The sequence below is a fragment of the Canis lupus genome, chromosome 14, assembly GCF_048164855.1.
Source record: "Canis lupus baileyi chromosome 14, mCanLup2.hap1, whole genome shotgun sequence".
NCBI classification, from domain to species: domain Eukaryota; kingdom Metazoa; phylum Chordata; class Mammalia; order Carnivora; family Canidae; genus Canis; species Canis lupus.
Window position 1 is genome coordinate 61,508,339 of NC_132851.1, and position 128,919 is coordinate 61,637,257.

The 128,919-nt window shown below is 36.1% G+C and overlaps 2 protein-coding genes and 1 long non-coding RNA gene across 10 annotated transcripts; 1 reads left to right on the forward strand and 2 right to left on the reverse strand.

Annotated features, from left to right (window-relative positions):
• Positions 1–541: 541 nt before the first annotated feature.
• On the forward strand, positions 542–99,738 carry LOC140604173 (uncharacterized). Of its 7 annotated transcripts, none has more exons than XR_012007188.1 (9): positions 542–622; positions 4,401–4,518; positions 17,352–17,388; positions 24,880–24,923; positions 42,793–42,901; positions 77,741–77,924; positions 96,044–96,217; positions 97,331–97,526; positions 99,331–99,738. It is a non-coding gene; the product is annotated as an uncharacterized lncRNA (long non-coding RNA). The 7 variants fall into 7 exon arrangements; XR_012007189.1 differs by having other exon boundaries at positions 97,331–97,436; XR_012007187.1 differs by having other exon boundaries at positions 97,331–99,738.
• On the reverse strand, positions 5,308–41,592 carry LOC140604171 (sulfotransferase 1 family member D1-like). Of its 2 annotated transcripts, none has more exons than XM_072775273.1 (8): positions 41,439–41,592; positions 21,701–21,858; positions 18,377–18,502; positions 17,345–17,442; positions 13,062–13,188; positions 11,915–12,009; positions 8,221–8,401; positions 5,308–5,679 (listed from the first exon to the last, which is right to left on the reverse strand). In XM_072775273.1, the coding sequence occupies exons 2-8, from the start codon at positions 21,846–21,848 to the stop codon at positions 5,567–5,569; spliced, it is 888 nt and encodes a 295-aa protein (XP_072631374.1). In that variant the 5' UTR covers positions 21,849–21,858; positions 41,439–41,592; the 3' UTR covers positions 5,308–5,566. The 2 variants fall into 2 exon arrangements, with proteins under 2 accessions (XP_072631374.1, XP_072631375.1); XM_072775274.1 differs by having other exon boundaries at positions 8,141–8,401.
• On the reverse strand, positions 59,284–79,071 carry LOC140604172 (sulfotransferase 1E1-like). The gene is made up of 8 exons (XM_072775275.1): positions 78,916–79,071; positions 72,710–72,872; positions 69,614–69,739; positions 68,241–68,338; positions 64,566–64,692; positions 62,836–62,930; positions 62,253–62,433; positions 59,284–60,362 (listed from the first exon to the last, which is right to left on the reverse strand). The coding sequence occupies exons 2-8, from the start codon at positions 72,855–72,857 to the stop codon at positions 60,250–60,252; spliced, it is 888 nt and encodes a 295-aa protein (XP_072631376.1). The 5' UTR covers positions 72,858–72,872; positions 78,916–79,071; the 3' UTR covers positions 59,284–60,249.
• Positions 99,739–128,919: the final 29,181 nt, after the last annotated feature.

The following is a 128,919-nucleotide window of genomic DNA, read 5'->3' on the forward strand; positions in this document are numbered from 1 at the left end:
AACACTTCACAAAAATTAACTCAAAATGGATCACAGATCTAAATGTAAAATGAAAAGTATAAACTTCTAGGATATAACATAGGAAAAAAATGTCAACGACCTTACACATTGTGATAACTTTTTAGTTATGACACCAAAGACACAATCCATGAAAGGAAGAATTGAGAAACTAGAATTCTGAAGATTAAAAAAACTTTTTGGTCTTTGAAACACACTGTCAAAAGAATAAAAAGACAAGCCACAGCATGGATGAAAGTATTTGCAAAAGGCATATCTGATAAAGGACTATTTTCCAAAATGAACCAAAAAACTTTTTTTCCCAAAAAAACTCTTAAAATTTAAAAATAAGTAAATAAATAACCCAGTTAAAAAATGGGCCAAAGACCTTAGTTAGCATGCACCTCATCAAAGAAATGATACAGATGTCAAATAAAATGATGAAAAGATGCTCCACATCATATGTCATCAGGGAAATGCAAATTAAAACAACAGTGAGATACTGCTATAAAAACCTATTAGAATGATCAGAATCTAGAATCCTGACAACGTCAAATCCTGGCAACAGGAACTCTCATTCATTGCCTGTGAGAATGCGAAACGGCACATCCACTGTGGAAGACAGGTTGGCAGTTACTTATAAAACTAAACACACTCTTACCATATGCTCCAACAATCACACTCTGTGGCACTGTCCCCAAAAACTTGAATATTTTTGTCAACATAAAAATGTGCAGGGATGTTTAGAACAGTTTTATTTATAATGACCAAAAGTTGGAAACAACTAAGATGTCCTATGGTAGGAGAATGGATAATTAAACTCCAGCACTCCAAAGAAATGGACTACCAAGCCACAAAAAAACATGGAGGAAAACTAAATACTATATACTATACAGTTCTAATTATATGACATTCTGAAAATGACAAAATTATCGAGACAGATGTTAGTGCGGAAGAGGGAATGAATAGGCAAAACAGGATGTTTAGGACAGTAAAACTACTGTGTGTGAGAATAGTAGATGCGTTGATATATGTTTACATATAATTATATACATAAATTATACACGTTTATGTATTTTATATATAAATATTATACCAAGTATACAATCCATTTTTAAGTTACCTTAAAAGAATAAATCTGGCTGTGACAATTTTGGTTAAAATTTTTCAGGGATTCCCCATACTTTTGGTTAAAGTTAAAAACCCTTATATTTTCATTGGTAGAGTCTTTCTTAAAGTCCTTGGTTGAGATTAAAACTTGAATATTTTCTCACTTTCTTCAGCATAGTACTTATATTTTTCTTTCCACTTTGAAAAAATGAAAATACAGGACATACTAATGGACATGATTTGTAAAGCTAGTTTATTTTTGGTGTAAATTGTTCAAGGAATCACATGTAATTCTATATTTACTAAAAAGATTTAGTTAGTATAAAAAATGCCGATTTTTCATGTTGAAAAATTTTATCTCCTTAAGAAATTGGAAACAACAGAAGGTAAGTTACTTCCCCTCTTTGGATGTGATCTTGTAGGAGAGAAACCATATATATAAAATGGAATTCTCTATCTCATTCTTTAATCTTCTCTGTTTCTCTTCCTCTTTTCCTCCTCCTTCTCTCCCTATCTTACTAATTCTTTAAAACTACTTTAACTAATTCTTCCTTTGTTTTCTTTAACATTTAGTATGGACATTCTGGTCTGTATCTATTAATTTTGATTCTAATAATTCTCCCCACATCTTCCTGGTCTCTATCTTTTGGTGTATAGATTAATGACAGTTAATTGTCTAAAAAGTTCTATAAAATTCTAAAGAAAATGCCCCTCTTTCCTTCTAGAGACAAAAACAATGTTGACAGGCAATATATACTGTCTCTCACAGCTAAATAATACCATATCAGAATTTCAGAGATATTTAATGTCTGAACAAAACAAACTGACACTTAATATGTAGCCCCATATCTCTCTTTGATTTATTCATTTGTAAATTTCCCAAAGAAAGGAGCCATGTGCTCTGCATTTGTTTCTAACATTGACTAGTGTTATATAGGAACATAGATCATTAATTTGTTCATTAATTGGTTGATGGAAACCAGTGAAAATCAAGTATGGGATAGTGTGCTTTAGAGAAACAGTCCCTTTCAATGATCCCTTAAGAATTCTATTTATTTTTATGGTTTTAATTTTTCTAAATGTTGCCATTCTGAATAGAATATATATTAATTTAAATCATATATATTTTTATTCATATTCTTCTTCCCGAGGAGCAGCTCTGATTTCTTTCTCTTTCTTTAGGCTCTGTATAATCAATATATATATAGCAATATATATCCCAAGAGAATACCTAGGTTGGTATACACACACACACACACATGCATTATTATAACATGTAATATAATTATATGGTATTATAATTTATAATTAATATCATTATTACCATTATATGGTAATCTTATAACAATATTATGTAGTTACTGATTTATGAAACATTTTTCAGGCTTTATACAATTATATTTAATCAACAAGAATAAGTCTATTTATAATTATGCGTAGTTTGCTAAATCAATATCACAAGATATGAAAATTATGTCATTAGTTTGCTAAATTAATATCACAATAAAAGTGAAAACGCATCATTTACTGAAACATAAAAGCAGCCACCTACAGTCTTGATCTTGAATATCTATTATTTTTTTATTTTACTTTGAGAAGTGTCATGTGACACTGTCTAGAATAGTATTGCAGCAACTGTCTTAATTGTTTTAGGTGAATGTAAGGTACTCAAAGTACAATACCACATTTCCTAATAGAGATTATGAACATACCAAACTCAATTACTCAGCTGCTATTTTCAATAAACTGAAATCTCCTCTCTTCAAATTAAAACTCTTGATGGTTATTATAAATACTAGAATAGTTGAGAGTTGAAAAGGACCAGGTTGATGAAATTACATGAGATTATAGTATTTATCAGTGAAAAGGTACTTCACATCATTTGCAGAGCAAATCAAATGTAGATTTTAGGTAAGTCCTCTCAAACTCTTCCATTTCAACTGAGTGTTGTAAGTAAACAGTATTTAATATTTTTAATGCTCAGAAAAGTGTGATTGTCATATTAAGTCAAGAATTACAAATGCAGTGCTAATGTTTTCTGAATCAAAATATTGGCAATGTGATCTGAAAATTACCTGCATATATATGAGAAAAAGAAGGCAAACATCTGAAATGAGACTGTTATGAAAATCCAGGGTATGTGGTTGCTATAGTTTATGGGATTGTTTGCCTTATCAAAGCCTACCATGTTTATAGTTGCAGCACTAATATTGAATACGAATTATGTTTTGTCCACAGTTGCATGTTGGCTATATTTTTTGATTCTCCACTGTTGCTCTCCAAAACCAAAATATAATAAAACCCCTGAAAACTAGCATATTTTAGGCCAAAAGTAATATCTTGATGTATTCAAAATACAATTTTATTTATTCATTTTTTTTAAAGATTTTATTTATTTATTCATGAGAGACAGAGAGAGATGCAGACATAGGCAGAAGAAGCAGGCTCCCCGCAAGGAGTTCAATGTGGCACTGGATCCCAGATCCTGGGATCATGCCCTGAGCCAAAGACAGACACTTAACCCCTGAACCACCCAGGTGTCCCTTAAAATACAATTTTATATCTTCATTGAATAAAGGAAACACATGACATAGAGGATATTCGGCAGAAGTTTGGGATGGCAACTTCCCGATGGTTCATTTCAACGACATTGTATTGGAAAACCAGTGTCAGTTATTTGTATTATAGAACAAATCTCACTACATCCTAATATATGATTTAGGGAAAATCATTTAAATTCTTTGTGATTTTCTCTATCTTTAAAGACGTCATTACTATTATTATTTTTACTTATTTTTTTAAAGATTTATTTATTTTTCTTGGAGAGTGAGCACAGGGGGAGAGGCAGAGGAGAGGAGAGAGCAGATTCCCTGCTGAGCAGGGAGCCTGCGGGAGGGGGCGGGGGTCTCCATCTCACAGTCCCGAGTTAATGATCCAAGCCAAAATCAAGAGTTGGGTGCTTAACCAACTGAGCCATCCAGACTCCCCAGTCATAATTATTTAGAATATCTATAATGTGAAGAAAAGTGACAGGTACTTCGAGATCTAAGGTAAGTCAAAATAGGAAATAAATATGGATTAAAAGAAGTTTGAAAACTCAGCTTGTGACATCCAATATCGATTATTTTATTATTAAATCTCTACTCTGTATATATATCATAGTCAATAAAAAAATAAAAACAAAATCAAAGAATAGTTATTATTTATTCCAATGTGAAGGTTTTTGAAACAAAGCAGTTTCTCTTATTGTTTTCAAATGCATGAAATTTGACAACTGTTATTTTCCCCATCAGAGGAGATTTTCAATGATCTTTGTAAATGTGTAAACACACCTGGATTGGCTGGATGTCATGAGGTATGATTAACGTGCAGTAGCAGCAATTTGCAAACATGGAAGAGAGACAGTACAGGGTAAGTTAATAAGGAATGTGGGGATAAGAGTGAATACCTGTTAAAAAAAAAAAAAAAAGATCAGAACCAAATTGTCCTTTCTTTCTGCTTTTTGTGGTTAAGTGCACTGCCAGGTTACTGACTAGGAAATGTAGGAAAAATTAGAATACCTTTTTAAAGAATTGAATGAAGATCAGTTAAAGTGAAGCCATGAAAGTTGTATAGCATGATGTATGACACACAGCTCTCAATAAATATCAGCTCTTGATATTGTGGCTATTTCTTATGTTTTTCTTACAATTATTTCTCTGTATATTCTTTTTATTGCTATCCTGGCCTAAAGATCTTTGAATTCAGGACCCATGTTTTATATTTTGTCATCTCTGAGGCACAATATTTATACACAATTTATTAGTCTGATATTATGGTAACTGATGACTTTGTTTACGTAACTACTGCATTATTATGCAAGCAATACTTTGGTAACACGTTTGTTTACTTCTTTCTTGTTGCTGTTTAAGATCATGAACATACAAACTATAGCGGGAGACTAAGATTGATTTTGATAAACTATCCAAATGGAATCTACAGTAAACCATTCTAGGGCAATATACTTCAGTAAATTCCTTGCACAAAAATGTCATTGTTCTTATATTACTCTGGTATCCGTCTAAACATATAACAAGGAGAAATTAAAGCCTTTTTAAGGGGATATTTGGTTCTAATTCACCCATCTTGAAGACTCCCCTAAATATCTGCTGTGCAAGTCCAGTGACCCAAAACTTGAATTTAAAAAATAAAGCAGGTGTATTTATAGATTTTAAACTTTGTTTTATTATTTTGTCTTTAAGAAGAGTAAGAACATTGTGGAAGGTAATTAAAATCATACAGACAGTATTGGTTTTTTATATGTAGACTTTGAAATTCTTTGAATATTCTATTACAAACCACTAATATTAGTAAATAGAGAAAATTAACATACAGAATTCTTGTCACTAAATGTTTGAAGGGATATTTTTTCTTTTAATTTAAGTGTCAGTTAAACAAGTCGGAGAAAGAGCAGGACTTCTTAAATCTCTGAACGAAACCGCAGTGTAGAACCTTTCATTTTCTTTTCATAATCTTTTTCAAATCTTTCATACTGGGCTACGGTGAATTGGTTTTTCCAATCTCCTGAAATACCTGAAAAGAAAGATTAAATGTACATTTGAGACTACTATAAAATTTCCTTAGATCAGTTTTCATTTGAATTACCACACGTGTATTTTTAAATCTTCAACGTTTTCATATCCATTTCATTACTCCATCCTTTCAAACTCTTGGGCCTTCTTAGTTTTCTAAAAATCCCCATGGATTTTTTCCAGTATCCTATATAAAGAAGTAATCCCTTCAATAGTTTCAAGAAATGTCACTGGGAGAAAATCCAATGTCTCAAAATCTATATTTTTTGGCCCTAAGAGCTTTGTTAACAAAAAAAGAGATAATTTTTCAGTCCTTTTAAAACTATATTTTCCAATGTTAAGTGATAACTTATGAAAAAATTTCTATGATCAAGTAAGATTTGGAAGTGACTGGGTTAAACGTAATTAAACATATGTGTTATTACAGGATTGCTCAGTCTTCAAAAGACTAACCATATCTAAAACCTTTAAGGAAAGACAAGGGACATAGTATTTGCAAAGAATATCTGATAAAAACAATGGCATTTCTCACAGGTAATCCAGAATTCATTTGCAAGCCTAGTTTTAGGGAGAAAAAAGGGAGTGGGGGAGAAAATATGGCAAAATAACTTTGTTCATCTGTCCCAGGATTTCTCAACTTTGGCATTTTATTTTATTTGTTTATATTTCCACTGTTGACATTCAAAGCCAGACAACTGGCTGGGTGGATGTGGGAGTTGCTCTGTGTATTATAGTGTGTTTTCAGCAGGATTCTCAGCCTGTACCCATTATATGCCTATAGCATACTCTTAGTCAGAACTATCAAAAATGTCTTTGGATGTTGTCAAACATTTCCTGGGAGGCAAAAATCATACCTGGCTGAGATCCAAATATTCCTAGAAAGACTTACCCATGGCATACTTTCTAACTTTCTAAAAAAAAAAAAAAAACCACCTCTGGAGGCACAAAGATACATCATAATTAATGAAATTACCCTTAATAGTCCCTATATAAGTTCTTACCAAAGTACTTGTTTCTCCAAAATTGTCTTAGATTATATTAATAATTTTCCACTCTCTACTGTAAGATTTTATACCTCTGCCCACTGACATGTGTTGTATGACTCCTCTTTGCCTCATTAACTTTGGGCTTCAATTTTTCTTTTGCTTTGGTTAATAGAATTTGAATCTGTGCAATATATACCACATCTAAATAGCAACTTTAAAGGCATTGTAAGTTTCCAACACCTCTTTTGTTTTCCTGTCTACTAGAATATTGGGCATATCCCACAAATGGGTAGCTTTTTCAGCCTGGATTTCAGAAAGAGAAGACATAAGAAACTGAGACCATGAAAACCAAGTAAAACTGAACAGATTCAAAAGAATAAGCAAAACTGATGTATGGCCCACATTCACCAACGTTAAACAAAAAATAAAACTTGTGGTTTTAAGCCACTGAGATTCTTGAAGTCTTTTTTTTTTTTTAAGTTTCAGGGTGCCTAGGTGGTCAGTTAGTTAAGTGTCTGCCTTCATTTTAGGTCATAATCCCAGGGTCCTAGGATGAAGCCCCACATCAGGCTTCCTGCTTAGTAGAGAGCCTGCTTCTCCCTATCCACCCCACTCATGCTCTTTCTCTCTCTCTCTCTCAAATAAATAAAATCTTAAAAAATAAAAATAAAAAAAGATTTCATTTACTTATTTGAGAGAACAAGAGACGAACAAGCAGGGGGAGAGGCAGAGGAAAAGGGACAAGCAAGCTCCCCACTGAACAGAGAGCTTGATGCAGGACTCCATCCCAGAACCCTGGGATCATAACTTGAGCAAAGGCAGATGCTTAACTGACTGAGCCACTCAGGTGCCCCATGGAGTTGTTTGTTTCACAGCAGAGCTAATACATACATAAGTAACAGAATCTATGCTTCTCTGTCTCTCTGTCTCTCTGTCTCTTTCTCTCTCTCAACATGCAATTCAATTTAACATATTTTTATTAAGTGACTATTTTTGCAAGATGCTAGTTATATATACATTGAGATAATGCTAGAGATGCAATGATTTACCATATCATAGCAACAACCTCAAGGAATTGACACTTTTCATCATTCACTTGGTATGCCTAACATTTAAGCTGACTACTCACCACAGCAAAAATTTTAAGGAATATGAAGAATATTTAGAGAGTTCAGACAAATGAAAGGCATTCTTCTGATATAGCAAAGGAGGCCAAGACTCATGCTTATCAATACATCAGCTCTTGAGTAAACATTTCTCCTTAGAAGGTTTGCCTTACATGTTAGGCTTATAGAAATTATAGTTTATTTGCCACAAATTATTAATATCCCCTAAGTTTTTTTTGTTGTTGTTGTTGTTCCTAATTTTCTTTTTTCTTGCCATCATATTCAATCTCTTTCCATTTCCTATAATATGGCTATACTCTCCATGACTGTAATTAGCAAGCTGTATAGAAACTAGTATATGATTTCTCACCCTTTCTCATGAAAGGAGATACAGAATGATCCATGACTGTAATTAGCAAGCTGTATAGAAACTAGTATATGATTTCTCACCCTTTCTCATGAAAGGAGATACAGAATGATCCATATCAAAATCTGGTATAGTGGTATAATTTGTACTTGGATTCTGTTTCATCACATTGAAAGAGCTGTGATAGAGGATTTTATCCACAGTTTCTTCTGACAAATCTTTCTCTAGAAACTGTAACAACTTCTGAATTTCATGTTTTGGATTCTAAAAAAAATATAAAGAGAAAGAATTATTTCAGAGAGATTTAATCATAAAATAGGCAATGCATTTAATAAAGTTCTACATATGTCAATGTGGTAAAGGAAATTATTTTATATTTTTATGTGCACTTTTTATTTTGCATTCCAAAGTACATGTCCTAGTCTTGGCCAGGCAATCATCTGCTAAAAAGAAGAGTAAATTTTGTTTGTTTGTTTTTTTCTTTCTCAAATTTTTAAATTTAAATTCTAGTTAGTTAATATATAGTGTAACATTGGTTTCAGGAATAGGATTTGGTGATGCATCTCTTACATATAATACCCAGCACTCGGGATCCCTGGGTGGCGCAGCAGTTTAGCACCTGCCTTTGGCCCAGGGTGCGATCCTGGAGACCCGGGATCGAATCCCACGTCGGGATCCGGGTACAAGGAGCCTGCTTCTCCCTCTGCCTATGTCTCTGCTTCTCTCTCTGTGTGTGTGTGACTATCATAAATAAATAAAAATTTAAAAAAAAACTTAAAAAAAACCCCAGCGCTCATCATAGCAAGTGCTCTCCTTAATACCCATAATTTTGTTTCAAAAAATGCAGAAAAATGGGTTAATATTCAATCTTTCACACTCAAAAATATAATTAATCTGTAGAATAACAAGTGGTAATAAAGCAAGCTACTATTATTATAAGGTATAATGTTCAAAATCCTTGATCTCCTTTTTAAAATCATATCTAATATCAAGAATAGATTACCTACCAAAAATGTTTTTTTAAAGATTTTATTTATTTATTTATTTATTTATTTATTTATTTATTTATTAGAGAGAAGAGAGAGAAAGAACACGAGCAGAGGGGGCGGGTGGTGAGGTGCAGAGGGAGAGGGAGAAGTAGGCTCCCAACTAAGCAGGGAGCTGGATCCTGGGCCCAAGACCTGAGCCTAAGGCATAATCGACTGAGCCACCCAAGCACTCCTATCCACCAAGCATTTAAAAAATACTCATCCTTCTTAAACTCTTCCAAAAAAGTAGAAGAAGGAGTAATACTTCCAAACCCATTTTACAAGGCCAGCATTACTCATATACCAAAACCAGATGAGAATAACACAAGAAAATAGCAGATTAACATTTTTGGTAAAAATCAATGCAAGAATCCTGGGCAAAATATTAGCAAACAAAATTTAACAGCACATTAAAAGGTTTTAATCCGTGATCAAATGGGATTTATCCCAGTGATGCAAAAATTGTTGAACATTAGCAAATCAATCAATGTGATAGACGATATTAACAAAATGAAGGGTGTAAATCATATGGTCATTTCAAAAGATGCAGAAAAAGCATTTGGCAAAATTCAACATCAATTTATGATAGAAACTCTCAACAAAGTGGTGTAGAGGGAATATACCACAATTATGAAGGCTGTATATGACAAGCCCATAACTAATATATTCAATATTGAAGAGCTGAAAGCTTTTCCTCTAAGATCAGGAACTGCAGTCAACAATAACTGTAGTTAACAAACAATGCTGCATCGTATATTTGAAAGCTGCTAAAAGAGTAGATGTTAAAAGTTCTCATCACAAGGAAAAAATAACAACGTATGGTGATGGATATCAGCTAGAATTACTGTGATCTTTTCATAATATATACATATATTGAATCATTAGATTGTTAATATTATGTTATATATCAATTATGGCACAATTTAAAAAAAACAGATTATTTATCTCAGAGAGTGATAGTGGACAGAAAATACTCTTTCTATCTCTCTCTCCTACCTAGATTTTTTGATAGTATAAATATATGAGGAGGAAAGTAAACAAAATCCTGTCCATTTCCAGCCTAAGGAATGGTATGGAAGAGAAAGAGGCAACAATGAAAAGGAGAGATACATTTGATGTATTCCTTATGATTTCTGTGCTCCAGACTCCATAAGATAACTTGTAAGAATAGTGAAAAAGTAGCATTCAGACCAAATAGTTTGTGCCCTGTTACCCACTACAGAGATGATCTTCTTGATGGTCCAAATCAAACTGAAGCTGAAAGCCATAATCTTAGTGACCTCATGAAATCAGGCAGAAAAGCAATCTGTTTAGGTTTATTGAGCTACCCATCTCAATTCATGGAAACAGAATCAGAGAATTTCTGTAGTGGCTCTAAAATAATCTATTTCTTGTATAAGCAGAAATAAACTTGGTGGAGATCAGCACACATCTTATTCAAGGAGAAGAATCACAGTGAAAATTGAAGTCCAAATTGTGTCAAGTCTATCCTGTGAAAGTTAAATGAAAGTGATGGGAAAAATGTACACCATTCAGGCTTGGAATGGGAATATTTGGGATGGATTTGATGGCACAGAGACTCTGGAACTCTTGAGTAATTTTGAGCCTCTCCACTCATATTTAAGGACACTAAACTTCTTTTGCTTAAAGACCTTATTATGATCTAACATGGAAGATTTTCTTTCCTGATAACACCTATCCTCTTCAGGATCCACCCCAGCCACCCCCCCTTGTTGCTTCAAGACACATAATTAGAGTAATTGGTCACCCTTTAATCCAGAGTGACTGGTAAAAACTGGTTTAAACAGGATGTAGAAGAATCTGGGAATCTAATGAATCTGCCAGAGGGGGTCACTTTAGCTGGGTAAGGCAATTTCCCTAGAGGCCATAGAACAGATTTCCCGAATAAGAGATGAAGGGTAGTCATAGTTATCTAAAGGAATTTAGGTGTGAACAAGCTGCCTGAAACACATTCAACTTAAGAAATGCAGAACATTTCTTAAATGGACTATTTGAATAATCAGATCAGGATAAATTTTTGATCAAATTGGAGAATGAATTAATTTTCACACTAATAACCAGATAGAAGATGAAAAAATAAAAACTAGATGTCTTATAAATTAAATTACATGTTTTCTTTACTGTGCTTACCCCTTGGGGAAACAATCACAAATAAAATCATTTTAATCCCTACATCCAAGGAGCTTACATTATATTAGAGTAGGGCAAGAAAACATAAGAAACACATATGTCAAATAATGAGTGGTAGTAAATGATATGAAAAGAACAATAGCAAAAGAGATTTTAACAGATAATAAAAGGTGGATTATTTGACATTATGGACATGAAAGAACTCTGGAGTGTTAACATTTAAGTTAAGACATGAAGGATGAGAAAAAGATAATTTGAAAATAGTGGGAAAAAATATTTTGGACAGGCTCACTTAGTAAGAAAAGGAAAAGTGACAGCAGAAGAGGTTGGAGAGATAGGGACTAAATAATGCTGAACTTTAAATTATCTTAATGATTTTGTATTTCACGTAGAAACAGAAATCATTGACAGATTTGAAGAAGTGGGCATACTCTCATTTATATTTCCAGATAATTTTCTCTGAGTGGACAATAGAAGCAAAACGAGGTACTTCAAATAAGATAGTTGCCTAAACTAGAGCAGGAGGCAGTAGTGATACAAAGAAAGATGAATCTGAGGTTTCCCCCCAAAATTAAAAAAAATTATAGTTGCCTCTTACCTCTTTCATGTCTTCATAAAATAGATAAAAGATACGATAATCATTCCTCTTCTCCCACCAGCCCTTCACATGGTCATACCAAGAACCAAAAGCCACTAAGGTGAAAGACACAGTGTTTGGAAAATTAGAACTATTTATGTAAAGAATTGTTAAATATTATTCCAAGTCATTATTACCAACCCAAACACACTTATTAGTTCAAGAAAGAGGGATGGTAGGATAATTAACCCTGTTCTCATTGAATTTGTAATCTATTTAGGAGGGAGTAGCAGGGAAGTTCATAGAAGAAGGAGAAAGGGAGAGAAAATCATAGAGATGAAGAAGTTAATGAAGGGCTGTGGGGGAAGAGAGTGTATTTGGGTCTAAGAAGAAGAATCAGGTTTTGATAAGAGTGAGTAGACATTCCATGGACAGAGAATAGTCCAAGTAGCAACAGGAGTAAAGGTTTGCAAGATATCATTGAGATGTTCTTGCCTTGGAAAGAGTTTTTAATAGAAGAATGTTTATATGAGAATTTTAAGTAGAGCTACTACTATTGGCATAAATGTCTTCCTGGAAGAAAGAATACAAAGGTAGAGAAACAGAGCCTTGAGGCTAAAATCATCACCCTAGAATTTTCGGTTTATATAGTAAAAATAAGGGAATGGTAAAGAAAAGAGAATCCAAGAAATATGTATAAAATCAAAACAATACAACAGCCGCACAGCAAGAGAAGAAAAGTTGTCACTAAGCACTAATGAAATAAGACTAAGAACTGAAATATCTGTGTTAACATGTTTCCCAAAAGTTCTTTTTTTTTTTTTTTAAGATTTTATTTATTCATGAGTGACAGAGAGAGAGGCAGAGACATAGGCAGAGGGAGAAGCAAGCTCCTCACAGGGAGTCCAATGCGGGAACCCTGGAATCACGTCCTGAGCTAAAGATAGATGCTCAACCGCTGATCCACCCACGCGTCCCTCCCAAAAGTTCTTAAAAGGAAGAGACAACTATATATTCTGCTTCCTCTATAGTCTACCTAATACATTAGTGGAGTGCTAGGCAAATATTAGGTTTATAATAAACGCAGATTTATGTTTAACTGTTCTATCTCCTGGCAAAAAGACTTTTCACTATAGAACTCCTTGATTAAAGTAAGAGTTGAACCTACCCTTCCCAGTCATGAATTTATCCAGGAATTCCTCCCAGGTACCAGCCTTTGGGTGTATTTTTGCCATCTGGTAGAAATAATAGTAAGATACAGCCACATCTTTAGCATTTCGTGCAACATACACCATCTGTGGGGAGATATGGCAATCATCATTTCATTTATATTATTTAATAGTTGGTAAACTTTTGCTTATCTTGCAAGAATGCTGATTATTTCTTTTCTACTTCCTGATCTCAGCATTTACATGTATATCCTGACATGGAATATTCACGATTATGTATCATTTTAACATAAGACTTGTACTTTCACACCCTGTTTCTCTTCAGCCTTTGAAAAGAACATCTCAAAACACAGAAAACCAAATAATTACAATAAATATTAAATTAACAAAAATGAGCTAATATTGTTCTTAAATTAAGAATTTTTGTATATCACTTATTAAGACATGTAAAAAGAAACATAAAAGTTACAAAACATGAAAAAGATAAACATTCTTTTATTTTTAATTTTTTTTGTTGTTTTCTTTAGAGGAGGGATAAAGAGAAGGTAAGGGGCAGCAGGAGAGGGAAAGAGAGAATACCAAGCAGGTTTCACACCCAACACAGAGCCCAATGCTGGACTCAATCTCAAGACCATGAGATCATGACCTGAGCTGAAATCAAGAGTTGAAACCTTAACTGACTGAGCCACCTAGGTATCCCTAAAGTAAAACTTTTAAAGCTGAAAAAAATGTCTTCTTTTTAACTGAAAATAAATTATAATCTGGGTACATTTAATCAACAATGATTAAACATTCTTCATTCTGTTCATGATCATGGCTACATACCAATTATTGCTGTTTATAATTTTGTGTGAGATTAAAATTTACTTTATGCATAGAGCCTTAAATCTGTTTGAAAACAGAAATTTCGAACATATTTTCCAATAGAAATGACATTGCTATGTCTCAGTGGTAATTAGGTTTTCAGGTAAGTCCACTGAAATCCATTAAGCTTACTTCTTATACCATATGACATACACTGCAGAGATCACTGACATATTAAGCCATTGCATAATATGGGCAAAGGAAAGTGACTGGCAAGAAGACAAAGCCCAATAGTATTCATAAAAATTAAACAAGATAACATACTCAGATGGCAGAGGATGTCTTATTTGTGTTTGCATTTATAATGACAATTACAATATCTGGTACATACACAGTAGCACTTCTATAAATGTTTATTGATTATGTACTTATTAAAGAATTTTGCTTACAGGAAGCTAAAACAGAATTCCAATGGAATTCCAAGGAGAAATTAAAAAAAATATAGTCAGATTTCAACATCCTTCTCTCTATAGCTGATAGAAAAATATGAAAAATGAGAAAGTGACATTAGTACAGATTTTGCATATATGAGAAGAATTTTAAAGGAATATCATAACAACTTTATTACAAAAATTTAACAGTTTAAGTGAAATGGATCAAGTCTTTAAAATGCATAAACTACGAAAGAGCATGCAAGGAAAAATACATGATCTGAATAATGAAATACATTGAGGAACATGGAAGACATAAATATTTATATGAAAGGCATTGAATTTATGGTTACAAATCTTTTCAGATGAAGAAAATTCCAGGCCTAGATTGCTTTGCTGGTGAATTGAACAAAATATTAAGAATGAAACAGTACCAATTCCAACCAAATACTTCCAGTAAATTGAAAAAGAATAAATACCTTCCAACTCATTTAATGAAGCCAGAATTACTCTAATACCAAAGAGATTATTCTCTAAGGATAAAGATATTACAATGGAAAGAAAGTACAGGTCCATATCTCCCGAAGACACAAATTATTTTAAAAATCAGCAAATTGGCCCCAATAATATATAAAAGACAACTATTAACACATATCATAAATTAATACAATCAATAATTAAATAAAAGGTGTGAAAGATTGTTTTAACACTTCAAAGTCAACTGACATAACTAATCATAGTAACAGACTAAAATAATGGAAAATCATATGATTGGTCTTAATAGACACAGAAAAAAACATTAGACAAAATCCAACATGTATTCCTGTTAAAAACTCAGCAAAGTAAGAATAGAACAGAACTTCCTCAGTTAGGTCAGTGGAATATACAAAAAAACCTCTAGGTGACATCACCATATGAATATTCCTTAAGATCAAGGGCAAGACAAGAGCATCTCCTCACTCCTATTCAGTATTATATTAGATGTTCTATCCAGTTTAATAAGTCAAGAAAAATAAGTAAAAAGCATCCAGATTAGGAAAAAAGAAGTAAGAATATTTCGTATTTTTTATTTTCTAAAAGCATGAACATCTATGTAGAACAATGAATTGGATCTACCAAAAAAAATCTGTTAGGTCTAGTATGTGAATTCAGCAAGTTTACAGGATAAAAGATTTAGTTGTCCATATGCTAGTAATAAACATTCAGAAAATAGTGTGTTTGTGTGTGTGTGCATGAAAAAGAGAGGAAAAGAGAGAATTACTATTATATCAGAAAATTTTAAAAAGGACATTGATACTTATAGATATTAAATAGATTCTTAGATCTAACGTGATAACCGAAACAATAAAGCCAATAGAAGTAAACAGAAGTGGGAATATCTTCATAACTTTGGGGAAGGCATTTTTTAAACAAATACACACCAAAAAATAGAAAATAAAGGAAAAACTGATATAATGACCAACCTCAAAATTAAGAATTTTTAAAAGAAGTTAAGAAAGTAAAAAAAAGGAAAAATAGAATGAATTAAGATATAAAATGTCCAATGATTTCATCAAAGGAATTGTACCAGAATATATAAGAATTTCTACCTAAATAATAGAAGAAAAGAAGCCCTTATAGGAAAAAAGGCATGGCACTTGAACAGATACCTCGGAGAAGGTATCTAAGCTATGTAAAAGTCCTTTAATTATTAGTCATTAGGGAAATACAAAGAAAACCACAGTGAAATGCCACCATACATCTACTAGTATGTCTAAAAATAAATATTTGTAGCTATATGTTTGTTAATGAGGATATAGAGTAACTTAAACTCTCACACTACTGGTCAAAGTGTAAATTGATCCAAGTGATTTGAAAAGATATTTGAAAATATCAAACTCAGCAAAGTCTTAGATTGCCTAAAGCTGGACAAATGGACACCTTAATTCCATTCCAAGATATAAAACCAAGAGAAATATGTAAATGTATGTGTATGTGTAATGGAAACTTATATAAGAATGTGCATTGAAGTACTTTTTAAATTACTGACAACAGCAACCACCCAACTGTCCACCAATAATAGTACTGTGGGTAAGTAGGTCGTGAAATATTCAAGTAGACATAATGGAATGCCTTATATCAGTGGTTTTCAAACATTATCATGGCTCAAATTCACCTAGAGGTTTTATTAAAACTCAGATCTGAACCTCATCCCCACAGTCTTTGATTCGCTAGTCTGAATTTAGCCTGAGATTTGCTTCTCTAACCTGCTATTTTTGCTCAGGGTACCACATTTTGTGATCCAGCAGGTTACATTAAAAAAAACAAAAACAAAGTTACAAGAATAAGAATTGATCTAATAAATATTATGTTCAATGAAATAAATTAAATATTCAAGATTATATATATTTTCCTATTGCAAACAAAATTGGCAAACTAATTTATGGTAAAAACATCAGGATAGTAGTTCTCTTTGAAGATAGGGATTGTTGCCAGAATGTGAAAAAACAGAGCTTTTGGGTGGCTGGTAATGTTCTATTTCTTGATCTGGGTGCTGGTTTCATGGGTACACTCACTTTGTAAAAATTCATCAAGATGTGTGCCTAGGATTTATGTGCATTTTTCCATAAATGTTATACTTGAATTAAAATGGTTATTTTAAAAAGAAGCCTAAAACAAATCCACTTATATATAATTATAAATCCATATTTATAAATTACAATTATATTGAATTCATGAGGAAGCATTTCTAGTATTATTTAAATAATTAAATTAAATATTTAAAAGTAGATACTGAGTGAAGAGATTTTGATAGAAAGAGAAATTTTAGAGAACAGAAAACCTCGAGATAACCAGTGCTTGGGCACTAAGTCTATATCTATATATCTATCGCACTGGTCTCCAATGGTATTATTTCAACCATTGGATATAGAGACCACATCATTATTTTTGGCATGCTTTATCCAGAGGTGGGAATCTCCCGTCATAATTTCTGCATGATGAGTAAAAGAAATTTCAGCACAAATAAGGATTTCTTTTTTTTTTTTTTTTTTTTTTTAACTTGCTACCTTGCAGTTATTCTTCCAAAATGAAGAAGGGAGAAGTTGAACAGGTAGGTGTGTTTTCACTAATCTAGGAGGCTGCATTTTTTTCAAATCCTCTATACCTGCAAGAACAAAAGTTAAATTCTATTATAAATGTGGAATCACAAAGGTCAATTACAATATAATCTAAGGCTTTGTAAACATTAACCCCACTATATGGCTTGAAATGACTATATAGCATTGGAGATCTATAATATCTACAACAAGATAAAAAAAATGATAAATTCTGGTTAGTTATGCTGTTTTATTTTCTATGCATAGAAAATGTATGTATATATGTATGTTTTATTTTCTATGTATAACAGACAATAACTGTAAAATCATATATATATATATATATATATATATATATATATATATATATATATATACATATATAACATATTTAATGGGCCAGGCTCCCAGGCAGCCAGCCTCATATATAATGTCTTGCTGAGGTAGAAACATCAATAGGCCAATGTCAAGACATCCAAAATTTTCCTTCATTTATCTTCTCTTGTACTCATTTACAATATGAGGAAATTGAACTAGAATATTTCAAAATCCCTTTCCAGCTTTCTTTATTTAATTTATAAGATCAAACTAAGCCATAAGGTTTATAACTAATCCTTAAAATTTTAATAATGCAAGACCACCCATAATTCTGTTTCTCAGGTCTGTGAATATCAGCTAATAAGCAGTAGACATGATCTTATTCTGGAACAAATATTGAATTTTCTGTATATAATGATTGTACATTTAAATGCTGAAGACTTCCATCTGTGCTATTAAGAAAAAAATACACTCATCAAAATTTTCTCTTATGCAGATATTGTCTTTGAGTGTAAGAGGCATATAATACGGTTATTAGTAGAATCAAATTCTTCTTCTACTATAGACATTTATGATTCAAATGTCCAAGGTCTGTCTATATCAATTCCATCATGACTCCTCTTGTCACCACAAAATGTTAGGGGGATTTATTCCAAGATGAAAAGGAACATTCAGGGAAAATACCATTCTCGAATCCAGGAATTATCAATTCCATGAACGGCACTCGTTTGTATATTGCATCCCGCTTACATTTCTCCACATCTCCATTGTTATAGATCAAATCCAATATTTCGCTGACCCAGGTTGTCCCTAAAGGAAAAAAAATGAAACACCTTTAAACTTTTCTGTCAAAAAGAGTATAAGAGGGTCAATATAGGTAGAGAAGTTGTATAACATCAAAAACAAAAATATCTTCCTTTCCATTCTCTTTTTCCAACGAGACATTTTTATCTATCTTGAACGTATATATATGTATTGTGTATGTGTGAATGTGAGAGAGTAAATTTGATTAAAATAATCATAAAGTTAAGCCATAATAAGGAAGTAAAACATGGGTAATTTAAGAGACAGTGTATAAATCATGTAGCACACCCTCCTGAGTGGAATGGAGAAGGAAGAGGTGGATTTCAATTGGTCCGACTAGCAATTTGTAAATTTCTTTTTAATATTAAAAATATTATTAGACTTTAGGATTGAAGAGTATTTGAGGGAAAAAAAACATTTGGTGGAGGTGTGAAAAAAGGATAAAGAGAACTTTGTGATGCATTTGTGATGAATAGTGTGTTATTCACAAACATAAGACAGTAGATTGTTAAGTGGATGGAGTCACTCTGGTCTTTATAAGATTGTGTCTCATTAATCTTGAGAAAGGTATTCAAAATACAGATAGCCCCCTATTTAAAATAGTTCAACTTACAATTTTTAAACTTCACAATGATGTGAAATTCAAGTGTTTAGTGGAAATGACCTTTGAATTTCAAATTTCGATCTTCTTCTGGGCTAGTGATAAGCAATATGAAGCTCTCTCTCTCGTGATGCTGCGTTGCAGCTCCCAGGCAGCCAGACAATAATGAGGGCAAACAATGAAAACCTTATAACCAGTCTATACCACACAATCATTCTTTTTTTCACTTATGGTATAGTATTCAATAGATTACATGAGATATTCAACACTTTATTTTAAAATAGACTTTGTGTTAGATAATTTTTCCCAAATGCAAGCTAATGTCAGTGTTCTGAGCACATTTAAGGTAGGCTAGGCTAAGCTATGATGTTCACTATTAAATACATTTTCCACTTATAAGTTTATAGAGAGATAATATCATCATAAATCTCTATATAAGTATATGGCCTATTTGACTTCCTACAGTATTCAATGATCAGATTATTGATGCTGGGCTAAAAAAGCAATTAAAAGATAGGAGGAAAATATCTTTTTAACTGTTTCCATCCCTTCTTCTTTACCAAACATGTAATGAATGATAGTCTCTAAATTGAATATTCATGAGTGGAAACTAAAAAATTAAATTAAATAATTAATCTATGCACTGAATAGATATTTGATGAATGACCTGCATAAGCATGTGCCTTTGGATAGGTTCCATAAATTACTTTAGGCCTCTCTTTTAGTCCTTTCTGATGGACAGTTCTTCCTCCTCATCCTTTCTTTTTTTTAAGACTTTATTTATTCATGAGAGACAAAGAAAGAGAGGCAGAGACATAGGCAGAGGGAGAAGCAGGCTCCCTGTAGGGACCCTGATGTGGGACTTGATCCCAGGGCCACAGGATCATGACCTGAGCCAAGGGGTGGGTAAGCCAAGTACTGAGCCACCCAGGTGCCCCTTCCTTATCCCTAAATCATTAGTATGAGACTATCTCTCTCATCCTTATAACACAGACTATTACAGTGCTAAGAAAAAAGGTGGGTCAAATTGATACTATCCTTGAAGATTTTGTAGTTTGAAGAAAAAGAGACCTATATTCCAAAGTACAGTAGAATACATTTCATTTCCTGTCGGTGGATGGCTCAAATTGTAGCCACTGAAATCTAATGGAAAGAAATGCCATTTTAGCTATGCTTCAAATTGGAAATGTTGATATTCTGTAATTTTTGCAAAAAAAAAAAGAAAAAAGAAGCACATGATTTGCCTCATATATGGAGTAAGTTAGCTTGGATCCTTTACAACAAAATTAACAAGGAATCGATATATTAATAACTTTAAGACATGTTCTCAACAGTTAGTAAAAGAAAAAAAAATCAAAGAAAAAAATGACCACATAATTATTTTATGTGTAGCCATCTAGCCACCTATCTTTTAATATGACAGAAGAAATCCAGCTTCAAAGAGCACTTTCATAAATGAATTGTTTGTATAATGGTACCTTCCAAAGGTGATTTTAATGGTTTCCTGCTTGCGAGCATAATTTTTAAAATAACAACAACAAAAAGATGCATGTGCATTTTTCTCTAGGTGCCTTGCCTTTTCTCAACTTGTATCTCAACAAGGAGATGAAAGGTAGTTTGGGTCCCAAACAATTTGGGCTTGGTGAATCAGCTCGGAGAGCAATGTAAATAGTAAGAAAGAAAAAACAAAGCTTTTACCAAAACAAGTTTGTTTTCTATTTCTTCAAAGGTCTGTATTGTACATTTGCTTATTTCCTGATAGGTTTCCTGGAGTATTATAATTTTGATATTACAACCTTCAAAAATTCAGGTGTTTCTTCCCAGGCTTTGTTACATAGCCCTATGTAGTATTTTTAATATTTATAATATAAAAACATTAGTAGTCAATGTACTTATTAAAAACTTCTTGTCCTTAATTCCTTTAAGAAATGAAGGAGAAATATAAAGGAAAGTAGACTTTAGAGAATTTAGCAATTGGAACGGTTGATTGATTAGGAGCTCAAGTAAGTTAATTGGATAAAAGGCAAGAGAAAACCAATTATCTGATATCTCTCTGACCTTTATCACTGGATAAATTAGAAGACTGTCATAAAAAGATCTGGAAAAATAAAAATTATTGATTCTTATTGAGTCATCTTAATTTCTCCTTTCTGAGATCATCTATTAAGGTCAGCAGCTGTTTAACTTTGTAACAAAATATTTCTAAATGCATTTATAAAATAAAAATTTTAAAATAATAAAATATTAACATTTTACAAAATATATTTAAAATACAATAGATAAAATATGTAAACATCGAAATGCATAGAAGGTATAGGTATGTAATTCCAATGTATCCAAATCATCTAAGATATGCAGTTTTAAGAATTTTTATTTGAATTTGAAAAGGAAAATAAAATGACAGCATCACTTTTCCCACAGGTTAGCCCCCATTCATTTGCAGGCCTTTTAGAATAGTCAGTTTATCTGATTTGAGACAAAATTCTCCCGGCAACTGCTACTGCATTCCCTTGACTAATGATTAGAAGATCAGTGGGCTTATATATATGGGTCTATGTGTAAAAGTACGCATCAGTGAGTACAAATAAATAAAAAGATCATACCAGATTTGGGGTAGGTTGAGATCAGAAGGTCATCAGGTCGGGCCTCAAATGACTCCACCTGGGACCACTCCTCAGCAATGCTCCAGAAGAGGGGGACACCCTGAACATCCACTAACTCCCTCCGGTAGATATCCGGCTTCTTGTCCATTTTTCAGAAACTAGATTTTAAACAAAGGGAAGCATGTTAAGAAGTCTTTGTTTTAATAACATTAATAAAAGTAAAAATAAATTGGGGCTCCTGGGTGGCTCAGGTAGTTAAGCATCTGCCTTAGGCTCAGATCATGATCCCAGGGTCCTGGGATAGAGCTCTAAGGCTCCCTGCTGAACGGGGGAGTCTGTTTCTCCCATTCCCTCTGTCACTCCCCACCCCTGTTCCTGCTGTCTCTCTCTTTCTTCTCTCTTCTCTCAAGTAAATAAATGAAATCCTTAAAAAATAGATATTTTATTAAATAAATTAGTTGTATTACTATAGATCCAACAGCACTAGATCACATTCCTGTGCATTAAGAAAGAGTGGAAGAAGGAAGAGTGTCAAAATTAATAAGATCTCACAGGATTTATTTCATATATGCTGTTTACATGTTAAATATCATCAGCACTTTCCATTGGTATATTGAATTATACACCTCATTTCCTCAGGCAAAGATTGCTGGGATAGATAACAAAAGCACTGGACTTTGGAGTAAGGGGAGTATAACCAACGTGCTGCCCATTCATTGCAGGGAGGATTTAAACAAGCCCCATAACTGCACTGGGTCTTCTTAACTGAAAACTGAAGAGTAGCTTAACACAGTACTTCCTTCCTTTAAGTAACTAGCTGTGACAGGTAAATTATTCTGTCTAAATTACATGTAACAGACCACAAGGAGGAGACCACAGAGGAGGGGTGGGAAAGAGGAACTGACACCAAGGCTGGGTAAAAGAAACAAACTGGAGGTAGGTGAAGTATTGGAGATAGAGTGCTCTGATGAACTTGAACACTGGTGACATGTCATTTCCTATTCTGAGCATTGCTCTAATGAAGATACTTTCGTATCTCTTTAGCTCTCCTTATAAGAAGTGGAAGAGCTTGGATATATATCCTAAGTCCTACTTCAAAAGATGTTGTTTTCCCAATTTCACAGGAACCGAAGCAGTTATTCTGCTTTCTCTGTAGTTCTAGAAAAACAGAGACTTTCCAACAAGCTCAGGTTTATGAGGCTTCATGAGGCCCACCAGCACTTGCTGAACCTCTCTTCTCAGATTAAAATCAGAAGTCTCTGGAGTCAGTGGCCATGATTTAACCTGCACCTTTTCTGATATGCGATTTCTTACCTTCATTTCTTTTCAAGTCTTCCAACTCCACCCCTATCCTGCCTCATGCAAAATACTTTTTATTTTAAAAAGTTACAAAGATACAGGATACAAAAACAATATACAAAAATCTTTTGTGTTCTATACACTAACAAACTATCAGGAAAATTAATTAAGAGGACAACCCATTTATAATCGCATCAAAAATGATACCTCAGAATAAATTTAACAAAGAGGTAAAAGAACTGTACACTGAAAACTATACAACATTAATGAAATAAATTGAAGAAGACACAAATAAATGGAAAGATATTCTGTGTTCACAGATTGTAAAAATTAATATTGTTAAAATGTCCATACTACCCAGGCTAATCCCAGCTATATTCTTCACTATGTCAAAATGTATCATAGAACAAAAGAGGAAATGTGCAAGTCCTTGCTTGGCTAGCTACCAACTTTTCGTTTTCTAGAACAAAGTGTTGTTGCTATTGATTTTGTTATTTGTTCTGCTTTGTTTTTCATTACACTTGTACGTACTAACATAAAGGACAATGTTGTGAAGGCAAAAATAATTAATTCAAAAATACTTATTGAATATCTGGCAGACACTGTGCACTGTGGAATCTAATGAATATAAAAACTTGTGGCTATCTTCATGGTCCTTAGAAGTGAGGGGGAAAGATAGATACTGACCAAACAATCATACCAACAAGTTGAAATTTTCATTGGTGGTAAGTGCTATGAAGCAGAGATATATCTATAAATAGAAGGAACTTGACAGAGTCAAGCTGCTTAGAAATGTTTGCCCTGGGAAATAAGTGAGAATTAATCTGGAGAAGAGGCAAACTTCCCAGCCAGGAAAAAAGCACATGCAATCACCTTAAGCTGACAAAGAAAAATAAGGCCTATGAGCATGGAGCGCTGATGAGGAGTGTGTAAATACTTTGCCAAATTATGTGGTAAGAAACTAGAGACTTCAGGATTTTTTTTCTGTGTAATTAAGCGTGTCTGAGATATAGTAGGTTTCTGGCTCTTCTCCACCCAAACAAGAGAGCCCATTGACCTGCCACCAGGCATAATTTTAACAATAGTTCTGTCCTAATATGAGAGGGTAGTAATACATTAGTGGTTCTGGGATGTTCCTGAGCATCACTGGGAAGGAGTATATATTTAAATATTATTATTATTTTGCTCTTACCAAAAGTCTTGGGATTTATAAATACCACAGAGTTCCAATACAATAGGTAATAAATATTAAGTTGATTCTTGGGTTTGCCAGACCTCAAAAGTAAATTTGTGACAGCACTGGGTTATGATTTGATGGTATTGGTACTACCATATTTCCTGTTAATATTTGTTACTTTGGGGATCCCTGGATGGCTCAGCGGTTTAGTTCCTGCCTTCAGCCCAGGGCGTGATCCTGGACACCCGGGATCGAGTCCCACATCAGGCTCCCTGCATGGAGCCTGCTTCACTCTCTGCCTGTCTGTCTGCCTCTCTCTTTCTCTGCGTCTCTCATGAATAAATAAATAAAATTTTTAAAAAAAATTGTTACTTTTCAAGGGTATCTGCCTGTGAAAAGAAAGCATAAGAAATATAAGAAACAAAGTTTTAAAAGTTCATGGTTAGACATCCCCCCGCCCCCCAGCTGATAAATAACATTCTTTTTTTTTTTTTAAATAGTATTTGCTGGGAAGTACTGGGTACCAAACACTGTTGCCAGGCAAGACTGTGGCAGAGAAAATGCCATGTATTCACAACACCTTTGTCGCTTTGTAAGCCAAGGGAGCTCTTCTCTAAGTGCTAAGTGGGAGGCTATGCAAAACATGAATCATTCAATAAATTAGATCTTAAAATTTATTCCGTTGAATTTTGTTTCTTAACAGATTTGAGAGCCAAAGTGAATGACATTCAGGGACAAGAAACACAGGTATAACATCCAAAAGCCCTTTTGAGTTCACTGTTTTTCTTGCCCTTGCCCTTTCAGAGGCCTGTTGGTAAGTCCTCTTGGTTTCAGCTCTGTTCTTGCATTCAAGCCATTGATCTAATTGGCTTTCCAGTCCAGGGTTAGTAAGTCAGTCTAGACTCACAGGAGGCTTTAATGGAGCACGTCCCTAGCCCTTGATTCAGTCCATAAGACCATGTTGGAATCTCTTCCCCAGTTCCAGAATAAAGTCCTTATTTACTGGAGTTTACTGGTTTGGTCCTTTCCCCATTTCCTGCCCAGTCTCCCTGAATGGAGTCTGCTGGTTCAGTCCACATTCAGGATTGCTGATGTAGTGCATGGGGACTTCTCTTGGCCAGTCCACAATGACACTTTTTGATTACTGCAGGTGTGTTAAGGTGCACAAGTTTGCTTGTCTTGTTTTGTGTAAATAAAGGCTTTGCTAGAGGGATTTTGGAGACCAAAAATATATAAAAATTAGTGGGCACAGGTTGAAGTAGAAGCCAGCAAAATGTAATTTTTTTTCTCATTAAAAACATAAATTCAATTAATTAACATATAGTGTATTATTGGTTTCATAGGTAGAGTTCAGTGATTCATCAAGCTTATATAATACCCAGTGCTCATTATATCACATGCCCTCCTTAATGTCCATCACCCAATCACCGCATCTCCCTACCCCCTGCTCCTCCAGCAACCTTCAGTTTGTTTCCTATGATTAAGAGTCTTTCATGGTGTGTCTCCCTCTCTGATTTCATCTTTTTTTTTTCTCTTTCCCTATGATCCTCTGTTTTGTTTCTTAAATTTCACATATGAGTGGGATCATATGATAGCTGTCTTTCTCTGACTTATTGCGCTTAGCATCATACCTTCTAGTTCCATCCATGTTGTTGCAAATGGCAAGATTTCTTTTTTTTTTTTGATGGCTGAGTAGTATTCCATTGTATGTATGTCTTCTTTATCCATTCATCTGTCAATGGACATCTCAGGTCTTTCCGTAGTTTGGTTATTGTGGACATTGCTGCTATAAATTAGGTTGCAAGTGCTCAAGTAGTTGTAATTACTGGGTTGTAGGGTAGCTTTTTTTTTTTTTAACTTTTTGAGGAATCCTCATATTGTTTTCTGGAGTGGCTGTACCAGCTTGCATTCCCACCAGCAGTGTGAGAGGGTTCCCCTTTCTCCACATCCTTGCCAACATCTGTTGTTTCCTGACTTGTTAACTGTAGCCATTTTTACTGGTGTGAGGTGGTATCTCATTGTGGTTTTGATTTGTACTATCCTGCTGCCAAATGATGTGAAGCATTTTTTCATGCCTATTGGCCATTTGTATGTCTTCTTTGGAGAAATATCTGTTCATGTTTTCTGCCCATTTCTTGACTGGATTATTTGGTTTTGAGTGTTGAGTTTCTTAAGTTTTTTTTTTATAGATTTTTGGATACTAGCTCTTTTCTGATAAGACATTTTCAGATATCTTCTCACATTCGTTGTCTTTTGGTTTTGTTGGCTGCTTTCTTTGCTGTGCAAAAGATTTTAATCTTGATGACGTCCCAATAGTTCATTTTTGCCTTAGCTTCCCTTTCCTTTGGAGACATGTCTAGAAAGAGGTTGCTGAGGTCAAGGTCACAGGGGTTGCTGCCTGAGTTCTCCTCTAGGATTTCGAAGGATTCCTGTCTCACATTTAGGTCTTTCATCCATTTTGAGTCTATTTTTATGTATGGTATTAGGAAATGGTACAGTTTCATTCTGCATGTGGCAAAAGGTAAAAATTCTTACCAGAATCAGTTCTTCCTTTTCTTTTGTTTTCTTTTTTTTTATATTTTCATATAATTTTAATTTAAAAAAAATAGACTCCAAATGTCTATAGTAATATATTGAGTAAAAAAATAAAAAAAAAACAAGAGGGAAATGTGCATAATTTATCTTAATGAATGGTGTATATGGTATTTTTTTAAATTACTATTAAATATCTAAAATTCCCCTACCTTCTACTTGATAGTAGTATAATAATCTGGCTTAAAAAATCAGCATGCCATAAAACAAGCTAATGTTAATATCACAATTAATGTAATTTTTCTATTATCCATTTATTTATCTATTTTTTATTTCAAGTTTTTATTTAAATTCTAGTTAGCTAACATATACTGTAATATTGGTTTCAGGAGTAGAATTTAGTGATTCATCACTTACACAAAACACTCAGCACTAGGGGCACCTGGGTAGCTCAGTCAGTTAATTCGCTGCCTTTGACTCAGGCCATAATCCCAGGGTCCTGCATGTAGTCCCATGTCAGGCTCCCTGCTTCTCCCTCTCCCTTGGTGGCTCCCCTTGCTTGTGCTTTCTCTCTCTCTCCCTCTCATTCTCTGTCAAATAAATAAATAAAATCTTAAAAAAAAACCCACCCAGTGCTCGTCATAATAAGTGCCCTATTTAATACTCATCACCCATTTAGCCCATCCCCTTGCCCATCTCCCCTCCATCAACCCTCAGTTTGTTCTCTATAGTTAAGAGTTTCTTACAGTCTGTTTCCCTCCCTTTTCCCCCCTTCCTCTATATTCATCAGTTTTGTTTCTTAAATTCCACATGTGAGTGAAATCATATGGCATTTGTCTTTCTCTGACTTATTTCTCTTTGAATCAATTCTTCCTAATCTCTGTTTGTAGTGTTCAGTAGAGATTGCAAAGTAAAATATCACATTACCTTTCCTTTCCAAATCCAAACCCATTGTTCATTGAACTTTTCTATCTCAGGGGTAGCTATGATGTTCTTGCTTGTCTCATTTGCATAACTATGCTTGGCTTTCTGCCTGCCCAGATCTTGCAGGTTGTTGATTTTGTTTTGTTTTGTTTTTTTGCTATTTTGTAAGTGACTCTGGTTTTTGAGAAGATGATATTATTTGCACCGTCTTTAAGGACCCATCTTACACCTGAGAGGCGTTATTCAATATTGTCAGAAATATTTAAAATTTAAAAAAAATATGCAGAGGGAAAGAAGCAAATTGAGGATAATATGATATACAGATCAACCTAAAATGTCACTTAAGTTACTACTTTATTCTTTCTGGAATTGAGAAAAAACTATACTCCTCTTACAAATCCTTTTGCAAAACAAAAGTTAGCTCTAGAAGCAATTCTTTTCAGCAGCATTTATATCTGCTTATTTTTCTAAAATCCTTTTGGTAAGCTCAAACTTTAAAGTTGAGCTAAATTAAATAAGTTAAGTTAAATTAATACCTAGATAATTTCCAAATATGACAAAATACTAAAACATTAATTACTGAACCTAGGTATATCTACTTTTGGCTTCTTATTGCAGAGAAACTAAAAGATATTTGGATGTGTTAATACTACATTGGGAAACTGAAAAAGGCATATGCTTTTAGCAATTATGAAGTATATTCATAAATTTGCCAATCTAAAGAATTCTGGTATAGCAAACAGTTCACAATTGCTTATTTCTTAGTTTTCACTAGAAATTATGGTTTCTAAAGGTTAAAATTTCTAATTAATATATGTAATTAAAGCTACTAGAAATAAGAAACATGTCTCTTTTTGCCAGTAAAATATGATGTATTTTTAGTAAGAGAAGGTTTGAGAAAAGAAATGCATTTTTTGTTGTTGTTGAGGGAAAAGAAAGTAATTTCATCCTAAAGCAAGGCTGGTTGTTTAAAGAGAAAACAAAGGAAAAAATCATAATGTTAAAAAAAAAAAGTTGTAGAAGGTCTTGGGAAAAGAATTTTGAGAGGGAATTTATTTTATTTTATTTTATTTTATTTTATTATTTTATTTTATTTTATTTTATATTTTATTTTATTTTTAAAGATTTCATTTATTTATTCATGAGAGACACAGAAGGAGGTAGAGACATAGGCAGAGGGAGAAGCAGGCTCCCCGCAGGAGCCCAATCCAGGACTCAATCCCAGGACCCGGGATTACGACTTGAGCCAAAGGCAGACACTCAACCACTGAGCTACCCAGGAACCTGAGAGGAAATTTTAATATAAATATATAAAGCTAATATAATTATTATGTTTCATATATTATAGTTAATAAAAATATAATAAGCTAGCTAAGATTAAAATGAATTTATTTAAAAGTGAGTTTAAATATCAAAAGTAAGCTAGTACAAAATTAAAATTTAGTTTTCTCTGTGCTAATGGACAAAATTTTCTTGGACTTTTGGCCTCCAGTAAAAGTTTATTTATCTTTTAAGTACTGCTTCATAATAATTTGTGATCCTATTTAGGGAAGTGCTATAAAACTTTTTAATAATTTTTTGACAAACTTTTTTTTAAGATTTTATTTATTTATTCATGAGAGACACACAGAGAGAGAGAGAGAGAGGCAGAGACACAGGCAGAGGGAGAAGCAGGCTCCATGCAGGGAGCATGACATGGGGCTCGATCCCAGGTCTCCAGGATCACGCCCTGGGCTGCAGGCGGCACTAAACCGCTGAGCCACCCAGGGATCCCCTTTGTTCTGAGCTCTAGACCTATTTATTCAACTGCCATTGCCCATTTTTATCCAAGTGTTCCTCAATTTCTTCAAATTCACTAACCACAGTTTAACTCATTAGCCTTGTTCTCCACTAACCAGTTCTCATCCTGGATTCTTTGTGTAACTCATTCATCCCACCATTCATGTAAAAAATCTATTAAGTCATCTTAGATTCTACCTTCTTCTTGAATCTCCTAAATCCAACTGTCTCACAGATCTGATTATTTTTATCTTTCATGTATTCCTGGGAAAAGCATCTTCTTTTTATGAACTAGCTTAGTGGTCTAGACTATAACGTCTCTAGATACATTTGCCAGATCTGTCACGTACTACCACTGTGACACTGGGCAAATCATAAACCCAAGTTTCAATTTCCTAATCTTAAAACAGAAGTAATGATTTATTTAGTTTATAGAGCTATTGTGATGGTGAAATGAGATGATGGATATAATGTGTATATTGATAAGACATGGGGTATATTTGGTAAGTAGTAGCCATTATTAATATTATCATTATTACAATTGCCTCCAAATTTGCCTTGATTTTGTCCTTTTCATCATCCACCCTGTACTGTAGCAATGATCTTAAAACTAGTTTTAGTTTCTTATCTCCAAGCTCAGTTCCTCCCCTCCACATGCCAACTGCAAGTGGGATCTCTAAAACTGGCCCCAAAATCGAAAGGATAGAGTTGAAAGAGCTTTTCCCCGGTTTTCACATCAACCTCTGTGACCCTCTGTTTATCTCTTCCTCATTTGGACATTAGATGTACATATCTACATCTGTATAGATATCTCCACATCTAGCTATTGCACCTGCATTTTCTGTCTTTGAGCTGATACTCTTGTGTATCTGAAACTCATTCATTCCTCAAAATCTTGCACAAATTTCACATCCTCTGAGAAGACTTCCTCATGACCTAAAGACAAAATTAATTACTGTCTTTTCTCCATTTCCATATCCTTAATATACTGATACTATTTTACATATTTAGTGTGTTTACAATGTCTGTTTCCCTAGTTAGAATTTTAGATTCATTGTCCCAATATTGGAACATATATTTGATTCTGTAATTCTAAAGTTTTCACTTTATTGATGTTAATAAATGTATATTAAAATAAAATGAAGCTTCTGTAGTATTCTAGGTAGAATAATCAGAGATTAGTTTTTTATCTTACCACTGTAATTTTAATTATTAAGCTAGCACTTTGGGATATGCTGAGAAGTATCAGTAGATCATAAACTCAATCAACAAGAAACTTACATTCTAAATCATTATTCAAAATGCACACCCATTTACACACATGTACACAGACACACAGCCCTGCTTTTAGTGCACATATTTTGTTATTTGCACCTCATAAAAACCTTCTAAATCCTATTATACCCATTTACAAAGGGGAAATTAACACAGAGAAACTTAAGTAATTTGCCCCGGGCACACTGTCAGTGGTGGCAGGACTGGGTTTGAACCCAGATAGTTTGACTGTAGGACCAGTGATCTTAATCACTATTCTATACTACCTTGTAATATAAACACTGAAGACTTAAATTCTAATATAAAATGACATTTAAAAAGTGTCCAATAATGTGGAAGTGGTCACCAGATCTGTAGTACAAATGGTGTGATTTGATTTTGACCATGAGATTTAGCTAATTAAAGATACAGAAGAATATTCTAGGTAGAAAAGAGGAAAACATAGTATTCCTTTTGGTCAATATCTCACACACAATAAAGTGCTTTATAAATACATAGAGATATTATTTACTAAAATGCATATGAAATGATTTTTAGAAAAACTGAATCATGTTAATGATTTAATAGTTTATCCTCATTTACTCATATATTTTATCTGATTGTATAAAATTTTATTTGGAACGATTTCTAACAGGAGAAATTGTACATTTTTAACTTTGTTTCATGTGTGAAAATTATATAATGAAATGTTTTAATTTATATACACTTTTTTGTAACTTTTGCAATATTTGTGTTTTTAATGATATTTGGTTATTTTAGATAAAGGTGAACTAATTACATGTCTGTATTTTAAAATCTCCTAAATCTGATTCAGATTTTGCATGACTTCAATATTCTAAATTAGCATTATGACTCCTAAAAAAGCCCAAGTTAAAGTATTTGTGTAAAATATGCAGTCAAATTTAACTTACCTTTAAACTCTCAAGAGCTTTAAATGAGTATCCTAAAGTTAAGAATTAGAGCCAAAAAATCATTAGAAGAATAATACCTTCGAGTTGCATATGACTTACTATGTGAGAGAAATTGAGTTGGTGAGAGCTCAGGATATGTTGAAATGAGATGGTTGTTTCCCTTAGGTCTCTTTTGTTTACTTCTCTGAAAATGTCCCTTGGAATATAACTTCCTCTGGAAGGTAATTATAAGCCCTTGGAAACTCCTTAATATTCTTCACACTGATAAAAGTCAATGTTAGCCTATCTTAACCTGAACAAAACAATTGACTTTCATGCCCATTACTGAGTTAAAATAATGAAATATTTTACCTGAGGATATGATGTGCTTTAATCATAAAAAAAATAATATTAAACTCATAATAGTCAATACATTATTCTCCTGGGAAGTGATAATATTTTGATATTCAACAAATTCTTGACCTAAATGGGATAAATTTTATTAACTTTTTTAAATGTATAAAAACTCACTATTTTAACAATAGAAATACTATATATGTGAGTCTCTTAATGGTCACAATGATCACTCCAGTTTGTTTCACCTCTAACATGATACTTCTAAGTAAAATGAACATTCTCTGTTTGCCCAACTATATGCTTTAAGTCACAACAGTAGGAACAAGAAAGGGGGGAGCTATTTAACAGAACACTCCTCTATTACCAACAAATTCTGTTAGGATACTACTAAGTAAAATGATGCTTTGTTTTTATCAAAACTCAAAGTGCACATTTAAAAAAGCTTCTCATTTATAAAATATCAAAAATAATACAGAGTATTCTGCATTTTTCACATGACCCTTGCCGTTTATCAGTGTAATCAATTATCCAATTATGTGCCTTTTGATGGTTGTTTTTAGTTTGTTTGCTGTATATGTAGAAATGAGGCCATGTTCTTTTCCCACACATTATATCTTACAAATGATCTTGGTTTATATTATCAAAACAAATGGCTAAAGTAACATGGGTTAACATTAAGGTGTAATGTATGAAGAATATTAAGATTTATGTGCACTTATAGGCATTAGAATTTCCATATTGTCTATTTCCACTCCAACTTAATAATAGCTTTGAAATTCATATCACCATTGGAAATTTCAGAGTTTAAGTAACTTACCCTATGACACAAAATGTATATTCAGTAAAATCAGATTTCAAATCCTGGGTATTAACACATCTAATGTGTGAAAACACTCAGCTTTGTTGCTGGAAAGGCCACTGTTAGAAAAATCTAGAACTTACCAACAATGTGGCTTTGGGCAAGGGAACAGTTCTGAGCATCCAATTCTTTATCTGACCAGATATTACCCATTTCACAGAATCATTGTCATTGTGTCATTGTCATTATTATAATCTCATAAATGAAACTAACAGGAATTTAAATAAAACTTGAAAAAATCTCATAAATGAAGCAAGTTAATTATATGAAATGCAGCATGCTGTCTGGCATGTACTTCTAATAGTGTTATCATATTATCACCATTTATACCATCAAATTCTCAAAATTCACTCTCTTTTTAAAATTTCAATCCTGATTCAAATCATAAAAAAAAAAAAAATACATTCTCTTTCACCTGGAGAACAATTCTACATACTTGATTCAGTCCCAAAAAAGAGATTAGGAGCCTAAATTTTTATATTTAATCTGTGCTTTATAATCAGTCTTGAAAAAGTTATTAACCTTAAAAGTGCTTGCTACTTGAGATAATCGCACTTGCCTGTCTTCTCCATCTCATACAGATATTCCCAAAATAAATGTACTCTATTACTTGATATCCTCAGGCAATTCTTTGTACTTAGGCAGGAAGTACTGGATGCCATTTGCTACCAAGCACTCTTTTATTGCCAGGATCATTTAATGTAAGTATTTGATGGTAAAGAGTTAATTATACTCTTCTCCATTTGGGATCCCCCGGGGCCTAATAAAATCCAGAAAACTGCTCTTCAGTACCATAGTAATGAAAGAGATCAGTGAGGTCATCATCTCAGTCCCTGAAAACATAAACAACTCTGCTTTGTAATAGAGTTGGCTTGTTTGTAAGCCTAAATGAAATATGTGTTAGGAATAGGATAACAAATGTATCTTCCTCAAAAATATAATTGTGTATGTGTGTGCTTGTCTTTGTTTCTTTTTTAAAAATCGATTTTTCTGTCACCTTGGTGCTATATGATTTTACCTGAAAAGTAGGAGTTTTGGATTTCTCCTGCAGAGAAATAGTCAATATCTGCAGAGTTGGTTAGAAAGTTAAACAAATTTTCCTATTTTTGTAAGATAAAAAATAGGCAAGGGCAGATGGGAGAAAGTAGAGAAATAAACATTTAAGGAGCACATAAAATGGATTGGAGCCATTTTTCAAAAGGATCTTTCAAGTGTGATTTTGAATAATTTATGTAAATTTTATTTGCCATATTGTCCTCATCTGTAAAATGGGAATTATTTTATGTCCCATCACATTGGATAGTTGTAAGAATTAAATGAGTAAAGTACTTGAAACATGTCAATATGCTTGACAAAGTAAAGATCAATAAAATATTAACAATAAAAAAGTAACTATAATAATAATTCACCTTTTAGTAATATTTGAGATAGATATTATTTACCCTTCTCTTAAGAAAAGGAAACTGAAGCTTAGAGATTTATGAGCAACTCCTAAAGTCAAACAACACGTACATAGTGACATAAGGAATCAACCACGGACAATAATTTCTCTGACATCAGCCATAGCACCATTTTTCTAGGTATGCCTTCTAAGGCAAGGGAAACAAAACAAAAATAAACTATTAGGATTACATCAAAATAAAAAGCTGTTGAACAGCAAAAGAAACCACCACCACCAACAAAAAACAACCTATTGAATAGGAGAAGATATTTGCAAATGATACATACAATAAGAGGTTAATATCCAAAATATAAAAGGATTTATACAACTCAATACCAAACAAAAAAAACAAAAAACAACCCTAAGCCAGCTGTTTAAAAAATAGGCAGAGGACTTGAATAAATATTTTTCCAAACAGAACATACAGATGGCCAACAGACTCATGAAATGATGCTCAACCTCACTAATCATCAGGCAAATTCAAATCAAAGCCACAATGAGCTATTACTTTACAATACTTAGAATGGCTAAAATCAAAATGACAAGAAACAAGTGTTGGTGAGGATGTGAAGAAAAAGGAATCCATGTACATTGTTGGTGGGAATGTATTATTTGTGCAGCCAGTGCAGAAAAACGTATGGAGTTTCCTCAAAAAATTAAAAATAGAAATACCATATGATCCAATAACTCAAAAATTGGGTATTTTCCCAAAGAAAACAAAAACACCAGTTTGAAAAGCTAAATGCTTATCCTATGTTTATTGTAACATTATCTACAATAGCCAAGATATGGAAACAACTTAAGTGTACATCAATAGACAAATGGATAAAGAGGATGTAGAATATTTCTCAGCCATAAAAAAAGATGAGATTGTGCCATTTGACACAATATGGATGGACCTAGTGTGTATTATGCTAAGTGAAATAAGTTGGAGAATACCACATGATTCAAATCTAAAATTTAAAAAAAAGGAGAATAAACAAACAAAAAGCAAATCAGAACTATAAATACAGAGAACAAATTGATGGTTACCAGAAGGGATGGGGGTGGGGGTGGGCAAAATGGTGAAAGAGTGAGGGAGATATGGGCTTCTAGATATGAAATGAATATATCATGGGAATAAAAGGTATAGCATAAGGAATAGGCAATGATATTTTAATCATGATGTAATAAGACAGATGGTATCTACACTTGTGGTGAACATAGCATAGTGTCTAAACTTGTCAAATCACTGAGCTGTACTCCTGAAATTAACTTAACACTGTATATTATCTATACTCAAAACCAATCATAACCAGTTTCATGGATTCTGAAGACCATCCTGTTCCTTTTTTGTTTTTTGTTGTTGTTGTTGTTTTTCAATGAGTAATCAGGGTTTTTTTTTTCTTTAATTTAATATGAAAGCATTTAAATTTCTGAATTTATCCCTGGCCAGTTTTGGCCAAATCCCAGAGACTTTAATATTTCTAGTTTTTATTATTTACTATATAATTTGTATTTAATTATATGATGATTACTAACCCAATAGAGTATTTTAAGGAAAATATATTTAATTCAGCTTTAAATTGTTAATTTAATTTGTTTTATTTTACAATTTTTAATTAGATTCTCTATTTGTTGGTCTAGAAGATGTAAACATCATAAATTGTGTATTTCATATGTGATTTTGATTCCATGTTAATACATGGTCATTTTGCTGCAAGTTGTATTATTTATTGTAGTATAAGCATAAATGTGTGTGTTTATATATGTATATATATACAAATGAGTTCAATATCATATTTTTAAATTTTCAAACTATTTTTAAAATTTAATCTCTCAGATTAATATTGTGTAATACTTCCCTCTGTACGTTTCTGTCAATTTCTCTCAAAACTTTTAACATCCACAGTATGTGAGTTTTTCTTTTTACTTTGAATATATGCTCTCTGAAATATAAAATGGTGATTGTGTTTATTATGTAATATAATATTTATTATCATAGATTCACCTAATATTTGATCTTTTTTGACTAGGGGTTTATCTATCTTATTAATTCTTTCAAAGACCATGCTCCTATCTGGTTTCATTAATCTGTTCTACAGTTCTTCTGGTCTCTATTTCATTGAGTTCTGCTCTATTCTTTATTCTCTCTCTTCTGCTGTTTGATTTAGGCTTTATTTGCTGTTCTTTCTCCAGTTCCTTTAGGGGTAAGGTTAGCTTGTGTATTTGAGATTTTTCCAATTTTCTGAGGGAGGCTTCTATTGAGATGTATTTCCCTCTTTGAACTGCCTTTGCTGTATCCCAAATATTTTGAACATTTATGCTTTCATTTTCATTAGGTTCCATGAAACTTTTTAATTCTTCTCTAATTTCTTGGTTGACCTATTCATATTTTAGTAGATGCTCTTTAATCTCCAAGTGTTTGAGTTCCTTCCAAATTTCTTCTTGTGATTGATTCTAGTTTCAAAGCATTGTGGTCTGAAAATATGCAGGGGATAATCCCAATCTTTTGGTATCAGTTAGGATCTGATTTGTGACCCAGTATGTGGTCTATTCTGGAGAAAATTCCATGTGCACAGAAGAAGAATGTGTACTCAGTTGTATTAGGATGGAATGTTCTGTATATATCTGTGAATTCCATTTGGTTCAGTGTGTTATTCAAGGCTCTTATTTCTTTGGTGATCCTCTGCTTAGAAGATCTGTCCTTTGTGGGGAGTGCTGTGTTGAAGCTCCTACTATTAGTGTATTATTATCTATGTATATCTTTACTTTGGTAACCAATTGATTGATATAATTGGCTGATCCCACATTAGGGGCACAAATATTCATAATCGTTAGGTCTCCTTGTTGGATAGGCCTTTTAAGTATGGTTTAGTGTCCCCCTTCATCTCTTTCTACAATCTTTGGTTTAAAATCTAATTTATCCAATATGAGGATTGCTACTTCAGTTTTCTTTTGAGGACCATATACATGGTAAAAATTGTTCTTCGCTGCCTCATTTTCGGTCTAGAGATGTCCTTAGGTCTAAAATGAATCTCTTGTTGACAGCATATAGATAGATCTTGCTTTTTTATCCAGTCTGATACCCTGTGTCTTTTGATGGGATCATTTAGCCCATTCACATTCAGAGTAACTATTTAAAAAGTTATGAATTTAGTGTCATAGCATTACCTATATAGTCCCTGTTCCTGAGGATTGTTTCCTTGGGTTCCCTCCTTTGCTTACAGGGTCCCCCTTAATATTTCTTGCAGAGCTGGTTTGGTGGTCACATATTCTTTCAGTTTCTGTTTATCCTGGAAGCTCTTTATCTCTCCTTCTATTCTAAATGACAGCCTTGCCAGGTAAAGTATTCTTGGCTGCATGAAAGAATATTGGAAATTTTTAACCTAAAAGATAAACAAATCATAAGGGAGAAACCTTGAGATCTATATACTATTTTTCCTCAGTCCTGGAGTTTCCAGGGCTGCTTGGTCAGTAAACTTGCTCATCCCTTGTTTTTCCATCTGGCCTTCTCGAGGAGGGGCCTGCTATACTGACTCTTAGGTGTCTGTGCCTGGGTAGAGATACCCCATCTCTTTTTGGGCTCAGTGTGAGCTGTTTATCCTGTGAGACCTTTGTTCCCTAGAGGCCACACCTCTCCCAGCTGAAATGCGAAAAGAAAAAAATTAAAATGGCGGTGGCCAGATCTCTAGTTCCGGAGCCAAGAGCTCCCCATGTGTACTGAACTGCAGTTTCTCAGTGCACACTGGCTCAGATCCTCCTGGGGGCAGGCGTGGGGGCCCTGATTCATACAAATTGGAGGGCAGCTAACAGTGGGAGAACTTTCATCATCCTGTGCACTCCCTGGTTCTGCCTCTCCTGGAGGGAACAGAGGATAGCCCAATTCTGTTTGTTGCCAAGCCCTGGAGTAGAGAGTGCTCAGCTGTTAGACTATGGACTGTGCATCCGGTACACCTCTTCCAGATGACCTGGGAGGGTTGCTGTGTTCCAGTCCTTTACCAGGACCTAGGACATCATCAGTCCCACAACCTGACCTCGGTTTGCAGTTTATGACACAAGTTGAGCTTTCTTCCTGCCGCCCCTATTCTTACTGTGTATCTGAGATATTGAGACTTCACTGACCTCCTGTGATTCTTCCCTATTTCCCTACTGAGCACTTTTCAGGCAGGAGAGACTTTCTCAGGAGCAAATTCTAAAGGTCCTGATTATATGCTGCCCTTCTTTCCTGCAGCAGCTTATAGAGGCTCTTTACCCTCCTCCCCTACATTTATCTTCTGATATACCCCCTCTGTTTCTCTTCTCCACATTCCTACTTTATCAGAAGTGATCACTTTTCTCTCTGTAGCATTCCAGCTGTTCTCACTTTACATCTCAGGTTGAATTCATTGATGTTCAGGATGGTCTGAAAGTTATCTAGGTAAGTTTGGGGGACCAGAGAAAAGGAGGACCCCCTACTCTTCCACCATCTTGCCTCTTCCCTTACTTCATCATTTTTGTTTTGACTCCTGTCTTATGAGATAATAGCATTGTTATTTTTTTGGCCTCTATTTGTTTTCTGTTTCTAAACTCATCCTTTAAAAATTGATATATGGGGCAACCTGGGTGGCTCAGCGGTTTAGCACCGCTTTCTGCCCAGGGTGTGATCCTGGAGACCCAGGATCAAGTCCCACGTAGGGCTCCCTGCATGGAGCCTGCTTCTCCCTCTGCCTGTGTCTCTGCCTCTCTCTCTTTCTCTCTGTGTGTGTCTTAAATCAATCAATCAATCAATAAATAAAAATAAAAAATAAAAATTGAAAAAAAATTAAAAAAATAAAAATTGATATATGATATGTGTATGATATATACACATATATATTTATTCTGTCTGAATGTTAAACCAATTCAAGCACTTCTGTTAACAGAAGCATTTCATCATTCTCCTTTAAAATGTTTCCTTCTTCCTTGTCTGTCTACAACTTCCATGAGAAATGTAATTTTTGTAGCAAAACATTCTTTGGAGGCTAGGATACAAAATTCCCAGTCTTTGAGAAATAATGACATTTATACAGGCTGAAAGCATTGATTTCTGCTAACTTGAGAAGACTGGAGTTATATCAAGCCTTAAATCCACATTGCCAAGAGATATCCCATCTCTTTTTGGGCTCAGTGTGAGCTGTTTATCCTGTGATAACAGATGTTTGTTCCCTAGAGGCCACACATGATGTAATCCATACACATTAGCCTTGCAGGGCAGAAAACAGGATGGAATCTGGAGGGGGACAACTAAAGTTGTCCATAGGGAGCTGGATGAGACCTAAAGAAAATTACCTGGGCAATGTCCGATCCCTTATCAATAAATCTTTTCCAAAACATTGAGTTTCTTTTCTCTAGGGAAGATTAGTGTTTTCTCCACTACTCCTCCTCCTCCTCTCTAAAGTCTATTCTCAGGATGTGGTACTATGAGATTCGATGAGATGTGTACATTGTGAAGCTTAGTAAAGCTTCAGTCCTTCATAGAAGTAGATGACTTTGTCTTACTTGTGCATCTTAGACTAGAACATATTAGGTTCTGCCTGGACACAGATCCTTGAAAGTATTCTACAAATTTATAAAAGCTTTGGAAAGCTACTTCCTAATGACTTTTGAAATCAATTTCAAACTCTTTCAAGTTTATTTCTATCAAGTTTCAGAACACAAGAGGAAGTTGCTCTTAGATGCAATGAAGAAAGATATAAATTTGCCAACATTCCAAAGAAAACAGAGTCCAATTGTTGTTGAAAAATACCCTCTGCGTACTCTGAGCTATCACAAAATTCTAAGTGAGTCATGCGACCCCAAGTGAACTTTTTTTTTAACCACATAAAATGCTTCTTTTAGTCTTTTAGTATATCTGGAACTTTAGGTGTCATATAATATCACAGGCTTCAACTACTTGTCCCCATATTCAGTGGGGGATATAATAAAAATGAAGTTCAATATAGTTTTATAAATATTGATAACCAAAAATCTACATACCAAAAAATAAAAATATAATTTTGGCACATTTTCAGAACACTTGGGCTTATAAATGTTCATGCACCTGAGGAAAATATTTCTATCTTTTTAGAAAAATGAAAGTGACTGTAAACATTTATCCACTTAAAAACTTGTATTGACTGGTCACAGGAATTAGCCTAAATAGATTAATCTGACTTACTAGAATTGCTTCAATTTAAAATATTTGGCTTTTTATCTGTTATTAAAATATAATGCTAAATATTCTTATTACTACAATTTAATGATGTAAAATAACTTCTTTCCTGATGTGGGGTTCTTAGAATATTGCTTTGATAATAAATCAACTAGATATAGAAAAGACCATTCTGAAGTGATTATAGAAGGGTGCATTTAAAAAAAAAATAACATATCTCAAATTTTGTTTCAAAACTTTTAAGAGGGGATCTCTGGGTGGCTCAGCAGTTTAGTGTCTGCCTTCAGCCCAGGGAGTGATCTTGGAGTCCCGGGATCGAGTCCCACATCAGGATCTGTGCATGGAGCATACTTCTCCCTCTGCCTGTGTCTCTGCCTCTCTCTCTCTCTCTCTCTCTCTCTGTGTCTCTCATGAATAAATAAATAAATCTTTAAAAAAAAAAAAGAAAGATACCTTTAAGAAAGTAATAAATTTCTAGAAATTGAAGAACACATTACCGTAGTGGTTCTCTAAAGATAAAAAAGATCACATATGAATTGTAGTGAAAAACATGCCACATAATCAAATTACTTTTGGAAAAAGAAAATAAGGTAGTTATCAATGGAAAATGCATTTATCTAACTCTATCTATACAATACAATTCTTTGGTAATCTCAAGAAGTAAACCAAAGCTGACTTGTATCTGATTGTATATAGATCTGATCTTCATATTGTTACATAAAGATTTTTAAATAATTTAACCTAGCCGTGAACCATACAAGAATATTTCTTTGAACTAAACAGAAATACTGAGAAGATGGAAGACTAATAGCCTTTAAAAATATTTTTAGCTTTATGAAGCTAAAATTAGCAGACTACCTCACACAATCTTAAATATGAAAAATAATCCTGTGAATTTATGATAGAAAATCTGGACCTAAGAATTTCTGAATATTTCTGTTTTTATAACAAAACATCCACACTAGAATTTTCCATTTCTCATTTCCTAATTTTTCAGTTGTTAAATTTAGTTTTATACAAAATATGGGCACTTTAAAGTTGATGAATTACTTACCAGATGCCTGTCTTGAAGAACTAGAGGTCCAGATTTTGTTTCTACAGGAATTGGTTACTGGAAATTTCCCTCTCTATATTGTTCAGTCAGCCAAAATAATCTGGTTTAAGCATTAAGAGGGCAAAAGAAGTCTGTAGAGCTGTATGAGGTTAATGATTAACTTTACAAAGACTGCGATTGGTTTAAATAGTAAATGCTTAAGGGAGGCTTTTTGTTGCTACTTGTGGTGGTAGATAGAAACAAAGAGCCCTTGGATATCTAAGCCTGGCCTCTGGAATTAACTGCCATTCAATAATTATATATAGTAAAGGAAGCCCTTTACTTTTACTTTTGCTTCTCATTTCAACTGTAAAATCCACACAAAACACAGATGCTGTTTCATGACTCAAGTGCTCTTATTAGAAACCCTCACTTAAAGGTGATTTATCTGTACCTCTAGAACTGCATGGGCAAGTTAGACCAGCAAGAACATGGTCCCTGTATAGGAGCAAAGGGAGAAGGCTGTGAGGCCAAGAAAATTGTAATATATTCTGTTCTTTAAATGATGCCTGTAATATCCAGAGGCAGATCTATATATTACTTTTTTTAGCCACCTAGTAATAGTGGTGATTGTGGTGAAAGCTCTGTTTCAAAATAGGAAAAAATAGTTTGAAACTCTTGTCATTTTGCATTTGATCAAAATATTACCTATGACATGGTTCCTTTTTGTCTCTAGGTCTTGAAATTATGCTGCTAACAAAAGTCAAAGTTATTTAAATCTATGAGTTTATCAATCTGTACAAAAATGGAATTTGAAGTTGAACCCTGTCATTCGACAAAATATAAAGATGTGATTAAGTATAAAGATATATTATCATCCTCTGTGAACATCTCAAAGAGTGCCTTTGACACTAGCGGAAAAAGCTTTGTTAAGATTTTATCTTGTAGTCTGCTTAGGGAAGAAACTAAGAAACAGCCTGAATGTCACACTGCTATGGAATTTCAGAAAGGCAAAATACCTGGAGACAATTGGATACTTTTTACAGATTAATCTGAAAAAAGGGGGAAATATTTCTAGTGTGCCTCCCCTTCAGGCTTTGCACCTAGAAAATGATCCTCAGGATTTTATCATGCCTCCAGTTATGTTCCTTGAAGGATATTGGAGATTTATGTTCTAGAATAATTGCAATTCCAGGATTCAGGATTTAGGGTCACTAGATGCTGCTGAGGAAAATGTGTCATTAATGAAAAGATAATTAAGTGATGAGAGGCCCTTCAAGTTAGCTTGATAGAAGAATATAGCCCACTTAATTTGACCTCATGAGAAAGACCCAGGGAAATAATCAACTTAACACTATTCTCCTCTCTCCTTCAGATCTCCTGCCAAATAGAAACTGGAGAGCCTAGCATCCTGTTGATGTAATCCATACACATTAGCCTTGCAGGGCAGAAAACAGGATGGAATCTGGAGGGGTAAACTAAAGGTATCCAGCATAGTAAACTTGCCCCACTTTTCAGAGGGTCTACTTTCCCAAACTCTAATTAATTGTTATTTGTCTAAAAAAGCATTTCAATTAGATCGCTGAAACAATATTTTAAGTATTCTTCTCTTGTAGGAATACATTTCATAAATAAATATTATTTAGGAATAAATTTTACAAATTTGCAGAACATTGTGAATGTGGAACATGTGTGACTATACACAAAACATGCACAGAGGGATCCCTTGGTGGCTCAGCCGTTTAGTGCCTGCCTTTGGCCCAGGTGTGATCCTGGAGTCCTGGGATTGAGTCCTGCATCAGGCTCCTTGCATGGAGCCTGCTTTTCCATCTGCCTGTGTCTCTGCCTATCTCTCTCTCTCTCTCTCTCTCTCTCTCTCTGAATCTCATGAATAATAAATAAAATATTTTTAAAAATGCACAGACATAAATCATTATTGTAATAAGTGGAAAGATATTCTTTAAAGATAAATTATACATTGCATGAGACTATAAGTGTTTGAGGGATGGTGGTAACACAACAGTGGATTTCATCAACCCTACCCTCTTTAAACAATTCATCACATAGTACTCACATAAATCTTTGGACAAGACTGAACCTTAGGGCAAGATATCTCAAGCTTAAATCTCTGGTTTCTTATAATCATGTTAGTATGTATGTAGTATGTACTCTGAATAATCTTTAAGGTATGGAGCAAGGTATGCTATGGTAAGGTATGATACGGGGAATTTCACAGGCCTTTGTGTGAGCCTTATGTGATGACTTCAGCATTTTCACCAGAAGAAAATAAATAACTGACTGAGTTTTAGGTATTGGCAAGGGTTAAGAGCAAAACTGGGGAATGCTTGAACTCTTGATAGTAAAATTCTTCCTGTAGGATATCAAATCAATGTCATCAATTTTGATAATAAAAGGCTGTAAAAAAATGTGAGAGAAAACCATGAGAGTTGATATATTAATGTGTGCAAATATTTACTGTCTTCTACTTTGCCTATGGAAGGAGAATACTTTCCTGCCCAATGAATGACTTTGGATTTAGGTCATGATTTTTTTGACCAATTAAATGTGAATAGAAGTCAGAACATGCCAAAGACACTTTGAGAAACATTGCATTTTACTATGGATCTCTCATTTTTTGTCTACCTTGAGAATGAACATGTTCATAAAAGGGCTGCTCCTTCAGCCTGAAACCTAAAATGAAAAACACATGTATCAGATTTCAGCCTGTCTAAAGTCTGGAACCATGGCAGAGTAAAAGCACCATGAACAAGGAATAACCCTTTGTTGTAGTTAATAAGAAATTTGAGATTGTTTCATTTCTCTAGTAAAGCAGACTAATACAGTCTCTTTTCATAGAAAACAAGATCTAATGATTGTAAATATTTATGCCCCCATCTTGGGAGCACCCAAATATATAAAGCAATTAACAAACAAAAAGAAACTCATTGATAATAATAGTAGGGGACTTTAACACCACACTCCTGCAACAGACCGATTATCTAAGCAGAAAATCAACAAGGAAACAATAGCTTGAATAACACACTGGACTAGATGTACTTACCAGATATATTCAGAACATTTCATCCTAAAGCAGCAGAATACACATTCTTTTCAAGTGCACATGGGACATTCTCTAGAATAGATCGCAAATTGGGTCACAAATCAGGCCTCAATAAGCACAACAAGATTAAGGTCATACCGTGCATCCTTTCTGACCACAATGCTATGAAACTTGAAGTCAACCACAAGAAAAATATTGGAAAGATCACAAGTACATGGAGGTTAAGGAACATCCTACTAAAGAATGAATGGCTCAACCAGGAAATTAAGAAATAATAATAAAAAAAAATACATGGAAGCAAATGAAAATGAAAACATGCTAATCCAAAATCTTTGAGATGCAGCCAAAGGGTTCATAGGAGGGAAGTACATAGCAATGCAAACTTTCCTCAAGAAGAAAGAAAAATCTCAAATACACAACCTTCCCTTATACCTAAAGGAGCTAGAAAAGGAACATAAACAAAACCAAAGCCAACAGAAGAGAAATAATGAAAATTAGAGCAGAAATAAATGATCTAGAAACTAAAAAAAAAGTAGAACAGATCAAAGAAACTAGGAGATGGTTCTTCACAAAAAATAAAAATAAATAAATAAAATTGATAAACTCGGGATCCCTGGGTGGCGCAGCGGTTTGGCGCCTGCCTTTGGCCCAGGGCGCGATCCTGGAGACCCGGGATCGAATCCCACGTCGGGCTCCCGGTGCATGGAGTCTGCTTCTCCCTCTGCCTGTGTCTCTGCCTCTCTCTCTCTCTGTGACTATCATAAATAAATAAATTTAAAAAACAAAAAAATAAATAAAATAAAATAAAATTGATAAACTCCTAGCCAGACTTGTCAAAAAGATAAAAAAAAGGACCCAAATAAATAAAATCACAAATGAGAGGGGAAAAATAACAACCAAAAACATGAAACGACAAACAATTATACAAGAATATATGAAAAACTATATGCCGACAAATTTGACCATCTGGAAGAAATGGATAAATTCCTAGAAACATATAAACTACCAAAACTGAAATAGGAAGAAATAGAAAACTTGAAAAGACCCACAACCAGCTAAGAAATTAAATTGGTAATCAAAAATCTCCCAAGAAACAAAAGTCCAGAGCCAGATGGCTTCACAGGTAAATTCTACCAAATGTTTAAAGAATTAAATACCCTTTTCAAACAACTCCAAAAAATAGAAATGGAAGGAAAACTTCCAAACTTATTCTATGAGGCCAACATTACCCAGATTCCAAAACCAGACAGAGAATTCACTAAAAAAATAACTATAGGCCAATATCCCTGATGAACATGGCTGCAAAAATTCTAGCCAGTTGAATCCCAAAGTTCATTAAAAGAATTATTCACCACAGTCAAGTAGGATTTATTCCTGGGCTACAAGTGTGGTTCAATATTTGCAAATCAGTGTGATACATCACATTAATAAAAGAAAGGACAAGAGCCATATGATCTTCTCAATAGATGCAGAAAAAGCATTTGACAAAGTACAACAGCATTCTTAATAAAAACCCTCAACAAAGTAGCGATAGAGGAAACATACCTCAACATTATCAAGGTTACATATGAAAGACCCACAGTTGATATCATCCTCAATGAAGAATAACTGAGAGTTTTTCCTCTACTGTCAGGAACAAGACAGGGATGTCTACACTCACCACTGGTGTTTATTTTTTAAATTTTTTAAAAAAAATTATTTATTTATTCATGAGAGACACAAAGAGAGGCAGAGCCATAGGCAGAGGGAGAAGTAGGCTCCTCACAGAGAGGCCGATGTAAGACTTGATCCCCAGACAGGGATCATGTCCTGAGCAAAGGCAGATGCTCAACTACTGAGCTATCCAGGTGTTCCTCACCACTGATGTTTGACACAGTACTGGAAGTCCTAGCCACAGTAGTTAGCAATCAGATAACAAAAAGAAATCAAATGCATTGAATCAGCAAGGAAGAAGTCAAACTTTTCACTATTTGCAGATGACATGATACGCTATATAGAAAACCCAAAGACTCCACTAAAAAAATTACGAGAACTCATACATGAGTTCAGTAAAGCTGCAGGATACAAAATCAATGTACAGAAATCTGTTTCATTTCTATATACCAATAATGAAGTGAGGAAAGAGAAATCAAGGAGTCAATCCCATTTACAATTATACCAAAAACCATAAGATACCTAGGAATAAGTCTAAAAAGGCAAAAGATCTGTACTCTGAAAACTATAACGCACTAATGAAAGCAATCAAAGATGACACAAAAAAAGTGGAAAAACATTCCATGCTCATGGATCAAAACAACAAGTATTGTTAAAATGTCTATGCTATCCAAAGCAGTCTACACATATAATGCAACCGTTATCAAAATACCATCAATATTTTTTCACAGAGCTAGAACAAAAAATCCTAACATTTGTATGGAACCACAAAAGACTCCAGATAACAAAATTAATCTTGTGAAAGAAAAGCAAAGATAGGAGGCATCACAGTTTCAGACTTCACGTTATATTACAAAGCTGTAGTCATCAAGACAGTATAGTAGTGGCACAAAAATAGACTTATAGATCAATGGAACAGAATAGAAAACCCAGAAATGAACCACAGTTATAAGTCCAACTAATCTTCAACAAAGCAGGAAATAATATCCAATGGAAAAAAGACAGTCTCTTAAATTAGTGGTGTTGGAAAAATTGGACAGCAACGTGTAAAAGAATGAAACTGGACAACAAAAATAAATTCAAGATGTATCAAAGACCTAAAAGTGAGACAGGAGATCATCAAAATCATAGAGAACACAGGCAATAACTTCTTTGATATTGGTCATAGCAACTTCTTACTAAATATGTCTCCTGAGGCAAGGGAAATAAAAGCAAAAATGAACTATTACGGTACAATTTTATGCACAGCGCAGGAAACAATCAACAAAACTAAAAAGCAAACTACAGAATGGGAGATGATATTTGCAAATGACACATCTGATAAAGGGTTAGTATCCAAAATATATAAGGAACTTAAAAAACCAAACATCCAAAAGAAGCAAATAATCTAGTTAAAAGATGGGCAGAAGACAGGAATAGACATCTTTTCAAAGAAGGCATACAGATGGCTAACAGATAAATAAAAATATGCTCAACATTACTCATCATCCCCACCTAGAAGCAGCTCTTCGCACTCCTTCTGGAACTTCTGTCAGGTTCAGCCTCCTTGCCTCCACACCAGCCTCAGCAGCAGCCTCCACCATGCCATCAGGGTGACTCAGGAGTCCTACAAGGTGTCCACCTCCGCTCCCCAGGTCTTCAGCAGCCGCTCCTGCATGACAGGGCCTGGCTCCCGCATCAGCTCCTCCGCCTTCTCCTGGGTGGGCAGCAGCAGCCGCAGCTTCCGGGGTGGCCTGAACAGCAGCATGAGTGTGGTCGGGGGCTACGACGGGCCCGGAGCATGGGGGGCATCACGGCTGTCTCAGTGAATTAGAGCCTGCTGAGCCCCCTTAAGCTGGAGGGGGACCCCAACATCCAGGCGGTGCGCACCCAGGAGGGAGCAGATCAAGAGCCTCAACATCCAGTTTGCCTCCTTCATCGACAAGGTCAGACACCTGGAGCAGTAGAACAAAATCCTGGAGACCAAGTGGGGCCTCCTGCTGCAGCAGAAAACCAGTCGGAACAACACAGACAACATGTTTGGGAGCTCCATCAACAACCTCCGGAGGCAGCTGGACACCCTGGGGCAGGAGAAGCTGAAGCTGGAAGTGGAGCTTGGCAACACGCAGGCGCTCGTGGAGGACTTCAAGAATAAATACAGGATGAGATCAAACTGCGTGCAGACAGGGAGGATGAATTTGTTCTCATCAAGGAGGATGTGGATGAAGCTTACATGAACAAGATGGAACTGGAGTCCCGCCTGGAAGGGCTGACCCACAAGATCAACCTCTAAGAGGAGATCCATGAGCTGCAGTCCCAGATCTGGGACCCGCCTGCGGTGCTGCCCATGGACAACGGCTGCTCCCTGGACCTGGACGGCATCACCGCCGAGGTCAAGGCCCAGTACGAGGACATGGCCAGCCGCAGCCGGGCGGAGGCCGAGACCATGCACCAGATCAAGTACGAGGAGCTGCAGACATTGGCTGGGAAGCATGGGGATGACCTCTGCCACACGCAGAGATTTCCGAGACGAACCCAAGCATCAGCTCCGGCTGAGATCCAAACCCTCAAAAACCAGAGGGCTGCCCTGGAGGCTGCCGTCACGGATGCCGAGCAGCGCGGGGAGCTGGCCATCAAGGATGCCAATGCCAAGCTGGCCGAGCTGGAGGCCGCCCTGCAGCAAGCCAAGCAGGACATGGCCCGGCAGCTGCGAGTAGCAGGAGCTCATGAATGTCAAGCTGGCCCTGGACATCGAGATCGCACCCACCGCAAGCTGCTGGAGGGCGAGGAGAGCCGGCTGGAGTCTGGGATGCAGAACATGAGTATCCAGACGTTGACCACCAGCAGCTACTCTGGTGGCCTGAACTTCCTATGGGGGCCTCACAAGCCCTGGCCTCAACTATGGCCAGATCTCCTTCCAGTCCAGCTTTGGCCCTGGCGGTGCCTTCAGCTGCAACAGCTCCTGCAAGGCTGTGGTTGTGAAAAAGATCAAGACTCAGATGGGAAGCTGGTGTATGAGTCATCTGACTCCTGCCCAAGTGAACAGCCACCGTGGGCCCTCCCAGCCTCCTTGCTCTTGTGGCCCCCATAAAGTCTTTGGGGGAAGGCGCTATGCAGGGGAGCCTTGCCTACCAGAGACCCACCTAAGGCTCAGTCCCAGTCCTCAGCCTACCCTTAGAGGGAGTCTACTGCTCTGGGTACCCCTTCTTGTCCATGCCCCCAACTGAAAGCCAATTCAAGTGTCTTTTCCCAAATAAAGCTGCTGCCAGTCCCCCCCCCCCCAAAAAAAAACACATTACTTATCATCTGGGAAATATAAACCAAAACTACAATAAGATATCACCTCACACCAGTCAGAATGGCCAAAATTAACAACATAGGCAATGACAGGGGGTTGTGAGGAAGCAGAGAAAGGAGAATCTTCTCACACTGTTGGTAGGAATGCAAATTGGTGTAGCCACTCTGGAAAGAAAGATGGGAGATTCCTCAGAAAGTTAAAAACAGAGCTACCCTATGATCCAGCAATTGCACTACTAGGTATTTATCCAAAGGATAAAAAAATATTGATTTGAAGGGATACATGCATCCTAAAGTTTATAGCAGCAATACCAACAATAGCCAAATTATCAAAAGACTCAAATGGATAAAAAGAAGTTATATATATATATATATATATATATATATATATATATACACACACATATATATTACTTTTATTATATTATTAATTATATAATATATAATCATGTATATTATATATAATTAATATATGTTAATATAATGTGTTTATGTGTGTATATAATATATATGTATATAATATATATATATTAGTCACTGAAAAGAATAAGAATGAAATCTTGTCATTTGCAATGATGTGGATGGAGCTAGTGAGTATTATCGTAAGCAAAATAGACCAGTCAGAGAAGGACAAATACCATAGGATTTCATTCATATGTAGAATTTAAGAAACAAAACAAATGAACATGGGGTGAGGTGTAAGAGGGACTAATCAGAAACAGACTCAACTATAGAGAACAAAGTGAGGGTTATTGGAGGGAAAGTGGATGGGGAGATGGGTTAAATGGGTAATACATATAGAGAAGGGCACTTGTTATGAGCACTGGGCATTTATTGATATAAGTGATGAATCCCTAAATTCTATACCTGTAACTAACATTACACTGTATGTCAATGAATTGGAATTTAAATAAAAACTAGAATAAAAAAGAAAAAGAAATAAATATGGCCTTTTATAGACAAATTTGGCTTTGATATTTAGAGATTTGAACAAAAGTACTACATAATTCAGTTAAAATTATGTCCAATGGTTTCAAAAATTGACATAAATGAAAAAAATAACATTTTCACTGGTAAATAAGTAAGGAATTTATTTTTTTAAATTCTCGCTAATAATAGATATGCATATGTACCTGAGTAGACATTCATTCATCAAATACTCGTTAGTACCGTAGTGAATAAGTCTCCTTCCCATACTCTTTGCTTTGATCAATGAATAAAACAAACTCTCTGCCTTTATGGAGTTTAACTTGGTTTGGGTTAGAGAGAGACAAAGTAAATATTGTCCTTGATTGTTTGGTCAAGCTACAGTCTGACGGCTTTTTATATCTTAATTTTAACATTTCTCTTTCTTTGTGATTAGTATTCTCTGGAGAGATACACTTAGTATTTGCAATATCCTATTCCACATTGGATTAGTTACATATTGTAGTGTAACAAATTACCCCAAAATACAGTGGCTTAAAACAACAAATATTTATTATCTTACACAGTTTCGGAAAGTTAGAAACCTGGAAATGATTAGCAGGATGGTTCTCTCTTAGGGTTCTCACAAGTTTATAGTCAAATTGTTGGTTGGTGCTCCAATAATTTTAAGGCTTGATTTGTATTGGAGAATTCAATTCTAAGATGCTTGACTTGGTTGTTGGCAAGAAGCCTCAGTTCCATTCTAGTCAATGACAGATGACTTCATTTCTTTGCCATTAGGGTCTATCTACAGAGATATGTATACTTATAACATGGCAACTTTATCTGTAATTTGTTTTTATTTTCAGATGTTAAAAAGATAATTTATTTAGTTGAAGTAAAATTGACATATTACATTATATTGATTTTAGGTATACAACATAATAATTTGATATTTGTATTATTGCAAAAATCACTACTATAAGTCTACTTAACATCTGTCACCATACATAGGAATAAATTTTTTCTCATGATGAGAATTTTTAAAATGTACTCTCTTAGCAACTTTCAAATATACAATACAGTATTATTAACTATAGTCATCATGCTGTACATTACATCCCATAACTATAACTAGAAGTTTGTACCTTTTGACCATCTTCACTCATTTTGTTCATCCCCAGCTCTGCCTCTGGTTACCACAAATCTGTTCTCTGATCTATGACCTTATGGGTTTTTTGTGTGGTTAGGTTCTTTTTTTTTTTTTTAGGTTTCACAAATAAATGAGATCATAGGGTGTTTATCTTTCTTTGTCTGAATTGTTTCACTTAAGCATAATGCCCTCAAACTTCATCCATGTTGCCCCAAATGGCAAAACTTCATGTTTTATGGATAAATAATACTACATATATATATGTATAATGTATGTATGTATATATATAAATACTACACACACTATATGTGTGTGTGTGCGTATATATATATATATATATATATATCCACTCATTTTCTTTATCCATTCATACATCCACTGTTTCCACAGCTTGCTTATTAAGAATAATGCTGCAATGAACATGAGGTTGTAGATATCTTTTGGAATATATATTTTTATTTTCTTTAAAGTTAGATCTATAAAATCATCACCAAAACTGATGTCATGGAGCTTACTGCCTACATTTTCTTCTGGGAGTTTTATGATCTCAGATCTTATGTTCAAGTCTTTAATACACTTTAAGTTAATTTTTTAGTATGGTGTAAGATAGTGGTCCAGTTTCATCCTTTTGCATGTTGCTGTGTGGTTTTTCCAACACCATTTATCAACATGGCAGACTTATTTCCTTTTTTACAATTTGTATAATTTTTATTTCTTTTTTTTTCTTGCCTTATTGCAGTGTCCAAAACTTCTATTAAGTTTAATGACTTAAATGATCAAAACAGCCATTCTTGCCTTGTTCCTAGTTTTAAGATGAAATTGTCTTCAACAATTAGGTATGATGTTAACCATAGATTATTTTTTCTTAGAAATTGTGGATCAAGTAGATGTAGTTCTCCTCTTTCCCAAATTGCTGAGGTTTTATCACCAAACATTGAATTTTATCAAATGCTTTTCCTGCATCAATTGATATGACATTATGATAATTCTTCTCTAGTTTATTAATATAGCGGGCTATACTGAAACAACCTTACGTATGTGACTAAAATTCCAGTTCGACATAGTGTGTAATACTTTTTATATTATTAGAATCAGTTTGCTAATATTTTTGTTAAGAAATAGGGATCCCTGGGTGGCGCAGCGGTTTGGTCCCTGCCTTTGGCCCAGGGCACGATCCTGGAGACCCGGGATCGAATCCCACGTCGGGCTCCCGGTGCATGGAGCCTGCTTCTCCCTCTGCCTGTGTCTCTGCCTCTCTCTCTCTCTCTCTCTGTGTGTGACTATCATAAATAAAATAAACTGAAACTTTAAAAAAAAAAAAAAGAAATTTTGTAAGTTCATGAGAGATAGTGGTCTATACTTTTCTTTCTTTGTACTGTCTTTGTTTTTTGTACCATGGTTATGCTGGGTTTATAATATGAGTTGGAAAGTATTCTCTCTTTTATATTTTGGAAAAGCTTATGTAAAATTGATCTTAACTTTTCTTTAAATGTTTTCTTTAAATGTAACTTTTCTTTAAAATTGATCTTAACTTTTCTTTAAATGTCAGTGCAAAATACTGCACTGACGCCATCTGAAAATAGGCATTTTCTTTTCAAGAGTCTCTTAATTAAAAATTCATTTTTTGAACTGGTTAAGGACTATTCAGGTTATTTCATGTTGTGTGATTTTAATTTTTATTATTTTTTTCTGCTTCTTTTGAGTTTTTACTTTGGTGAATTAATGATAAAATTTTAAAATCCTGGGCTAAAATAGAAAAGAAATAAAATCTACAAAATTGAACCCTGCTATTCCCACAGGCCTTTTTTCTGATTTTCTGAAAGATGACTGAGAAATCGAACAGAGCTTTTGAGAGCCTTGTGGGCTTAGGAATATAAAAGTTGGATTCCAGATCCCAGAAAAAGATGGGATTGAGGAGGAAGTTTTGTATAACCCTATGTTTTTAAATGAATCCTGAAAACCTTAGGCCACAAAAGTAAGTGTAAATTCATCTCCTCCCCCCTCCCCTCCCTCTTGAAAGTGGTAGCATTGCTAAGGGCTAAGAAGGTACTGGGGTCCTGCAGACAACAGTGTGCTGTAGAATGAGAAAGTGGCAGTGAGGCCAGGAGTCAAGTAGGAGGATAGGGAAGGTGGCCAGCATGATCATGGGGTTCGGGGAATTGAGGAAACAAATAAATACATTAAAGATAGTGGAAACAAATTTACAATTTTAGAAAATAAGAGGGCTAGACAATATCTTTGGGGTTTTGGATTGATATTGTAAATATTGATATAATCAATATATATATGAAGAAAGAGAGAGATTGAAATATTGAGAAACAGTGTCAGGTAGCTCTGCACTAAGATGGCCTAGAAGCAACAGCAACTTAGTAACAAGGAGCACAAAAATCACCCAGGTCTTAATTTCTAAATTTTATCCTCCATTAAAAGGAACTCAAATTTCTTGAATAAACAGCTGATTTCAGAGTTGAGTGAAGGAAAATACATAAAAGCCATAAAATAAAGGAATTCTCAAAGGATAATGGGAAATATAAAAAAAACACAAAGCCAGCTTGAAGGGACTCCCACTGGATAGATCTGGGATAGGGTATCAAAATAAATCATGATATGCTATATTATAGCTTTGAACTAAATAGGGAGTCATGAACTTGTTGATATGAATGAATAAATGAGGAGAAAGGAAAAGTTGTTTCTTATAATGCCTTGTAATAAATTAAGAATGACAGAAATAGAAACCATCAATAAAATTTTAAAGATAGAAAAGGTGGCATTGTGCTAGAGAAATGGGTCAGGCACCAATTTAACCAAATGATCAAGTTTGGCAACATCAGTGATGGAACAGGCCAGTATTGCATACCCCCTGATACGATGTGGAGAAAGTCACAATATCTTTTCTGTTCTACTCCTGCCTGGAATGTATCTCCTGAGTGTTGAGATGCACAAGGTTGAGAGATATTCAACAAAATTAAAACCCTACATTCTAAAATGACAAAAGTTGTGAGACACAGAAAATGCAGAGTAACGGCTGAGGTTTTAACGAAACAATAAAAATATAACAATTAAATGGAGCACACCATTTTGGATTGGATCCTAGAGCAGAAAGAAAATGGATGGAACAGTTTGGATGGATATGAATATGATATAAGAATTGCATGATGGCATTACATCAGTGTTGATTTCCTGATTTGGGTAGCTATGGTTATGTAGAAAGATGCCCCTATTTGGGGGAATTACATGCTGGTATATTTGAGGGTGATTATATAAAGCTTGATCTCAGTTCAGGAAAAGAATAGTGATAGTGAATGACTGAACATATGTGTGTGTGTGTGTGTGTGTGTGTGTGAACAAATGAGTGAGGGTGGGTGTGTATACACACAGAGAGAGTAGGAGAGAGAATGCATGTGGTGAAATGCTAATAATTGAAAAACATGCATGAAGCAGGTGTATGATATTTCATATCACTCTTTTAATTTCTCTAAGTTTGAAATTATGCTACAATGAATTATTATAAAAAAGAAGTAGGGCTAAATTGGAAATAAACCACTTAAAGATGTTTGAAACATCTCAATCCCTAGAAGTCAAATGATTTTAGGCATTTCCTTAGGCATATGGCAGGAATAAATGAATATTTTTCTCTAGAGGAAGAAAATATTATCACAGGTTTTGAATTTAGGCCTATAAAATGTGATAAAAATGAGAGATATCATTGTTGTACCAAAGCTTTAAGAGCTCATGCTTCTGCCATCTAATTACCCTTTGCCATGACACTAGCAATATGTATAGCCTTCTCCTTGAACTTCTCCTTGAACTTGAACTCCTGTGTTCTGGAATAGCCATAATTAATAAGGGAAATATGAAATAAAACCACCACAGTGAAATGTAATTTTATTCCCTGAAGATAGCAAATATTAAAAATATGACAACAATAAATGTTAGCATCCTGAGAAAATAAGTCAGGATTAAGAACAATGAAAATTGGGCAGCCCGGGTGGCTCAGCGGTTTAGCACCGCCTTCGGCCCTGGGTGTGATCCTGGACACCCCTGATCGAGTCCCGTGTTGGGCTCCCTGCATAGAGCCTGTTTATCCCTCTGCCTGTGTCTCTGCCTCTGTCTCTTTCTCTCTGTGTGTCTCATGAATAAATAAATAAAATCTTTAAATAAAGAAAAAATAAACAATGAAAATCTACAGAACTGACAACTCAGTCAATTGACTTGTATGTGGAAAAACAAGACATTTTTTAAGAACATATATACATAAATATTCAAAATATTATTGCATAAAAGGAAGTTTTCTACTACTCAAATATCCATCAATATGAAAATGAGTAAATATAGTACTACAAACATAGTGCAAATAAATGTTCTATAGCTTCAAATGTCAACATAAGTAGAATCTTAATAACATGACCTTGAGCCATGATAAAGGCACGTCACAAAAGAACACACTGAATATGATAGTCTTTATATGCAATTAAAATTTCCCAATCAGCAAAAGGCTATGGGTTAACATGCAAGCGTGTTAAGCTATAAAGGAAATCCAAGGAATATTAAATACAAAATTCAAAACAGTGATTATGTGGGGTGCGTGGCTGGCTCAGTAGGTAGGGCATCCAACTCTTGATCTTAGGGTTTAAGTTTAAGCCCCTACACTGAGTGTAGAGGTACTTAAAAAAATTAAATCTTAAAAAAAAAACAAAAAACAAAAACATAGTGGTTATATTACATATGCACAGGAGATATAAAGGAATGGGACTGGGAAGACATGCAGAGGGTCTTCACTGGTATTGATTAGTGCTCCATTTCTTAGGCTGATAGTGGCACAGTGGTGTTCTTTTTGCTTTTATTCTTTATACCATATATTTAGACAAATGCATATGTTTGTATGAATAGGTATATTCTTTTGTATTTGTAAATGTTTAATAAAATGATTTAATGAAACATTCAGAAAGATACAGTAGGAAAAGAGTAGGAGGAGAGTAAAATGAAAAACTAGATACAGTGATTATAGATCATTCTTTAATGCTTCCAACATAAAGAAGAACAGAAAAATGTAGAAATATCTGGAAAATATTAGTATATGTGCTGCCGAAGTGAGCACTCTGGAAAATATTAGATGCAAATATTTGTTGTGCTTTCATTTGTAAGATATTCCAACATTTTTGTTGATGGGAATTGATCAAGCAAGAAGAGAAAATAGTGAGGATACAGAAGAGAAATGTTAATTGCTAGAGTAGATGACAGTTGAATCTAGTGCACAAGTAGAGAGTTGGCATTACTCAGATACCAAAGACTGTTCATCCATAGTAAAAGAAATTCAGATTTTAAGGAAAGAGCATATTTCTTGTTGAGGGTGGAAGAGCTATTTTTCTTTCATTTGTGGTTAAAGGAAATAGCAAAAATCCCTGTAGCACTCATTCTAATTTTAATACTTATAATTTTTTTAAAAATGTGATGTTTAATTATGGGTACAGATTAAGTCAAGATAAAAGTTTTAACTCCCAACACTTGTCTTAATAGACTCATGTACTTAATATAAGCTCTAAGACACTTGCTTCTAGCAATGTGGCTATCTAGATATTCTGAAAGACAGTCAACAAAGAGCAAGTAAGTTCCAGATAAAATATACCATTTGATGCATTCCTAGGCTTTCTAAAAATGGGAGATATCTCTTCACTTCTAAAAATGGAAGAAAGAAAAGTTATTATCTAGAGGAAAGGCTGGCAACTATAACCCTTAGGCCAAATCTACATTTCCATTTGCTTTTGTAATTAAATTTTATTTTAACAAAGGTGACACACTCATTCATTTATGTGTTGTTGTTTATGGCTGCCTTTAAGCTACAAAGACAGAGTTGAATAATTGTAACATAACCATATATCCTGCTAAATTGGGAATATTTACTATCTGGAATTTTACAGAAAAAAAAAAGTAACAGGAAAGAAAGAACTCCAAAGAGTTTCTGTATGTTCAGCATCCATTTTCCCCTATTATTAACCTCTTATACTTCTATGGTACATTTGTTGCATACTAATGAATTAAAGTTGACACATTATTATATCCTAAAGGCCATATTCATTAGAATTTTATAAATGTTAGTCTAATTCCTTTTCTTGTCTCAGGATCACATCTAGGGTACCACATTATATTTAAGAGTAATGTCTTTAGACTCCTCTTGACTATGACAGTTTCTCAGATTTTCCCTGTTTTTTATGGCCTTGATAAAATTGAAAAGAACTGGTCAGGTATTTTTTGTATTGTCCTTACTTCAACCTGATTTTATCTGATGTTTTTTTTCTGTGGTTATACAATGGTTTTAGGTTTGGAGGAGGGGGAAAGATCAACAAAGTTAAGAGCCATTTTCATCATATACCAAGGACATGTCTATAATTACATCTTATTACTGAAGATCTTAACCTTGATCAACGAGCTGAGATAGTATTTGTCAAGTTTCTCCACTGTAAAGTTACTTTTTCTACACCATCCTATCCTTCATCCTTTCCATACTCTTTTGAGGGAAGTCACTATTGAATCCTGCACTTAAGGGATAGAATGGGGAGTTGTCCAATAGCTGGAATTCTTCTATATGGATATATATATATATATATATATATATATATATATATCACACTTAATTACTTATTCAATTAATTTATATCAGTATGGATTTGTAGATATTTATATCTATGTGGATTATAATCTAGTACTATTCTATTTTTTATTTTGTTGTCCAAATTGAATTCTCAGGTGTTTTAGTCACATAAAGAAACTCTGTGGCATGGTTCAAGTTATATGCAGTTAAAATACTCATAAGTAAATGCTTACTAAACACTTTCTGGTCTCAACATGGTATTAATCAATCAGTCAACAAGCCTTCGTGTTTCTAAATATCTAGCACTTGTCCTGAAGATATTGTTCTAGAGATTTAATTATTGGGAAGCCTTAAAGACTAAGATAATTAGACATTTCTAGCTTTCCTGGAGGCACAGAACCAAAGCTACAAGGGCTACCCTTGTAATCCCACCTCATGATGCTGTCCAAGGCTCTAAACTGTCTCCAGCTCACACAGACGTTAAGTCCAGGTTAGGGAAGACGACAAAGGAACTCAGAGGGTTTTAAGTTCCTATTTGAATTTTAAGCAGATCCTAGTCTCTTTCTTTCTCCAAGAAAGTTACAAATATTTCTGGACATGCTATGGGGAAATATGATTGGTCCAAATTTCAGTCAGGCCAATTTGGAATACATTGGTTCACTAAAGAACTAAAGTCAGAAAGATACATGAGTTTATTCTTGTTTAGTTTTAATATGTAGGCAAGACCAACAATTAGTTTTACAAACTACACAGTTAAAAAGCTGTTATTATAAACTATAATGATAAATGAAAAACAACCATGACAGAATAAATATTTAAAAAATAATAACAATTGTTTCTTTTATAGACTGAAATTCTACCTCACATCCCACCCCAACCAAATCTTAATAGTTTTTGAGATTCTCCAATTTTTGCATTATGTGTAACTGTTACACATTTTTTTTAAAAAATTGCTTTGATTCTGAAAAATTATAATTATTGAACAGAGTGCTGAGAAATCCCTAAATTTTTCTTCAAGGAATAAGAGCACAAATCCTATCAGTTTATCTCTATCTTTTAGCTTAATAATAAAAGATGTAATATTCTAAAGACACTGATTTTTTTTCACAATCTTGTGTGTCTTCCAACTTAGAGAAAGGAAGCATTGAGTGTTATAATAAGCATAATATAGAAAAAAATCATCAATAAAATACAGAAAAATAGGAGACACAAGCCAAAACAGCAGTGCTTAAATAGAAAATAATAATTCCTCTTCTTACTTTTATTTTTGCTTTGTTTTTTACAGGCAAATATCACATTCTTTAAAACTTTACCGAACTTGTATTCATTACATTGCATATAGGAGAAAAGGACCTCTGGAGCATAAATATTTCTCAAGACATTCAAGCATAAATAGTACTCACTAGGATTACTGACATACATCTGGAAATCTGTTCTGTCCAAATTTATATTAGACTAAGGTAAATTCCAAATTAAGCCAGTTTGCAGAAAATGAAAGGATATCAAGAAGGAAATAGTAGGTATAGTTATTACCCCAAATGTATTTATTCTTTAATTTTTTCTCCCAAGGTCTTCAAAGTTCAGGCACAGTTATTAATATATATATTTGTGCATATATGTATATATAAATATATGCATATGCTAAATGTGTTACTAAATGGAAAAAAGTAACTACAAAAATAAAGAATTTGGAGTGTGATTCTGACAATTCAAACTATCTGTGTGTTCCTACATCATACACATAAATCAGAGATTTGTAATAATTTATAGATTAGAGATTTGTGTAGTATTTGAAAAAAAAATCATAACGGAAAAAACTTCTTGTTTTTATATGAGCATCTTAATAATCATGTGAATCTGATCATGATCCTTTATATAGTTCTCTACCAATCGAATTTTTTTTTTTTTTTTTGTAGAGAAAGAGAAAGAGGGAGGGAGAGCACAAGTGGGGGGATGGACAGGAGAAGAGGGAGAAAGAAAGAAACTCTGAAGCAGGTTCCATACTCAGTGCAGAGCTCAATGCAAGGCTTGATCTCATTACCCTGAGATCATGAACCTGAGCCAAAATCAAGAGTGGGACACTTAAGCGACTGAGCCACCTAAGCACCTAACAATTTAAAATTTGAAAAAAAGTGAAGAATATGAGAAGAAATCTTAGATATATTTAATTTTAGGTATATTAAGAAAATCCTTCTTAAATTTCAGTTCTTAACTTCAGTGTGGACCCCTTCATTTGCTGCTCATAATGTATATCGAATTTCTCATTCAGGGCTACAGTAAAGTGATTCTTCCAGTCTCCAGCAATCCCTATAACAGAAGAGCAAACAGTAAAAAAATTATGTTTTCTAGCCATAATTATGAAATTTTCTAATACTCATTACTTTCATTAATACCTGATCAAATTCTATTCTTAAATCTTCAATTATAAATAAAATATATACCATAAATAGTATGTGTTTACATACATACATATATATATACACACACAAATATGTATATTCAAGCTTGCAAAGAAAGATTTGTCCTGATTCTTAACAAATAAGACCCAGCAAATTTCTTTCTCTGATTCTTTCTTCTTATGCTACTTAATTTTTCTTCTCTAATTGTCCCTGAAATACTAGAGCTCCTAAGATGAGGTCCATGCTTAGCCACGCTCTCCAAATTTCAACTATCATCTTCATACTAACTTCAAATCCAGGCTTATGTCTCCATGGCCAACTGTCAATATGATATTTCCACCTGGATTCCATACAACTAGCTCAAATTCAACTTAGTTCAAAATTAAATTCATTTTCTTCCCCACAAAATTGTGTTTTCTTTGTGTCCTTTTCCATAAGCTGTTAAAGTCAGCACCAGGTATCCAAAGCATAAATTTGGAAGTTGTCCTCAACTACATCTAATTCTATACTCATATTCAGACTTTCTTCCTATCCATTGCTTTCTCTCCATTTTTGCTGCCATTGACATGTAAGTTTCTCAGCATTTTCCACCTTGTGTTACTGCAAGACTAGTAGGTTCTTTTCTTTTGTTTTCCATCACATCTAACCTTCCCCTAGCAGAAGGAGTATTTTAGATTAGTAGTTCCCTTCCCCTTAGTTCAAGGAGCTCTAAACTTTCCCAGTAAAATAACCCCCAAAGACAGAAAATGTATGTTGAGAATTGGGTAGGGTCTAAGGGCATAGCACAAAGCAGCCCTTTACAAGGATAACTATTTTAAGTCCATTATGTTATCTTAAAAATATATGTGGACATTATGAAAAAGAAGACTGAGATCATCTGAAAACTAAACAATTAAAATATAATCCATATGCCAACTCTCTTTTCAGGGGCTTTCTGTTGGTGCCAGTGGCAGGTTTGTTATTCTTACTATCTTAAAAATTTCTGACACTGTCACTAAAAGTTTGGTCTAAAGAGCAAGATTTTCTCTATTCTGTTTCTGCTTCACTTACAAGTAGACCCATGCCCCAATACTCTACATATTCTACATGCCTTTGGATTTATAAACTGACCACATCTCATCAGACCATTCCTCCTTCCAACAGAATGTCACTTCACTGTATTTTGATATTTTGCTAAACAAAGCTGTATTTTCCAGCAAGTGCTTTGAAATGTAATCCTTTTAAAACAGGTTTAATGAGGTTATCTGATATACAAAGAACTGTATATATTTGTACAATTTGATGAATTTGGGTCTTGCCACTTGGTCTTGAAAAATATTTGCCACTTGGTCAAGGAAAAGCTAATTATTCTAGGCTTATTTCCTCATTTCAAAATGAGATAATAATAGAAGTTTTCTTTTGAGTGTCTGATTTTAATTCGAAGAGAATTAGAATTTTAAAATTATATACATTTATATAACATACACGGTACATCACCAAGGCATACAGGCTTTATATATAATAGCTAGTAGGGTGTGGTATTAGTGTTGAGGCTGGGGTGGCTGCTGGCCATTCTTAATATGCTGCATATAATAAGTAATCATGAAGTAGTAGCAATTTAGTAGTCGTAGTAGTAGTACCATTTTAATGCCTCTACAGAACTGGTAACTCAGTAAAAAGATTGGTCAAATGTGCAACAGCTCTGAAGAAAACCAACTGGGTCCACAAGGCAAGAATAGACTTTAATAGGTGTTTGCCTATAACAATTTCAACATGTAACTTCTGATAGCAACTGAGGCAAATTGCATGACTTTCTCACCCTTTCTCATGAAGGGAGAAACTTTTTGGTTCATGATTTCATCTGGTACTGTTGTATAATTGGTAGATGGATTGTTCTTCATCTCCTGGAATGAAGTATGCTGTACAATCTTGTCCACAAGCTCCTCTGTTGGCTGCCTTCCAAGAAATTGCATCACTTTTATCACCTCTTTTCTGATATCCTAAGAAGAAAAAATATTTTGAAGACTTAATTACTAAAGTTAAATACAAAAAAATAAATAAATAAATAAAGTTAAATACATTTTGGAGGTATTTAAAATTAATTATTTTAAATAATTACTAAATTAATTAGTAACTAATTACTAATTAGTAACTAATTACTAATTAATTAGTGATTAATTACTTTAGTAATTAAGTAATTACTAAAGTTAAATACTATTTGGAGGTGGCTGCATTATCTATTCAAAGACAGATTTTTATATCTAGAGTGTTGTCAAATGCTAATATTTTAGAAATCACTAAATTGCCCATATGTTTTCTTTTTGTAAAATGTTTATTTAAATAACATAAAATGTTATATTAGTCTCAGATGTACAATAGCCCATATGTTTTCAATTTCTCACCTCCTTCATGTCTTCATAGAAAAGAAATAGCACATGTGGATTCTTTCTCTTTTCCCACCAAGATTTTGCATGTTTATACCAGGAACCATATGGCACTAAAGTTAGAGATAAAAATAATATAAGGGCATAGTATCATCCTTATACAGCTTGAAAATGAGTATTCAAACAACAGAAGCAACAAATAAATACAAATAAATGATCATGGAATGAAACCTAGGATCAGTCACACATCTTAAGCAAATTTCTCTGCAGCAAGAGAGGCAAAGTTTGTTGAGTAATCCATGTGCAGGAACCTACTCTAAACTTTCATCATTCTGAAATTGTTTATGACACATAAAAAGTGCAGGAAATCCCTGTCCCATTAACTTGATTCAGAGCTTATAGGAGCATTTTTGAAGTATGTGTGTTTGTGTGTGTGTGTAAAATCAAGTTGTCAGTGAAGAGAGTTGAGTTAGTAGAATTATTAATAATTTTTTAATCTGAATTCAGTCTAGGTCTCCAATTTACCATTTACAAATTAGCTTTGGCAACTAAAGCTAGTAACTATGTAATTTTTTATTATACTACTTGCAGTTTATATAGTAGGGATGTTTTGTCAGGGCCTTTAGTGTTATTCTCATTTCAAAAAAGAAGATTTTGAAGATGATGTGATATGCTGAAATGCTGTATCTCTCTTCCCTTATCTTGTCTCATGCATATCCCAGTGTTTCACCCAATAAAATGCTGACAGAATAATGTAATGCTATGTGAGTCAAAGTATTCTGCTTTGTATTGTCATTAACTATCACTTCTGTTCTTTGACTCTATTGGCAATTGTTCTTAACAGAAAAAGTGAGATAATGATAATTATAGTGATCTTATTCATCCATTTTGCAGAGGTGCAATATTATCTTTCTCTGCCTTACGATGGGAATTTTGATGATCTTGAGGCATATGTTTAATTCATGATGCTTTAGCAGAATTTTTTCCAAAATGCAACAAACATAAAGTACATATATTCTACTTTTATGAGTCAAAAATATCTTGTATGGATATAAAGATGATATTATTATCAATTTTCCTGCAATTATTGCTACAGGATCAGAATGGCCTCCTTTACATAATACTGGACTTTCCTGAACACTTTCTTCCTCAATTTTAAATAGTTGCTGTAGTCTGGAGTTAAATAAAAAGGTAAAATTTCCCAGAATTTCTGCTCAAGTAATTCTTGTATGGTTTTGAGAAATCTAGTTGAAACATTCAGACTATACCCTGAGTGGAAAGAATAAGAACTTTGTAGATATTCAGACTTCTTTGTGAATTCTGACCCCATAAAGCATTTGAAACTTTCCTTGGAAACAAGTGAGCATTCTCTCTTCTCTATTTCCTTGCCCCCTTATTCAGTAGAGTTGTAAAGTTGTGAAACACTTTTTTTTTTTCCAATAGAAATGAAAGAATTGAACACCGAATCTGTCTTAGAGAGGAAAATCTCTTATTCTAACCTCCAAACACACTTTTATATATTTATTTTTAGGCACTGAACTGAAGTGTCCAGATTCTGCAATTTGCCATCCACATCTGGAAACCTTATGCTTGTTCTAGAGTTCAAAGGCTTTAGGAATTTCTGTGTTTTAATTAAGGATCAGGGAAGATAACAGATCAGAGCAGACAACAAAAATTTTTGCTCAGAAATGTCATTTGTCTTGTATAATTTACCTTGAAAGAATTGAGAGAAAAGAAGCTGCCTTTACCTTGTCCATCCATGAATTTTTCCACAAACTCTTGAAAAGATCCAGGGTCTGGATGAGCCGTTATCATTCGAAAGAAATAATAATAAGAAACAACTACATCTTTGGCATTCCGGCAAAGATAGATCACCTAAGAAGATGAAATTATATATTAAATCACTAATTTTTTTCAAATGTAGTCTCATCAAGATGTAAAAAGAAAACACTTAATGCTTTCAACTGCAAGTATCATACATATTCCCTGTAGATAGTGTTTAAAATATAAAAAATTATAAAGAAGAAAAATTCTTCAGCAACTTGACATGACAGCATCCTTTGTACAGTTGTTCAGGGCTAGTTCTCATTTTTTATTTTTCATGCCATTTTCACATTTTATAACTCATCTTAATGTTACAAATTTCATGTAATCTTAGAAGGCAAGAACATGTTTATTGAGGGTCTAATTATATGCTTATTGGTCTCAGTGAAAAAATAATCTTCACCAACATCTTGTTGAGTTTCCTTATTACATACAGAAGAATCACCAATCAGAAATAGCTATCAGGAAGCCTTAGTTTTAATTGCCCATCTGGCACTAAAAAGTTCTATCATCTTGTGCAAAGCACCAATTTTGGCTCTAAATTTTCTGTACAATAAGTGAGTTGGGCCAGAACTTTATGATCTCTCCTAGGTCTCATACTCAATGCTGCAGGAAAAGATCTGCAGAAGTAACCTCCAGTATCTCCATGGGCTCCACTTCCATCTTCAGGCACCTGACCCATTGCCATCAGGGAAGGCTACTCATGACTCACCGCTCTTTACTGAATTTGATTTGGCTCACTAGCTTGTCTTAACTCTTCAAGTTTCTATACTGTCAAACAATTTTAAAGAAATCCTCTAGTTTATTTTAAGAAATATAGCCCTCTCACTGTCTCTCAAAAAATATTTTTAAAAAAAATATGGCTCTCATTTTAAGGTCCTGCGAGATAAACCTCCTATAAATAAAAAGTGAACTTTCTTTTCTTATCAAAGCTATCATTAGCCTTATGAACTTTTCCAACCTAATTTAATACTCTTCCTACTTCCTTTTGCATATTAGCTTTTTACATATAGCTTTGCCACTATATCCATGGATTTACTTCAAAATTTTTACTGCTTGCTTTTCTTCATTTTTACTGCTTGCATCTCCCTCTGTCTTGAATATTCTTTACATCTCAAAATAGGATCCATATTTAAAGCTTGGCTCCAGGTCTCTGTGAAGCTTTTTATTTCCCCAGATGGGATAGGGTGAACAAAAGTAATCCCTCTTCCCCTAAACTCCCATTAGTTTATCTTATCTCTGTTTTGGCAGAAACTATTCTATATCCCACTTTTTACCACACATGCTCTTCCTGTCTTGGAGGAAAATCTAGGTCTTTCCTGAAAACAGGACTTTGCCTACAGTCAAAGTTGCTAGTTTACCCACAATTCACTTGGGATCATAATCCATTTGAAACATTCTACATTTGAGGGATGCCTGGGTGGCTCAGTCGGTTAAGCATCTGCCTTTGGCTCAGGGTCCTGGGATTGAGTCCTACCTTGGGCTCCTTGCTCCATGGGAAGCCTGTTTCTCCCTCTCCCCTCAACTTGTGCTTTCTTTTTCACTCTCAAATAAATAGAATCTTTAAAAATCTTACACTTGAAAAACCTCTGTTCCTGTGATATTCAGTTCATACATTTCCCAGCTAAAGCCTTTATAAACTTGTGGTCATTCTCTTGCTGTAATTGAAAATGTGAACATCTGCCTTATAGTATTATTCTCCATTCTTAATCTTGTCCTCATCCAGTGTAATTTTAGTATCTGCATGCATGAACCATCTGATTCTCTATGGTCTTGTAATCATTGATTGTTACTTTTATTTTTACTTCAGCTAACCACTTTTATGACCAAATTGTGAATCTTGTCATGAAACCCTAAAGGTTTCACTTTTGAAGCCCTATTCTGGAACATCATGTATTCTTCCAAGACAGTTTACTCTTCCCTTCTTCCTTATTAGTTATTCCCAATATACGTGTCCTGCAACAATTCTAGGGCCTCAAATTTTTTTATTTCAATTATTTCTCTTATCTATTGGTTTGAGCCCTGTTCCCCTCTACTTTTGAAAAAATCACATCTCACTTCTGGCTCACCATTCCAGATACACTTTTACAAATAGTTTCAATCCATCTATCTACTTGTCTCCCAGTGAATTATTCCAGAAATACTCAGGACACTAATCCACTTGTTTGATGCATCTCTGAGGTGATGAGCAGTTTTGTGAAGATTAAGCAATTTAGTAAACATTGCAAAAAAATACTAAGACTATTGCAAATGTATCTATTTTCATTTGATAATTGAAGGGGCTACAGCCCATTCTGCAAAGGAAAAATGTGACTTGGTCAAATCTCTTGAAAAATGATTACACATCTCCTGCAAAATACATAAATGGCATTCACTAATGAAAGAAAACTTATGTATGGAATAATATCAGCAAGATGTATATGTTCTATCTAGAATTGCTTTCGATAAAAGTTAAAAAACAAACAAGAAACATTAGAATCTTTAGAATTCCGGACCATGGATCTCCATAAAAATGTCAAATAAACCAAGTAACTATGGAGCACAATGTACAGTAAAAATGTTTCATGACTGTGATAAGCCAGCCCCCTATTTTGTTATTATGACTGCATATAGTACTTCAACATCTCATTTGTGTAGTATATATGGGTCATAGCTTATCCTAAGAAAAGCTAGAAAGGTCTTGAGAAACAGCATCAATGATCCAAGACTTAATATTTTAGGGTTACATGTATCACTGTTTGTAAAAAGCAAAACCGATAAAGTCAATCATCAACTTAAAAGGTCTGTAACTCATTGCTATCAAATATCATTCAAACTTCTTAACTTAGCTTCATTGTCTGTTGTGGTCAAGCTTTAGTTTATCTCCTTTCATTTATCCAGTCAATGTGTACATTCAACCTTGCAGCTAAACTGAACTTGTTTCAGATCCTCACTGCGGTTGCCTCTGGGATTATAAGAACTAACTCCTGTACATCTTTTAAATATCAGCTGAGATGTTACCTGCTTTTAGACACCGGCCCTGCTCTCAATGTCTGGGCTAGAATTCTCTTCTTACTTGACCTGTGACACCTCCTACATTGTCTGTTTGCCCCTTTCCCCCACTGGATCTTTGAAGACAAAGATTGCATGTGTCTTATTAATCATTGTGTTGCTGGCACATGATAGGCACATCACATGATAGGAACTTGGTAAATAATTATTATATGACACTTGTCTGGCTTATCTTTGACTAGTTCACTTGCATGCTTTATTATGCCAAGCACGATAGTTTGCAAAAAGGAATACGTCCAATACCATTAGTAATAACAACAAATACAAAAGAAGCTACCATTTATTGTTAACAATATACTAGATACTTTATTAAGCACTTAACAAGCATTACTTCATTTAATCCTTATAACAACTCCATAAAGAAGATGGTATTAACCTTCTCTTACAGATGAGGAAGCTGTGGCTTATAGTTTCCAAATCATCCCTAGAGTTGGAGTTGAAATCTAGACTCTGACTCTACTGATCTTAATCCACATTTATTAAATATCTGTCAATTCCATAAAAGAACAAACAAATGTGAAATTTTAAGAATATTTGACTCTGGTTACCTTACAGTTCTTTTCCCAAAATGAGGCTGGAAGAAGTTCAACTGGCAGATGGGTCTTCACTACTCTAGGAGATGCCATCTGTTTTAATTGTTTTACTCCTGTTTTTTTTTTTTTTAAATTAAAGAATATATACAACTTCAAACATGATATTTATATGGATTTTACAGACATATTAAAAATGAAATTAACTTTAAGATTCCATATTGTATTCATAGTAATAACAACAATACATACCATGACAGAAGTTTAGATAGAGGAAATTGTAAATAAAAAATAAGACAAAATAAAATTTCACCATTCTGGGAAAATCATTATTAACATTTTGGTAGTCAGTCTTCCATATAAATACAGCTGCCCCTTGAACAACATGTGCTTGAACTGCACCAGTCCACTTATACATGGTTTTTTTTTTACAGTTCAGTAGTATAAATATAATTTCTCTTACTTATAATTTTCTTAATAACGTTTGCTTTTCTCTATCTTACCTTATTGTAAGGGTACAGTATATAATACATATATAACACACAAAATATGCATTCATCAACAGTTTTTGTAATTAGTAAGGCTTCCAATTAATAGTTAAATTTGAAGAGAGTCAAAAGTTAATGTGCAGATTTTTTATTCTGTGAGATGTGGTATCTCTAACCCCAGCATTGTTCAAGCATCAACTGTGGATCAATATGACCAGTCTCAGAACCACCTAAATACCACACATGCAGATGGAATTTTTAATACTTTCTAATTGATATTTTCCTCAATATATTTTACCAAAACTGCGATGTGAAGAAACATAAAACATCCTAAAATTTTTAATGATTTACATACTGCTATTACTTTAAACTATTCTTTTGTTGACTAAAACATTGTTTCTAATTTTGCACAACATTAAAAGAATCTGTGATGAATATCTTTTTGTATATATCCTTGAAAGTTTTGTGGATATTTTTCTAGTTTTTAATGTATTATCACATTCAGTTCATATAAAGATAAATGCTCACATATTACTAGGCTCTACTGAAGGCATATAAGAGCTATCCTTATTCACTCTATTTCAGACAAATGCTATACTATAAACTTTTTCAAGATTTATTTATTTTTTGTTTGTTTTTTGTTTTTGTTTTCATTTTTATTGAGGTTCTATTTTCCAACACATAGTATGATACTCAGTGCTCATCCCATCAAATGCCCTCCTCAGTACCCGTCACCCAGTTACCTCAAGATTTAAATTTAAATTTACATGCTTTCCATGGAGAGGACATAATACTAATTGTCTTTCTTACTTAACAGTCTTTCTTGCACTGTCTATATCCATACTTTAAAATATATGTACATAGCTTTTAAAATCTACTTTTAAAAATCTACTTAAACATTACCATTCATGAGATTTTCTTTTCTGCATTCCAAATAAGGTATTCGATTAAAAATGACATCTTCTTTGCATTTTTCCACATCACCCTCTTTGCAGATCATGTATACAATTTCACTAACCCAGGTTGTACCTGTAAAAATTAGACAAACCTCAGTGTTCCACTGACCATGTCAGGCTGACAATGCAAGTAGTGTATTTATAACTGGACAAAGTAGGAATGTACTAATGCAATATTATTTGAAAGATGTCAGAATAGCCACAGAACTCAAGAAACATTTCTTCTAATATTTAATCATGCAAGACCCCAAAATAGCTTCAATAAATGAGGATAAATATTGTAGTAAGACACAGCTGTGGTAGGAATCCAAATTTGTCCATGATGAATTGGGACATTGTGTAAGCAGTTGGGGATTTAAATTTTGAAATCTAAAAAGTAAGGAGGCTTGATTTGTTGAATTCTTACTATATGAAAAGTATTGTATTTAATTAGTCATTATCAGGTAAAACAAAGATAAATAAGATATAGCTCCTGACCCCTAGGACAAGTTTTTTGTTGTTGTTGTTTCTTTAAGGATTTTATTTATTTATTCATGAGAGACTAGAGAGAGATAGAGGCAGAGAAATGGCAGAGGGAGAGGCAGGCCCCATGCAAGGAGCCTGATGTGGGACTTGATTCTGGGACTCTAGGATCACGCCCTGAGACGAAAGCAGACACTTAACTACTGAGCCACCCAGGCATCCCCTGACATCTAGGATAAGTTAACAATAAATATATTTAAGCTGACTAAAGTTGTACAAGTGAAAATAATACACAATTGAATGCTGAGTTTAATTCAAAGAAAGAAAAGATGAGTATTGGGGAATAGAGGGAAAAAGCTTTCAGGTAAGTCTTGAAGAATGGACTAAATACAGATGGTCAAGAAGGAAGAATGGAAAGAGTTGAAGAAGCCAGAAAGTAAGCATGCCTTCAGAACCTCCCATGCCCATGTATGTGCTATTCTTTCAGCCTGGAACACTCTTCTAGGAGCTGAATCTCTTATGTTTTTGCTTTGCTTTGCTGACTCTAAGAAGCCTCTGAGGAGCCCCAGGCAAGGTCCTCCTCTCATATGTTCTCTCAATACCTTGGTGGACTTTCTTCAACCAAGGCACATTCATTCTGTAATATATCTGCCATCTAATTGATTTATACTTCCTACTGGATTATAAAATCTGAGAGGGTAGAGTTTAAATGTGTTTTATTCATCACTATATCTCTAGTGGCTAATATCACACTTGACACGTAGCAGGAACTCAATAAAAATTTGGGATCCCTGGGTGGCGCAGCGGTTTAGCGCCTGCCTTTGGCCCAGGGCACGATCCTGGAGACCCGGGATCGAATCCCACATTGGGCTCCTGGTGCATGGAGCCTGCTTCTCCCTCTGCCTGTGTCTCTGCCTCTCTCTATATATCATAAATAAATTTAAAAAAATTTAAAAAAAAGATTAAAAAAAATTCGCTGAATGAATAAACGGGAAACAGAAATGGGAAAAATATGCAAAGAAATGATGAAGAGACAGGTCAATGAGAAGAGGTGTTCCCTACTTTTTTGGGATAATGTGAGCAGGGAGGTGTCATTCATTAATTGTTTTCAACACATATATATTGAGTATCTGCTAGTCACTATGCTAAATGCCAAGAATACACAATTAAATAAGATATATTCACTATGATAGTGTTTCATGTGTTACAGAGACCTATTCTTCAAAGACATGTAGTTTGAGCATAGGATTTGGACTTTCTTTTCTGTCTAATAGATATATGCAAATACTGTACCAAAATAAAAATGTAAATTTGGAAAAAAGAAAAAAAATAAGGAGAAAAAAATAATAATAGATGATATACTCAAGCATGGTTCAACTACACATTTTACTGATAGCTTCTGATGCCTCGAACTGAGACCCAAGACAGAGGATACAGAAAAGAACATATCTGATCTTTGCCTTTTGGTGCTCAAAGGCACTTTTATGAGTTGGAAACAGTGCCCAATAATTACAACACTTCTTTTTTCTTATGATGCTATAATACAAGTGGGCACAGGAATTGAAAGAACTGCAAAGGGGGAACATTTAAGTAAGCATGCTGCTCCCTCTGTGATGTTTTTACAAGAAATGCCTTCGAGACAACATGAGGATTCAACTTAGCCTTAACGCATTATTGAGATTAGTTCACCAGGTTTGTGAGGTAGAGAAGGGTTCTACCAGACAGAATTTTTTTTTTTCCAATCAAAGGTCAGACACTTAAGAATGGTACAGTGGTGAGGGAAAGAATTGGAAATAAATTATGAAGACAGAATTGAAGAAGAAACAGGTGGGCAGAAGGCTGAAGAGGCAAGAATATGCCAAGCATAAAATGCCACATTTGAGTTTAAGGTTTTAAAAAAGTCTGGAAGGGCAATGACATAAATTAATCAAGAGAATGAGATTATCAGGGTGTGTTTGGGAAGAATTCCTACAGTGGTGGAGTAAGATAATAATGGAGTGAGATCTACTTAGTATTTAACTTATGTAAGTGTTAAATGTAACAAACAGATAGAGAAGTCTAGGTAGGATCTTTCTAATTTCTAAAGGTGTATGATTGTGAGACTCCAGAACTATGATTAACAGTTGAGCTAATCTCAGGGGGGAAAAAAAAAAGATGTTGCTTAAAAAAGAAGTTTGGGGGACAGATTTAAGGAAGGAGACCTGGTTAGCTGAAAAAGAATTTTTTAAAAGTTTGCAAAAATAACTTCTACTCTGTTTATACAACAATGATAATAGTGACATTAGGTAAGCAGAGTTGGTAGTTTAAAATTTTAGTTTTGGTTCTATAGTAATCTATTTATATCACATAGTTTTCTAAAGTGGCCAACAATACTACTGTCAATGCGCTGCTCAAGTTACAGGTACAGATTGTGCTCTTAGAATTGAATATCCACTTTTTGCCATATCTATACTAAAACTACTATATCTGGACTTTAATATGAAGAATGAATGTGGTAAAAGTGAACAGCTTAATATTTACCATTCAAGGTGGGTTTGCAATTTATAGATGAGAACAACATTAACATAATAAAGAAACTTACCAGATTTGGGATAGGTGGCAATGACAATATCATCTGGTCTTGCCTGGAATGTCTCCACATCATCCCAATATTTCATGAAGTCTTTATACATTAGAATTCCATGGATTTTGCCAAAGAATGTACAATAGTCAGGTTTGGAAGGCTCCATCCTAAAGATGGTGCACTGAAACAAAAAAGGTATGTTTTCCACTTTATATGTACTTTTAAATGTTTTAAAATTAATAATAGCTCTGTACATTGAGGTTCTCTTGAGTTTCCAGCATTTCTTAGCTATTGAGCATGTAGACTAAATGCATATTAAAGAACTGTATAATATAGTCTTGGCGCTTTGGGAATTTCTAATCCTATTAAGAAGGTAAGCCTAACAAGATAAAAGAGTAATAAAGTACAAAGCACTATAAAGTATTTAAAACTATGTAAAAACTAGGGGCACCTGGGTGGTTCAATTGGTTAAGCGTCTGACTCTTGGTTTCAGTTCAGGTCATGAAACAATGGAACAAGCGCCACATGCTCAATGCAGAATCTGCTTGGGATTCCCTCTTCTTCCCCCTCTGCCCACCCCTCATCTCTCCCTCTTTTTCTCTAAAATAAATAAATCTTAAAAAAATCGACATGAAAAATAATGTGAAGCATTTGTGTTATATTTATTTTTCAAAAAATTTTAAAATCTGATCCACACAGGCACCCTTGGATAATCCCCAAGATTTTTAATAATTATACTATGCTCTCTTCCATGCACCTAAAAAAACACCATTAGTGATGCCTAGGTGGCTCATTTGGTTAAACTTTTGCCTTCCACTCAGGTCATGATCCTGGGGTCCTGGGATCAAGTCCTGCTCAGTGGGGAGTCTGCTTCTCTCTTCCGCTCTTCCCCTCTCCCCACTAATGCTCTCTCTCAAATAAATACTATAAAAATTTTGAATTATATTTATACATAATATATGCATAGCGAATTCCATGATGAATAAAGACAACAGAGCCTTCCATTTCTTTGTCAAAATTGATGGGGTATGTAAAAAGACTAAGAAGTTCAAAAATACAATAAAATTTTGGCAAATAATCACCCTGATTAATATGTATACATCAAATAACAATAAAAGATTGATGATCAGAATTGATAGCTGCTGCCAGATCTCAAAGTCATAGCTTCCTTAGTTCCTGAATATTTTTCATTTAACAAAAAGATTCAAATGCTTGATGAGTGTATTTAAAAGATGAAACTAATGACACCAAAATGGATATATCTAAGACATGGATTCTTGAAGCTATAGTAGATTCCTCTGGGACCTCTCACATTACCTTTACCTTACTCTCACACTTGATCACTAAGGTGGTAGATTTTCCCGTTGAATGACTTATCTGAAACATATAAGATTAAGCAAGATGATTATCATTGATAATTCCCATGACAACACCTTTCATGTTCAGGGTTGGTCATAGGATTTTTAATTAAGCAAACTTTCCTTCATTAACTTTCAACTTCTTTCACTATCTTTTCTTCTTCATTCTGAGTTTGTAATATAGCATCTCAATGAATTTTAGCCTTCTTTGATATTAGCCTCTCTAGATCTCCCTTTACTCATCTTTGTGAACTGAACTAATACAAATCTGCCATGATGACTGCTCTGTGACCTGAAGCCTTCTTGAACACATCACCTCCCCACATTCTTTTCTTTTGTTTAACCATAACCTTGAGTACACCCTCGAGGCAAAATGTCCTTGATTTGCTCTGGAGATATGACAATGACACATACTTACTCTTTTAAAAATATATTTTTTTAAAATTTGAATTTTAGGTTGTTAACATACAGTGCAATATTGGTTTCTAGAGTAGAACTCTGTGATTCATTACTTACGTACAACCCTCAATACTGATCATCACAAATGCCCTCCTTAATACCTATCACCCATCTAGCCCATCCCCCACCCACTCTCCATCAACCCTCAGTTTGTTCTCTATCATTAAGAGTCTCTTATGGTTTATTTCCCTCTCTCTTTTTTTTTTCTTTTCCTCTTTCCCATATGTTCATCTGTTTTCTTTCTTAGATTCCACATATGAGTGAGATCATACAGTATTTATCTTTCTATGACTGATTTATTTCACTTAACATAATATACTCTAGCTTCATCCATGATGTTTCATTCTTTTGATGGCTGAGTAATATTCCATTATATATCTATATCTATTATCTATCTATCTATCTATCTATCTATCTATCTATCTATCATCTATCTCACATTTTCTTTATCCATTCATCAGTCCATGGACACTTGAGCCCTCTCCATTCTTTGACTATTGCCAATAATGCTGCTATAAACATCAGGGTGGATATATTTCTTTGAATTTGTATTTTTGTATCCTTTGGGTAAACACCTTACTGGGTTGTAGAATAGTTTTATGTTTAACATTTTAAGGAATCTCCATGCTGTTCTCTAGAGGGGCTGCGCCAGTTTGCATTCCCACCAACAGTATAAGACGGTTCCCCTTTCTCTGCATCCTTGCTAACAACTGTTGTTTCTAGTGCTGTTAATTTTAGCCATTTTGACAGGTGTGAGATGGTATCTCCTTGTGGTTTTGATTTGTAGTCCCCTGAGTAATATTAAGCATCTTTTCATGTGTCTGTTAGCCATCTGGATGTGTTCTTTGGAAAAGTATTAAATCATGTTTTCTACCCATTGCTTACTTAACTGGGTTATTTGTATTTTGGGTGTTGAGCTTGTTAACTCCTTGTGGAGTTTGGATACTAACCTACACATTTACATATCTAAATTAATTTGTATTATATTTTACATTCTTTTTGTGCTCTATTTTTTCACTATATAATGTGAAATGTTAATACATAAATTCTCTTTATTCTTATAAATGACACCTAGCAGTCACTAGTATGGGTGTAGCATAGATGACACGATTTTTTACTAATGGAAATTCCTGTTTTTCCCAAATTTTGTTTAGATATAAATAGTACTGTAATTCATCTCTTTGAGTATATCTCACACTTATCTTTGCAGTGACAATGGAATTACAAAAAAAAAAAAAAAAAGGTATGCCCATATAAAACATTGTTAAACTTTTTTTTAATGACTAAAATTATACCAGTTTGCACACTATATGAAATTGCCAGTATTTTCACATTCTCACCATCATTGGAAAACCGTGTTTCAGGGATATTTTATAATTTTTCATGTTTTCATCTTTTATAAGTATATTGATTATTTTATTATTTTGATCCATTTTGCCCATCAAGATTGTTGCTTTTTCTTAACTGTTTCATAGCAAGTAGTTTATTGTTGATTTTATATTGAAAATATGTGTGGTATTTCTGTCTTATATGCCAGTAATCTTTAAGCTGTCTTAATAAATTATTTTAATAGTGTTTCATAGAAGTCTATTGTTCATATAATCAAATGTGTCAAATTTTTGCCATGGTTGGTATGGTTGATATGGTTGATATGCTTGCCTAAATATTTAAATGTGCTCATACAATGAGAAATATATATATGTTAAAAGTTTATATAATCATATTAATTTAGATGGCTAATGTGAACATAACAGAGAATAGAATATAGTTACTAAGAGTGTGGGTCATGGGAGTGCCTGAGTGGCTCAGTTGGTTAAGCATCTGCCTTAGCTCAGATCATGATCTCAGGATCCTGGGATCAAGCCCTGTATTGGGCTCTCTGCTTAGCATAGAATCTGCTTCTCCCTCTCCCTCTGTGCTCTCTCTATATATATTTCAAATAAATAAATTTTAAAAAGATTTTTTTTTTTAAAGAAGAGTGTGGGCCTTGAAGTAGACCATCTTGTTTAAATCCTAGCTCTGCTATTTGAAATTGTATTATCTTGGCAAATTACTTCAGCTCAACTGTGCTCCATTTTCTGAACTACAAGTCAAGAATAATAAAAATTATAATACTTACCTGAAACAGTTAACAGAAATTATAAATTCTCATTATAAATGTTTAATAAGTATGAGCTTATATTGTTATTATGCCAAATCCATATGGTAATACATAGAAGTGTGTAGAGCAAGATGGATGGAGTCTCTCATGTCAAGCAATGATGCAAGCAATTAAAGGTACTACAGCTAGGACATATCACTGGGACCAGCGTCAATTGAACTGATAACAAGCAGAACCAGAGGACATCTGCAGGGATCAGAGACCGATTAAATCCCTTCAAAAAGGGGAGGATTTTGGCAACAAGTTGTCAGACTCTTCAGACACAACCCCCTCTATGTCTGGCCACTTTAAAAAGGCAGCTGCCATCCAAGGCTCTTGCCCACTTGCTCTCTGAACAGAACTGAGATCCTTCACTGCTTGAGCATAAGAAACAGAGAACTGACTTGAACTGGACCAAGGCCTTGTCTCAAATGCTAACCCACAGACTTCAGATTGGTTCACTAACCTCCTACACCCTTCTATTGTCTTTTTTTTTTTTAAGAGAGAGAAAGAAGAAGTGGTGGTGGGAGAGAGGGGACAGAAGAAGAGGGAGAGAGAGAATCCCCAGCAGGTTCCATACTTAGTGAGGAACTCCATGTAGGACTCAATCTCATGATCCTGAGATCATGACCTGAGCTGAAATCAAGAGTCAGACACTCAACAGACTGTTACCCAGGTGCTTCACCATTCTGTTATCTTGTTTGTTGTGTGGCTTTTCTTATGTTCTGCTCTGTATGCTATAAAAAGCCAGATTAATCACATAGTAGAAATGTCATTGAGTTTGAAATCTTGAAATCCACAGCATGCTCATGATAAGAAGCCAGATACTTAGGACCCTTTCAGAAACACTACACATTACATGGTAACGTCTCCCCTCTAAGCAGGGGAAATATGTGTCGTCAAAATTCCCAAGAATATATTTCATAAATATAAAATTATCTGAAGAAACATAATCAGTAATCTGTTTTTCTCACCTGAGAGAATAAAATCTATAAATGTCCAACATGATTTTTACACGTGATTTCTATTTGTTTGTTTCTCTAAAAGTCTTTGGGACAACCCAATATGATATTTATTTCACTTTGACCTCAGATTACACACCAGAAGAGAGACACAATGAAGGAGTTTCTCATTTGTTTGTTTGTTTTTGACTAAAGAATGGCTCACCATATGTTTTGGATCCCAGAACAACACTAGTCCTGCATGTTCTTACTAAACATGAAAAAAATCCCAGTCCCTAATGGCAGGCTCAACTCTTTCAAGACCTCCCTCTCAGGTATGTTATATGTACTCTCACCAAAATTATGAGATTTTGATTAGAAATTAGGCTTATTAATAAATCGGCTTGTTCCCTAAATCTGCCTTGCTCTCAGAAAATAGAAATCTTTCACCAGAAGAAAGTGTATAACAGGTGTTACTTGCCCAGCCTATTGATTTGTTTATTCATGTGAACAATTTTCTTGGTCTTCTGCCAACTTAGCAAAAACTGGCTTACAGTCAGTTGGGAGTAGCTGATTTATCACTCTGCACTTGGCTGACTTCTGGCTGCCCCTTCTATTTTGGTCTCAGAGTTAAACTGAGTGGCACATAATAAAATCTCTTTTCTTATTAAGATTTGTTGGTAAATTATCACAATGTATGGACTCATCCTCCATACATGTGAGAATGTAGACATCACCTTTGAATTATTATCTTAAAAATCTCTCTGCACCCAGTCACCTGCTTAATGGGACAGTATAGAATTTCTTTGTAAAGTCAACTCCTGACACCATTTGAATTTAAATATGAGAATACAAAAAATAAAAGTCTCTAGCTTCTCTCTTCTTTATCAAAGGATGTATTTCAGTTAGAAATTGTCAGTTTAATTCCCTGAGTATAAAGGTTACTGTTGTCTAGAAATACCAACCTGAAAAAGAATTGTTAAAACTGTGCTTTATCTTCAACTATTTCTACCCTACTTGCTCTATTTCCTCCTTAGTGAAATGGAGAATATATATAGCATGCAGAACCTACAGGGTCACTATGATACTGTAGTTTTATGTTAAAATTCCTTAAACAACGAAGCACTAATATAATGCAAGATTTATTCTTAATGACAAACAAATGATTTAAAAAGCATTCAAAATGCTTTACATTATTAAGTAACTAAAGTATTAGTAAAGGCTTTATTCTCTCTTTTTTCTTTTTTAACAATTTTGTATAATTTGCTCCTAAATTTCCTATATCTAAAATCTAAATAGTAAAAATAGTAATAGTAAAAATACAACCTGTCCAGATGATCCTGGGAAAAAATACTGGGTGATCCAATTTAGTTATTTTCGATCTCCACTCAGGTTTTAGGCCACCAAAATGCATCACTTATGCATTTGGAATGTTTCTGATGAGCTTTTATTCCTAATGCCAGAGAAGGAGGCGGAGATTAAACTGTGGGGCTTGGCTTTTTGGAGTCTGTGATGCAAGAGTATCACAGATATGTATACATACCTGCTGATGCATTTAATCAGAGTCATGCTCATTCATACAGAAATGTGAAAAACCTCTGCTGTTATTTTTCATTCCTGGCTCATAAATCAAATTCCTAAATTTGCCAATAGCTATCAGTGGGTTGAGGAAAGAGAGGGAGAGGAAATGAAGAGGAAATGAAGGAGAAGCAGTTTGGAGCAAAACATAAGGGAGCTGGGAAGGGGGGAGGTCCCTTATTTACTCAATGAAGAATAATGAAATGAGATTGATCTTCAAAAGAATAAACTTCCTGGAGGAGTGAGAGGAGGGAAGGAAAGGACAGAGAAAAAATAGGAGGGCCGTGAGGACCCTGGATCAGGAGACGTAGCTCAGTTTACTGAGAGCTGTCAAAGAAGGCTTTGTAGTGCTTGGTTGTGTCCTAACAAGTCCACTAGAAAACTCCTCCTACTTAAGATCTTTGCTTTTAGCTCTGAAGCTGCTGTGAAAATCAAAAACAGATGACAGCTAAGGAAAGAATGTAGACATCACTCACCTTTGAATTATTATCTTAAAAAAAAATCTCACCTCTCTTTGTACCCAGTCACTTGCTTATTGGGACAGTATGGAATTTCTATGTGAAGTTAACCCCTGACACCATTTGAATTTAAATATGAGGATATAAAAAATAAAAGTCTAAAGGTTTGTGGAGCCCAAGAACCCTTCACCTTTCTTTTTTTCAGGCTTCTGAGCCTCACCTGTCTTCAGCCGAGGAAATTCTCCCTTGCTCCCACCTCTCAACCCTCGTCAATATTTCCAATCCAGTTAGCTCCAAACCTGACTTGTTTTTGTCTTTTAATTTTAATGAGATGGCGCTTCCTTTGAAAGAAATGACATGACTCTTGCAGAACTGAGTATCCTTCTCAGTGAACTTTAAACCCTATACTCAACTCATTATCATTTAATCCCCTGCACTGTAATTAGAATTGACTTGTGCAGCTTCCTGATAGTACAGTAACTTAGGGACAGGGTTCTTTACTCACTAATTAGCATGTTGCATGGCATTGAGCACGCTAAGCGCTGGATGCGTATTAGCTGAATGAAAGTGGCTGATGGGTTCAAGACAGCAGAAGTTTAAGAAAATAGAATTGTTAGTTATAGAGGTCACTAAAATCTGGCCCTACCAACAGTAAAAAACAACAGTTGAGCAGTTTTTGAGACATGAGGCTTTTCATGATATAAAAATCAAAGTACAGCGGAGTAATCAGACTTGAATTTAGATCTTATGTTATTTGGTTTTCTGTAGTTGACCATCTTATTATTTTTTTTATTTTTTGAGTTAAATAAAATGTGTGTTAAAACATTTAATCATTCAAAAATTAATTATGAGATAAACACATTTAATATATAGATTATCATTTTTAACCCTGTTGCAAACCTTAACTTACTATTATTATTATTTTTAAAGGTTTTATTTATTTATTCATGACAGACACAGAAAGGCACTAAACTAAAAGCTCCCTTTTTTTTTTTTTTTTTTAATAATAAGGATCTTGAGACTTCCTTTATTGTTTACCCAAAATAATCTTTTATTCAAAAAGTCAGGGACGCCTGGGTGGCTCAGGGGTTAAACACTTCTGCCTTCGGCTCAGGGCGTGATCCTGGAGACCCCAGGATCGAGTCCCACATCCGGCTCCCTGCATGGAGCCTGCTTCTCCCTCTGCCTGTGTCTCTGTCTCTGTCTTTCTGTCTGTCTGTCTGTCTCTCTCTCTCTCTGTGTCTCTCATGAATAAATAAATGAAACACTTAAAAAAAAAAAGTCAGGATACAAGTATAAGCTATCCTGACAGGTTTAACCCTCAGGCCATGTCTCTTATCTTTCACTTGTAAACCATAAGCTGCAGGGATGTTACAAATGCTTCTAAATCATGTGATGTTGGTAACTTCCAAAGGCCAAAACAGTCAGCCTTAGAAATTCTTACAGATGATGAGGATTCACTTGCTGGTCAAAATAAAACAGTAGGCAAAATGGTCACCTTAATTGACCTTCATTCTTCTCCATGAACAATGAGTACAGAAGTTAAAAGTGATTGAGTCCTTGGTCTGAACTTTCCTGCTTTGTATACTTATTCTAGGAGAAACAAAACAAAACCCATATAAGCATCTATTTTTAAAAAAAAAATGTGTTTTTTTAAAAGATTTTATTTATTTATTAATGAAAGAGAGAGAGAGAGGCAGAGACACAGGCAGAGGGAGAAGCAGGCTCCATGCAGGGAGCCCGACATGGGACTCGATCCCGGGTCTCCAGGACCAGGCCCTGGGCTGAAGGCGGCGCTAAACTGCTGAGCCACCGGGGCTGCCCCCCAAAAAATGTTTATCTGGACTCAGAATTTGGGCAGAATTGATATCATACCACTGTCATTCTCCAAAACCCTGAAAACAAATGTGAGATTAGTATATCTGTGAGACAAAACGTTCCCAACACAACAGTGGTTCCCTGTTTGTGACCATTGAGCTTTTTCTTTTCCTTCTGTATTACATACTTACTTGTTTTGGGGTAAAATTTGAGGGTCTGTTTTATAAATGACAAGATTTCAATATTAATTATGAAAAGATGAGTGGAAGTGTGACTTTTTAAAAACTATTTTTGTTAACAGACTTTATCTTTTAGGACAGTTTTAGGTTTACAAAGAAATTGATCAGAAAATACAGAGAGGTCTGCTGTATCTCTTCTCCCCTGTAGAGTTTCCCCTACTTATTAACATCTGGCATTAGTGTGGTACATTTGTTAGAATTGATGAACCAATACTGATACTTTAGTATTAAATAAAGTCCATAGTTTACATTAAAGTTCACTTTTTTGTATAGTAAAGTTCTATGGGTATTGACAAATGCATGATGTCCCTTGCCCACCATTATGGTATTATTTGGAATAGTTTCAACCCCCTAAAAATTCTTGGGCTTTCCCTACCAATCCTGTGTCTCCTCCCCTGAACTTATGATAACCACTGATCTTTTTACCTTCTCTGTAATTTTGTCCTTTCCAGAACATCACAGAGTTGGAGTCAAACAGTTATGTAGCCTTTTCAGACAGGCTTCTTTGACTTAGCAATATACATTCAAGGTTCTTCTATGTCTTTTGGTGACTTGATAGCTAATTTCTTTTTACTATTCAATATTATCCAGTTGTCTGAATAAACCAAAGTTTATCCCTTCACCTATTGAAGGACATCTTGGCTGTTTCCAATGTTTGCAATTATGAACAAATCTGGTAATTACATTAATGTGCAGGCTTTTGTGTGGACATAAGTTTTTACCTCATTTGGGTAAATAAATTAGGAAATCTATTGCTGGATCATATGGTAAGACTATGTTTAGCTTTGTAAGGAACTGCCAAATGGCTGTACTATTTTGCATTCTCACCATCAGTGAATAAAAGTCGTCACTGACCCACATTATCACCAGCATTTAGTGTTCTCAGTTTGGGATATTATGTGCTGTAGTGTCACAGACCTCAATTTTCTCTAATGTCCTCGTTCTATCTCCTCTTTTGTCTTCCCTTCTCCCCATTTTTGAGACAGAAAGGTTAAATAAGTCTCTGGCAATATTTTTTTCCATAGTGAGTAAGACTTTGTGGTGGAGAAAGGTTTATTTTTATTTTATTTTATTTTATTTTATTTTATTTTATTTTATTTTATTTTAAAGATTTTATTTATTTATTTGAGAGAGAGAGCACAAATAAGGGGGAGGAGCAGAGGGAGAAGAAGATTCCCCAGCCCGCAGGGAGCCTAATGCAGGGCTCAATCCCAGGACCCTAGGATCATGACCTGAGCGGAGGGTAGATGCTTAACTGACTGAGCCACCCCGGTGCACCTCTAGGTTTATTTTTAAATGGTTCTTTACCCCCTTTCCTCTGCTTGAAGTTCAAGGAGATTTTTCTCCATTCATTCTTCACCATGATAAGCTGGTGAGACTCCCAGAAGTAAAGCTCATGAAAGCATGGAGGCTCCCTAAGACTAAGCCCCCTGGGAGAGGAGGGGCAAGACGGGGAAGAGCAGGGTCCCCAAGTCACCTGTCCCCACCAAATTACCTAGAAAACCTTCAAGTCATCCTGAAAATCTACGAATTCGGCCTGAGACTTAAAGAGAGACCAGCTGGAATGCTACAGTGAGAAAGGTTCGCGCTTCTATCAAGGTAGGAAGACGGTGAAGAAAGAAATAAAGACACAAAAGGCCTCCAAGGGGGAGGGGCCCCGCGAGGAGCCGGGCTGAGGCCGGGGCGAGTGTCCCCAGGACAGGAGAGCCCCGTCCCGGAGGAGCAGGAGCTGCACCGACCTTCCCGGGGGAAAGGGGCTCGCGGGGAGGTGGAGCAGGACCCAGGAGGGCGGGGATGCCCTCGGGCTCCCGGGGACACTAACAGACACCTGCGCCCCGGGAGATGCGCCGAGCTCCCTAAGGGCTGCAGCGCGCACGGCGGGACCCGGAGCAGCTCGGAGGGGGGAGGGGGGAGGGCGGCGGCTCCGCGGAGGGGGCTGCGGGGCGGGATCGCGAATCCAACAGCGCAGGCCCCGGAGCACAGGGCGCCGGGACACAGCCCAGGATCCGGCCTCCCCCGGGACAGGCAGAGGCCGGGAGGGCCCAGGACCGTGAGGACGCTCCTGCCCCGAGCTGAGCAGATCAGCGGCCCCGCCCCGGAGCCTCCAGGCCCTGCAGACGGAGAGCTCTGGAGCTACTGCGGGGGCTGACTCCAGGGCTGCAGAGCTGGCCCCGCCACTGCGGTTGTTCCTCCTGCAGCCTCAGGTTGTTCCTCAGTAAACAACCCCCACTGAGCCCTGCACCAGGCAGGGGCACAGCAGCTCCCCCAAGTGCTAACACCTGAAAATCAGCACGACAGGCCCCTAGACCAGCTAGAAGGACCAGTTCCAGGGGAAGTTAAGGGACTTACAGTATACAGTCAGAAGATACTCCCCCGTGGGTTTTTTTTTTTCTTTTTGTTTTGTTTTTTTCTTTTTGATTTCTGTTTGCTTCCCCCACCCTTTTTTCCCTTTCTTTCTTTTTCTTTCTCTTTTTCTTCTTTTTTTCTTTTTTTCTTCCTTTTTTTTTCTTTCTCTTTTCTTTCCTTCTTTCTCTCCTCTCTTTTTCTCCTTACCCAATACAACTTGCTTTTGGCCACTCTGCACTGAGCAAAATGACTAGAAGGAAAACCTCACCTCAAAAGAAAGAATCAGAACAGTCCTCTCTCCCACAGTTACAAACTCTGGATTACAATTCAATGTCAGAAAGCCAATTCAGCAGCACTATTATACAGCTACTGGTGGCTCTAGAAAAAAGCATAAGGGACTCAAGAGACTTCATGACTGCAGAATTTAGAGCTAATCAGGCAGAAATTAAAAATCAATTGAATGAGATGCAGTCCAAACTAGAAGTCCTAACGACGAGGGTTAACGAGGTGGAAGAACGAGTGAGTGACATAGAAGACAAGTTGATAGCAAAGAGGAAAACTGACGAAAAAAGAGACAAACAAGTAAAAGACCATGAAGATAGATTAAGGGAAATAAACGATAGCCTGAGGAAGAAAAACCTACATTTAATTGGGGTTCCCGAGGGCACCAAAAGGGCCAGAGGGCCAGAATATGTATTTGAACAAATTCTAGCTGAAAACTTTCCTAATCTGGGATGGGAAACAGGCATTCAGATCCAGGAAATAGAGAGATCCCCCCCTAAAATCAATAAAAACCGTTCAACACCTCGACATTTAATAGTGAAGCTTGCAAATTCCAAAGATAAAGAGAAGATCCTTAAAGCAGCAAGAGACAAGAAATCCCTGACTTTTATGGGGAGGAGTATTAGGGTAACAGCAGACTTCTCCACAGAGACCTGGCAGGCCAGAAAGGGCTGGCAGGATATATTCAGGGTCCTAAATGAGAAGAACATGCAGCCAAGAATACTTTATCCAGCAAGCCTCTCATTCAAAATGGAAGGAGAGATAAAAGCTTCCAAGACAAGCAGGAACTGAAAGAATATGTGACCTCCAAGCCAGCTCGGCAAGAAATTTTAAGGGGGACTCTTAAAATTCCCCTTTAAGAAAAAGTTCAGTGGAACAATCCACAAAAACAAGGACTGAATAAATATCATGAAGACACTAAACTCATATCTCTCAATAGTAACTCTGAACGTGAACGGGCTTAATGACCCCCTCAAAAGGCGCAGGGTTTCAGACTGGATAAGAAAGCAGGACCCATCTATTTGCTGTCTACAAGAGACTCATTTTAGACAGAAGGACACCTACAGCCTGAAAATAAAAGGTTGGAGAACCATTTACCATTCGAATGGTCCTCAAAAGAAAGCAGGGGTAGCCATCCTCATATCAGATAAACTAAAATTTACCCCAAAGACTATAGTGAGAGATGAAGAGGATCTCTTCATACTTCATACTTCTATCTCATACTTAAAGGATCTATTCAACAAGAGGACTTAACAATCCTCAATATATATGCACCGAATGTGGGAGCTGCCAAATATATAAATCAATTAATAACCAAAGTGAAGAAGTACTTAGATAATAATACACTTATACTTGGTGACTTCAATCTAGCACTTTCTACACTCCATAGGTCTTCTAAACACAACATCTCCAAAGAAATGAGAGCTTTAAATGATACACTGGACCAGATGGATTTCACAGATATCTACAGAACTTTACATCCAAACTCAACTGAATACACATTCTTCTCAAGTGCACATGGAACTTTCTCCAGAATAGACCACATATTGGGTCACAAATCGGGTCTGAACTGATACCAAAAGATTGGGATCATCCCCTGCATATTCTCAGACCATAATGCCTTGAAATTAGAACTAAATCACAACAAGAAGTTTGGAAGGACCTCAAACACGTGGAGGTTAAGGACCATCCTGCTAAAAGATGAAAGGGTCAATCAGGAAATTAAGGAAGAATTAAAAAGATTCATGGAAACTAATGAGAATGAAGATACAACCGTTCAACATCTTTGGGATGCAGCAAAAGCAGTCCTGAGGGGGAAATACATCGCAATACAAGCATCCATCCAAAAACTGGAATGAAATCAAATACAAAAGCTAACCTTGCACCTAAAGGAGCTGGAGAAAAAACAGCAAATAGATCCTACACCCAGCAGAAGAAGAGAGTTAATAAAGATTCGAGCAGAACTCAATGAAATCGAGACCAGAAGAACTGTGGAACAGATCAACAGAACCAGGAGTTGGTTCTTTGAAAGAATTAATAAGATAGATAAACCATTAGCCAGCCTTATTAAAAAGAAGAGAGAGAAGACTCACATTAATAAAATCATGAATGAGAAAGGAGAGATCACTACCAACACCAAGGAAATACAAACGATTTTAAAAACATATTATGAACAGCTATACGCCAATAAATTAGGCAATCTAGAAGAAATGGACGCATTCCTGGAAAGCCACAAACTACCAAAACTGGAACAGGAAGAAATAGAAAACCTGAACAGGCCAATAACCAGGGAAGAAATTGAAGCAGTCATCAAAAACCTCCCAAGACACAAAAGTCCAGGGCCAGATGGCTTCCCAGGGGAATTCTATCAAACATTTAAAGAAGACACAATACCTATTCTCCTAAAGCTGTTTGGAAAGATAGAAAGAGATGGAGTACTTCCAAATTCGTTCTATGAGGCCAGCATCACCTTAATTCCAAAACCAAAGACCTCACCAAAAAGGAGAATTACAGACCAATATCCCTGATGAACATGGATTCAAAAATTCTCAACAAGACACTAGCCAATAAGATCCAACAGTACATTAGGAAAATTATTCACCAAGTAGGATTTATCCCCGGGACACAAGGCTGGTTCAACACCCGTAAAACAATCAATGTGATTCATCATATCAACAAGAGAAAAAGCAAGAACCATATGATCCTCTCAATAGATGCAGAGAAAGCATTTGACAAAATACAGCATCCATTCCTGATCAAAACTCTTCAGAGTGTAGGGATAGAGGGAATATTCCTCAGCATCTTAAAAGCCATCTATGAAAAGCCCACAGCAAATATCATTCTCAATGGGGAAGCACTGGGAGCCTTTCCCCTAAGATCAGGAACAAGACAGGGATGTCCACTCTCACCACTGCTATTCAACATAGTACTGGAAGTCCTAGCCTCAGCAATCAGACAACAAAAAGAATAAAAGGCATTCAAATTGGCAAGAAGAAGTCCAACTCTCCCTCTTCACAGATGACATGATACTGTACATAGAAAGCCCAAAAGTCTCCACCCCAAGATTGCTAGAACTCATACAGCAATTCGGTAGCCTGGCAGGATACAGAATCAATGCCCAGAAATCAATGGCATTTCTATACACTAACAATGAGACTGAAGAAAGAGAAATTAAGGAGTCAATCCCATTTACAATTGCACCCAAAAGCATAAGATACCTAGGAATAAACCTAACCAAAGAGGTAAAGGATCTATACCCTAAAAACTATAGAACACTTCTGAGGGAAATTGAGGAAGACACAAAGAGATGGTAAAATAGTCCATGCTCATGGATTGGCAGAATTAATATTGTGAAAATGTCCATGTTACCCAGGGCAATGTACACGTTTAATGCAATCCCTATCAAAATACCATGGACTTTCTTCAGAGAGTTAGAACAAATTATTTTAAGATTTGTGTGGAATCATAAAAGACCCCAAATAGCCAGGGGAATTTTAAAAAAGAAAACCATATCTGGGGGCATCACGATGCCAGATTTCAGGTTGTACTACAAAACTGTGGTCATCAAGACAGTGTGGTACTGGCACAAAAACACACACATAGATCAATGGAACAGAATAGAGAACCCAGAAGTGGACCCTGAACTTTATGGTCAACTAATATTCGATAAAGGAGGAAAGACTATCCATTGGAAGAAAGACAGTCTCTTCAATACATGGTGCTGGGAAAATTGGACATCCACATGCAGAAGAATGAAACTAGACCACTCTATCACCATACACAAAGATAAACTCAAAATGGATGAAAGATCTAAATGTGAGACAAGATTCCATCAAAATCCTAGAGGGGAACACAGGCAACATCCTTTTTGAACTCGGCCATAGTAACTTCTTGCAAGATACATCCACGAAGGCAAAAGAAACAAAAGCAAAAATGAACTATTGGGACTTCATCAAGATAAGAAGCTTTTGCACAGCAAAGGATACAGTCAACAAAACTCAAAGACAACCTACAGAATGGGAGAAGATATTTGCAAATGACATATCAGATAAAGGGCTAGTTTCCAAGATCTACAAAGAACTTCTTAAACTCAACAGCAGAGAAACAAACAATCCCATCATGAAATGGGCAAAAGACATGAACAGAAATCTCACAGAGGAAGACATAGACATGGCCAACACGCACATGAGAAAATGCTCTGCATCACTTGCCATCAGGGAAATACAAATCAAAACCACAATGAGATCCCACCTCACACCAGTGAGAATGGGGAAAATTAACAAGGCAGGAAACCACAAATGTTGGAGAGGACGTGGAGAAAGGGGAACCCTCTTACACTGTTGGTGGGAATGTGAACTGGTGCAGCCACTCCGGAAAACTGTATGGAGGTTCCTCAAAGAGTTAAAAATAGACCTGCCCTACGACCCTGCAATTGCACTGCTGGGGATTTAACCCAAAGATACAGATGCAATGAAAAGCCGGGACACCTGCACCCAATGTTTCTAGCAGCAATGTCCACAATAGCCAAACTGTGGAAGGAGCCTCGGTGTCCATCGAAAGATGAATGGATAAAGAAGATGTGGTTTATGTATACAATGGAATATTCCTCAGCTATTAGAAATGACAAATACCCACCATTTGCTTCCACGTGGATGGACCTGGAGGGTATTAGGCTGAGTGAAGTAAGTCAGTCGGAGAAGGACAAACATTATATGTTCTCATTCATTTGGGGAATATAAATAATAGTGAAAGGGAATATAAGGGAAGGGAGAAGAAATGTGTGGGAAATATCAGAAAGGGAGACAGAACGTAAAGACTCCTAACTCTGGGAAACGAACTAGGTGTGGTAGAAGGGGAGGAGGGCGGGGGGTGGTGGGAGTGAATGGGTGATGGGCACTGGGGGTTATTCTGTATGTTGGTAAATTGAACACCAATAAAAAATTAAATAAATAAATAAATAAATAAATAAATAAATAAATAAATAAAATGTGTGGACTAAAAAAAAAAAAAAAAAAAGATTAGACCCCCCCTGGAGTTTTTAACTGTTAAACTAATCCACACTCAGCCTCCAGCATTTTACTAGTTACCATTTAATTGTTCCTACCAGTTTAAGATCTTTGTACTCTGCCTCTCCAGTTTTGGGGGCTGCAGTCTGCCCTGTGACCTCCTTTCACTAATAAGCTTAAGAGTTGTTGACTTCCAGTTCAATTTCTGTCGTTGTTGCAAGGATGGAGTCACTATGCTAATTACATGTCAGAGCTGAAGCCAGGGACATGACTGTGCTCTAATATACTGATGTAGTCTCTCTTTTTAATATTCCCTGAGCCTAAAAAAGTAGGTGACTACTATCTTCTCTCCCTATGGAAAGTCCCTGCGAGTCTTATGACAAAAGAAAGATATAAATATTAACTTCTTGGTAGCATTTAATTGAGCATTTGGGTACTTTGAAAAGCCAGATATCTTAATGTCAGGAATTTGAAAACAATTTACAAAACTCAACATCTTTGTTTAATATTAGTAAAAGAAAATCATGAATTCATTTTTGTCAATGTCAAATTTATTAGTTTACCTTTTCATTGTCATTCCTATCAGAGATAGCTTGCTATCTAATTGTTAGAGTTAGGATTTTTTTAAAGAATGTATTTATTTATTTGAGAGAGACAGAAAGAGCTTCAGTAGAGGAGGGGCAGAGGGAAAGGAGAGGGAGAAGCAGGCTTCCTGCTAGAACCTGACACAGGGCCCATGCCAGTCAATCCCAGGCCAAGATCATGACCTCAGCCAAAGTCAGACGCTTAACCAACTGAACCACCCAGGCACCCCTAGAGTTAGTTTTAAAACTAAAACTAGGAGTTTTGTACTATAAATTATACTGTTAATTCCAAATTAGACTTATTGAATTATTTTAACAACCTTGTACATTTAAAAAATAATAAACTACATGTAAAATAGACTATAATTTGCATTCTTTTTCTACCTGTGCCATCACATAATTCGTGTAGTATTACTATATCTTTAAAAATGGCATTGATCAATTGATAAAGACTTTTGAAAATCCTCAAATTATGACCTATTTTTGTGTGTGTGTGTGGATCTATTTATTTTGTGGGGATTTCTTTCTCTTGAACTCAAGCAAGTATCAGCTGGTGGGAAGATTGTGAAATTACATTTTTCTTTTATTAATTTGATTCATTTCCTTCTCAGCGAGTCTGATTCTCAAAGATGATACCAATACATAGGTTTAAGTTTTTTTTCCTTTTACCCCTCCCTGAACTCTCTACTCCAAATCTTTAGCAAATTATAAAATATTTTTTAAAATATTAATAGTATACTTATTTTGTAGTAAGTCAACCTTGTTACTGGTACCATGTTAACCTATATCTAGTTGCTGGGCTCTTTCTTTACTTATGCATCTGTGGCAGCAACAATGACTGGAAGAAGAAAAAATAGAACTACATCTACTATGTGCCACACAGTTTATGTATAGTTATCTGTGATCATTACATTTTTCATACAGAGATATGTCCTAGAATTGTATTCTCAGATTTGGTCAGCAAGTGGATATTGGAATGTTGATACTGTGGTACTGGAATCCAGCTATAAGAAGTAGCTTCAGGGTAAAGTGAGATAGAATATGGGCTAATCATAAACCCTTTCAAGAAGGTATTTTCTTCATCTTTAAAATGATTTCGATTTGAATTAGATATCTTGATAAAAATAAATAATAATTGCACAGCAGATGGGCAGAAGTTGCTAGGATGGTGAAATAGAGCATGGTGCAATAGGTAATACATATGTGGGTGTCAGGAGTCAGGAATTTGATCATGGGAGAGTCTGGTATTCCAAGGGTCAGGCAGTACTGTGATAGCCACCAGATAGGTCGGAAAGAGCAAAGCAGGTGATAGAGGTGTTGCTACACACCTGGAGCTCAGGAACAGGACTAGTTCCCAGAAAAACAGGAAAAAAAAAAAAAAAGCAAGTCTAATTTCTATCTTAAAGGAAATAAGGGGGATCCCTGGGTGACGCAGTGGTTTAGCGCCTGCCTTTGGCCCAGGGAGCGATCCTGGAGACCCAGGATCGAATCCCACATCAGGCTCCTGGTGCATGGAGCCTGCTTCTCCCTCTGCCTATGTCTCTGCCTCTCTCTCTCTCTGTGACTATCATAAATAAATAAAAATTAAAAAAAAAATAAAGGAAATAAGGTACTCAGATGAGGATTCAGATTATGTGAAAAAATATGTGAGAAATCTGGGATATAAAGCAGCTTTGGGGTCATAAGAAAAAGTTCCTTACTTGATTTGTTAAAGTGCTAAATCATAGCTAAATAGGGGATCCCTGGGTGGCACAGCGGTTTGGCGCCTGCCTTTGGCCCAGGGCGCGATCCTGGAGACCCGGGATCGCATCCCACATCGGGCTCCCGGTGCATGGAGCCTGCTTCTCCCTCTGCCTGTGTCTCTGCCTCTCTCTCTCTCTCTCTCTCTGTGACTATCATAAATAAATAAAAAAAAAAAAATTAAATCATAGCTAAATAATGATAATAATAAAGTTTCACAAGAGCTTATTGCTTCTCAGAAACTGCTTTGTGCTCTACATAGATTATTGCTTTTCATCCTCACAATAGCCTTACAAACTAGTACTATCATCCTCCTCTTAAGGCAAAAAAATGAAGCCCTGTGAGGTTAGTTATGTTGCACAAACTTATAGTCACTAGGTGGCAGACTTGGGTTATTTTTGTTTTTGTTTTTGATATTTATTTATTCTTGAGAGACAGAGAAAGAGAGGCAGAGACACAGAGGGAGAAGCAGGCTCCTTGCAGGGAGCCCAATGCCAAGCTGGATCCTCAGACCCGGATCACGCCCTGATCTTCAGATCAGGTGGATGCTCAACTGCTGAGCCACCAAGGCATATCCAGACTTGGGTTTTGAATGTAAATCAACTAATCCAAGAACTCATTCGACACCCCAGCACCAAAGGACTGTAGCAACTGAGTATCCTTAATCTCCCTGCACCACCCCTAGCTTCGTCCCTCCACTTCTCACTTCCTCTCCTTTCCTAGCAGGATTGGGAGATGCACAGCTGTGGAAACCAGAAAGACTTGGACTGGGATTGAGGTGTGTCCTTAGGACTTCTATCAGATTCCTGTTGATGGCCTCTGTGATAGTACATAAGAAATCCTTTTGGAGGGTGGAAGGAGACTGCTTTTTAGACTTCTCCCAGTTGTTCAGTCTAGTCCAGTAATTCCCAAACCTGGGGGCACCTGGTGACATTTAAAAACATTACATTGCTGCATCATGTCTCTTATCTTTTTCCAGTTCCCTATAGTTCTATCTCTGATGAGATCACCTAGTTAGACTTGAGTCAGTTTTGAAAGGGGCAACACATGGCATCAGAATCATTCTCACCTACTTAAGGGCTTTTGCTTCCATGTGCAGAGACTTGGGTATCCTATGTTTGAATTGCACCCACCCCCCCAATCTTTCTTTGAACCAACAAAACCAGGAGACTGGTATTCCAGGGGCAAGTCCTGAAGGTAAGAAGCTATAGAAATAGCTTCCATTTATGCCGGTCCACTGTACCAGTAGGTTTCTGCTCTGATCTCCACATGGTAAGAAGCCCAGTTTCTACTACTTCAACCGTTTCTTAGGAAAGGATTCCGTCTTGAATCTCAACTCATTCTCTACTTCCTCAATTACTGGTAAGTTGTTTTTTTGTTTTGGGGTTTTTTTACAAAAATATTTTATTTACTTATTTGTGAGAGACAGAGAGAGAGACAAAGGCAGAGATATAGGCAGAGGAAGAAGCAGGCTCCCCCTGGGGAGCCTGATGTGGGACTCAATCCCAGGACCCCGGGATCATGACCTGAGCCAAAGGCAGATGCCTAACCACTGAGCCACCAGGTGCCCCAATTACTGGTAAGTTTTATAGTTTATATTCTTAAAAGGTCAGGGATGGGGCAGATGGAAGAAAAATGGTGGTAGATTTAGAATTTGTTTATAAGAAGTTATTTGACTTTCTACCTGTTATAGGTTGAATTATGTCCCCCCAAAATAGATATTAAAATTCTAACTCCTGATTCTTCAGAACGTGACCTTAGGGTCATTACAGATGCAACTAATCAAGATAATATCTTACTATAGTGAGAGGGAAGTGCATAATCCAATATGATATGGGGGAAGGATTCCATGTGAAGACAGAAATAGAGACTAGAGTTATGACCTGCAAGCCAAGGAATTCCAAGTCTTGATGAATGCCACCAGAAGGTAGAAAAGAGTAAGGAAGTATTCTCAAGGGAAGAATTGTGGAGGCCGAGAAAAATTCAGGCCATCCGACCTAAAGTTTAGCATTAGCACAAGTACAGCCATCTTAGGCCCCTGTGAATAAGAGCTGAATTTTACGGGAAAAACTGCAGAATGTCCTCAATGTCCTTGGCAGAGAATCCCATATCAGAAAGACAACAGAACCCACGCCCATGGTAGAACGTCCCATATTAGATTGAGAACAGAGCTCAATGCCCTTGAAAGCCCCATATCAGAATGTAAACAGAACTTGAGAAATTCCTCCCCCCCTTCTGAAAATCCCCTAGACCAGCCTATTAAAAACCCAGCTGTAACCCACTTCGGGGTCCAAGTCCCTGCTCCGCTGTGTCTGGTATACTTGGACCCAGGCTGGAGCTTGCTAATAAACCCTCGTGCACTTGCATCGGTGTCGGCTCCTTGGTGGTTTCTCGGATTCGCAATCTTGGGCACAACAGAATGGCCTTGCTGACATCAGCAAGAACTGGGAGAGAATAAATTTCTGCTGTTTTAAGCCTCTCCTTTTGCAGTACTTTGCTATGGCAGCCCAAGGAAATTAATGTACTGTCCTTGCTACCCGAAGGTAAAATATAGCTCTCTACTTCAATAATCTTAAAATTAACCATGTAACTTGCTTTATCCAATTGAATATGAATAGACATGACAATAGGCTATGTCTGGAACACCTTTGTGTTTTGGCTGTCACTCTTGCTTTATTTACCATAAGAATATAAGGCCCTAGGTAACATTTGTTCCTTCACCTTCAATCCTCCAATGAGAAGACACATGAAATTCAGCAGAGCACAGCTATGCTATAATTGAGTGGCAGTCCTCAAGTAGCATGACCAAGAGATTAATTTTTCTCGTTGTAAGTCCCTGATGTTTTGCAGTTGTCCGTTCTTTCCAAAAAATGACAACTAAAAAAGGGGTCCTAAAAAATAAAGTTAGATTTTTCCAAATGAACATATCTGATTAAATAAATAATGGTCACATCAACATAGGTCATAATGTATGTGATGTAGATGAAGGGAAAAACATTGCATTTTAGCAAAATATTACAGAAGACACTAAAGTCATATAGGACTTATGTCCTTTTGCACAGATTCAAGAAAGAAAACGTACTTCAACAATACACCAAAAGTTTCTTCTCTTATCTAAGAATTTTAAAGTGTATGTACTTAGAAGTAGGGAGCCATAAAAGACTATGGAAGTTCAGGTCTGATATTTTGAGGATTGGGCAACAGCAATTAACCCAATATTTATTTATTTATTTATTTATTTATTTATTTATTTCAAAATTTAGAACTAAAAACATGGGAATATCAAGGTCAGATTAATATTTCAAAAAATAAAAATAAAAAAAGCTTTTACCTAGGCCCTAGGCAGTGACAGGGAGAACATTTTTTCTAGATTGTGATATTGTAATGTCAGAGAGAACCTTCCAAACCAAAAACAAATATGGACTTAGTAAGAAGGGATTTTATTTGAAATAATTCTTGCCAAGTCCTGGGGGCCCCAGGGGTGAGACTTTTGCACTAGGAGGAAATTCTGACCATGAGATTAGCAAATATTATAAGAGTTAGGCAAGATAAATACTGTATGATCTTACTTATTTGTGGAATTGAAAAATCAAACTCAGTAGGATGATAATCACCAGGGGGTGACAATGGGGAGATGTTGGTCAAAGGATACCAACTTCCAGTTTAGAAAATGAATAAATTCTGGGGATCAAAGATGGTGACTATAATAAATAGCACTGCGTTGTATATTTGAAATTTGCTAAGAATGTATATCTTCAGTGTTCTCACCACACACACACATACACACACACAAAGGAGGGATAACTGTGAGGTGATAGAAGTGCTCATTAGCTTGATTGTAGTAATCATTTCACAGTGTGTGCTTACATTACACACTTTAAATATATACACTTTGTATTTGTCAGTTATGTCTCAATACTGAGAAAGGGGGTAGAGGGAGAGTTACACAAAGGGGTTTTTCTTGCACACAAAGAGGTCAACACCACTAGCAAAAACCAGGCTTGGAGTAGGGTGAGAGGGTGGTGTTGAGGGAATATCAGATGACAGTGTTTACCCTGAGGCCAGCCTGTCTATTCTCAGAATGAGCTGTTAAGGGAGAGGTCATTAACTGATTCAGGCTGAGGGTAGGGGAGAGTTCAGAGTCCTGGAGGAAGGAAGGAATCTTAACCAGAGTTTAGTTAACAAGTATTTTGTTCCCATTGGTCAGCTGGACACCCATTCAGCTAATCACTTACAGGGCAAGAAAAGGAAACTGCAATGTCTGTGTTTGGCCTTGTCTGTAAACAAGGGTCCATCCCTGAATCTTATCTGAGTCCTATGGGAAAGGGTATTATACTCTGCAGTAAGCCCTTTTCCAGGACACAAAATGCTGAAGGGATTTCTTCAACCCCCCTCTTTTTCAGGAACATGGTAAAGTTCAGCAATGTCACAAAATTGTAAATACACGAGGATTACGAAAGAAATGTTCAAGAGGTCACAGTGCCCTCATTGAATACCATACAACATAGGACAGCAAATGGGAACAAACCTGATAATGAGGCTGCTCACCCTGCTTACTATAAACTGAGCAATGCAAGGTAATTAGTCTAATACTTATTTTTTTATTTTTTTTAAGATTTTATTTATTTATTCATGAGAGACACAGAGAGAGAGAGGCAGAGACACAGGCAGAGGGAGAAGCAGGCTCCCCACAAGGAGCCCGATGTGGGACTCGATCCTGGAACTCTGAGATCACACCCTGAGCCAAAGGCAGATGCTCAATCACTGAGCCACCCAGGTGTCTCTCTAATATTTCTTAATATAAAAGATTATACCATTAATCTCCCCTGCTAAGTGGCAAGAGGTATTTAAAATTTCTGTAAACTGGAAAACATCAACACATTTTATTTTAATGTGTATAGAATGAACACTGGCAGAACAAATGTCTAAGTCCAGAGGTATAAGGAGACAGGAAGAGGCCCATGTTCTCTCTTTGCTAATTTGTTAGAACATATTGCTTCCTCTACCTTATGCTTGCCTCCATATCTTGTTCACGTAGAAAAGAAATTAAGTATAACTTGCCAGAAATAGTGACTTTGAATTCTCTTCTTTCCAGTACTTATCAAAAGTCTGGTTATGGGCAGCCCGGGTGGCCTAAAGGTTTGGCACCACCTTCGGCCCAGACCAGAGATCAAGTCTCACGTCGGGCTCCCTACATGGAGCCTGCTTCTCCTTCTCTCTCTCTGTCTGTGTCTCTGCCTCTCTCTCTCTCTCTCTCTCTCTGTCTGTCATGAATAAATAAAGAAAATCTTAAAAAAAAAAAGTCTGGTTATGATAAGCAGTATTTATGGAGAGCTGTTTGAAGAGAGTGGCTTCTATCTGTTCCTCTGTATATTTAAAATATTGTCCTTGGGTTAGGTCAGGCCATCTATGAGCTATTGTACTTCAACTGAATTATTTTAGACTGAATGCTTTATTAGTTACCTTAGGAAAGATTGTTAAGTATATGAATTTGTGTCTTCCCGTGTAAAATCATAGAATCTTTCAATTACTCAAGTCTTCATTTGCATCTTTTTGTAGGCTTCATGGTTGTCGTTTTTTTTTTTTAACAAAGTCTTACATGATTCCAGCAGTATGACTAGGCATATATCATTTTTGTTGTCATTGTTGCTAGGTGAATAGCTGGCTTAATTCATTATCTCTTCTAACAGGTGGTTCAGTTATAATTTGCAAGTTCTTGCACTGACAGCTTCATTTCAAAGCCAGCCTTTCATCTGAGAAGGTGGAACTTTGACGGTGATTACTAAGCAGACATGAGTTGAGTACTCTTGCCCTTCTATTTACTTCCTCATGATCAGATTTGGCCAATCTTAACCCAAACAAAGAAGCTAATGCCAAATGTTATAGGTATTTTCCTCTCATTCATATTCTAATTTTAAAAGACATATATAGTCATTGTATTAAAAAAAGCCATATAAACCAAAAATATTTCAATAGATGAAATGAAAAGTAAACATTCTTTATACTTCCTAGAAGCAGTCCCTCATTAATTTTTATTTTTCTGTGATATATAGTAGAAAAAGAAGGCACATGAATGAATGAATGATTGAATGAATGAATGAATAAATAAATAAATAATGTAAATAAGCATAACTTTCTATATTTAAGCCTCATGATCCAAGAAGGATTTGAATAAGATTGCTATACAAAACAAAAAGGAAAGATCACTGGTTAATTATAGAAATACCAGCTCTTTGAGGGTAAAAACTATATCTTTTCACTCTTTGAATTATTATTTTTTTATCTATGTAGTACATTTCTATGTAAAGAAGTAGAGGCAGCACCTCTGTCTGGCTCAGTCAGTAAAGCATGTGACTCTTGATCTCAGGGTTGTGAGTTCAAGCAAGCCCCAAGCTGGGCATGGAGTCTACTAAAGAATGAATGAATGAACAAACAAATGAACGAATGAACAAAAGAAAGAAAGAAAATTACCTAGTTTACTGTTGAAAACCGTGCCACCTGATCAACTCCAGAATTTTTTGAAGCTTTAAGATGAGCTAGTTTTAAAGAAAAAATTATTCATGAAACTTGTTAAAGACTGAAAGACAGACACAGATGATTGCAATGTATAGAGATTACTACAAGGGGGGTTTGCAGTAGAGGAGAGAGATTAGGCCCAGCTTCCAAAACAGCAAGGAAAAATGGGGATTTATAAGGTGCACATTATGGGGGAGGGGATTAATAGATGGACAATTACTAAGAGGGTAGAATGCAATTTTTTGCTAAACTGACTGAACAGATCTTGCTGAAGGTAGCCAGAATGATGAGATGTTACCCTGGGGGATAATCGAGGATGAGGAATTTGGTCAGATATTGAGGGTGATTAGATATTAAGCATTGGGGTTTCTTACTAAAGTGACTTGGCAGGACTTGCCAAAACTAGACTCCACAAGCACTGAGGTGAAGCCCAAGATCAGGCTTCATTGAGCAGAGGACTCAGAGGAGCCTGAAGAAAGTTTGGTCAAGAAGAGCATCTTTGTCACTGGCAGTACAGGATCATACTGTTCTCAAGTGGCACATATCAACATCTGCAACATCTGCACCAGACAACATTATTTCATTTTTGAATTTCTGGCTTGCAGCACAATAAAAATAAAAAATGATCATAAAGTTTACAAGTAGCCAGTTATATTAATTTTCTGGGTTTTTTTTAAGCTCTGTTGAGAGCAAATGAATCTAAGACTCATTTTTAATGCAATTCAAATAATTATTTTTAAAAATTAATTCAAGAAGCAATTTCCAAGCATCACCTAAGTACCAGACATCATGTTGGTCACTGGACACACATACTTTGATCAGCAGTAGTTACCTTTAAGAAGCTCAGAAAGTGTCATTCATCATAATGGTAAAGTAAATGACTTTACTCTCCTCATCCTTGATCAGTTGCAAATGAAAGATTTACAGCAACAATGTCTAGTTTTTGAACCAAATTTGCTAGAGCTTGGGAGAGGAAAAGAGGGTTTTTAAAAAATGTATTTTATTTGTTTATTTGTGTGAGACAGTGAGCATATGAGCAGGGGGAAGGAACAGCTGAGCAGGGAGCCAGACATGGGCCTGGATCCCAGGACCCTGAGAATATGACCTGAGCTAACCAACTGAGCCATCCAGTGCCCTGAGGAGAAGAGGGTTTTAATTATTTTTCTCATTCTAGGTTATTCCTCACATCAAAAAGGAGATATCAGGCTCAGAATGGAGTCAACTGCACTAAACAGCACCTCAGCAAATCAAGACTTACTGCCTAAGCTAATTGCACGTTCAGTCCTATCCCCCACCCCCACCCCCACCTAGTAAGGAATGTAACTTGAATCTAACTTTAACAAGTCAACCTGGAATTACCTTGTTAGCACTAGTGAGGTTACCCACTCCACAGGCCCTCCATTATCCAAGGAAGGCAACCTTGTCTGAAACAATGCACTCTTTGCAAATAATTTCCTTTTTCTGCCCCTTTTCCACCCTTAAAAATCATTCCTTTTCCTCAGCTGTTTTCTAAAGCTCATTGCTAGATGAGATGCTGCTAAATTCATGAATTGTTGAATAAAGCCAATTTTATCATATTTAATCAGTTAAACTTTTGTTATTTAATGATCAGAAAAGTTTTTTCTTCATCCACTACATTACTGCAACCTTTTCCATTAACCCCAAAAATGTATTTATCCACAAGAAACTACTTTTTCCGTAAGCCTTATATTGGGACTGCTATTCTGTGTTGACCTTCAACGGGAAGAGATTCTGACAAGTGCCTCAATTCTATCTCCTTTAGGATCTGATGATTTCTCTAGCCACTCTGATTAGTGGGAAAATCCTTTTTCATAAAAGGATAGACCAGAAGCCCTACATCCCACCTTTCTCCAGTTTATAAATATCACCACCATTGGGGATTGCCCACCTAAAACTCTTCCCCCATGAGTATGAATACTGCCCACAATCACCTACCAGCACATAGTCCCATTTCACTAGACTATGACTTAATTTATCATCCAGGGGTACACCCTCTGCACATGGTTCAATTCCCTTAATCCTGTGGTTATTCCTCTATTTCTCCTGCCTCACAGGATATTAGAATAGGAGTTATGGTGGATTGGATGGTAAGGAAAGCCTTCATGAAAGGGATAGCCTTTGAGTGAGGCTTTCAAGGGCAACTCAGATGTCTTAAAAGAAGAAAATGAGAAATAGGGAGAAGAGCAGATACAAGACATCTAATGACTTAGCACTTAAAAATAATGATATGCATCTATTGAAATAAATTGTCTTCAAAATATTCTTGAGTGATAAAAATTGGGGGGAAAACAATTCATATAGTGTATTCTCCTTAATGTAAAATGAACAAAATATATATTTCTTAATTTATGTGTATGTGTTTTACTGTATGTATACATACAAGCAAATGCTTGCAAATTGATCTTCAAGGACCTCTGAGAAAAGATGTGAAATTGGGTGGCATCAAATAGTGACTTGCTTTATCTAGTTGTTTGGATTTATATTGTATGCTAGTACACAATTGTATGGGTGTGTGTGTATGTTTGAAGATGGCTGTCTCCCAGCTGGTTTTTTAAATCCCATCATTTTCAGTACACAGATTGAAAGACATTATTTTCATAGGGTTGCCTGGGTGGCCCAGTCGGTTAAGCCTCCAATCCTTGATTTCAGCTCAGGTCATGATCCTGTGGTGGTGATCAAGCCCACATTAGGCTTCATGCTTTGGAGTTTGGTTTGCTTCTCTCCATCTCCCTCTGCCTCTTCCCTCACTCTCTGTCTCTCAAATAAATAAATAAATACTTTAAAAAGAAAAGAAAGATATTATTTTCACTTCATTTATTTCACATGTGTCTATAAAGGGCTTAGTAGGCACCAAGAAACAGGTTTAAATATCCACAGTCTTTTGGGATGAGGCAGACAATAGACAAACCAACAAACAGAAAATCAAATAGTGATTAACTTTACTTTTTAAACCAAGGATAGTTTTAAACCAGGATAGTAGGGTGTGGATATTTTATTTAAATATGGTGGCCAGGAAGGTCCTTTCTGAGGAGCTCGAAATAAGTTGAGTGAGCCCTAAAGGTATTTTGGAAAGAGCACTCCAGAAAGGAGGTCACAGCTAATGCAAATGTGCTAAGTCAAGGACATGCCCAGTATGTTTGAGGAGCAGCAGGGTTAGTACGGATGCAGGAGAAAAAGGGACAAGAAGGAGGACATGAGGTAAGAGATGGGGAGCCAGATACAGGGTTTGTAGCCCACTGCAACTTCTTTGGCTATTCTGGGAGAGCTCATTACATGGTTCTAAGCAGGGCACGAAGAGATCCAAATTCTATTTTAAAAGATTCACCCTTGCCATTGTGTCAAAAACAAAGATGAGCTTGGAGGTGGGGTGAGAAGAGAGCAGAAAGAATAACTGGAGCTTTTGCAACTATCCAGGCAATATGGTCCATTTACTTGGGCAAAAATTAAAGTGAGGGATTTGCTAAGAAGTGACCCGAGGACTAATGGGATTTAGGAATGGGAAGTGAGCTGCCCGGAGGCTCAGGCAGTAGGCACCCTGTAACCATGGCCTTGGGTCGTGGTTTGGCAAGTGCAGTTCCCCACTGGCAGTGGCCCCGGCAGCAGCTGACCCCTTCCTATGATCCCACCTCTGGCATTTTCTGCATTGTGGGCTGTTCCCCAAAGGCAGGATCTGACATCATATGAAGGGAATGAAGCAATTAATATTCTAGTCCCTCCCTATAGCTCAAGCCAGTTTATGGGCATCCGAGCATTATAAAACTACTAGAAAAGCTGGGGGTTTCTGGTTGAGCATGGATTAATAACTGGATCCACCGAGATATGACACTTATCTTCTTGCCATGGTCAGGGTACCTAGTAGTTTAAGTGAAAGGGGAACACCCCTAAATAGGAATCATTCGCAGTGATGTTGCTGGAATAATAACAACACAGACAGTGTTCTGTGCATTTGATGTAAACATGAGCAAATGCAATTAGGAACAATTTGGCAGAATCTCAAGTGTTTTGTCATAAAGGAAACAAATGAACCATGTCTATGGAGACCATGGAATTCCAAAAAGATTATATCCTGGTTCATCTCTTAATTACATTCATGGCATTCCCTCATAAGCTTTCCTTTTACAAGTATGAACTTAAGAAATAGTTTTTTTATCATGACTGAAAACAAAATCCTGCCCCCAACCCTATATCCCCATTAATAAACTATCAGAGAGAAAAATAAGATGTTACTTTATAAGATGTTATTTAGATGGAACATTTAGTTGGATATTTACCAGGTTGCAGGAACCACTGCTATTTTAGTTCTTTTTTTTTTCTTCCTTCATTTTTTCCTTTTTATTCTTCCTTTATTTATTCCTCACAAATCAAAAATACTTCCTATATTCATACTTTTTTGATTCCAAAAGTTGCAGTTTAGGATATTGAAAAATCCTTAAGCTGATGCCAAGTAATTAGGTTTTTTTTTTTTTAAGAGTTTTAAACTGCTATGTGGAAGTAGAACTAATTTCAAGGTGTTGCAATTAGCAAATAATGTTATCTCAAGTTTTTCATTACAGTTATGATTTTTAAAACATTCTAATGTTGTGTATTAATATAAACAATAGGTTATGTTGGAGCAGAAATATGAGAACTGACCAATACTAAAAAGAAATATGAGAGCTGAATTTTTAAGTTCAGTAACACATAGCTTAGAAACCAACAATGAAGTACTGTTCTTAATTCTCATAATTTTACTCCACTAAAGAACACCTTTTAAAAAAAACCCATATTTTTAGCATTTTTAACAAAAGTAAATATTGCTTTAGAAAAGCAGTCATATAGAAAAACCTGAGTGGCTCAATCAGTTGAGTGTCTGGCTCTTGGTTTCCACTCAGTTAATGATCTCAGGGTCACGAGCTCAGAGTTCTGAAATAGAGCTCTGGAAGCCCTGCAGCTCAGTGTGGAGTCTGCTTGGGACTCTCTCTCTTTCTCCCTCTTCTCCCCCTCTCTGGTCCTCCCCCAGCTCATGCTCCTGAGCTTACTGTCTCTCAAATAAATAGAATTTAAAATAAAATAAAATTTAAAAAGGTAGCCATATAAATAATTATTATTCAGAATATACAAAGAGCTCTCAAAACTCGAAAAAATAAAACAACAACAACAAATGACTGTAAAAAAAAATGGATAACAGATCTGAACAGCCATCTCAGCAAGACAGGTAGATAGATGGCAAATAAGCATATGAGAAGATGTTCAGCATCATATGCCATTAGGAAATTGCAAATTGCAATTGTGAGATATACTAGGATGCATCTATTAGAGTAGCAAAATCCAAAACAATGGAAACATCAAGTGCTGATGAGGATGTGAAACAGTAAGGACTCCTGTTCGTTGTTGGTGGGAATGCAAAATTATGTAGTTTTGGAAGACAGGTTGGCTCTACACAGTCTTACCATCTGATCAATCACACTCTTAGGTATTTATCCAAATGAGTTAATACGTCCATACAAAAGTGTGCACATGAATCTTTATAGCAGCTTTATTAACAATTGGCAGAAGCTGGAAGCAGCCAAGATGTCCCTCAATAGGTGACTAGATAAACTGTGGAACATCCATACCATTAAATACTATTCAGCAATAAAAACAAATGAGCTATCAATCAATGAAAAGACATGGAGGAACCTTAAATTCATATTGTTAATTGAAAGATGCCAGTCTAAAATGGAAGCAGGTTCCTGCTGAGTGGGGGCTAGATGTGGGGCTCCATTCTGGGATTCTGGAATCAAGACTTGAGCCAAAGGCAGATACTTAACCCACTGAGCCACCCAGGCAACCTAGCTAGTCTTTCATGTAAAGGTTTTTTGTTTTTTTTTTTTAAGATTTTTATTCATGAGAGACACAGAAAGAGAGAGGGAGAGAGAGGCAGAGACACAGGCCCCAAGGAGAAGCAGACCCCATGCAGGGAGCCTGACATGGTGGGACTCCATCCCAGGTCTCCAGGATCACACCATGGGCTGAAGGCAGCGCTAAGCCACTGAGCCACCCAGGCTGCCCTCATGTAAAGTCATTTTAATGCAATACAAACTTAAGGATTTAATGCAATATAAACTTATAGGATTTAAATTATCCTTTATTTTAGGAAAATGGTTTAAAGTGTAACAAATCCATTTATCATATTCAGAGCCATTTCTATGTCTTATTATTAGCATGACTGATTAGAAGGGAACAATGTGATTTGTAGAGTTGATGTTATTTTTAAAACATTAGAAATCTAATTTGAGTTGAAAGTAATTTTTCTCCTTTAATTTTTATTTTTCCATAAAATATTTCTTACCATTATCTTAGTAAAAATGTGATGAACTGATTTCACTGAAGATTGTATTTTGTATGATTTATAAATATAGTAATGTGTGGAACTACATATGTTCCTAAAACAATTTTTTAAAATTTTTTAAAGATTTATTTATTTATTTATTTATTTATTTATTTATTTATTTATTTATTCATGATAGACCTAGAGAGAGAGAGAGAGAGAGGCAGAGACATAGGAGGAGGGAGAAGCAGGCTCCATGCCGGGAACCCGACACAGGACTCAATTCCGGGACTCCAAGATCGTGCTCTGGGCCAAAGGCAGGCGCCAAACCACTGGGCCACCCAGGGATCCCTATTTTTTAATTTTTATTTCTGTAATGTACTATAAAAAAATATTATCAGATCACAAGAAGACTTGATTTAGGGATCCCTGGGTGGTGCAGCGGTTTAGCGCCTGCCTTTGGCCCAGGGCGCGATCCTAGAGACCTGGGATCGAATCCCACATCGGGCTCCTGGTGCATGGAGCCTGCTTCTCCCTCTGCCTGTGTCTCTGCCTCTCTCTCTCTCTCTGTCTCTGTGTGACTATCATAAATAAATTTAAAAAATTATAAAAAAAAAGAAGACTTGATTTATAAAATAAGTATCTCAGTCATGTTTTCAGTAACAGAGAACTCACAATATTTTTAAGAAAACATTTGTATTCTATATAACAAAATACATAGAAAAATTAAGAATAATATTTCCATGTTTCAACACCAATGATGAAAGTAGTTGATAGTGTTCTAGATTAAAGAAAAGACTCCAGAAAAAAATAGTAAGATACTAAAAATAGAGCTTTTTAAATCCTGATTTGAAAAATAGATTAAGAAATTACTTCTTGGGATCCCTGGGTGGCGCAGCGGTTTGGCGCCTGCCTTTGGCCCAGGGCGTGATCCTGGAGACCCAGGATCGAATCCCACATCGGGCTCCCGGTGCATGGAGCCTGCTTCTCCCTCTGCCTGTGTCTCTGCCTCTCTCTCTCTGTGACTATCATACATAAAAAAAAAAAAAAAAAAAAAAGAATCAGGATGTTAAAAAAAAAAAAAAGAAATTACTTCTTAAAGGTTATCAGAAATATTTGAATAAGTACTTGATGTTAAATGGTTTTAATAAATATCGTTAACTTTCCTGGGAATAAAAATGGCATTGTGGTTGTCCTAGTCCGTTTTGTCTGCTATAATGAACTTCCATAGACTAGATGGCTTATAAACAACAGAAATTTATTTCCCACTGTTATGGGGGCTTGAGAGTCCAAGAACAAGATGCTGGCAGATTCAGCATCTGGCTCAAGAGCCCTCTTCTTTGTCATAGATAACTGTCTTCTTGCTGTGTCCTCATGTGGCAGAAAGAGCAAGAAAGTTCTCTGTGGCCTATTTTATAAGGGCACCGATCCCACTCAAAAGGGCTTCATCTTCATGACCTAATCATGTCCCAAAGGTCCATCTCCAAATACCATCATGTTAGGAATTAAAATTTCAACATATAACTTTTGGAGATACATATAGTATCTATGTATGGCATAGTCTATGGCAGTTGTTATATTTTTTGAAAATACTTTTTTAGAGATTCACACTACAGTGTTTAGGGGAAAAATGGCATGATATCTGGGATTTGCTTTAAAATACTCCAAGAAAAATTGGAGTGGCTGAGTGGCTCAGGCAGGTAAGTGTCTAGCTCTTGATTTCAGCTCAGGGTCATGATCTCAGGATTGTGAGATGGAGACTCCACGTCAAGCCCTGCATAGAGCCCTGCATCTCTTTTCTTCTTCTTCTTCTTCTTCTTCTTCTTCTTCTTCTTCTTCTTCTTCTTCTTCTTCTTCTTCTTCTTCTTCTTTCTTTTAAGATTTTATTTATTCATGAGAGACACAGAGACAGAGAGGCAGAGAGAGAAGCAGAGACACAGGCAGAGGGAGAAGCCGGCCCCATGCAGGAAGCCTGACATTGGACTGGATCCGGGGTCTCCAGGATCACACCCTGGGCTGAAGGCAGCGCTAAACCGCTGAGCCACCCGGGCTGCCCCATCTCTCTTCATTGCCCTCTGCCCCTCCCCTAGGCTCTCCCTCTCTGTCTCTAAAATAAATACATAAATTGAAAAAAAAATTATAAAAAGTTTTTTTTTTTTTTTTTTTTTTTTTTTTAAATACTCCAAGAAAAATCAAACTGAGGATGGGATCAGTGAAACAAGCTTTGAAAAATGTTGATGCTGAACTTGGGTGATGGGTAGATGGATCATGTTGTATTCTTTACATTTGAGTATGATTTAAATTTTTCATATTAAATACTTAAATCTCTGATGTTTAATTCTTTCTGTAATATATTTTAATCATTACTTTAGCTTTACTTCCAATGCACTTCAAAAAATCTTAGCTCCATTCAATTTGGTATGTTCTTAATTTTACACAGACCTTGTGTTTTCTTGATTCTGCACCAATGTTTGAGATTTTATATGTTCTAGAACATCCTCTTAGGTTTTATTTAGGCTTATGTTGGAGCCTCAGGAGTTAACTGCACTGATAGTTATGTGTTCACAAAGCTTATTAATTCATAGGTATAATTGAACCTCCTTTAACACTTCCCCAGAACTCTGAAATCAACTCGATATGTAAGTTTGCCCTTCCCAGTCATAAATTCATCTGGAAAATCGTCTCAGATGCTTGAAATAGGGAACCTTTGCCCTTCGGTAGAAATAACGGTAAGATAAGAGCACATCCTTTACATTCTGAACCACAATCGATTATCTGCAAGTATAGAAAAGCACTTGAGCATATGTTATTATACTTTTAGTCCCAAAAGAAAGAATTTGCAAACAATGGGAGACTGTTCCTCAAGATGGATACTGAGAGTGTCTTTTATATTCAAGGAGAGGCACTGGTAATTTTTTATTTCCAGGTATGAATATGAATATAGAAGCAGAAAAATGTTATGAGTTGTTTATTTTGTTTTGCTTAGAGGAAAATGAGGAACAAAGTATGGAATCATTTAGAATGAAAAAAAATATGGTCAAAGCATTAAAATACCATGAGATTTGAAATGGGAAGGAGGAAAAAAATGAATATATTTATGATGATTTGTGGTGAGATGTGTAAGAGGAAAAAACCTTGTGTTTTTAAAAGAGAAAAGGAACATAATACTTAGCTAGATAGTAATAAAGTTGTGTGTTAAATGATGAAACAACTAACTTTGAGATTAAGCTTTCTAGAGATTACCTGGAAGGCATATCCCTTTAGAAATAAAATTGAGGGGATTCCTGAGTGGCTCAGGGGTTTGGCCCGGGGCATGATCCTGGAGTCCCGGATCGAGTCCCACATCGGGCTCCCTGCGTGGAGCCTGCTTCTCCCTCTGCCTGTGTCTCTGCCCCTCTCTCTCTCTCTCTGTCTAAAATAAATAAATAAATAAATAAATAAATAAATAAATAAGTCAATCAATCTTTAAAAAAAAGAAATAAAATTGAGTGATTATCATTACAGTCCAATTCTTTTATAGTAGCTCCAGTAGGTAAAAGGCATGCATTATGTCCCAAAGCCATTGAACAGTGTATTTATGCAGAATGAAAAAAAAAAAATCTTGTAAGTCTTTTTATGTCTTATGTCCAGAATGTTAAAATATTTAAACATCTGGGAAACAAATAAACACTTATTGGGCTAAGAAGGCTGATTGAAAATATATCTACTTATTCACTTTCCCAAAATGAATTATTATTTTTCCAAAATAATATTGAAATCATAGAAAAACCATAAGCATACATCTGATAAGCACCAAATGACCAAAATAGGGACAACTATCTGGAATATATAAAACAAGTGAGATTGTATTGTCCATAGAATTACAACCTCCTGGAGACAAGAGTCTTCAAAGATACTGAGTTATCTCAGCAGAACAGGACAACCACAAGATCAGAGATAGCAGAAGCTGACAGAAGGAGGATACCTGTAGAGGCAACTGTGCTTTTAACCTGAATAGCTGTCCTAATGCTCTGCTTCTGATTCTGGAGATTTCTCCTGGAATAAAGCTGTGAGTGAAGCTATCTAAAACGGGGTTTTCCTCGGGATCCCTGGGTGGTGCAGCGGTTTAGCGCCTGCCTTTGGCCCAGGGCGCAATCCTGGAGACCTGGGATGGAATCCCACATCGGCTCCCGGTGCATGGAGCCTGCTTCTCCCTCTGCCTGTGTCTCTGCCTCTCTCTCTCTCTCTCTCTCTGTGTGACTATCATAAATAAATAAAAATTAAATAATAATAATAATAAAAAATAAAATAAAATGGGGTTTTCCAGCACAAATTTCAATTGACAACAGAATTTACAATAATCAAATTTTAGTAGGCAACATAAATTTCTAGAACAAATATGATAGAGAAGTACAAACTCTGGTAACTTAAAAACAAAAACAAAAAACTCTGGTAACTTAAGACCACTAAAGAAAACAAACTGACTATCAAACAGAAGTAAGATGTACACCACAAAGAAACACTCACTGAATATATGTTTTACTTTTTCTAGCTGTTAAGTGTGATCTATACCTCAAGAATACCATTAACTATACTTTAGAGCCTATTGCATATCAAACCATATGATGATTGTCCTTCTCTGATTATCATACTTTGCTCAGCATAACACCCTCCAGTTCCATCCACATCGAAGCAAATGGTGGGTATTCGTCTTTTCAGGTGGCTGCATAATAATCCATTCACCTGTCAAAGGACATCATTGCTCCTTCCCACAGTTTGGCTATTGTGGACATTGCTGCTGTAAACATTTGGGTGCAGGTGTCCCAGCATTTCACTGCATCAGAATCTTTGGGATAAATACCCAGTGGTGCAAATGGTGGGTCTAGAGTAGCTCTCTTTAACATTTGAGAAACCTCTACACTGTTTTCCAGAGTGGCTGCAAGCTTGCATTCCCACCAACAGTGCAAGAGGGTTCCCCTTTCCCCACATCCTCTCCAACATTTGTGGTTTCCTGTCTTGTTAATTTTCCCCAATCTCACTGGTGTGAGGTGGTATCTCATTGTGGTTTTGATTTGTATTTCCCTGATGGCAAGTGATGCAGAGCATTTTCTCATGTGCTTGTTGGCCATGTCTATGTCTTCCTCTGTGAAAATTCTGTTCATGTCTTCTGGCCATTTCATGATTGGATTATTTGTTTCTCGGGTGTTGAATTTGGTAAGTTCTTTATAGATCTTGGATACTAGCCCTTTATCTGATAGGTCATTTGCAAATATCTTCTCCCATCCTGTAGGTTGTCTTTTAGTTTTGTTGACTATTTCTTTGGCTGTGCAGAAGCTTTTTATCCTGATTAAGGCCCAATAGTTCAGTATTGCTTTTGTTTCCTCTGCATCCTTCATAGGATACGTAGGATCCTTCATAGATGTATTTTGCGAGAAGTTGCTGTGGCCAAGTTCAAAAAGGGTGTTGCCTGTGTTCTCCTCTAGAATTTTGATGGACTCTTGTCTCACATTTAGATCTTTCATCCTTTTTTTTTTTTTCTTTCATCCATTTTGAGTTTATCTTTGTGTGTGGTGCAAGAGAGTGGTCTAGTTTCATTCTTCTGCATGTGGATGTCCAATTTTCCCAGCACCATGTATTGAAGAGACTGTCCTTTTTCCAGGGATGTTCTTTCCTGCTTTGTCAATTATTAGTTGACGATAGAGTTGAGGGCCCATTTCTGGATTCTCTATTCTGTTCCATTGATCTCTGTGTCTGTTTTTGTGCCAGTACCACACTGTCTTGATGACCACAGCTTTGTAGGACAACCTGAAATCTGGCATTGTGATGCCCCTGGCTCCTGTTTTCTTTCTCAATATTCCCCTGGCTATTTGGGGTCCTTTCTGATTCCACACAAATCTTAAGATGATTTGTTCCAACTCTCTGAAGAAAGTCCATAGTATTTTGATAGGGATCGCATTGAACGTGTAAATTGCCCTGGGTAGCATAGACATTTTCACGATATTAATTCTTCCCGATCCATGTGCATGGAATTTTTTTCTATCTCTTTGTGTCTTCCTCCATTTCTTTCAGAAGTGTTCTGTAGTTTTTTTAAAAAAGTATTTTATTTATTTATTCCTGAGAGACACACATAGAGAGAGAGAGAGGCACAGACAAGGCAGAGGGAGATGCAGGCTCCTCACAGGGAGCCTGATGTGGGACTCGTCCTGGGTCTCCAGGACCACGCCCTGGGCTGAAGGCAGGTGCCAAACCACTGAGCCACCCGGGCTGCCCGTGTTCTGAAGTTTTTAGGGTATAGATCCTTTACCTCTTTGGTTAGGTTTATTCCTAGGTATCTTATGCTTTTGGGTGCAATTGTAAATGGGATTGACTCCTTAATTGCTCTTTCTTCAGTCTCATTGTTGGTGTATAGAAATGCCACTGACTTCTGGGCATTGATTTTGTATCCTGCCACGCTGCCGAATTGCTGTATGAGTTCTAGCAATCTTGGGGTGGAGGCTTTTGGGCTTTCTATGTACAGTATCATGTCATCTGTGAAGAGGGAGAGTTTGACTTCTTCTTTGCCAATTTGAATGCCTTTTATTCTTTTTGTTGTCTGATTGCTGAGGCTAGGACTTCCAGTACTATGTTAAATAGCAGTGGTGAGAGTGGACATCCCTGTCTTGTTCCTGATCTTAGGGGAAAGGCTCCCAGTGTTTGCTCATTGAGAATAATATTTTCTGTGGGCTTTTTGTTAATGGCTTTTAAGATGCTGAGGAATGTTCACTCTATCCCTACACTCTGAGGAGTTTTTATCAGGATTGGATGCTGTATGCTGTATTTTGTGAAATGCTTTCTCTGCATCTATTGAGAGGATCATATGGTTCTTGTTTTTTCTCTTGTTGATATGATCAATCACATTGATTGCTTTATGAGTGTTGAACCAGCCTTGCATCCCGGGGATAAATCCTACTTGGTCGTGGTGAGTAATCTTCTGAATGTACTTTTGAATCCTATTTGGTAGGATCTTGTTGAGAATTTTTGCATCAGGGATTGTGTTCATCAGGGATATTGGTATATAATTCTCCTTTTCGGTGGAGTCTTTGGTTTTGGAATTAAGGTGATGCTGGCCTCATAAAATGAGTTTGGAAGTATTCTGTCCCTTTCTACCCTTCGGAACAGCTTTAGTAGAGTAGGTATTATTTCTTATTTAAACTTTTGATAGAATTCCCCTGGGAAGCCATCTGGTCCTGAACTTTTGTGTCTTGGGAGGGTTTTGATAACTGCTTTAGCTTCCTTGGTTGTTATTGGCCTGTTCAGGTTTTCTATTTCTTCCTGTTCCAGTTTTGGTAATTTATGGTTTTCCAGGAAGGTACCCATTTCTTCTAAATTGCCTCATTTGTTGGCATAAAGCTGCCCATAATATGTTTTTTAGATCATTTGTATTTCCTGTTGGTTGTGATCTCTTTCATGCATGAATTTATTAATTTGAGTCTTTTTTATTTTTAATAAATCTGGGTAGGGGTTTATCTACCTTATTAATTCTTTCAAAGAACCAACTCCTGGTTTTGTTGATCTGTTCTACAGTTCTTCGAGTCTCTATTTTATTGAGTTCTGCTTGAGTCTTTATTATCTCTCTTCTTCTGCCTGGTGTAGGTTTTACTTGCTGGTTTTGTATTGTGATGTATTTCCTTCATAGGACTTCATTTGCTGCATCCCAAAGATTTTTAATGGTTGTATCTTAATTTTCATTAGTTTATGTGAATCTTTTTAATTCTTCTTTAATTTCCTGGTTGATCCATTCATCTTTTAGTAGGATGCCCTTTAATCTCCATGTGTTTGAGTTTCTTCCAAATTTCTTCTTGTGATTGAGTTTCAAAGCATTGTGATCTGAAAATATGCAGGGGACAATCCCAATTTTTGGAGTCGGTTGAGACCTGATTTGTGACCCAGTATCTGGTCTATTCTGGAGAGTGTTCCATGTGCACTTGAGAAGAATGTGTATTCAGTTGCATTCGGATGCAAAGTTCTTTATATATCTGTGAAATCCATCTGGTCCAGTGCATTATTTAAAGCTCTTGTTTTTTAGTGATGTTGTGCTTAGGAGATCTGTCACTTGCAGAAAGTGCCATGTGAAGTCTCCTACTATTAGTGTATTGTTATCTAAGTACGTCTTTACTTTGGTTATTAATTGATTGATATACTTGACAGCTCCCACATTAGGGGCATAAATATTCATGATTATTAGGTCTTCTTTTGGATAGACCCTTTAATTATGATATAGTGTCCCTTTTCATCTCTACTATCGTCTTTGGGATAAATTTTAATTTATCTGATATGAGGATTGCTGCTGGAGCTTTCTTTTGAGAACCATTTGAATGGTAAATGGTTCTCCAACCTTTCATTTTCAGACTGTAGGTGTCCTTAGATCTAAAATGAGTCTCTTGTAGATAGCAAATAGATGAGTCTTGCTTTTTTTTATCCAGTCCAATATCCTGTGTCTTTTGATAGGATCATTTAGCCCATTCACATTCAGAGTTACCATTGAAAGATATGAATTTAGTGTCATCATAATACCTATTCAGTCCCTGTTTTTGTGGCTTATTACTTTGGGCTTCCTCTTTCTTTTACAGAGTCTCCCTTAATATTTCTTGCAGAGCCAGTTCAGTGGTCACATATTCTTTCAGTTTCTGCCTATCTTTATCTCTCCTTCTATTCTGAATGAGAGCCTTGCTGAATAGAGCATTCTTGGCTGTAGGTTCTTCTCATTTAGGACCCTGAATATATCCTGCCAGACCTTTCTGGCCTGCCAGGTCTCTGTGGAGAGGTCTGCTATTAATCTGATTAACTTACATGGGGAATCTTTCTCCTCATATAAGTTAAGAATCTCTTGTCTCATGCTGGTTTAAGGATTTTCTCTTTATCTTTGAAATTTGCAAGTTTCACTATTAAATGTTGAGGTGTTGAATGGTTTTTATTGATTTTTTGAGAGGTGCTCTCTATCTTTTGGATTTGAATGCCTGTTTCCTTCCCCAGATTTAGGAAGTTCTCAGCTATGAGTTGTTCAAATATATTTTGTATTCCTCTCTCTCTGTCTCTGTCTCTTCTGGCATCCCAATTAGATGTATATTCTTCCTTCTCAAGCTATCATTTATTTCCCTAAGCCTTTCCTCATGGGCTCTTAATTGTTTTTCTCTTTTTTCCTCAGCTTTCTTCCTTGCCATCAACCTGTCTTCTATGTCACTCATTGTCTCTTCCACCTCATTAACCCTAACAGTTAGAACATCCAGTTTGGATTGCATCTCATTTAATCTATTTTTAATTTCAGCCTGATTAGATCTCAATTCTGCAGTAACTAAGTCTCTAGAGTCCTTTATGCTTTTTTCCAGAGCACCAGTGGCTTTAAAATTATACTTCTGAATTGAATTTCTGATATCGTATTGAAATCCAAATGCTGTAACTCTGTGGCAGAGAATACTGTTTCCAGTTCTTTATTTTGTGGTGACATCTCCCTTCTACTCATTTTCTCCAGTGCAGACTGGCTGTATGAGCAGGCTGAGTCAAAAATATCAACCACAACCTGAGTAAAATATACCCTAGATGATTCTGAAGAGGTCAGAAACCAGAAAAATAAAATAAAAGAACAGAACAAAATAAAACAAAAGGACCGCTAAAGTGAAAAACAAATTTTAAAACAAAATAATAAAAGTAAAAAGCCAAAAATCAAAGCAAAGAAGAAAAAATAAAAAGAAAAAAAGTAAAGAAAAGAGGAAGAAGTTGAAAAGAAAAGGAGGAAGGATGGTGGTGGTGAGGAAATGGTAGTGGGAAGAGAATGCAGTCTACCTAAGGGGTTCTAAAGGGTCACCTTCTTGGCTCTGAGTGTATTTTGTTCTGTAAATTATAAGATGCTCAAACCCAAATTTATATAAACCAGCAATACTTATAAAGCCCCAACATTGACCACTAAAACATAAAAAAGATAAAAGAGGTGGGCAGTGTTGTGTCCAAGATTGCCTATCTGAGAAACCACCAAGGAGCTGACACCCATGCAAGTGAACAAGGGTTTATTTGCAAGCTTGAGCTTGGGTCCAAGTATACCCAACACAGCGGAGCAGGGAGTTAGACCCCAAGGTTAAGAGGCATAGCAGGGATCCCTGGGTGGCTCAGCGGTTTCGGGCCTGCCTTTGGCCCAGGGTGGGATCCTGGAGTCCCAGGATCAGTCCCGTGTCGGGCTCCCTGCATGGAGCCTGCTTCTCCCTCTGCCTGTGTCTCTTCCTCTCTCTCTCTATGTCTATCATAAATAAACAAAAATAAGTCTTAAAAAAAAAAAAAAAAGAGGCGTAGCAGTTTTGTAGGGACCAATGGCCAATGAGATTGTAACGCACACAGAAAGTTGCATAGTCATGTCAGTTCACACGCAGGTGGCCAATTGAATTACAATTTACCCTACAGGGACCTTTTGAACTAGCCTATCACTCTGGTCAGAATTGGTGCGCAGGTTTGGCGGGCAAAAGGTGGGGTTTACATTCTTATGAGCCGGTTTCCAGTAAGGGTGTGCTCAGCAGCTTGACTGGGATGGGGAGTGCCTTAAACAATAAGCAGGTCATGTGGGGGTTATACATGAGATGGTGGGTGTAGCACAAAATGGAGTTAGTCCAGCTCTGCTTGTCCAGGGGTAGGGGATTTTTGTTAAATTTCTTGGTCCCGCAGGCAGAATGGAAAAGAAGAGAGAATATAATCTCACAAAATAAACTAACATGGTGTTCCACTTGGTTCTGGGTGTATGTTGGTTGTGTTTTAGAAAGTACTAACTTCCACCATTATAAAACAAAATGAGGCAGAAATAAATTTAAAATAAAAAATAAAAAAATAATAAAAAAAACATATCTTGTATATCTACTGAAATTAAATTAAATACATTGAAGGGAACCCAGAAACGAAAAGTATATCTAAGACATGTAACTGTAAAAATATGAAAGTCAAAAAGGAAAAAACTTAAAAATGAGGAGCTGGTAAAATATTGTAAGTTAAGGTGAGAAAAGGTTAAAATATTGGAAATTTTTAGTCTGATATAAAAATAAGTCATAGGGCAGCCCGGGTGGCTCAGCGGTTTAGCACCACCTTCAGCCCAGGGCGTGACCCTGGAGACCCAGGATCCAGTCCCACGGCAGGCTCCCTGCGAGGAGCCTGCTTCTCCCTCTGCTTGTGTCTCTGCCTCTCTTTCTCTCTGTGTCTCTCATGAATAAATAATAAAATCTTCAAAAAATAATAATAAAATAAAAATAAAAATAAGTCATAATGGAAAAAGAAAAAAGAAAAAAATGGACCCTCTAGTTCTATATACTATTTTCCCTCAGTTCTGGAGCTTTCCAGTGATGCTTGGTCAAGAACTTGCTCTTCCCCTGTCCTTCCAGCTGGTCTTCTGGGGGAGGGGCCTGCTGTGCTGATTCTCAGGTGTGTGTGCCTGGGGGAGCTGCCCCGCCTCCTGCCAGGTGCAGGGATCAGTGGGAGCTGTTTACCTGGTGAAGCCCCTCTTCCCTGATGGCTCTGCCTTTCCCAGGCACACAGTGAAACAAGGAGGAAGAACAACACTGGCAGCGGCCAGATCTCTAGCTCTGGAGTCAGCTCCCACAGTAACTAACCAGTCTCCCAGTCTGCACTGGCCTGGATGCTCCCAGAGTGGTGGGGGGCACTGATCTGCACAGCGTGGGGGCGCCCAGCAGCAGGAGAGTCCTCGCTGTCTTGGGCCCTCCCTGCCTCCACCTGTCCTGGGGGCAGCACAGGATCCCAGCTGTGTCCACTTGGAGCCCTGGGATCTGGGGCCCTGTGCTGCTGGAACTGTGCTCCCAGCGACTGTCTCTCCTGCAGGGAATAGGGCACAGCCACCTCCATCCAGAGGAGGCCCACCTAACCCACTGGTTTCTCTCAAATGTCCCAGAGGGCTGTGGTGCTCAGCCCTTTACGGATACCAGACCACGGTTTGCAGTGCCTTTCCCCCAGGCGCCGCTCCTCTTATGTGACTCTCGGAATCTGGAGGCTTCACTGCCCTTCCTGCGGTTCTGTCCAATTTCCCTGCTAAGCACTTTTCCATCAGGGAAAACTCCAGAGTGAATTTTTAAAGTTCCTGCTTCTCCGGGCCTGGGCTTTCCTGCCCTGGAGGCTTTTGCTGCTCCCCTTTAGCCTGAATACTCGTGGTTCCCCTCCCTCACTTTATTCTGTTTTTTTATTGTTTTTTTGTTTTTTGTTTATTTCCCGCCTTCCTATCTTGTTTGAAGCAAAAACTTTTCTCTGTTGCATTCCAGCTGTTCTCTCTTTAGGTGTCAGGTTGGAGATGTTTCAGGATGGTTTGAAAGTTATCTAGGTGAGTTGGTGGGGCCAGGTGAGTTGAGGACCCCTACTCCTCCACCATCTTATCCCTCCTTCTCAAAAAACTTTAAAAGGTGAATGATTGGTTTGCTCATCATTATTCAGTAGAATGTTATACCTATTTTAAAATTGGCTGCTTTGAAAAAGGAGAAATTTTTACACTTAGAAGTTAATCACATAATTATTGAAATAATAAATTCTCTAGATATTAAAGTAAAATTTCAAATCAGCCACCTAGGAGATGAAGTAAAGAATTTTGGGGGGACAGATTACTGCAAAGGTCAAGAAGACATAAAATGTAGAAGAATTAATATGTACCTGATATTCAAAGGTACCTAGATATTCAAAGACCCATTTAATAAGTATTCTAGAAAAATAGACATGAGAAAATGCAATGCAAAGGAAATAGAAAAAAAAACCCAGACAAAGTAGCGTTTTTTTTAAAAAGAACTATTATAGTGACAAGCAGTAAAAATGAAAAAACAAACAAAACCAAACAGAACAGACCTTTCCACATCTTTTTAAGAAAGAAACTTTCATTAATATCTTTATAAACAAACTGATTAGATTTTGCAAGGACTTTCTTCTATTTGCTGATAAGTAAGCATTTTCTGTTAAATCTGACCTTTTTCTCCATGTATGACGTAAATATAAAGAAATCAGAAAGGCAAATTATAAGTCATGTTGTAGACTCTTGACATCCAAAGGCAGAGGTCTGATGAGCTGCTTCTAATGACTAGATAGAGAGTTAATTGCTCTCTGCATAAGCACATTTAGCACACCCACAGAAATGTTCTTTTCCATAGTGAAATAGCAATGCATACAAAAAAAACATAAACATGGACACCAATATAGGACATCTGAAGGTAATCAAGGAGAAAATTCAGAGCAGGGGGCCCTGTTAGGCATCAGAGTAAAGGGTAGAGCCCCTTGTCCAACATTATAACATAAGGCTTGGTTCTAGGATAACTTCACTAAAACTTTGGTGAATGGTGGTGCTGAAATTCTGCCTTGGGCAGATTGACTTACAGATGCAGTGACTCAGCCCAGAATAGGTAAATGATTCTAGAATCCAACCTGCTGAAGGATCCAGGCTGGAAGAACAAGAAAATAGATACTCCCAATTCAACTTCCATTGTGGTATTTGGGAAAAAAAAATAAACATTTGGCATATTCAAAGTTGCTTGAGTGTATTGCTAAGACACACAGACTCATTAAATTGCAAATGTGGACAAATAAATGTTTACTTTCTGAAAGAAGTCCTCTTTGCAGCTGTTACCTGGTATAACCTGGTTCCTCCCAGAAGAGATATTTAGATATGTACCCAGGTAAGTCAAACACAGTGTGACAAATCTAAGATGGAACTATGCACAAGGTTGGGTCACTTCTACCTGTGGAATTGAGAATCATGCAGTAGATGAGGTCCGAGCTGAGAATCAGTGCCCCAGGCTCTCACCAATCAGATGTAGAATGGGAGAGAAACAGCATCCCAGGCCATAAAGCAGTGCTAATAAGGATCAATGAGGAAAACAGACTAGAGCATTAAGAGAACTTCACACAGCTTGGATCAATGTAATGCAAGACATGGCTAGCGAGTCCTGTGGGCAAAGACAAAACGTGAAGTGTTCGGTGTATATCCTGCAGGCAGGATATTCAGGAGAGTTTTATAGTTTTTAAGCAAGAAGTTGAATGCTCAGATTGACATTTTAAGTAGTTCTAAGACCAATTTCTAGGTAGAATAGAAAAGCTTGAGGCAGGAGGCAAAAGGCCTGAACCTTACTAATTTGATAGAGAGGAGATCACTGGCCGCATTTGATAGAGGGCTGTCCTTGGAGCAACAGTGAGAGCAAAGCTTGAAGAGTCACAGAGGTGGTTAGCTTTTTACTTTGGGAAGCTTCTAGCCACACCCATGACAGCAACAATGTGTCAGGAGGGTTACCTGCAGTTTTTTTTTTTTTTCCCAGAGGGACATGGAAATAGGTGAATAAGTCTTTACAATTCTCTGACAAGGCAAGGCAGTCTATTCAAAGACCCCATACCTTAAAAGGCATCCATGAATTGTTAAAGGATTGTAGGATGCCACAGGTTTGTAATAGTCTTCCCACATAGTTTTAACCAAACAGTTCTCAAAATGTGATAGCCCTGGACCAGCAGCATCAATATCATTGACAGTTGAAAAATGCAAAATCTCAGATGCCACCTCAAACCCAGTGAATCATAAACTCTGAAAGTGGGGCATCTATAATTTGTATTTTAATTAGCCCTCGAGATGATTCTGAAGCATGTTATATTTGAAAACCACTAGTCTAACTCATTCCAAAGATCACATAAACAGATACATTAAGTAGGGGAACTAATTAAGGCCTAGTATCAACCCATTTAAGGAATTGTAATAATATTTTTTTTCAGCAATGTCACAATTGGATTTATTTGTGAATATTTATATCATACATTAAGTCAAATTCTATGACGTTGCTGTGCCCAAGATTGCGAATCTGAGAAACCACCAAGGAGCCGACACTGTTGCAAACACATGAGGGTTGATTTACAAGCTCGAGCTTGGGTCCAAGTACACCCGACACAGCGGAGCAGGGACTTGGACCCCCCAGGTGGGCTCCAGCTTAGTTTTAAGGGCTGGTCTAGGGGACCTCCAGAAGGGGGGGAGGAATTTCTCAAGTTCTGTTTACATTCTGATATGGGGCCTTCAAGGGCATTGAGCTCTGTTCTCATTCTAATAGGGGCTTCCTGCCCTTGGCCTGGGCTCTGTTCTCATTCTAATATGGGGCTTTCTAGTGTGTTAAGCTGTAAGCTGTTTTCTTCCTGTAACTGAAGTAAGGTAAAGTTCAGCTCTTCTTCACAGGGGCATGGGATGGCTGGACGTGGGCTAACGCTGAGCTTAAAGTGGAATGGCCTTAATTTTCTCGGCCTCCACAACGTCACACAGCTCTGTAAGGGCAAGCTTGAATAAAACTTGCCATTTGCATTTTCAGGCATAATCAACTCTGACTACAACTCGGTTATAAATAAAAATCTTACTATATGTTTCCCCACATCTATTCTATTAACAATAAAATCATGGTTAATAATCTGGTCTATTATTTTATTAACTCTGGTGGTCTTTGACAATACTCACCTAATAATTTTCCCTTTCATTTTAAGGAGACATCCCCACTGTATTATATTACTAGCTAACATAGATTGAATGTTACCATATGCCAAGTACTATTTCAGTCCTCAGAAAGCTCTATCAAGTCAAAAGAATTATCATCTACATTTTGTATATAAAGAAATAGAGGCACAGAATTGATAAGGAATGCATGCATCATCCTTCAACTAGAAGGTAAGAGAGCCAGGATAATTGTCCCAGAATGCATAGTAGTCATCTTTCTAAATAATATTTTAAATTTTTTTGTTTGTTTTGTTTGTTTAAATCAGATATACTGAGGCATAGTGCTAGAGAGTAAAATTCACCATCTTTTATGGGCCAGTCACTGCCCACAATTCATTCTTTTCCTTTACAATAGTGGTTCTCATACAAAGTATGGTCCCCAGACTATTAGTCTCAACATCACTTGGAAAGTTGTTAGTCTACCTCAGTCTTACTGAATCAGAAACTCAGGAGGGAATGAAATCCAAACACAAGTTGTGTGTTAGATTTGCTAAAGTTAACATCAACAATGATAATTCATGTTAATAGTGTATATCCTTGATATGCTGAAATGAAAATAGCACTTACTCTGTGTGCTGCTCCTCCCCAAAACTCATGACTTTAGTCTAATGATGAGAAAACATTAGACAAATCCTAAGTAAGAGACATTCTACCTGGCAATTATCCTCAAAATTATCAAGGTCATTGTTGTGCCCAAGATTGCGAATCCGAGAAACCACCGAGGAGGTGATACCGATGCAAACACACGAGGGTTTATTTACAAGCTCCAGCTTGGGTCCAAGTACATCCGACACAGCTGAGCAGGGACTTGGACCCTGAGGTGGGTTTCAGCTTAGTTTTAAGGGCTGGTCTAGGGGACCTCCAGAAGGGGGGGAGGAATTCCTCAAGTTCTGTTTACATTTTGATATGGGGCCTTCAAGGGCATTGAGCTCTATTCTTATTCTAATAGGGGCTTCCTGCCACTGGCTAGGGCTCTGTTTTTATTCCAATATGGGGCTTTCTAGGACATTAAGCTGCAAGCTGTTTTCTTCCAGTAACTGAAGTAAGGTAAAGTTCAGCTCTTACTCACAGCGGCCTGGGATGGCTGTACTTGTGCTAATGCTGAACTTAAAGTGGAATGGCCTTAATTTTCTCGGCCTCCACAGTCATCAAAACCAAGAAAAATTGTTACAGCCAAGGGGAGCCTAGGGGACATAAGGGCTTGTATGTAGTGTCCTAGATAGGGTCCTGGAACAGAAAAAAGGATATTAAGTAAAAACTAAGAAAGTCTGAATCAAATATGAATTTCAATTAATAATAATGTATCAATACTAGTGTATTCACTGTAACAAATGCACAATAGTAATGCAATATGTTAATAGAAGAGAAAATTGGGTTGGGTTATGTGAGAAATCTACTGTCTTCCATAATTTTTCTATAAATATAAAGCTGTTCTAAAATCAAAAGGCAGTTAAAATAAACACATAATGAGATAATCGTTCAACTTAAAAGTTAGAAAAAATAACAATATATCAGAATAAACTTCAAGTATGCAGAAAACAATTACAAACAAGAGCAGAAAATGAAAGAATACTTAGAGACAAAAAACAAAGACATGTAATCTTTCTCTTTAAATAAATATTACTCAACAAGAGAAAAACAAGAACCATATGATCCATGCAGAGAAAGCATTTCACAAAATACAGCAGCCAATCTTGATGAAAACTTTTCAGAGTGTAGGGATAGAGAGAACATTCCTCTGCATCTTAAAAGCCATCTAAAAAGCCCAGAGCAAATATCATTCTCAATGGGGAAATACTGGGAGCCTTTCTCCTAAGATCAGGAACAAGACAGGGATGTCCACTCTCACCACTGCTATTCAACATAGTACTGGAAGTCCTAGCCTTAGCAATCAGGCAACAAAAAGAAATAAAAGGCATTCAAATTGGCAAAGAAGAAGTCAAACTCTCCCTCTTCTCAAATGACATGATACTGTACGCAGAAAACCCAAAAGACTCCACCCCAGGTTGCTAGAACTCATACAGCAATTCGGCAATGTGGCAGGATACAAAATCAATGCCCAGAAGTCAGTGGCATTTCTATACACTAAGAATGAGTCTGAAGAAAGAGAAATTAAGGACTCAATTCCATTTACAATTGCACCCAAAAGCATAAGATACCTAGGAATAAACCTAACCAAAGGGGTAAAGGATCGATACCCTAAAAACTACAGAACATTTCTGAAAGAAATTGAGGAAGACACAAAGAGATGGAAAAATATTCCATGCTCATGGATTGGCAGAATTAATATTGTGAAAATGTCAATGCTACCCAGGTCAATTTACTCGTTCAATGCAATCCCTATCAAAATACCATGGACTTTTTTCAGAGAGTTGAAACAAATCATCTTAAGATTTGTGTGGAATCCAAAAAGACCCCAAATAGCCAGGGGAATATTAAAAAAGAAAACCATAGCTGGTGGCATCACAATGCCAGATTTCAGGATGTACTAAAAAGCTGTGGTCATCAACACAGTGTGGTACTGGCAAAAAAAAAACAGACACATAGATCAATGGAACAGAATAGAGAATCCAGAAATGGGCTCTCAACTTTATGGTCAACTAATATTTGACAAAGCAGGAAAGACTGTCCACTGGAAAAAGGACAGTCTCTTCAATAACTGGTGCTGGGAAAATTGAACATCCACATGCAGAAGAATGAAACTAGACTACTCTCTTGCACCATACACAAAGATAAACTCAAAATGGATGAAAGATCTAAATGTGAGACAAGATTCCATCAAAATCCTAAAGGAGAACACAGGCAACACCCTTTTTGAACTTGGCTACAGCAACTTCTTGCAAGATACATCTGTGAAGGCAAGAGAAACAAAAGCAAAAATATGAAATATTGGGACTTAACCAAAATAAGAAGCTTCTGCACAGCAATAGAAACAGTCAACAAAACTAAGACAACCTACAGGATGGGAGAAGATATTTGCAAATGACATATCAGATAAAGGGCTAGTTTCCAAACTCTATAAAGAACGTACCAAACTCAACACCCAAGAAAGAAACAATCCAATCATGAAAAGGCCAGAAGACATGGACAGAAATCTCAGAGGAAGACATAGACATGGCCAACACGCACATGAGAAAATGCTCTGCATCACTTGCCATCAGGGAAATACAAATCAAAACCACAATGAGATACCACCTCACCCCAGTGAGAATGGGGAAAACTAACAAGACAGGAAACCACAAATGTTGGAGAGGATGTGGAGAAAGGGGAACCCTCTTGCACTGTTGGTGGGAATGTGAACTGGTGCAGCCACTCTGGAAAACTGTGTGGAGGTTCCTCAGAGTTAAAAATAGACCTGCCCTATGACCCAGCAATTGCACTGTTGGGTATTTACCCCAAAGATACAGATGCGGTGAAACGCCGGGACACCTGCACCCCAATGTTTATATCAGCAATGGCCACAATAGCCAAACTATTGTGGAAGGAGCCTCGGTGTCCATGGAAAGATGATGGATAAAGAAGATGTGGTCTATGTATACAATGGAATATTCCTCAGCCTTTAGAAACGACAAATACCCACCATTTGCTTCAACGTGGATGGAACTGGAGGGTATTATGCTGAGTGAAGTAAGTCAATTGGAGAAGGACAAACATTATATGGTCTCATTCATTTGAGGAATATAAAAATTAGTGAAAGGGAATAAAGGGAAAGTAGAGAAAATTAGTGAAAATATCAGTGAGGGTGACAAAACATGAGAGACTCCTAACTCTGGGAAATGAACAAGGGGTTGTAGAAGAGGAGGTGGGCGGGGGACTGGGTGATGGGCACTGAGGGGGGCACTTGGCGGGATGAGCCCTGGGTCTTTTGCTATATGTTGGCAAATTGAACTCCAATAAAAATTTTTTTAAAATAAATAAAAATTAAATAAATAAAAAGTATTATTGCCAAAACAGAATAAAATAAAATAAAATAAAATAATAAAATAAAATAAAATAAAATTATTAAATTAAATTAAAATAAGTATGTTGGAAAAAAAATTAAATAAATAAACATAAATATTAAAATGGGATGGGCGTTTCACTGCATCTGCATCTAAGCAAGTTGGACAAAGACAAAATATCACATGTATAAACAGTATCAGAAATGAGAACAAGTGATTTAAACATGAAAGTGATGAAGACATCTATAGGCACCTTTGTTTTTGTTAGCAAATTTAAAAAATAGATGAAATTAAAACATTCTCTACAAAATATGATTCTAATCAGCAACAAATGAAAACATCAAAACCATTATTTTGTTATACTTCTTTAATGATTATTGAATACTATATTGCCACATTAAGAAATTTAATAATTTATTCAGCAATTAAATAATATTGTAGCCTTTAAAGAAACTTAGTAAGCTATTTAGTGCTTTACAAAATAAGTATCAGATTTGACAGTTTCACAGGAGAGATCTAATAAATATTCAAAGGACAAAGAATTGTTGATATTTCCATTTCTGCTTGTGTTGCAAGTGATATTCTCTTTAGTTCCAGTAGGAGGAGGTAAAACCTAAGGATTTTAAAGGGAAGCATCAGAAAAGAAACAAAACTAAGAGGAAAACACAGACTTCGAAATTTAACTCCACACACCTCTGTGAAACATACTATGAGTCTTGAGGCAATTCCAAGTTTTGCCCCCTAGGTTACGTGTTTTCTGACCATTCTAAATGAAGATATTTGAATTTTGTGACTAGGGAAGAGTTGTGGTGGCAAAACAATATCAAATGAATGGACTAAGATTTCGAAACTACAAAGTACCACCTCTCCTCTCTTACACCTCCTTTTTTTCTCTGTCTCAGTCTTTCATTACATCTCACTCTCCTCTCTCACTCTCCTCTCTCTGTCTCTGTCTCTGTCTCTCTCTCTCACACACACACACACACACACACACACACACGCACACACAAACACATTCATAATCAAGGGAGACTTAATCCACTCGGTACCCTATAGATTTGAGAAAGAATAATAGATCTATTTTCATTTTGATTCTTTTCTTTTCAGGAAAGAAGTATCACCTTTGATCATTAGGTGGCACCAAAGAGCAACATAATATGCTCAGATCAATAAATGTTAAGTAAAAGAGAAAAACTAAACAGGTCCTGCAATAATCATCTTCAATTAGACAGGCAGGACTGGACTGAAGTAATATTAAATGAATTTATTTAAAAATTTCCTGAAAGATCTGTCAATCACTAAAGATCATAGCAAAATACTTCAGTTAAAACTTCCACAAATTGGGCAGCCTTAGTGGCTCCGTGGCTTAGTGCCACCTTCAGCCGGGGGCATGATCCTGTCCCCGGGATCAAGTCCCATGTCAGGCTCCTGGCATGGAGCCTGCTTCTCCCTCCCTCTGCCTGTGTCTCTGCCTCTCTCTCTGTCTCTGTGTCTCTCATGAATAAATAAATAACAATCTTAAAAAAAAACTTCCACAAACATATGACTTGATATATGAATTATTTTGTCTTTGCTGATAAAAAAAGCATTACTAATTTGATTTGTCTAGATATTCCTATCACCAATGGATCAGCTTCTAGATATTTAAAATCATTAGTTACTAGACATGAAATGCACAAATAAATTTATTACCTACATGCATGTCTTTCTTTGTTTCTTTGAGTTTATGTTAAGACTATGGGGTAGGGATGAATAGCTAACTCAATTTCAGTTCAATTTATATTTCAAGTGCTGAATGTTGCTGATGAAACAGTGATGTCTGTTCTTGCCCTCAAAGATTTCACAATCGAGAAGGGAAGACAAAAGTGTAAGTAGGCAATTAAAATATGGTGTCAATATAGTACAATGTTGATTATGTGGAAGTTAAACACTGTCCAAAAGACCTCAAAGTAGGCGCACTTAAACAATGGAAGGGAAATGGTGACAAAGCAGGGGAAGGCCAGGAAGAGCAGGGATGTAGTGAAGTCATAGAACGTGGAGATATTCTACATGAAGGAAAAAACTAATGCATAGGGATGAAGGAGTAAGAGCTTCATGCATTATTGAAACCAAAAATTTGTTGTGGATATACCTTTCAGAAATGATGAGTGTGCTGGTTGGTGAGAGATGGGGCTAAAGAAGTCAGCAATGGTCATATCATGCAGGGATTTATGAGTGAGTTTAGATGGTTAACCATTATCCTATAAGCAATGGGGAGCCAATGGAAAAACAGGTACCATATCAGCTTTGCATTTTGAGAGATTCCTTGTTATTGGAACACAGATCAGATAGGAGCAATATTAGAGACAATGAGAGGACTGAAAGGATGACTGTTCAGTGAATTGATGATGGCACACTGTAGAGAACAAAAATGGAGTCTGTCATGTCAAGTAGGGTCCTGTGTCAGGCAATGATACAAGTAGTTAAAGGTTCTGTGTTACAAGATATCGCCAGGACCAGCACCAGCTGACCTCCCAGAACTGATAACAAGTAGAACCAGAGAAGGTCTGTAGGGGCCAGAGACTCATTAAAAATAAGGATTTGGGCAGGAAACTGTCAGTCTTCAGACATGACCCCCTCTATGTCTGACCACTTGAAATAGGCAACTGTCACCCAAAGTTCTGCCCACTTGATCTCCAAAAAGAACCAAAATCCTTCACTCCTTGAACACAAGAAGTAGTAAGTGCTAACAGCTGACTGGTACTTCAGACTGAGGCCTTATCTCAACTGCGCACCCACAGACTGACTTTGTGTTTGGTTTGTTGACTTTCTACACCCTTCTGTTACCTTGTTTGTTGTGTAGTTTCTCTTATGCCCTGCTCTGTGTGCTGTGTAAGAAGCCAAGTTTAATCACCTGGTGAAATGTCATTGAATTTGGAATCCTGCACCTGCTTTATAATTGTGATTAACCTTGCTTTATGATTGAATAAAGCGGACATTGTGGAAAGACACAGCTCATGTGTGCACCTTCATAATATGCTCTTGGTACGTAGACATCGGACATTTGGTAGGTAGACTCAAAAAACCATTAAGTACTACATTGGCAGTTGGGGAAAGAGAGAGCTGTCTGAACTGAACAATCGAGGGGAGATCTAGAGAAACAAGAGCTAGGCTCAGGCAGAAGGTGGTATGTTCCTCTTAGACTTACTGAGTTTGACATGCCTGTAAGGCTTTCCTGATCTTTTCTGCAGAACTGACTGTCAAGTGAAAAGGTCTAACACCTGTGTGTTATTTCCCTTACCCTCCATATCCTTGCTGTGAAGTTCATTACATGCTCAAAGTCTCTTTAATCTGTCCAGTTTTTTTTCCATCCCCACCAACCTTCTTATTTTAACATTATCATCTATTATTTGGATAACTTCAAAAGGTTCTGAACTGGTCTGCCTGTTTTCACTCCTCTATGAAGCCAGAGTGAGCTTTGAAGTACATATTTCTGATCTTGTTGCTTCCAACCATAATCCCACTTAAAACCTTTCAATAGCTCCCTGTTGTTCTCAGGATTAAGGCCAAATCCTTAAATTGGCCCACAAATCCCTGAATGGCCAAGCTCATATATCATATATCACCCCAACAAATAGCAGGTCCTCCCAGTCCCCAATTGCATCTTGATCTTTCTTCAATAGGCTTTGCACGTCATGCTCTATTTTTTCCAGAGTTTCCCTTCAATACTCATTTCAGCTCTCTCATTCTATTGACTGACTGCAGCTTTAAAAGCCAGTTCCTCAGGAAAAACACTTTAACACTTTAAGTCTAGATCAAGCATCTCTTTCACAGCATCCAGACCACCATGCAACCTCTCTATTGCTGAACTTGTCAAAATTGCACTTTTGCATATGTTTATGCTGATTGTGTCTCCTGACCCACTAAGTCAGCTTTCGTGAGGACAAGACTCAGTCTTATCTTAAGTCATTTTGGTGTTTAAAGAGCCTAGTCTGATGTTGGCAGATAGTGAACACATACTTTTTACTTGTTGAATAAAGAAATGAAGCAGAGAGGTACAGAGCATATTTTATATATGGATATGAAGCTTAAGAAACCAGTCTGCACAGGTCATATGAATCAGGTGTCTTTTCAAATAAAAAGTAATAATCATTATAATCATAGAAGTGAATCAGGTCACTCAAGGAATGCATGCGAGTAGAAAAGAAGGAAAATAGGAAGGGAGGGAAGAAGGAAGAAAATCAAGGCTATATTGATCACTATTCTCAGTTGCTGACATAAAAATCTATTCTGTGTTTAAGCAGGAAAAGAATGCATCAAAAGATATTTAGTAGTTTGCAAAATTTAGTTCAGAGATCCAGGCCTAGCACTAGACAGGAACAGTGCTAAAACCTTAAAACAAAGCATTTCTAGGGAAATACTGAAGCTCACACAGATTATGCCAGTTCCCTGAGGACTTATAGTTCATATAAATGATACTAGAGATAAAGCACCAGAAAGTCTACCACTCTGACGAGCAAAAAACTAGTGCCCTCAACCATCATACTCACTAAGAGGTTAATTCCCCAGATACCTTCTTTATGTTCACTGAATTTCCATATGTAGTACCTTGAGAATGAATCTAATGAGCAGAACCCAGGTCACATGTCTTACTGTAGTAGTGAGGGAGGCTCACAAAGTAAATTTTAGATTTCCACCATGAGAAGATGAGTCATAATATGAGAAATTAGCAAAATGCAGAGATGGCATTCTAAAGAAATTGAGTACCACTGCACATAAGAAATATATACTACAATGCCTCAGAAAAAAAAAAAAACCCTGAAAATATCAGTATATAAGGGATGGCTAAGGAAGTAGAGCTAGCTAAGGAGACGAGAGAGAAAAGAGGAAAACCAGAAGGATGTGTTCTTAGGGATGACATCTGAAGAGAGTGTTCTTTGAAAACAGGAGATCAGTGACACCCTTGCTGCACAGAAGTTTAGCAGGATAGACTAGGAGTATCCACTGGGAACCCACCAGAGAAGGTCATTAGTAACCCTGGGG

What these genes read in the sequence shown, in the direction of transcription:
- LOC140604171 (XM_072775273.1), bottom strand. Translation starts at nt 21,848, where the DNA reads ATGGACAAGAAGCCGGATATCTACCGGAGGGAGTTAGTGGATGTTCAG. An exon ending in AATTCCTGGATTCGAGAATG is followed by an intron (nt 17,443 to 18,376) that starts GTATTTTCCCTG and finishes TTGTTCTTGCAG; the next exon opens with GTATAGAGGATTTGAAAAAA. An exon ending in TTTATGAAGACATGAAAGAG is followed by an intron (nt 8,402 to 11,914) that starts GTAAGAGGCAAC and finishes TATTTTTTTTAG; the next exon opens with AATCCAAAACATGAAATTCA.
- LOC140604172 (XM_072775275.1), bottom strand. Translation starts at nt 72,857, where the DNA reads ATGGAGCCTTCCAAACCTGACTATTGTACATTCTTTGGCAAAATCCAT. An exon ending in AAAAGAAAATCTCATGAATG is followed by an intron (nt 68,339 to 69,613) that starts GTAATGTTTAAG and finishes AAAAAAAAACAG; the next exon opens with GAGTAAAACAATTAAAACAG. An exon ending in AAAATTCATGGATGGACAAG is followed by an intron (nt 62,931 to 64,565) that starts GTAAAGGCAGCT and finishes CTCTAACTTTAG; the next exon opens with TGCCATATGGTTCCTGGTAT.